This window comes from Loxodonta africana, unplaced genomic scaffold, assembly GCF_030014295.1.
Source record: "Loxodonta africana isolate mLoxAfr1 unplaced genomic scaffold, mLoxAfr1.hap2 scaffold_32, whole genome shotgun sequence".
In the NCBI taxonomy this organism is placed as follows: Eukaryota; Metazoa; Chordata; class Mammalia; order Proboscidea; family Elephantidae; genus Loxodonta; species Loxodonta africana.
In genome coordinates, this window is record NW_026975036.1 from 1,833,521 (window position 1) to 1,977,699 (window position 144,179).

The following is a 144,179-nucleotide window of genomic DNA, read 5'->3' on the forward strand; positions in this document are numbered from 1 at the left end:
CTAGGTTTACAGACTGGCAAAACATGTGTATTCTTACACAGGGTTGTATAGAAAGTGTGTCAATTCACCAAGCGTTCATCACTTGATAAGTGCCAGACACTGCAGACATTCTTTGACACTTTAGTAGGCACAGCAAGGAAACAGACATGAACAGCATATGTTTTGTGGTGGGTGTTTCCAACTGGTTACAAAATTCCCTAATCTGTCGCCTTATGATAGATATTTCTTGACCAGGAGACAATAATGTCTTTCATTCTGCAGTTAGAACTGGGGGCTCGAATGCAAATTCTCCTGGAAGAAGGAATAACTCTTACCTGTGTGCAGTACTTAGAAGCTCCCAGGATACATTTCACAGTTACGATTACTAAGCTCCCAGGTGCAGAGGAGGGCTCAGAAGCGTAGGGAAAGGACTTAGCAAAGTCACACGGAGGCAGAAGCAGGATGAGAATCCAGTTCCCCTCATGTATATTGCCAAGTATTTTCTCAGTAAATTACACATCAGTTGTTGCCCTATAGAAGATGCTTTATAGTTGATTAGGTGTCTCTGAAAATAAGGAGAAAGCACATGGAGGAAGCAGGAAAGAATAATTGAACCAGTTACCATGGTGAAGGGTGCTAAGGACAAGCTGCATAATTATGGCAACTACCCTATTTGTATATTGTGAAATTCAAACTATAACCCTTTCACCATTAATTAGGTATCTTTCTTTATCTTTTTGCAGGTAATTCAGGTCTCAGAAAGACATCATTCCCTTAATGGATCGCCTCATGCCTCCCAACAATGTGACTGAATTTATTCTCCTGGGACACACACAGAATCCACACTTGCAGAAAATACTTTTCATTGTCTTTTTGTACATTTTCCTATTTACTGTGCTGACCAATCTGCTTATTGTCATCACCATCTCCTTCAGCCCCACACTTTTGGCTCCCATGTACTTCTTTCTCACCTACTTGTCCTTTATAGATGCCTCTTACACCTCCGTCACCACCCCCAAAATGATCATTGACCTGCTCTACCAGAAGAGAACCATCTCATTGGGCAGCTGCCTGGCTCAGCTCTTTGTGGAACACTTCCTGGGAGGGTCAGAGATCATCCTCCTCATTGTCATGGCCTATGACCACTATGTTGCCATCTGCAAGCCCCTATACTACACTACCATCATGCGACAGGGACTCTGCCACCTCCTGGTGGTTGCGGCCTGGATTGGTGGGATCCTTCATGCCACAGTGCAGATTCTCTTCGTGATCAACTTGCCCTTCTGCGGCCCCAATACCATTGACCATTTCATGTGTGACCTCTTCCCACTGCTGATGCTTGCCTGCAGAGACAGCTATATACTTGGAATGGTGGTGGCTGCCAACAGTGGGGCCATGTGCTTGCTCATTTTTTCCATGCTACTCATCTCCTACATAGTCATCCTGTGCTCCCTGAAATCCCATGGCTCTGAAGGGCAGCACAAAGCCCTCTCCACCTGTGGCTCCCATTTTACTGTAGTTGTACTTTTCTTTGTGCCCTGTATATTCACTTACATGCGTCCCGTGACCACCTATCCAGTGGACAAGTTGGTAACTGTCTTTTTTGCAGTCCTCACCCCCATGTTAAACCCTATCATTTATACAGTGAGAAACACAGAGGTAAAAAATGCCATGAGAAGTTTTTTGAAGACAAGGGTAGCTTAGGCTGTTCATTATGCCAGAAAGTGATGATGTAAATAGATAGGAAGGATCATATCTGTGGTAAACTGTGAAAGAGGATTTTCAAGTTTTGCAGATCACTGATCAAAACAAGGCCCAGAAACTAACATTTATTGAGCATTTGATGGTGGTTAGGCCCTTTGATAGGTGCTTTTGATAGTTTTTCATGTACTTTATTCCAATGCTCATTGTGCATACATTCAGGATATACATCAGAGAAAGGACTGCAAGTCCCTTGTTTGGTGATTCTAGAGTACACTTTGCTCCAGTCTCACTACTATTTTATGAAATTCTTCAATCGTATGTTACTTGGGTGAAATTGGCTTTTCCACAGCACCTTGGTCTCAGGACTTCTTTTTGTGTGTGTGTGTGTGTGTATTTGGTTTTGCCTGCAGTAAGCAAAAAAGAGAAAAGAAGTTCTTGGATATATGGGAGCGGGGGGGGGAGGATAGACAGCTGGGAATGAAAGAACCACTGCCGATTTGTTGTTGTTGTTCACCACTAATCTACCAAGAAAAACAAGAGGCGCTAATAGAAGAAACAATTTGTATCATGCTTCTAAATTTTTTTCAGCACAAAATATAAGCCAGACATTTTGAATTTACCTTTAATTTGATCTTATTTTCTCAAATGTGATGTAGCATGCAGTTTTTCATGACTGTAAAGGACTTTTTTTTCTTACCAAGACTTGAGGAGCCATTTGAAACAATGAAGGTAAACATTTTTTTTTTTTAATTTAATCTCAACACAAAGATTTACAGTAAGGTTCCAAAGCTATTGCTCTGTAAATGTATTTACATTAAATGAATGTTAGGTCATTTCATCTATGTACTCAATTGGTAGCTTCAGTATGTGCCCATCTTACAGAGAAGCAAATTGAAGCTAAAAGAAGTTTAGTTAATTTAGTTGCCTCAGGTCAGACATCTAAGATCTCAGGTACAGAATTTAAATCCAGAACTTCTATATCTCAGTCATATTCTCTTTGCAAATAAAATATACTTTCTGTGGTATGCTTATGTCTGTGTATAAGGAATTTACTTTCAGTCCTAATGATTCAATTTGTCCTCCAGGAAAAATTACGTCAAATTTGTTGCAGATATTTTTCTCATGTAGCAATATTTTCCAGCAATAGTGCTTTTTTATGCAGGTCGTTCTATGTTACTATGTTGTTGTTAGGTGCTGTCAAGTCAGCTCTGACTCGTAGCTACCCTAAGTACCACAGAACGAATCACCACCCGGTCCTGCGCCATCCTTACAACTGTTGTTATGCTTGAGCCCACTGTTGCAGCCACTGTATCAATGCATATTGTTGAGGGTCTTTCTCTTTTCTGCTGACCCTCTACTTTACCAAGCATGATATGCTTCTCCAGAGACTGATCCCTCCTGACAACATGTCCAAAGTATGTAAAATGCAGTCTTGCCATCCTGTCTTCTAAGGAGCATTCTAGCTGTACTTCTTCCAAGACAGATTTGCTCATTCTTTTGACAGTCCATGGTATATTTAACATTCTTTGCCAACACCACAATTCAAAGGCGTCAGTTTTTCTTCGGTCTTCCTTATTCTCTGTCCAGTTTTCACATGCATATGATGTGATTGAAAATACCATGGCTTGGATCAGGAGCCCTTTAGTCTTCAAGGTGACACCTTTGCTTTTCAACACTTTAAAGAGTTTATTGGCAGCAAATTTACCCAATGCAATGCGTCTTTTGATTTCCTGACCGCTGCTTCCATGGGTGTTGATTGTGAATCCAAGTAAAATGAAATCTTTGACAACTTCAATCTTTTCTCTATTTACTTAAAGGAAGTGTGCAAAGTTTATCCTAAAATGAATAAGATAAATCATATTTGGATCTTCTGTGTGAGGATACTTTGGTTTAATCAGTGAGAATATTAGTCATTATCTAAGTAAGGGTAGTGAGCTAACCATTGTGGAAGGCCAATTTTGAGGCGTATACTTTGTTAGGTTCTTTATATACTAAAACTCTCTTAATTCTAGTCGCAAGTATTGTTAGAATGATTGTGAGGATGGCACAGGGTGAGGCAGTGTTTCGTTCTGCTGTACATGGGGTTGCTATAAGTCAGAACCAACTTGACAGCACCTAGCAATAACAATATTGTTAGTAGGCCTTTGCCCCATTTTCTACAAGAAGAAAACAAATCTCAACGAGGTTAAGCAACACTGTCAAATTTTTAGACTATGTCTCCTTTATTCTTTTCACTTCACACAATGCTTCCTGGCATGATGCAAAAATATCAAAACACAGGCCTGTTCCTTATAAAGATTGTCCTTGAGGCTTTCGTCCATTGTTTTTGAGAGAGCCTCTAACTTCCCTTCATCTCTTTCTTGACTTCAGCTTCCCAGGTTACTCACACTCTCTTGATTCCTGTGTCAGAGAAAATGATCTCGTTCCCATAAATGTATTACCCTTCAAGAGAATATGTGTACTTAAAAAGAGGGATTCGATGGACTCAAGGAATGAATAAATAATTGTTGAATTTAAAAGAAAGTGACCCATAAGTAAGAGAGAAGTTTGGAGGAAAAATAAGCAACTCAACCATGCAGGTGAATTGATACTCTGCTTGGGCATGAAGGCAGAATCTTGAAAAGGTAAATATTGTTTCTTAAGGGTTTTTCCCAGTGTTATTGCATACTGTGTTATATGCAATATATTACTTGAAAAATGGCTGTATGGCCAATTAAGTTTAGGAAATTTTGCCCAATTTTTTTATCCAAGAAATATTGTTCAGTGCTTACAGTGTGCCAGACAGTTCCAAAGACTGGGCATATAGTGTAGAACACTATAGACAAGAGTCGTGTTTGTGTGGAACTTAAATTCCAGTAAGGATTAGATGAGTAATAAAGAAGTAAACAAATAAATGAATAATGTAAGTTTGTTAGAAATAAGTATAATGAAGAAAATAGTTTTATTAAGGAGTGATGCAAAAGACAATAACTGGATGTAGATTTGTGTAGTTGTTTGAAGTGTGTGTGTACATATATAGCACAGAGATACGTGAAATACATAAATAGGTAGATAATATACCTGTCTGTGATAAGGAAAAGCATGTCTCTTTGTTGTTTGTTGCCATTGAGTTGATTCTGACTCATGATGACCCATGTGTATAAGAGTAGAACTGCCTCATAGGGCTTTCAAGGTTGTGACCTTTCAAAAGCAGAGCACCAGGCCTGTTTTCTAAGGAACCTTTGGGTGGGATCAAATGGCCAACTTTCCTGCTCATAGTTGAATGCTTAACCATCTGCACCACTCAGGGACCTTGGAAGGCACCATGTATAAATCGTTAGATGAGAAGGTAGAGTAATTGTAGTAGATTAGCAAAGACGATCCAAATGCAGAGGTTATCCATCATCTGGGAGGATAATACTTTGTAAAATTTCCTCTCAGGAGACTTGCAAAGTGTAAGGTCAAATATGTCAATGAACCAGTTGCAAATTCCCAAGTGCAAGATCAAATATATGAATTACCCAGTTGTAAACTCCAATGAACAAGTTGCAAAAGTAGGATATTAGTATCTTTTTTATTAATGAAGGTAGAAAAGAATAAAAGCTGTAACCTCAAATATATCTAAATTGGAAACAAGTTATTTGAGAATACAATTTCTTATGAAGTAAGAGAGAGTTAACCCTTATTTTTCCTGGCTGAGATACTTTTTTCAATCCTGAATAGTAGAAACTATTTTTTTGTCTTTAACCAACTTTTTGTTGTCGTTGTTTGCTGTGGAGCTAGTTCCTATGCATGGCAACCTTACGCATAGCAGAATGAAACACCCAGTCTTGCACCATGTTTTTTATTTGCCCTTAAAATAATTGTTCATATTGTTTCTAGAGTAGGGGATGAAAATATGGCTCAATGAGTCTTACAATAAACATTCAAATATAAAATGAATAATCCAAGAACATCTTTCTTCATTCCAGCAGTGTGCTGCCATTGAAGATTAGAAAGTTGTTGTATGAGATAATTATATATTCTGCCATAATCTTATAAGCAACTGAGGCATTATGTTAAAAATATCAAGGAAAAATTCTATCAAATGCTAAGTAATTATAGAAATGTGCCAGTAACCCAAGGCACAGAGGGTCTTTCTTGACTTTGGAATTCACAAAGTCAGATGTGATATAATTTTAATGATAGTGTTACAAGATGAAAAGATCATCAGGCTAGGTCATAGAAAAATTCAGTCCTGGTCCCTGCTAGATGGCCAAGAATAAGTTGTATTCTTTTTTATTATTTTTTTTGGATCTGTATTATTAAGCAGAAAGATGGTTGTGGTCATTCTGTTATTTAAGGACAGAGCTTAGTCCTGGAGTAAATAATCGAATGGTTAATACTAGGATCTGTATTTGTGCTTGTGAATCATCAACTTGGTCTCGTTCCAGTGATGATCAACCCCTGAGAGCTAAATGGGAATTCACTGCACGGTGATTAGCTCCTTAGTCAGTAGAGACTCAGCCTCAAAGGGATGCAATTCCAATGATGCAAGTTGGTGCATTTCCAGTTTTTGAAAATAGCACTCTGTCCTCTTTTAGTACAGGCCCATTACCCAAAGGAAGGTATCTTATTAATGATGCTTCTTCTAAGATGTGGATTGGAAACTCCTTTCAAATTAAGCTCAAAGTACAGCCAGATGGCAGGCACAGTCCCTTGAATGATTTTGTAAATAGCTTTCCTGGCTGTCTTTTGGCAATCTTTCCTATTTAGAGAAAATTTAAATTACTCTGCCAACCACAAAGGTTGTTCCCTATATAAGTCCTTGTCACTTAGAGCACCTGTTTGAAATTTCTTTTGAAAATCATTAGACACTCTACCTGTTGCCATTGAGTTCTATCAAAATAATTCCCCATTAAGTAATAGGACTATTTATTGGCTTGTACAGGTCCTGATTTACTTGCCTCTACATTTGGAACAACCAAGCTGAAACTCTCACATGTCTTAATTTCTTGCTGTTCTATAAAAGAAGCTTCATGTGAGTAAATCCTGGCCAGAGTCAGACCTTTGGTTACTCTGACGTGATCCTAGAATATTTATCTCAACGGCCTTCTACCCTCTACCTGCCGAGATCATTGGGTAACTAGCTGGGTTCTCAGAAGCCAGAGATGACACCAGACTGAGCTTTGGAGATGGCCCTAAAAGCTTAAGTATTAAACATGTTCCTGTTAATTTAAGTTGCTATTTTGAAATTGTTGAAATAATTGAATCATCTAAACACACGCACAATTATACCTAAAATGTGTTAATAATTCACCTGTTTGATCTGTTTACACAAATTGTGATCTCAGGGTAAGAGCCTTGAGCTATCAACAATTTTTAGCTTCATTTACCTTAATACTTTTGGCACGTTATCAAAACAGAAATGTCATAATTTAATATTTGGGCCTTTATCCAGATATGGATATTAGCAAATAAAAGAGTGTGTATACATGATTCAAAGATGTGCTTGTAGAAAGGAATGGGAACACTTGGTGTGATGAGGCTAGTTTAAAATTTTTTTTTTCTGTTTTCCTTCTATTCTTTCTCATATGTTTAGATATACTTAATACATTAAAATACATATATATATATATATAGCCCTGGTGGTGCATTCGTTAAGCTTTTGGCTGCTAACCAAAATGTTGGCAGTTTAACTCCATCAGCCATTCCTTGGAAACCCTGTGGGGCAGTTCTACTCTGTCTTATAGGGTCATTATGTGTCAGAATCAACTCAACAGCAACGGTATATATATGTACATATTGATTGCTGTTGAGTCAATTTTGACTCATAGCAACCCTATAGGACAGAGTAGAACTGCCCTATGGGGTTTTCAAGGCTGCGATCTTTACAGAAGCAGACTGCAACATCTTTTGCTCACAGAGTGGTTGGTGGGTTTGAACTCCTGATCTTTTGGTTAGCACTTGAGTGCTTTAACCACTACACCACCAGGGTGCTCTCTCTCTCTCTCTATATATATATCTATATATCTTGTTTTCTTTTGTACCAATTTCTTTAACCTTAATTTTTCTAGTAATAGCCTCTGAGAAAAAACTTACATGGTGTTTTTATTTTTTTCTCTTTTACTTAGTAAAAGATACTTCAGATTTCTGGTTTTCATTATCAATGTCATGGTGAGTTGAAATCTTTAAAATGTATCTCTCAATCAATATAAAAACTTACACACCTATTTGTGAGCATCCCTGCTGAAGGGGTGGTGGTAGTGTTGTGTTGGGGGTGATGCTGGTGATTTGCTTAGGAAGAGGGTGGAGAAGTTAAGAAAGAATAACCCTCCCTTTCTGCAGAAGAATTCCAAGTAAATATTAATTTTTGTATGTACAATCATATAGTAACTTCCATCCTACACAAAAGCACAACTGGAGATTATTCTGTCTTCACTAACAAGTCTTCGACTCTCAAGAAAAGCAAGGTGTATTCGGAAGACTTACGGATGGAAATAGTCCTTTTAAAGTCCTTATTGATGATGTATATGCTTGGGGCACATACCTTCCCAAGAAAGCAGGGCTGCTGATTGCTCATTAAAAATGACGACCCAGAGGCACTCACCGAACACATTGCTAACCTCTTGTTGTTATCCAGGACTTCATGGGAGAAATTATCTCTGTGAGAAATTCAGGCAGAGGAAACATACATCGCCTATAAAGTTCATACAGTGCAGCAATGAACATCACTTTACAAATGTCTTTGTTTACTAGTTTGAATATTTTCATTGGAGAAATCCTAGAAACATCATCACCGAGACCAGAGGTGTATCTACAGAAAATAGTGCCTAAGGCAATTAGTTTTAAGTTGCTGAATGATGTTTCACAACTAGAGATGTAAAGTGCAATGGTGAATAGATTCAAATCCAGACTTTGTCAATTAATAACTGTATAACCTTGAGCAGTTTGTTTGTTTTGCTCTTCCTCAGTCATAAACTGTGCCTTGTTATTGCCAGATGTGAGAATTAAATAAGATAGTTATATCAAAAACTAACCAAGTACAAAAATGCAGGTGCTTAACAATTTATTATTATTATTAGTTTGATATGGATAGTTGTATATAGACAGTATATCTCTACACAGAGGTTACATTGTATTTCACCCAGCTTTTTCTGGGTACCAGTTTGTAACCTATGTCATCAATGAAATTCTTTGAATGAATGATTGAATGAATGCGAATTAAATGAGATATTATTTTTCACCCTATAATTGGTTGAATATAACCAAGATTGAGAATATCTAATGTGAGTAAGAATACAGGGAAATGACTCTTTAATACACTACTGATGGGAATAAAACAGAACTTTGAGAGAGTAATGCTATAGAAAGGAACCCTTGTGGTGCAGTGGTTAAGTGCTCAGCTGCTAACCGAAAGGCTCGTGGCTCGAACCCACCAGCTGCTCTGAAGGAGGAAGATGTAACAGTCTGTTTCTGTAATGATTACAGCCTTGAAAACCCTATGGGGCAGTTCTACTCTGCCCTGCAGGGTCACTATGAGTCCAAATCAACTCCAAGGCAAAGGGTTTTAATGGTACAGAATCCATCAGAGTTAAAAATGTGCATATTTTTAGAAGCACATCTAGGGTAGAAGCATAACTAGGGTATGGCAAGTATGAGACAGGCCCTGGACACCACTTGAGGGGAGGAAGGGAAGGGCAGTTTACATCTCTAGTTGTGAGACATCATTCAGCAACTTAAAACTAATCTCCTTAGGCGCTACTTTCTGTAGATATGCCTCTGGTCTCGGTGATGATGTTTCTAGGAATTTCTCCAATAAAAATATTCAAACTAGTAAACAAAGACATTTGTAAAGTGATGTTCATTGCTGCGTTGTATGAAAGGCAGACTATTAGAAACACCATAAATGTCAAGCAAAATATTCATGAAGACTGTGGTGAACGGGGTATTAGGAGTGAGGCATGAAGGAGGGATGATGATGGATGGGGTGACAGCCGAGGGCATGGGCAGAGGAAGCAGTAACTTAAATGAATGGAAAATAATCATGAATATTTGAACAGTGCACTCCAAAGAATCTCATGCTTTTTACTTCCTTTGACCTTCACTACAGCATTGTGAGGCAAAATATAAAATTCTTGGAAGGGTTGTAGGGCATAGTGGCTGGTAGCCTGTGCTGTGAACTCAATCAAGTACCTGACAAAAGGCTTTAAGCAAGTTTCACAAGTTCCTAAGCCTCATTCACTGCAACAGAAATTCAGGTTGGAATTTCAAAAAATGATAAAAAATAGTTCATATATCATACAGTTTTTGTGGAAATTAAAAGAGAAAATCATGTACCCTCAAGTGGTAAGTACGACACATGTTGACTTTACTTACTGTTGCATTCTTTTATTTTTTGCAGGATTTGAAGGTTAGGAAAGTTGATACTAAGAAGTGAGTAAGCAGCCTGATGGAGTCCCTGGGTGGTGTAAACAGTTAACACTCTTAGTTGCTACCTGAAAAACTGGAGGTTCAAGTCCACCCAGAAGTGCCTTGGAAGAAAGGCCTGGTGATCTACTTCCAAAACACTAGCCACCAAAAACCCTATGGAGCACGGTTCTACTCTGACACACATGGGGTCCCTGTGAGTTGGAATTGACTCGAGGGCAGCTGCTTTTTCCAGTGCCTGATTGGAATGGAAAACTAAGTCTGCTCACTGTGAATCCATGGCCTTTCCCAGGGTACAAAATAATTGGCTGAGGTGTGTGTTCTTGTAGCAGGAGATGGGTCTGACTGCAGTGGGAGGGAGAACAACAAAAATAGCAGGTTGACTAGTTGTAGGGGAGAGTGATAAATGTCAGGCTCTGTTTAGATGTGCACTAGTAGTCAAAGTCGAATAGTGATAAATTAATAGATTTCAACAGAGGAGCATTTTAATCTATTCCAGTGTGTGTTGTTTTAAAACATTTCAAGTGCTAAATTGGCTCAAAGGAAATTTTACTTGGAAGAGTAAACATTTAGTGAAGAGCTGAGCTGCTCTGTTTGAAAGGGATAGAGTCCTGAGATGTATCCCTCGAACTCCTAGGATTCCACCATCTGCCAAAATCAAGTCACACTCCAGAGGAGGAAACTGAGGCCCAATGTGGTAAGCACCCTAACAAGGTATCCTAAGGCAGTAGAGAGACAGTGTGGAATAAAACTCAGCTATCCTGATTTCCAAGAATGTGTTCTTCCTATTTGATTAGAGCTATTCAAGAACTTTTCAATTATTTGAGCTCAAGGTGAAAGAAATCCGGGTTGGTCCATATACTGTAGATTTGAAAAGAGTCTTCTGGAAGTTGCTTACTTTGTTAAGTAAGGGGTAAGGGTGATGCTAAGAATGGGACTCTTAGTATTTAGAGGACATGTAGTTTATATCACCATTTAAAGAAAAGCCCTTTGTACATTCCTGGCAAGGAAAAGACAGCCTATTCTCAAGTATCCTTAGTAAAGGGGAGTTTGCTGCCTACTGAAACAGTGCTTTTACCATATCATTTGTTCTTTGCTACAGAAACAATTGCATCTTGCTAATAGAGGCTGCTGATCACTTCTTCAATGGTAGAGTCTAGCGGTGAAGCACTTGTGCTTCGAAATAAGATACTTGGATCCATAACCCACACTCATCATAGATGAGATAATAATTTTAAGCTTCAGTTTCCTTATCCACAAGATGGGATTCATGATAGCACCCATTTCGTGTGATATGAAAAAAAAAAAGATGAGATAATGCATAAAGCAGACCAAGCACATTGCTAGCATGTAATAAATTAAAAAAAAAATACATGGGTTGATTTATTGATACTTTGGCTCATCTTTAGAACCCTTTGTTCTATCTGAGAGTCCCCCTTCCCAAGGAAGAATGGAAGGAATGATATACACTATGCTTATGTGCAGAGATGGTGTCTATCACGTTGTGAACCTGGGTCTTCCTGGAACAGAGAAAGAGAATTAAGTTTTAGTTTCTGTAAGCAGCACATCTGGGAAATTACTAGAAACAATTGGGCAGTCAGTCAGTCATTGTAATTTATAGGTTCAGGACTAGATACTTAACGTATATAAGCAGAACATGTTCTTTACTGTAGACTTGTTGAATGTTCTGGTGAGTACAGGAAGAATATATCTATTTCATTGGATTATTAGAAAAGTGAAATTATATCATGAAACAGTGGTTCACATGTATTGTGCACTTGATACTAGAGTAAGAAATACAATATAATTTGTTAATGGAAACGATTTTAGAACCAGAAAAATCTGGCTTCTGTGTTTACTAGTTGTATGATGACCTTGATGTCATTTTTTTCACCCCAAGAGCTATAGATGCTAACCAAAAGTTCAGCAGTTCAAATCCACCAGGCTCCTTGGAAACCCTATGGGGCAGTTCTACTGTGTCCTACAGAGTTGTTATGAGTTGGAATCAACTTGATAGCAATGTTTTTGTTTTTTTTTTTTTTAACTTCAGTAGCTTAACTCTAAAATGACAAAAATATCTCATAGGATGTTCTACTGCCTGAGACATAGTAAAGACTCATTGACTATTATAAATACATAATGATATTAATAATAACAATGACAACACTAAGCCAATTTGAAAAGAAAGAAATGTGGATGGGAGGAGCAGAGGATAGGCCTTAATAAGTAGAGATTCCTTGGGATATAGCCTCTCTGTCTTGTAGGCTTTCCAAATAGCACATTTTAGGGGCTCAATAAATATGTGAAATAAATGAATGAAAATTCACATGAAAATTCCCAAGTTCTTGGATGTCAAGTGATTAAAGGTCAGCGTCCTAGCTTGGGCCCAAAGAAGAGGCTGAGAGAAGAGCTTGTATGTAGGTGATTTATTCTGGGAAACAGGATAGAGGAACTGGGAAGAGTGAAAGAGGGAAGGAAAGCGAGTTAACCCAAGGTTGAGTTGAGCTGGTTACCATTTATCTTCTGGCTCCTATATCCAAATGATCAAGAGTTTCCCTCTGGAATGTGAAATCTCTCATATTTCTAAGTGTGTGTTTGTGTGAGAATGATGTATCAGGGTCTCCAAAATATCTCAAGTAGCAAGTGCATGGACAGAAAGCAACAGATGTGACTGTGAGAGGAGGTAGTGTTGGATCAATTTGTAGAATCAAGCTACTGTCAGGCTATAATTGTGAACAGCTGGCTGCGAGGGCAATGGTTGGAAAGATAGGTCAAGAGGGTGTGAGATGGGGCACAAAAAATGCCTAACACCTGGTGATCATCAATTAAAAATAATATTGCTGTCACATTGTGAGGTTTGCAAATGTGTGTAAATTTTTGAATGAGAAATTGACTTGAGCTGTAAACTTTCACCTAAAGCAAAGTAAAAAGAAGTAATAATATTGCTTTTACAAAGGACAAATGTTATACATCCTTTGACTAATATGAAACACCCAGAATAGGCAAATGCATAGAGATCAGAGTTTAACAGTAGCTACCAGGGACAGGAGAGAGGATGAAAGGGAGAATCATTACTTAGGAAGCACTGAGTTTCTGTTAATGGAATGGAAAATTTGGCAACGAATACTGGTAACGGTTGCACAACACAATTGATGTAATTGCTATCGGTGAATTGTACATGTGAAAAATATTGAATTGACAATGTTGCATTTGTATTATAACATTTTTACAATAATTAAAAAAAAATTGCTCTTGCAGATTTTCCAGCTCGTAGTTGTGTGATTACATCAGCCTACAGTAAATGGAAAATCAAGACAATGTGACTGAATTCATTCTTTTGGGTCTTACAAAGAACCCAGAGCTACGGAAAATGTTCTCTGCTGTGTTTCTAATCATGTATGTGGCCACTGTACTGGGAAACTTACTCATTGTCGTAACTATGACTGCAAGTCAGAGTCTGAGGTCACCTATGTATTTTTTCCTTACTTCTTTTTCACTCATGGATGCCACCTATTCTTCTGTCATAACCCCCAAGATGATTGTGGATTCCTTCTCTGACAGTACTACCATCTCCCTAGAAGGCTGCATGATCCAGCTCTTTGCAGAACATTTCTTTGGTGGGGTGTCAATCATCCTTCTCATCGTGATGGCCTATGATCGCTACGTGGCCATCTGTAAGCCCCTGCACTACATGACTATCATGAATTCTCAGGTGTGCTGCCTGCTGCTGGAGGGGGCTGGGTAGGCGGGTCCATGCATGCAACAGTACAGCTTCTCTTCATGCACCAAATACCCTTCTGTGGTCCCAATGTCATTGATCACTTTATGTGTGATTTATTTCCATTGCTGACACTGGCCTGCATGGATACCTGTATGCTGGGCCTCTTGGTCATCCTCAACAGTGGGGTGATGTGTGTGGCCATCTTCCTTATCCTCGTTGCCTCCTACGTGGTCATTGTCTGCTCCCTAAAATCTTGCAACTCTGAAGGGCGGCACAAAGCCCTCTCCCCCTGTGGCTCCCACCTCACAGTGATTGTCTTGTTCTTTGTGCCATGCATTTCCTTGTATGTGAGACCTGTGGCCACTTATCCCATAGACAAAGCAATGGCTCTGTCTTTTACCATTGTTGCACCCATGTTAAATCCCTTGATGTACACCCTGAGGAATGCAGAGGTGAAAAATGCTATGAAGAAACTCTGGAAGAGGCAACAAATCCTGGATTGTCACTAGCTTCCATGCCAAGAACAAATTTCTCCTATAGGTACCGTGAGGTCTCATCCTCCCCATTCAATCAAATCTCTTGCATGTACAATACTAAGTGGCATCTTTTAAGCATACAAATCTGCTCAAGACACTGCAGTACTCTGCCTAACCACATTGCTGCCTACCTCTCTGGTACATTTTGTACTTCATCATTTTCACAAGGCTCTAGCCCCCTTTGTCTTTTCTTCTTTTTTTTAACTGATTTTTGGAGAATTCGACCTTTTCCCAGTTCATGGCTTTTGTTCTCACACTTCTGTCTGATGGCATCTCCTTCTCCAGATGCTTCATCTGCCTCAATCCTATATATATATATATATATATATATATATATATATATATATATATATATAATTTCATTTTCAGACGACCACCCACCTCCTCAAGAAGTCTTGTCTCTAGTAATTTCAGTTATTCTCTAGCTTTCCATCCCATTTATATCCTTAACAATAAATAAGCAGAAACTGTACTTACTTTATAAGTAAGTGTGTTTTTATTTTCTCTGTTTTCTCCACAAAATTGTAATTGTTAGGATAGGGGTGGTGTTTATTCATTCACGTTGTAAACCTAGTGGTGCATACACTTCCAGTTAGCTAACTAGTTGCCATGGAGTTGATTCTGACTCATGACAGCCCTATGTGTGTCGGAGTAGAACTGAGATCTGTAGGGTTTTCAACGGCTGATTTTTTTCAGAAGTTGATTGCCAGGCCTTTTTTTTCTGAGGCATCTCTGGGTGGACTTAAAACGTCAAACTTTTGGTTAATAGCAGAGAGCATTAACCGTTTGTACCACTAAGGGACTCCTCTAGTCAACTAGCAGATGTGTAATAAATATTATTCAATAAATGTCAGTCTAAAAGAGACTTAGTTGTTGATTTTTAATCTTTTTAAATTCAATGGTTGGGAAAAATTGGGAAAGATAAATACATATAAAAAGCTAAGGAGTTAGAATTCAGAATTCTCCTGGTTTTTGTGCTACAAAGTGTCCTTTTTGAAGGCAAGCATAATCTCAGTTTTTAGTGGTGTGCTATTTAATATGGAAGCCTCTCTAAAAAAAAAAAAAAAAAAAACTGATTGTTGTCAAGTTTATTCCAACTCATAGCAACCCGACAGGAGAGAGTAGAGCTGCCCCATATGGTTAATTCTCCACTGCCTTTTGTTATCATTTACGGAAACAGACTAAGAGTCACCCATGCAGGAGTCAAGAGATTTTAGAATCTAGTGTCTTTGTCCACTGCTATTCATAAGGTTTTCACCAGCTAATTCTTTTCAGAAGTAGACTGCCAGTCCTTCTTCCTAGTCTGTCTTAGTTTGGAAGCTCAACTGAAACCTGTCCTCCATGGGTGATCCTGCTGGAATCTGAATACTGGTGGCATAGCTTCCAGCATCACAGCAACACGCAAGCGCCCACAGTATGACAAACTGACAGACACGTGGTAACTCTGCTGCAAAGGACCTCTTTAAAGTGTTGAAGAGCAAAGATGTCACCTTGAAGACTAAGCTGCACCTGACCGAAGCCATGGTATTTTCAATAGCATCATATGCATGTGAAAGCTGGACAATGAATAAGGAAGACCGAAGAAGAATTGACGCCTTTGAAATGTGGTGTTGGCAAAGAATATTGACTATATCATGGACTGCCAAAAGAACGAACAAATCTGTCTTAGAAGAAGTACAGCCAGAATGCTCCTTAGAAGCAAGGATGGTGAGACTGCGTCTTACATACTTTGGACATGTTGTCAGGAAGGATCAGTCCCTGGAGAAGGACATCATGCTTGGCAGAGTACAGGGTCAGTGGAAAAGAGGATGACCTTCAATGAAGTGGATTGACACAGCGGCTGCAACAATGAGCTCAGGCATAACAGCGATTGTGAGGATGGCTCAGGACTGGGTGGTGTTTCGTTCTGTTGTGCATACGGTCGCTATGAGCCAGAACTGATTTGACGGCACCTAACAACAACAAACAACAACGACAGTGCCTGTGTCAAGAAGTTATACATTCTTTATTGGACAAGAAAGAAGTCCTGGTGGCACACTGCTTAAGTACTCACCTGCTAACTGAAGGGTTGATGTTTCAAATCCACCAGCTCCTCTGGGGAAGAAAGATGTGCAATCTGCTTCTATAAAGATTACAGCCTAGCAAATCTTATGGGACAATTCTACTTTGTCCTCTAAGGTTGCTGTCAGTCAGAATCAACTTGACGGCAACAGATATAGGACAAGAGAAATGATATTGTCCTATTTTATTTTTAACTGTGGGAGAATGATTCCTGCTGTTACCTTCTAGATGTGGGTTTCTAAATACAAAGGGTGTTTGTTTATTTTCTCCCTGATCCTGTTGTGGAAAAGCTGTCACCAGAGAGACACTGTTTCTTTTCTAAAGGTCTCCCCTGACTAGGTCTATGGGAAGTCAAAGGTCATAGCATGATTTTACATTGTTATCATTTTCTTATTAAGACAAATATATGTGATATATATGATGACAATAATTGTAATGATCAGTTATAGTATTTGAAACAAAGTACAGCATTTAAATCAACATTTTTATTTTTAAGTACAAAATTGATATGTACAGTAGTTATCTAGCTATAACATCCACCAACAATTTTTCTTAACCACCAGGTTTATTCATTACTGAGGTATAATTGCTGAGTTTGTGCTGGGTATACAGTGGTCTATATGACAATCAGCTTTGCCTTCTTCTTGGAACTTACATTCCAATAGAGGAGACAAAAATATATGTAAGATGATAATAAAGTCCTATATTGATAACAGACTCTTAGTAAATTATAATAGAGTGGTATACGTGTGACTGGAAGGGCATTCTATTTAGGTGGACACGGGTCTTTTTTGAGAGGTGGCTTCTAAATTAGGGTCTGAATGATGAGATAGAAGGAGTATGAAACAAATCAATGGGTAAAGAATCCCAGGCCAAAAAAAAAAAAAAAAAAGCTTATGCAGAAATCCTAAGGCAGCAACTAGCCTGAAGTTAAGAAGATCTGGGTTATTGGTACACAGAGGGTAAGGCGGAATCTGGTACAGGATGAGATATGGAAACCAGGCAGGGTCTTGTTAAGCGGGGTCCTATTATTTTTTAACCGTTAAGTCCAAAAAGAACACAGACATCAGCATGACTCTATTGGAATAACAACTAAAAAGAAATCTTTCGTGGGTTTATTGGTGACTCTAGAAACTTAGTACCGAGACCTTTGCACATAGCTTCCATTTAACTTTTGTTATACCTATAAAAAAAAATAGTAGAATATAATGTTTGCTGTCTGCTTACAATATTTTAGAATTAAATACCTGGATTCGTTTTATACTTATTCACCTTGCTCCATGTCGAAGAAGAAGAAAAAGTATGTGACAGCATGATATGTCTGCCTGTGTAAGAACCTTATGATGATCATTTTCTTATTTCATTTATAGAATTTAATAACTGGAGGGACCAAAATGAGATTCCTCACCTTAAATATTTTTGATCTGTTGGATAATTTTCCTAGTGTTAAAAGCAGGCTCAGATAGATAAACTAAATGTGTTGCATACATAAGGAAGAGTATTACTCACCATAAAAAGAAGTAAAGTCCTGATACATGGATGAAGCTGGAAAACATTATGCTGATTGCAATAAGTGAGTTACAAAAGGAACAAATATTATGTGATCCCACTTATATGAAATATTTACAAAATAGGCAAGTGTATAAAGTTTATTAGTGTTGTCAGGGGCAGAAAGGAGGGGAAAATGAGAAGTCATTGCTTAGGGGGCACAGAGTTTCTGTTAAGGATGAAGAAAATATTTAGAAATGGATAATAGTGATTGTTGCACAACACAAATATCACTGAACTGTACGTGTAAAAATTGTTGACATGGCAAATGTTTTGTTATAAATATACTTGTCACAATTAAAAAAAAAGGAAGAAAGAAAAAATAACTAAAGTAGGTGGAAAGCCAAATTTGGCCTTTAGTGTATAGTTTGCCAATCTCTGGTCTGAGGCAATCATGGTGAGGCAGAGGTCTTAATGACTTAATTATCTGGTGCAGCTATAACAGAAATACCACAAGTGGACAGCTTTGACAAAGAGAAATTTATTTTGTCACAATTTAGGATGATAGAACTCTGAATTCAAGGTGCTGGCTATGGGGGAAGGCTTTCTCTTCTGGCTCTAGAGGGAGGTCATTTTGTCTTTCAGCTTCTATTCCTTGGACATCTCATGTGGCATGGCTTTTATCTTCCCCCAACTATTTGCTTTGTTGCTTGCTCAATGTGTTCTTTTATATCTCAAAAGAAATTGATTTAAGACATACCCTGCGTTAATGCAAACTCTGATGGCTTAGTGGTTCAGAGCTACAACTGCTGACCAAAAGGTTGACAGTTTGAATCCACTGAGCACTCCTTGAAAACTCTATGGAGCAGTTCTACTCTGTCCTGTAGGGTCGCTACGAGTCAGAATCCTCTCGAGGGCAACAGATTAATCCGGGTCAGCAAACGCTAATACAGCCTCGGTAACACAACGAAGAAAACACATTCCCAAATTGGATTATGATCACAGGTATTGGGGTTAGGATTTATAACACTTATTTCTGAGGACACAATTCAGTCCATAACACCTGTTCTTCTCTTCCTTTTTAGTAATAGAACTCCCTTTTATAGTACTAGCTAGACACATAACTAAGGAAACCTGGTGGCACCACGGTTAAATGCTTGGCTATGAAGCAAAGCTGCTCCACAGCAGAGAAATATGGCATTTGGCTTCCATAAAGACCACAACCCTGGAAACCGAAGGGGGAGTTCTACCCTGTCCTATAGGGTTGATATGTGTCAGAATCGACTGGATGGCAACAGATTTTGTTTTGTTTTCTCCTTTTTTTTTTTTTAAACATATTACTGCCTAGTTAAAAGACTACAATTCCCAACATCTCATGTATCTAGGTGTGGCCACATGACTAAGTTCTGGCCAATGAAATGTAAATGGAAGTCATAGTATAAACGGTAATTCTGTGACTGTGGAATTTTGGTGGAATTTCAAGCAATGATGGTGGACCATAAGGATGTGTGTTAAGGTTAGCAGAAAAGCAAAACAGAAGGAGCCTGTAATCCTGATGTTGTGGAGCTGCCATACCAGCCCCATACAACTTCCCCCAGGCTTCCTTTATGTAAGAGGAAAATACATTTCTGTCTCGTTTAAGTCACTGTTAAAAAAAAAAAAAAATAAGTGGGCTCAGAATCTACATCTTCTATTACATGAGTTGTTCTGACCATTCATGTAATATTACCTATCGTTTAGATCTCACACATTTTTATCTGTTCTATGCATCCTCCAAGTTGTTGTTGTTGTTGTTAGGTGCCCTCGAGTCAGTTCCAACTCATAGCAACCCTATGCACAACAGAACGAAACACTGCCCAATCCTGCGCCATCCTCAAAATCCTTATGTTTGAGTCCATTGTTGCAGCCACGGTGTCAGTCCATCTGGTTGAGGGTCTTCTCTTTTTCACTGATCCTCTACTTTACTAAGCCTGGTGTCCTTCTCCAGAGACTGCTCCCTCCTAATAATATGTCCAAAGTATGTGAGACATAGTCTTGCCATCCTTGCTTCTAAGACTGCTACTTCCACAGGTGTTGATTGTGGATCCGAGTAAAACGAAATCCTTGACTTCAATCTTTTCTCCATTTATCATGGTGCTGCTTATTGGTTCAGTTGTAAGGATTTTTGTTTTCTTTATGGTGAGGCACAATTCATACTGAAGGTTGTGGTCTCTGATATTCATCAGTAAGTGCTTCAAGATTCCTTCATGCTAGCAAGCAAAGTTGTGTCATCTGCAAATTGTGGGTTGTTAATGAGTCTTCATCAATCCTGATGCCCCTTTCTTCTTCATATAGTCCAGCTTCTTGTTTCATTTGCTCAGCATACAGATTGAATAAGAATGGTTAAAAGATACAAAACTGAGGCACACCTTTCCTGACTTTAAAACAAGCAATATCCCCTTGTTCTATTCAAAGGACTGACTCTTGATCTATGTACAGGTTCCTCATCAGCACAATTAAGTGTTCTGGAATTTTCATTCCTCAAAATGTTATCCATAATTTGGTATGATCCACACGGTCAAATTCCTTTGCATAGTCAATAAAACCCAGGTAAATATCTTTCTGATATTCTCTGCTTTCAGCCAAGACCCATCTGACATCAGCAATAATGTGCCTGGTTCCATGTTCTCTTCTGAATCCTGCTTGAATTTCTGGCCGTTCTATGTCAATGTACTGCTGAAGCCACTTTTGAATGCTCTCCAGCAAAATTTTACTTGCGTGTGATGTTAATGATATTGTTCAATAAGTTCCGCATTCAGTTGTATCAGCTTTCTTTGGAATAGGCATAAATGTGGATCTGTTCTAGTCACTTGGCCAGGTAACTGTCTTCCAGATTTCTTGGCATAGATGAATGAGCACTTCCAGCACTGCATCCATTTGTTGAAACATCTCAATTGGTATTCCCTCAATTCCTGGACCTTTGATTTTACCAAAGCCTTCAGTGCAGCTTGTACCTCTTCCTCCAGTACTACCTATTCCTGATCATATGCTACCTCCTGAAACAGTTGAACATAGACCAGTTCTTTTTGGTAGAGTGACTGTGCATTCTATCCATCTTCATTTGATGCTTCCTGCATTGCTTACAATTTTCCCTGTAGAATCCTTCAATATTGCAACTCAAGGCTTGAAGTTTTTCTTCAGTCCTTTCAGCTTGAGAAATGCTGAGCATATTCTTCATTTTTGGCTTTCTATGTCCAGATCTTTGCACATGTCCTTATAATTTTTTACTTTGTCTTCTATAATCAACCTTTGAAGTCCTCTGTTCAGCTCTTTTACTTCATCATTTCTTCCTTTCTCTTTAGCTACTCAACATTCAAGAGCAACTTTCAGACTCCCTTCTGACATCCATTTTGGTCTTTTATTTCTTTTCTGTCTTTTTAATGACTTTTTGCTTTGTTTAGGTATGATGTCCTTGATGTCATTCCACAGCTGGTCTGATATTCGTTCATTAGTGTTCAGTGAGTCAAATCTGTTCTTGAGATGGTCCCTAAATTCAGGTGGAATATACTCAAGGTCATGCTTTGGCTCCCGTGGACTTGTTCTAATTTTCTTCAGCTTCAACTTGAACTTGAAATTGCATATCAGCAATTGATTGTCTGTTCCACAGTTGGCTCCTGGCCTTGTTCTGACTGATGATATTGAGCTCTTCCATTATCTCTTTCCACATATGTAGTCAATTTGATTCCTATGTATTTCACTGGTGAGATCCACGTGTATAGTTACTGTTTATGTTGTTGAAAAAAAGGTATTTACAATGAATAAGTCATTTGTCTTGAAAATTCTATCACACTATCCCTGACACCATTTTTATCACCAAGGCCATATTTTCCAGCTACCGATCCTTCTTCTTTGTTCCCAGCTTTCACATTCCAATCATCAGTATTTATCTATGCATGTTTGATCAGTTTCAGCCTGCAGAAGATGGTAAAAATCTTTAACTTCTTCATCTTTGACCTTAGTGGTTTGTGGGTAAATTTGAAGAACAGTCATATTAACTGGTCTGGTAGGTGTATGGATATTATCCTATCACCGAGAGCGTTATAGTTCAGGATAGATCTTGAAATGTTCTTTTTGACAATAAATGCAACACCATTCTTCTTCCAGTTGTCATTCCCAGCATAGTAGACCATATGATTGTCCAATTCAAAATATAGCCAATACTAGTCCATTTCAGCTCACTAGTGCCTAGGATATCAATGTTTTTGTGTTCCATTTAATTTTTGACAAATTTCTAATTTTCCTAGATCCATGCTGTGCATATTCCATGTTTGGATTATTAATGGATGTTTGCAGCTGTTTCTTCCCATTCTGAGTCATGCCACATCATCAAATGAAGGTCTAGAAGCCTTGACTCCATCTTTGTCATTAAGGTTGACTCTGCTTTGAGGAGGTAGCTCTTTCCTAGTTGTATTTTGAGTGATTTCCAACCTGAGGGACTCATCTTCTGGTACTATATTAGACAATGTTCTGCTGTTATTCATAAGGTTTTCACTGGCTAATTCTTTTTGGAAGTAGACCACCAAGTTCTTCTTCCTAGTTTGTCTTAGCCTGGAAGCTCAGCTGGAACCTGTTCCCCATGCGTGACCCTGCTGGTATTTGAATACTGGCGGCATAACCTCCAGCATCACAGCAACATGGAGGCCCCCACAATACTACAGACTGACAGGTGCACGGGGCGGGGAGGCGGGATTAGGGGCAGTTATGTTAGTAAGATAGGACTCAATCCACAAGTTTAGACTGTATCTTGATTCAATCTCTTTTGAGATATAAGAGAGGGAATAGAGCAGAGAGGAAGAGGACCTCACACCACCAAGAATGAAGAATGAGGATTGGAGCACGTCCTTTGGACCTGGGGTTCCTGTGCTAAGAAGCTGTTAGACCAGGAGGAGATTGATGCCAAGGGTCTTCCCCCAGAACAGGCAGAGAGAGAAAGCCTTACCCTGGAGCTGGTGCCCTGATTTCAGATTTCTTGTCTCCTAGACTGTGAGTTAAAGAATTTCTGTTTACTAAAACCATCAACTTGTGGTATTTCTGTAATAACAGCACTAGATAACTAAGACAGCATCTAAATGCTTAACTACTGTGCCACCAGGATTCCTATAGGGATTTGGGTTTCCTAACCTTAGCTTGTAAAATACATGATTATCTCTATATTAAAATTTGAAAAATTCACCACTACCTGTGATAAAAATGTTTAATAAAGTGGAAACAGATAGTTTAATTTGAAAAAAGATATCCACCTAAAAAACTACCAGAAAAATCAAACTTAATTGGAAACACTAGATGAACATTCTATTTCACTGAGATAATTTAAGTCATCAAAAGAAAGCTTCTGAGACTCACACAACTGTATCTATCAGTCTATGAGCATCCATTCACTTATATGCTGCCTTTTAACTGCTACTGTAAATGAAGTATCTGTGACCCTTGCCAAAGACAACCAGTCTTTCTATACTTCTACATGTGACTTCATCTCCTCACCACTTACACAGGACTTTTGTCCGAGAATCTCCTTTGTCTATTATTTCATCCATATTTCCCTCTCTACTGAATCAGTTACATCATCAAAGAAGCAATCTGTTACTGCTCTCATTGTTAAAAATATTTTTTTGACTCCTCATGGATAGATGTTGTGCCTTATTCCAGAACTCAGCTCTTGCATTTTGTAAGAACATAGGGGTTTCCATTCCAGCATACACATTGCTATATTCCTGAACAGAAAGGGAAGTGAAAACATCTTCACATAGAATCTCAGGGGTAGTTATAAAAGAAGGAGATTAAAAAAAAAATTCCCAATTGATTTGGGACGTCGCAATTCTGCCAATGCTTAAGTACTTCAAACCATGTAAAAGTATCTCGGATAATCATGCTGACTGAAACTTTTCAAACCCCCGAGAGGCAACTGAGAGGCAGTTCTACAGGTTCATGTCCTCTCAGGGAAACCTCTTTAAATTCTAGTTGGAAATAAAGGAGGAAACCTTTGCTTCTCTGTGTTTTGTTCCATGACACCAAATTGGAAACAGCACTTGAGAAGCAGTGGTGAACATTCTCTGCCTAGTGTGCCTGTAAGACTTTCTCTCTCTCTTAGATGTAGAAATAAGACTTGGAAGTGGCATTCACATTTTATCCAGCCACTGAATGGACTTTTCTCCACAAAGAATAGGAGATTGGCAACATCAGAATTTTCAAAAAAACATGATATATGGTGAGATTTATAGTTCACTTTTTTGCATTTTCAGAAATTATTTAATCATTAATATAAATTGGCATCAATTAATTTACAGACGACTTGATTTTCTTTGTATAAAGAAGCTGCCTGAAGTAGACGTAGACTCACGTGGGTTAGAGAGCTACTAAAGGATTACAAAGGTCATTCAAAAGTTCTATGCATTAAAAAAATTGGCATACCTACATTGTGACCAAGTAAAATGATTTCCATTTTTAAATTAATAAAAGAAGAAGGGAAAGAGTTTATCAGTAAAAGCACTTGTCAGCCCTCTTCATGATTATGGGAGAATTAAGTGTAAGTAAAAATGTTGACAATTCTTCTCCGTGTCAGTGCTCTGGGGTCTTGATCTCCTGTTGAATGTATTTATGTGTATTGTGTTATCTGATTCTATCAATAGGCATTCTTATTAGCTCACTTTTCAGAAGTGGAAACCAAGGATTTGAAGTAACTTGTTTCATTAGGCATAACTTAATAGAAGAGCCTGGATATGAACCCAAGCCTGTATGACTCTGGAGTTGATGTTCTTACTTATTTCACTTCATTGTCTCCCTTACTTTTGTCCTATGCTAAACTGACCACTGTTGTATCCTATATCTGTTGTAGAGTGATAACTTTCACTAATGCCTTCTGCAACAGAGTTTTTTATTGTGACATATCAGAAAACAAAAAAGGGAAAATGACTGTAAGCACTCAGGCTACAAACAAACCAAAATCCAAAGAAGGATAATCAATAAGTGCTTTTTATACAATTTTGACAGGTGAAGATTCATTAAGAGTCAGGGAGATTCAACTGGCTCTTTACAATCCTTGGAATAATTACCTATAAGTGACTTACAGACTATCGTTGGTTAAGGGAAAGACAAAGAACTAAGTTCATGATTGGAAGGCATTTTCTTGTTTCTCTTTTCTAACAATTTGGTCTGTTGGCTCAGGGGTCCTGGCTCTATCATATAATAATTGCTTTCTGTGGTGGGGGCTACCTGTGATATAGGGTAGATCTCCAACTCGCTTCCTGGGGTAAATTGTTACTTACTTTTGATAAGCACTTCCTCAGTCCATTGAACAAGTTAGAGCACTCAGTCTTACCCCATTGATACAATTTCTTAGTGTTTGAAGCCTTATGGATCCTGAGAAACAAATTGGCCTGTTGTGGCTATGGCCTTCTGTGGTTAGGTTAACCCTTTATTCTACTGATAATCTTTATATTTTAATATATGTTTGTTGACAGACCCAATGACCCTTTTGGGTTTGTTTTATGCTTTGTTTTCTGGGTAACCACTTGCAGCTAGATATGGAGCTATCTGTGCGGGCACAATTTAGGATTGCCTAGGTCCCTGGGAACATAAGGAAAATGGCTGTTTAAAAGCAAACAGATGACATTAATTTTATTTGTCAATTCTAAGTGGCATTCAACAAAATCAATTTACTGATATAAGCCCCGCAAGTATTTTATTCATCTCTTTAGCAAACATGTAATTACTTAAATGATTTAAGTGATAAATTTCTGTTATAGGTATAAAGGAGGACACACTCATCCTTCAAAGCTGTGTCTACCTATGGAAAATAAAGTCAGAAGTTGAAGTAATTATGTGGTTGAGTCATGGAAATGCTTTCTATGGGGAAAGCAGCTGGTTTACTGAGTGAGATAATAATAACCACAATCTGCAACACTTCTTTACCATAAGCAACACCTTCACATTTTCAGAATTAGCCCTCATCGTAGTCTTAGGAGATGCTTAGGTAAGCAATGCATGAACTATTTTACAATAATGTTATATAATTGTGAAACAAATAAACCGTGAGGACTTGCACTTGATCGTATTGAGCCACATTTTTTAAGTAATTGGTTAAGAATTAATACAGTCTTAATTAATTAAAGAATTAATAAAGACTGGCTTATGTTGAACATGTTTCTATTCTTTACTTCTATGGTTGTTGCCCTTTGTATACGTATTTCATGTGTATGTGTGTATATATAGTCGGGCCAATACCTTCTGGTTATAAATCATGTGGAGTTTCTCAGAAGGTTTTAACATTGAGAGGTGTGTGGTGAGCATAGAAAAGCCATCCTTACTCTGAAGTTCTCCCAGAAATGAAACATTCTCACTGCTTTCTTTATGGATCCAGTGGAATGGACTTTGGCTGTGGTACCAGAAAATCCCAGATCTACCTTTTGTTAATTTCTTAAACTCTCAAACCATAACTTAGCTAATATAAAATAGGGATAATAAGACCTCACATTGACAGTATCCTAGACACTAGGCACTGAGCAATTGCTTTTTTCCTTGCATTATTTCACTCAGTCATCAACAGAACACTTTGAAGTGAGTTTTGTTATTTTTGTCGGCTTCTGTTTATATTTTAAAATGATGACTAAAACAAAAACAAAGACAACCCAAAACTGAATGCATCCTTATTTTTGTTAAACATACAGTTAGGGAATTTTCTGTTGGTCTTTATTTTTTATAAGAAATGAATTAATTCATCTTAAAGGCCCAGTTCAGATCAGATTTTTAAAGAAATATTTGGGGGAGTAGGCATGATTTCCAATTGCCTGTTAAAATGCATGTTAGCTGTTCTTTTATTTGTAGGTAAGGCAGTCTCCTGGAGAGAGATGCATTTCCCATGCAAGTCATCCTGGTTCCCATGCCATGTCAATGGGAGGCATAACTAATACATTACAGTCCTCCTTTCCTCAGAGCTTGGATGTGCTTCAGAATCCTCCTCAACATTTCACTCTAGGTAGCCACACCTAACAAGTCAAAGCTGGCACCCACTTTAAAAACTATTTGTCATCCCTACACATGTGAATGACTCCCTTCCCCTATATTGAAACTCTGACTGTTTTAAAGAGTTTAACCCCAGTTCTGACTGATGCCTCAAGAAATTTCTAATTTTATATCCTTAACAACAACAGAAACACTTAAAATAATTTTGATTATGAATGCACCAATACTTTGATGACTCTACTAATATCATAAACTGGTTTGAGACAAATATCTTTCTCATAATTTCAGATTTTACATGATCTCTGAGTTAACTTCCACCTTTTCCTCTGAAATATGCAAAACCAAAGCGTTGTAACTGAGTTCGTTCTCTTGGGTCTTTCATGGAACCCAAGTGTTCAAAAAATAGAATTTGTTGTACTTTTGTTCTGCTACATTGCAACTGTTGGGGCCAATTTGCTAGTTGTGGTGACCATTGTCAGCAGCCCGAAACTCCTGGGATCCCCAATGTACTTCTTTCTGGCCTTCCTGTCCTTCCTGGATGCCTGCTATTCCTCTGCATTTGCACCAAAGATGATTGTGGACTCCCTTTATGTGAAGAAAACCATCTCCTTCAAGGGCTGTATGACCCAGCTCTTTGCTGAACACTTCTTTGCTGGAGTGGAGGTGATTATCCTCACCGCCATGGCCTATGACCGCTATGTGGCCATTTGCAAGCCATCGCACTACCCCTCTATCATGAACTGGAGGCTCTGTGGTATCCTGATGGGGGTAGCCTGGACAGGGGGCTTTCCGCATTCTGTGATACAAATTCTCTTTACTTTCCAGCTGCCCTTCTGTGGCCCCAATGTTATCGATCACTTCCTATGTGATTTGTACCCATTATTGAAGCTTGCCTGCACTGACACTCACATCTTTGGCCTTTCTGTGGTTGCCAATGGTGGGTTTATCTGCACCATAATCTTCTCATTGTTGCTCATCTCCTATGGTGTCATCTTGCTCTCTCTAAGAACTCATAGCTCTGAAGGACGGCTGAAAGCTCTCTCCACCTGTGGAACTCACTTTGCTGTGGTGGTTTTGTTTTTTGTTCCCTGCATAATTTTGTATGCCCGACCTCCATCTGCTTTCTCCTTCGACAAGATGGTGGCCATAGTTTGCACACATTCGTAACTCCCTTGCTCAATCCTTTGATTTATACTTTCAAGAATAAGGAAGTGAAAAATGCGATGAGGAAATTATGGACCAGATTGCTGGGTTTCTGGTGAAAAATAAAACTTAAAAATTTAAATTTGAAGAGGAAAGAAATAAAATGCACTTAACCACATACTTTATAGAGGCTGGAACTTGTAAGGCAGAACGTAATGTACTGCCACAGAATAATACTAACGAGTAGATCAGGAAATGTTATTACCACCCTCAGATCACTCATATCTTGGAGTTGGCAGCTCAGTATCCTTATAGGTATTCTAAGGAGAATTGAATTTTATGTTTGTCTAGAATACAGTAATGAAAAGAAATCACTACAAAAGAGGATTCAGATTTTCTATTAAACTTTTTGCCACTGACACCATACTTTGAAAAACCTTTATGTAAAGAAGAAAAAAAAACTTAAATATAATTAATAGGAACTTCCTGAAACTATTTTAACTAAAAAAAAAAGTTTACTTTTAAGGTCCTGATCCCAGTCAAGCAGCCCTGGTGGCATAGCAGGTAAGCCCTCAGCTGCTGACATAAAGTGTGGTGGTTTGAAACCACCACCTGCTCTACAGCAGAAAGATGTGGCAGTCTCCTTTCCTTATAAAGATCAAAAATCTGGAAGCCTTTCGAGTGCAATTTCAGGAGATGGCAATTGTTTTTTTGTTTGTTTGTTTTTTGTTGTTGCTGTTGTTTTTTAAGAAACATTGCTTCCTAGCTAAAAGACATTTCCCAGCATCCAATGTAGTTAGGTGTGACCATGAGAACAAATTATGGCCAAAAAAATGTAAATGAAAGTGGTATATTAAATGGTAATTCTGTGAATGTGGAATTGTGGTGGGAATTCAGACAGCCGTCTTGGACATTAAGGATGTGTGTTAAGGTTAGTAGAAAAGCAGGACTGAGGATCCTAAAACCCTAATGTTGTACAGTTGAAATAGCAGCCCCATAATACCTGGCTCAGACTTCCTATATGTAAGAGGTAAATAAATTTTCAACTTGTTTAAGTCACTGCTAAAAAAATAAAGTAATATCAGAATCTACATCATCTATTACATTTATGAGCTGTTCTGTTCATTAATGCTATAATATTCCCTGTTAATTTGTTCTCACAAATTTCTTACAGTTCTATAAAAATAGGATCCCCAAAGTAGTTCACATTAAATAGCCTTTACCCATTAAACATGTTTTTTAACAGCTCAATGTCTGACTTTTTTTTTTTGAACACCTTGGCATCTGAAACAAATTTTGTTCATACTGTTCTGTTATGGAGACTTGTTGTTACTAATACTAACTGGTAAATTATATGATTACCTCTGTATTAGAATTTGAAAAATTCTCACCTGTTCATGATTCTGAGGTTTAGCAAAGTAGGAATCGAAGGATACTTCAATTTGAAGAAAGGTATCTGCGTAAAAAATTACCACAAGCTTCAACCTTAATGGGAAGCATTGATGTACTTTCTCCTTATTTCAGTGAAATAATTTAAACCATCAAAAGAGAATTTCCAGACTCCCACAACTATATCTATCAATCTGCCAGCATCCATTCAGTTATATTCTGTCTTCTAACTGCTACTGTAAATGAAGCGTCTGTGACCCTTATCAAAGACATCCAGTCTCTCTTTACTTTTACATGGTACCTCATCTCCACCCTGCTTACACAAGGACGCTTGTCTAAGAATCTCTTCGGACTCTTATTTCATCCATGTTTCCCTCTCTACTGAATGAGTTACATCGTCAAAGAAGCAATCTGTTACCTCTCTCATCGTTAAAAATATTTTTTGACTCTACTTCCTTTTTATCTAATACCCCATTTCATTCTCCCTCCTTTGCAGCAAAACTAAGAGATCTCTATAATGCCCATCTCCCACCTCTCTTTAAAATCCTTTCAGTCACATGTCAATAATTAAAATTATTTGAAAATCCTCTCTTCAAAGTCGCCACAGACCTCTGCATTGGTAAATTTAGCAGCAGTTGTTCATTTCTCATCTTATTAAATCCATTAACATCATTTAAGCCAGTTGATCTGTTCCCTCTTTCTTTCCATAATCTCTTTACATGACCAAGGTTCCCAAATTAATATTGCCAGCCCAGACCTCTTCCTTGAGGTTGAGATCTATAGGTCCAACTACTTCCATGGTATTTCCATCTAAATGACAAGTTGGTTTCTTAAACTGAATAAATCCAAAGCTGTGTTTCTGGTTGTTCTGACCCAATCCCCAAGCAGTCTCCACTCACGTCATCCTCCATCTCTACCAATGGCTCATTTGGTTCATTTGTTTTTCTCCTTGCCCACATCCACTCTATCAGGAAATCCTCTCAGCTTTAACCTATGTCTGAAATTCAAGAACTTCTTTTCATTTTGAGAGCTGTCACTTAATTCCAAGCCACCATCCTCTTTCACCTCGATTATTCCAAATCCCTCTTACTTAGTCTCCCTGCTTTAACTTGTACACGATACTCCAATTCTATCCTTAGCAAGAAAGTTAGAGTTATTCTTTAAACACATAAGTCAGATCATATTATGACTCTACTCAACTGCACTGGTGCTCAGGATAAAAGCTAAAACCTTACAATTGCTAAAGATCAGGCAGCAGTCATCTTGCTACCCTCCCACCTCTCTGAACTCCTCTCTCATGGCTGACCCCTCACTGATTCTTCAGTCCACGTGACCCTTTTCTGTTCTGCTTGCTGGCCAGGTATACTCTTGTCATAGGGCCTTCACATCCATAGGCTATTCCTTCTGTCTGGAATACTTTTCCTTCCCCTGAACTTTCTAAATGACTTACAATCTCATTTTGTATTCACAAATTTGAAGAAGTGATATTTTACATAAAACTACCCTTGGACCTGGACAAGCAGAACCGTGCCCCTGCTTGCATGCTTTGAAGTGCCTGCTGCAAAATGTCCACCATTCTCCAGTGCCTGTGACTGGGAAGTCTGTAGTGCCTTCTGGGTAGAGCATCCCAACTTGGACATGACTCTATGGACCCCTGACTATTTCTACTTTTCATCTTGCTCTTCCATACTCTATCCCATCCTGGAGTCAACCAGAATCCTCCAGGAGCTCTTATTCAGCCCCTATCAAGTTATGGCTGGTCCTGTGGCTGGGACCCCAGTTCAAGATACATGGTCTGGCATCCAAATGGCTTCAGCAGGCTGGATCTTTATTTACTTATTTCTACAGGATTGCACTACTTTGGGTTACCAGAGTGGTGCTGACAATGCTCAGTTCGAGACACAAGTTCAGTGCTCTGGGATAAAAATACTCCCCTGCTGATCCTTGGCCTTGGGCCCTTTGTGGGGGCCTTATCAAGCTCTCATCTGTCTATGCTCTGACTGAGGGTGTTGAGAGTGAAGGAAGACATCCTTTACCCTGAGTGTCCATCTTGACAGTACCCAACAAGATCATCCAGTCTTTCCACAGGTTCCAGGCCCTATATCAGGCAGCTGCCTGTGGCTTTCTGTCCTTGAATCACAAGGAATGTGGTCCATGTCAGCCAGTTCTTCTGGCCAGAGTAAACCTCCAAAATTTTAATAAAAAGAAAGCAACCCTTGTTCTTTGTTCCCATAGGTGCTTGATGTGAAGGTGCCTCTGGGCCTTAACTTTTCTGATGAATCACTTCAATTTTATATCTTTGTGACGTATGAATTGCCATAGAAGTAGGTAAAGTAAAATGTTTAAATAGTGAATGGAGTAACAAAGTGTTTGGTTTAGCCCCTTTCTGAAGCGGCCTGATGGGGCATCTCCAGGTTTTCCTTCAAACTTCAATCACAATACTACATTTCATCAGAGCAAACTGATCTGTCACTCATTCTTTTCATATAACATGGGAAGAGAAGAAAATATTAAACAAACAAACAAACAAAACCCATTACTGTCGAGTTGATTCTGACTCATGAGGACCCCATGTGTGTCAGAGTAGAACTATGCCTCATAGGGCTTTCAAGTACTAATATTTTGGAAGCAGATGGCCAGGACCTTGTTCTGAGGTACCTCGAGGTAGACTTTTACATCCATCTTTTCGGTTAACAGGTGTGTGCATTAACGATTTATACCACCCAGGGACGGATATCAGGCTTATAGTTTTAAAGTCATGGAATATCAAGATCAGGTATGTAGAGAAAAAAATAACATTTGGATTAATCTATATAGTTTTGCATATTTGTATATGAAATATGTTATTTCTTAAGAAGCACTCATTGCTACCCCAGCCAAGAACAGCACATGTTGTCCTCATGTATAGATGCTGTGCCTTATTCCAGAACTGAGGTCTTGAATTTAGTAAGAACATAGGCGTTTCTATTCCAGCATACACATTGTTATGTTCCTCAACATAAAGGGAAGTGAAAACATCTTCACATAGAATCTCAGGAGTAGGTATGAAAGAAGGAGATTAAAAAAAAAAATTTCCAATTGATTTGGGACCTCGGGATGTTGCCAATGCTTAAATACTTCAAACCACGTAAAAGTGCCTGGGATAATCATGCTGACTGAAATTTTTCAAATCCCCAGGGGCAACTGAGAGGCAGTTCTACAGGTTCATGTTGTCTCAGGGAAATCTTTTTAAATTCCAGTTGGAAATAAAGGAGGAGCCCTTTGCTTCTCTGTGTTTTGTTCCATGACAGCAAATTAGAAACAGCAGTTGAGAAGCAATGGGGAACATTCTCTGCCTTGTGTGCCTGTGAGACTTTCTCTCTCTCTTAGATGTAGAAATAAGACTTGGAAATGACATTCACATTTTATCCAGCCACTGAATGGACTTTTCTCCATAAAGAATAGGAGATTGGCAACACTAGAATTTTCAAAAAAAAAAACATGATACATGGTGAGATTTATAATTCACATTTTTGCATTTTCAGAATTATTTAATCGTTAATATAAATTAGCATCAGTTAATTTACAGACAACTTGATTTTCTTTGTATAAAGAAGCTGCCTGAAGTAGCAGTGGACTCATGTGGGTTTCACAGGTACTAAGGGATTACAAAGGTTATTTAAAAGTGCTATGTATTAAAAAAAAAATTGGCATATCTACACTGTGACCAAATAAAATAATTTCCATTTTTAAAGTAATAAAAGAAAGAGTCAAAGAGTTTATCAGTAAAAGCACTTGTCAGCCCTGTTCATGGTAAAAGGGGAATTAAGTGTAAGTAAAAATGTTGACAATTTTCTGTGTCAGTGGTCTGGGGGCTGGATCTCCTGTTGAATGTATTTATGTGTATTGTGTTATCTGATTCTATCAACAGGCATTCTTATTAGCTCACTTTTCAGACGTGGAAACAAGGATTTGAAGTAACTTGTTCCATGAGGCATAACTAAATAGAAGAGCTTGGATACGAACCCAAGCCTGTATGAGTCTGGAGTTGATGTTCTTACTTATTTCACTTCATTGTCTCCTTTACTTTTGTCCTAGGCTAGACTGACCACTGTTGAATCCTATGTCTGTTGTAGAGTGATAAGTTTCACTAAAGCCTCCTGCAACAGAGTTCTTTATTGTGACATATCAGAAAACAAAAAAGGATATTGTCTGCAAGCACTCGGGCTACAAACAAACCAAAATCCAAAGAAGGATAATCAATAAGTGCTTTTTATACAATTTTGACAGGTGCGGATTCATCATGAGTAATAGTGATTCTAGGGGTTCTTCACAGCCATTGGTATAATTGCCTACAAGAAAATTACTTAGAGACTATCTTTGGTTTAAGGAAATACAAAGAACTAAGATCGTGATTGGGTGACCTTTTCTTGTTCATCTTTTCTAACAGTTTGGTCTATTGGCTCAGGGGCCCAGGGTCTGTCATATGATAACTGTTTCAGTGATGTGGGCTATGTGTGATATAGGATAGATCTCTAACTTGCTTCCTGGGGTAAATCGTCACTTAGTTTTGGTAGGCACTTCCACAGTCCATTGAACAAGTTAGAGCACTCAGTCCTCCCCCCTTGATACAGTTTCTTAGTGTCTGAAGCCATGTGAATCCTGATAAACAAATTGGCCTGTTGTGGTTATGGCCTTCTGTGGTTAGGTTAATCCTTTATTCTACTGATAATCTTTATATTTTAATATATGTTTGTTGACAGACCCAATGACCCGTTTGGGTTTGTTTTATGTTTTTTTGTTTGTTTCTGGGTAACAGCTTGCAGCTGGATACGGAGTTAACAGTGCTGGCACAATTTAGGATTGCCTAGGTCCCCGGGAACATAAGGAAAATGGTTGTTTAAAAGCAAACAAACAGATTGCATTAAACTGTAAAATTGTATATTCATTAGTTTTATTTGTCAATTCTAAGTGGCATTCAACAAAACCAGTTTACTGATATAAGCCCCACAAGTATTTTATTCATCTCTTTTGCAAACATATAATTATGTAAATGATTTGAGTGATAAATTTCTATTATAGGTACAAACAAGGACATGCTCATTCTTCAATGCTGTGTCTACCCATGGAAAATGAAGTAAGAAGTTGAAATAATTATCTGGTTGAATCGTGGAAATGCTTTCTATGGGGAAAGCAGCTGGTTTATTGAGTGAGATAATAATAATCACTGTTTGCAACAGTTCTTTGGGATAACCAACGCTTTCACATTTTCAAAATTGGCCCTCATCATAGTCTTGTCAGATGCTTTGGTAAGCAATGTATTTACTGTTTTACAATGACATTATATAATTTTGAAATGAATATGCCTTGAGGAGTTACACTTGATCATGTTAGGTCACATTGTTTAAACAATTGGTTAAGAATTAATAAAGTCTTAAGACTGGCTTATGTTGAATATGTTGTTTCTGTTCTTCACTTCCATGGTTGTTGCCCTTTGTATATGTATTTGATATTTATTTATATGGTAGGGCCATTACCTTCTGATTATAAATCATGTGGAGTTTCTTTTCCCTGAGGTGTCTAATTTAAACATGAATAAATGAATCAGAAGGTTTTAACCTTGAGAGCTGTGCGGAGACTGTACAAAGGCCATCCTTGCTCTGAAGTTCTCCCAGAAAAGAAATGTTCTCACTGCTCGTTATTGATCCAGTGGAATGGACTTTGTCTTTGGAGCCAGAAAATCCCAGATATACCTTTTGTTATTTTTTTAACTTAACCTCCCAAATTAGGGTTATTAGGGGTAATAAAATCTAATATGGACTGTATCCTAGAAACTAGGCACTGAGCAATTGCTTTCCTTGAGTTATTTCACTTAGTCAACAACACAACATTTTAAAGTAGGTATTATTATTTTAGTCAGTTTCAGTTTTCATTTTAAAATGAATTTAAAAAAACGACACTTAATATATACTCACTTTCTTTAAGCTTACAGTTAGGCACTTTTTCCCTTGGTCTTTATTTTTTATACAGAATGAAGTACTCCATCTTAAAGGCTCAGTTCAGCTCAAACTTTTAAAGAAACATTTGGGAGAGTGGGCATGGCTTCCAAATGTCTCTTAAAATACATGTTATCTGTTCTTTTATTTGTAGATAAGGCTTTTTTTTTTTTTTTAAGGCAGTCTCCTGGGGAAGGATGCATTTCCCATGCAAGTCATCATGGTTCCCATGCCATGTCAATGGAAGGCATAACTAATACATTATAGTCCTCCTTTCCTCAGATCTTGGATGTGCTTCAGAATCCTCCTCAACATTTCCCTCTAGGTAGCCACTCCTAACAAGTCAAAGCTGGCACCCACTTTAAAAACTATTTGTCATCCCTACCACATATGAATGTTTCCATTCCCACATATTGAAACTCTGACTGTTTTAGAGGGTTTAACCTCAGCTCTGGCTCATAGCTCAAGAAATTTCTTTTTTTGTATTTTTAACAAGAACAAAGGACTTAAAATAATTTTGCTTATGGATTCATCGATACTTTGATGACTATGCCAATATCATAAACTCGTTTGAGACAAACATCTTTCTCATAATTTCAGATTCTACATGGTCACTGTGGTAGCTTCCACCTTTTCCTCCAAAATATGCAAAACGAAAGCTTTGAAACTGAATTCGTCCTCTTGGGTCTTTCATGGAACCCAAGTGTTCAAAAAATAGAATTTGTTGTGTTTTTGTTTTGCTGCATGGCAACTGTTGGGGGCAATTTGCTAGTTGTGGTGACCATTGTCAGCAGCCCGAAACTCCTGGGATCCCCCATGTACTTCTTTCTGGCCTTCCTGTCCTTCCTGGATGCCTGCTATTCCTCTGCATTTGCACCAAAGATGATTGTGGACTCCCTCTATGAGAAGAAAACCATCTCCTTCAAGGGCTGTATGACCCAGCTCTTTGCTGAGCACTTCTTTGCTGGAGTGGAGGTGATTATCCTCACCGCCATGGCCCATGACCGCTATGTGGCCATTTGCAAGCCATCGCACTACCCCTCTATCATGAACTGGAGGCTCTGTGGTATCCTGATGGGGGTAGCCTGGACAGGGGGCTTTCTGCATTCTGTGATACAAATTCTCTTTACTTTCCAGCTGCCCTTCTGTGGCCCCAATGTTATCGATCACTTCCTATGTGATTTGTACCCATTATTGAAGCTTGCCTGCACTGACACTCACATCTTCGGCCTTTCTGTGGTTGCCAATGGTGGGTTTATCTGCACCATAATCTTCTCATTGTTGCTCATCTCCTATGGTGTCATCTTGCTCTCTCTAAGAACTCATAGCTCTGAAGGACGGCTGAAAGCTCTCTCCACCTGTGGATCTCACATTGCTGTCGTGGTTTTATTCTTTGTCCCATGCATAATTGTATATGCCCGACCTCCATCTGCTTTCTCCTTCGACAAGATGGTGGCCATAGTTTGCACACATTCATAACTCCCTTGCTCAATCCTTTGATTTATACTTTCAGGAATAAAAAAAAAAAAAAAAAAAAAACTTTTTCAAGAATAAGGAAGTTAAAAATGCCATGAGGAAATTGTGGACCAGACTGGTGGTGGTTTCTGATGAAAAATAAAACATTAAGCTTAAAAAAATTAAATTCAAGAGGAAGGAAATCAAAATGGGCTTGACCAAATACTTTATAGGGGCTGGAACCTGTATTGCTGAATGTAATGTAATGCAACAGAAAAATACTAATGGGTAGGTCAGGAAATGCTATTTCCACCCTCGGGTCACTCATATCTTGGAGTTGGCAGCTCAGTATCGTCTTAGGGAATCTGAGGAGAGTTGAATTTTATGTTTGTTTAGAATAAAATAATGAAAAGAATTCACTAAAAGACAGGAATCAGATTATTAAGCTTCTTGCCATTCAAACCATACTTTGAAAAACCTTCATGGAAAGAAGAAAAAAAATATCTTAGATATCAGGAATAGGAACTTCCTGAAGCTATTTTAACTGAAAAAAAAAATTACTTTTAGAGTACTGATCCTAGTTGAGCAGCCCTGGTGGCACTGTAAGTAAGCCCTCGGCTGCTGATGTAAGGAGTATTTGTTCGAAAGCATCTCCTGCTCTGCAGCAGAAAGATGTGGCAGTCTGCTTTCCTTATAAAGATCACAAATCTGGAAACTTTCCCAGTCAGAATTCAAGGGATGGCAATGTTTGTATGTTTGTTTTTTTAAGGCATATTTCTTCCTAGCTAAAAGACATTTGCCAGCATCCAATGTAGTTAGGTGTGGCCACGTGACGAATTATGGCCAATAAAATATAAATGAAGGTGGTGTATTAAATGATAATTCTGTGATTGTGGAATCGTTGTGGGAATTCAGGCAGCACTTTTGAACCGCGAGGATGTGTATTAAGATTAGTGGAAAAGCAAGACTGAAGGATTCCATATCCCTATCATAGAGTTGTAATACCAGCCCCATACTACTTGGCTCAAATTTCATTTATGTAAGAGAGAACTAAATTTCCAACTTGTTTAAGTCACTGCTAAAAAATAAAGTAATATCAGAATCTATATCATCTATTACATTTATGAACTGTTCTGTTCATTAATGCTGATATTCCTTGTTAATTAGTTCTCACAAATTTCGTATCATTTTGTGGGATCCCTAAATTAGTTCACGTTAAATAGACTTTACTCATTAAGCATGTTATTTAACAGCTCAGTGTCTGACTTTTTTTTTTTTTTTTTTTGGCATCCTGACATCTGAAACAAATCTTGGTCTTACTCTTTTGTTATCAGGGGACTTCTTGTTACTAATACCAGCTGATAAATTATATGATCACCTCTGTATTAGAATTGCAAAAATTCACAACTCTTCATGATACTAAGATTTAGCAAAAAAAAGAATAGAAGGATACTTTAATTTGAGGAAAGGTATCTGCCCAAAAAACTACCACAAGTGTCAAACTTAATGGGAAACATTGATGTACTTCCTTCGTATTTAATTAAGATAATTTAAACCATCAAAAGAGAACTTCCAGACTCCTACAACTATATCTATCATTCTACCAGCCTCCATTCACTTATATGCTGCCTTCTTAACTGCTATTTTAAACAAAGTGTCTGTGACCCTTACCAAAGGCAACCATTCTCTTTATTTTTGCATGGGATGTCATCTTCTCACTGTTTACACAAGGACACTTACTTGTCTAAGAATCTCTTATGTCTTTTATTTCATCTATGTTTCACTCTCTCTTGGAATAGTTACATTAGCAAAGAAGCAATTCATTACCTCTCTCATCCTTAAAGAAACCTTTTTTTTTTACTCCACTTCCTTTTTATGTAATACTTCATTTCATTCTCCCTCTTTTGCAGCAGAACTCAAGGGATCACGATGATGCCTGTCTCCCATTTCTCTTCTTCCATTCTCTTTAAACTCCTGTCAGTCACACTTTAATACCTAATACTATCTGCAAATCCTATTCTCAAGGACAACTCAGATCTCTGTAACATAAAATTTAACAGCAATTGCCAGTTTCTCATCTTATTAAATCTATTAGCACCATTTAACCCAGTTGATATAGTCCTCTGCCTTCACATACTGTTTACATGACCAAGGTTCCCAAATTAATATCTAAGTCCCAGAATCTTCCTTGAGCTTGAAATCTAGACATCCACCTGCTTTCATGGTATCTCCAACTAAATGACAAATAGATATCTCAAACTGAACAAACCCAAAGCTGTATTCCTGGTTCTGCTCCCATCCCCAGATTGATTCCACCTATGTCATCCTTCATCTTGACTGTTGGCACATTTGATCTATTTGTATTTTCTCATTCCCCACATCCACTCTATCCAGAAATCCTGTTGGCTTTAACTTTAACATGTATCCCAAATTCAAGAGCTTCTCATCATTTTGGGAGCTGTCACCTAATTCCAAGCCATCAGTGTAATCACCTGGATTATTGCAATTACCTCCTACATAGTCTCCCTGCTTTTATCTTTGAACCCTCTGCCCCAATACTCTACCCTCAGCACAGAGAAATGATTTAAAACCATAAATAAGATCATATCATGACTGCAATTGCACTCCATGTCATTCAGTGTAAGTTAAAACATTACGGTTGCTGAAGATCAGGCTGCAGTAATCTTGCTGCTCTCGTACCTCTCTGAACTCCTCTCTCATAGACAACCCCTGACTGATCTTCCAGTCCATGTGGCCCCTTTCTGTTCCTCTTAGTGACGAGTCATGTTCTTTCCATAGGGACTGTGCATTCATAAGCTATTCCCTCTGTCTGGAACAATTATCTTTCCCCTGACTCTATAAATTGCATCAATTGTCACTTTATGTTCATAGATTTAGAGAACTGGTATTTTAGAGAGCAGTATGGTATCAAAATTACAGCAATGTGTTACCCTTAGACCTGGGCCAGCAGAACACTATCCTTGCTTCCACACTTTGGAGTGTCTTCTGAAAATTTTCTAAGCTCTCCAATGCCCAGTATTGGGAAGCTGGAGGTGCTTTCCAGACGAGGCTCCACAACCCGGACTTGACTGCATGGACCCCTTCCTATTTCTCCTTTTCAAGTTGCTCTTCCATACTCTAGCCCATCCATGGGGTCAACCAGCAGCCTCCATAAGCTCTTATTCAGCCCCAACGATGTTATGCCAAGTCCTGTGGCTGGGACCCCAGCTCCAATTGGGTCATCTGGCAAGCAAATGATTATTGCAGGTTGGACATTTATTTTTTTTTACAGGATTGCACCACACTGAGTTACCAGAGTGGTGCTGACATGCTAAGTTTGGGCGACATAGCACATGTTCAGGGCTCTGGGATAAAAATGGTCCCCTGCTACTCCTTGGCCTTGTGCTGTGTGTGTGGGCCTTTATCAGCTCTCATCTGTCCATGCTCTGACTGAGGGTGTTGAGAGTGGGGAAGACATTCTTTACCTTGAGTGCCCCTCTTGCTGCTGCCTAGCCAGATCACCCAGACCTTCCATAGGCTCCATGCCGTGACTCAGGCAGTTCCCTGGGGATTTCTGTCTGTATCACTGCATGTGTGGTCCATATTGGCCAGTTCTTCTGGTTGAGGCAGACATCTAAAATTTTAATAAAAAGAAAACAACACACATTCTTTAATCCCATAGGCAACTGATGTGAAGGTGCTTCTAGGCCTTGACTTTTCTGATGAATCACTTCAATTTTGCATCTTTTGTGGGGTACTAATAGCCATATAAATAGGTAAAGTAAAATGTTTAAAGATTACATGGAGCAACAAACTGTTTTGACCCCTTTCTGAAGTGGCCTTATGGGTCAAAACCAGGCTTCCCCTCAAACTTCTATGGATCTGTCATTCATTCTTTTCCAATTAAAGGAAAAGAGAAAAAATTCTTAGAAAACAAAAACAAAAACTGTTGCTATCAAGTCTAATCTGCCTCACGGGGAACCCGTATGTGTCAGAGAAGAACTGTACATCATAGGGTTTTCAAGAACTGATTTTGTGGAAGTAGATGGCCAGACCTTTCTTCTGAGGTGCCTAGATGTGGATTGAACTTCAAAGTTTTGGGTTAGTAGCTAAGTGTGTTAACCATTTGTTCCACTCAGAGTCAGAAACCAGGCTCTTGGTTTCAAAGTCATGGAAAATAGGGATCAGTTATTGAGAAAACAGATAATATTTGTATTAATCTATAACCCTGGTAGCAAGGTGGTTAAGTGCTATGGCTGCTAACCAAAGAGTTGGCAGTTCGAATCTGCCAGGTGCTTGTTGGAAACTCTATGGGGCAGTTCTACCCTGTCCTCTAGGGTCGCTATGAGTTAGAATCAACTCGATGGCACTGGGTTTGGTTTAGTTGGTTTTTATACATTTTTGCATATTTATACACAAAATGTATTATTCTTTAATAAGCATTCATTGGTCCCCAAACCTGAGAACTAGATATGCTATCCTCATGGATTGATGCTGTGCCTTATCCCAGAACTCAGTTCTTGCTTTTAATAAGAACATAGGCATTTCCATCCCAGCATACACAGTGTTCTCTTCCTGAACATAAAGGGAAATGTAAGCACCTTCAAATAGAAACTCAAGAACAGCTAAAAAAAAAAAAAGCAGGAGGAAAAAAAAAAAAACCCTGATTACTCAGGGACATAAAAGTTTTGCAAACTCTTAAGCAAGTCAGACCACATAAAACCATGTCTTGCAGACTCATACTGTCGGGAAATTTTCAAACCCCAGGGGGCAACTGAGAGACAGTACTATAGGTTCATGTCCTCTCTGGGAAACTTCTTTAAATTCTAGCTGGAACTAAAGTAGAAAACTTTTGAATCTTTATTTTTTGTTCCCTGAGACCACGTTGAAGGCAGCACTTGAGAAGCTGTGGGGAATATTCTCCACCTTGTGTGCCTGTGAAGCTCTTTCTCTCTCTTTCAGGTGTAGAAAAAAGGCTTGGGAACAACCTGCACCTTTTATCCAGCCACTGAATGGACTTTTCTCGATGAGGAATATGAGATTGCCATCACCAGAGTTTTCAAGGAACTGATACATGGTGAGATTTATAATTCACAATTTTGCATTTTCTGAGGGAGTTTCAAAGTGTAATGTAACACTTAAAGTATGAGTGTAGCATTCAGGCTACCAAGTATAATAAAAAAAAAATACATGGGTTTATCAATGATGTGCACACTTGGGCTAGTTACATCATCTCTCTGGTTCTCAGGCACCTCATTTATAAAGGGGATAATGGTATTAGCAAAGTTTGTGGAAACATAAGAAGTAATGCACAACTAATGCTGCACAAATAACAGCTAAAGTAATAGAAACCTTTTTCTGGGTTGACAGTACCAATTACTTAAAACCTAATGAAACTAGATCTGTCTTCAGCTTGTCATCTTCAAGTTAAATCCAAATAACTTAAAAGTGCAAGAAGTTCATATTTTTTCCTAGCTCTCGATATGGCATTTTATTTATGCTTTCTGAATATATTCTCATTTATCATTTCTCCCCTAATACTCTTCCCATCCTGGAGTTTTAGGCTGAAAAGTGGGATTTGTCTGAGATTTTAAAGCATACTGTTATAGGATCCTGGTATCTTGAGTGCTGCTTTTTCATTTACGCAGCTTTAATGTTTCCAGAAATATTTCGGGGCAGGGCATTGACAGTAAGGAAATATGATTTATTCAAATCACAGAGCAGAGCCTTGACTTTGAAATTTTTCCTAAGTGTGTTTGATGTCATAGGTAGCACTAGGTTTCTGTCTCAGAATTGTTCAAAAATGTCTAAATGACTGAAGCTCTGAACTGCTGTGGTGATAGTTGGGGCACCTTGCGTCTCTCTCCTAAAATAAACTAAACTACTAAGAGAGAACAAATAAGGCTCAGGCATCCATCAGGAAGTATACAAGTGGAGAGAGGGGTTAGTATTTTTTTTTAAGTCCAGGAATAGAGTATAAGATGAGATGTTTAGAGAAACCAGTGGAGCAACACTGAAAGAGAGAAAAGCGTCTGCAAAGTGAAGAGATTTCCCAGGTTATTAGGGAAGGGAATATGCTTAGGTAGACAGACAAAGTATAATTATTGCTGAAATAAGTGATAATAATAATCTGGATCAAAAACACAGTGGACTAAGAAACAACAGGGAGGATGATTAAGAATGGAATTTAAATCTATTCTTTTAATTTATAGTAACCATGTTTATTTACCTATGCATATACATATGCAGGTATGACTTATATACACATATATGTACATTTAAAGGATTCTAAAATATACGTTTATATCTCTATTGCATGAAAGACAATAACAAAAACACTGCTTATACTGACAACCTTAGTACTAAATCTGCACATAGTTTTGAATGTTATATACACTTCAACGTTGAAACAGAAGTTTCTATTGTTTTTCAATGATTAGTATTAGAATTAATTTTGCTGTTTCATATTCAAACTAATAGGATAGAAATAGTGGTCATGGGGGCAATTTGGGGCTGCGAGGAAAACGTCCAATATCACAGTCCCAAGAGATGCCCCAGAGCACACAGTTCACAGCTGGCCTTGGGGGGCCCTAAGCAATCTCTCATGCTGTGTATGGCTATCAAGAAAGAAGAGACCATGGAATCCTCTCAGAGAAGTGTGGACAGAATAAACTGCTTCCTTAGAAGGAGACATGAATTTAAAATTGATATCAGAGTGAGTGTAGGAGCTGGGTAAGGCTTACCTCATGGTATGGCTATTTATGGAAAATTTACAACAATCGTAACATTTTAACATAATAGTCTAACCTCTATTGTGTTAGCATGATAATTCTACTTACACAAACAAATTATATTAGATTATGAAGTAATCCCCAGATCCCACCTCCTTTTTATGAACTGTTTAGTTGATGGAAAATATGGTGTTGTGGGTTTAACCTTGATTATAACTATTTGAAATATCCTTATAAGTATATAAACCTACATAATGAAAAGGAAAAAATCTCTACCATTTTCATGTGTTCCCGTCTAGATTTTAAAATGATATTAATATGTCTATACAAATAGGGGTGAATGTTAAAATTTTCTTCTGCTTTTCTCATTTAACATACTGTAAAAATACTTCACCTTCCATGTCTGTCTATTACTCATTAGCATTTTATTCACAGTGTCATGCCTTATTAATTTGAAGTAGTCTGATTTACATAAACATCTTACTGTTATTGAACATTTTGGGCATTTCTTTAAAATTTTATTTTTATAAGTGACACTGCATCACCTTTTGTTATAAAACTTCCTCCACCTCATCTCACTTTTAGAATAATTGTTTAGAGTTCGGATAACTAGTATACATGATAACACAAAGGTGTTTATAAGTCAGAAATATTTACTAAATTGTTTTCCAAAAGGATTACACGAATGGAAACAGTTTCATTGCAATTTAGCAAGGAGTATAATTTTTTAAAAAAAGTGATTTTAACAATGCATAATTTATTCTTGAGGCAGAGTCAATTTTCTAGCTCACTCTGTGTGTGTAGTCACTGCTTGAAAATAATTCCGACATCACTCTTTCACGTGTTTAAAGCTTCATACTTTGCCAGTCACTGTCCTATTAACCTTCTTATTGGACTCTCTTAAGTGAGGCAGCTTGAACAAGAGTTACTCTCCCTACTTTATAGGTGAGAACACTGAGGCTGAGTGTTTCGTTCAAGGGCGCATGGCTATTCCATGATGAAGCTGGGATGGCTACGTTTTTGACAGCAGAAACAAAGTCATTACCTTTTTCTTTTTTAAAAAAGGTTTTAATCCTGAGTAATTTTAAATTTAGAGAGAAGTTGCTCAGATTCTGTAGGGAGTTATTGTGTACTCCTCACCTAGCTCCACCTAATGTTAACATCTCATGTAACCCTGAGTTCATTTGGAAAATCTATGAAACAGACATTGGGATATTACTGTTAATTTAATTGCAGACTTTATTCATAATTCACTACTTCTTTCACTACTGTCCTTTTTTCCTGTTCTAGGACCCAATACAGGACAATTAACTTTTAAATGACTTAAAATCATGGACTTTGTGATCATAAGCCATGAGGACATTGTATTCTCCATTATAAACATTTTAATACTAATTTTGGAAATTCTTTTGATCTAAAAGCAGAGGGGGCTGATTTGTTTATATCTAAAGCGCTTTTTAGTTCTAAAACTGCATTACTCTTAGAACTCCCCATATAGGGGAAATGAAAAGATTAAGATTTATTTAATTATTAATATAGATTCAATTTAAAGTTCTTTGTCTAAAGAAACTACCTGAATAGAAGTGGATTCATGTGAGTTTGAGAGATACTAAAGGACTACAAAGTTTATTTAAAAATTCTATGCATTAAAAATTAGCATATCTACACTGTGACCAAATGAAATCATTTACATTGTTAAATAAAAGGTTGAGTCAAAGAGCTTATCATTAAAAGCACTTACTAGCCCTGTTCATGATAATGTGGGAATTATAAATAAAAATCTTGGTAATTCTTCTCTGTGTCAGTGGTCTGGGGGCTTGATCTCCTATTGATCATTTTTATGTGTATTCTGTTATCTGATTCTATCAATAGACATTCTTATAATCACCAGAAGCGTGTAAACCAAGGGTTTTAAGTAATTTGTTCCATGAGACATAACTGAATAGAAGAGCTTGGATTTGAACCCAAGCCTGTATGAGTCTAGAGTTGACGTTCTTACTTGTATCACTTCATTGCCTCTCTTGCTTTGGTCCTTGGCTAAACTGACCACTGTTGGCTCATATATTGATATTTTTTCATTTTTAATAAATGGTTGTTGACAGATCTAAGGACCTTTTTGGGTTTGTTTAATATTCTTGTTTTCTGGGTGACAGCTTGTAGCTGCATATGGAGTTAATAGTGCTGCCACAATTTTGAGTTGCCTAGGCTACCGGGAACATAAGGAAATGGCTGTTTTAAAGCAAGAGAACAGAAGACATTAACCTATACTATTGAATATTTGTTAATTTTATTCTTTAATCTAAGTGACATTCATCAAAATCAGTTCATTGATTATTCTCACTATTCTTTTATTCATCTTTGTTGTTGTTAGGTGTCACCAAGTCAGTTCCTACTCATAGTGAACATTTTGGACACTTCTAAAATTTTATTTTTAGAAATGTCACTGCATCACTTTTTGTTGTAAAACTTCCCCCACCTGATTTCACTTTTAGAATAAAAGTGTACATTCATCTATGTGCACCAAACATAATTATGTAAACTGTTTGACTGATAAACTTCTACTCTGTGTACAGGTGAGGAGGACACAGTCATCCTTCAAAGCTGTGTCTACCTATGGAAAATGAAGTCAGGAGTTGATGTAATTGTCTGGTTGACTCATAGTTGCTGTCAATTTATATATGTATATTATGTGTATGGTTAAGAGCTCAGTTGATAACCCAAAGGTCAGCATTTTGAATTCACCAGCCACTCTTTGGAAATCCAATGGGGGCAGCTCTACTCTGTCCTAGAGTGTTGCTTTAAGTCAGAATTGATTCCTCAGCAGCTTTTTTTTTTTGGTTTTATGATGAGTATGTTTTTTTTTTTTTTATGTATAGATCTCCAGCTCTTTGCACATGTCATTATAATACTTTATTTTGTCTTCTCGAGAGGCCCTTTGAAATTTTCTGTTCAGTTCTCTTACTTCATCAATTCTTCCTTTTGCTTTAGCTGCTTGACGCTCAAGAGCAAGTTTCAGATTCTCCTCTGACATCCGCCTTGGTGTTTTCTTTCTTTCCTGTCTTTTCAGTAACCTCTTGCTTTCTTCATGGATGATGTCCTTGATGTCATTCCACAACTCGTCTGGTCTTCGGTCACTAGTGTTCAATGCATCAAATCTATTCTTCAGATGGTCTCTATATTCAGGTGGGATATACTCAAGGTCATATTTTGGCTCTCGTGGACTTGTTCTGATTTTCTGCGGTTTCAGCTTGAACTTGCATATGAGCAGTTGAGGTTCTTTCCACAGTTGGCCCCTGGCCTTGTTCTGACTGATGATATTGAGCTTTTCCATCGTCTCTTTCCACAGATGTAGTCAATTTGATTTCTGGGTGTTCCATCTGGTGAGGTGCATGTGTATAGTCCCTGTTTATGTTGGTGAAAGAAGGCAATTGCAATGAAGAAGTCGTAGGTCTTGCAAAATTCTATCATTGGATCTCTGGCATTGTTTCTATCCCCAAGGCCATATTTTCCAACTACTGATCCTTCTTCTTTGTTTCCAACTTTTGCATTCCAATCACCAGCAATTATCATGTGCAATTTATATGTGCAAAGAGCTGGAGATGGAAAACCAAAAGGGAAGAACATGCTCAGCGTTTCTCAAGCTGAAAGAACTGAAGAAAATATTCAAGCCTCGAGTTGCAATAGTGAAGGATTCCATGGGGAAAATATTAAATGATGCAGGAAGCATCAAAAGAAGATGGGAGGAATACCCAGAGTCATTATACCAAAAAGAATTAGTCGATACTCAACCATTTCAAGAGGTGTCGTATGATCAAGAACTGATGGTACTGAAGGAAGAAGTCCAAGCTGCTCTGAAGGCATTGGCAAAAAACGAGCCTCTAGGAATTGATGGAATATCAACTGAGAGGTTTCAACAAAGAGATGCAACACTGGAGGTGCTCAGTCATCTATGCCAAGAAATATGGAAGACAGCTTCCTGGCCAACTGATTGGAAGAGATCCATATTTATGCCTATTCCCAAGAAAGGTGATCCAACCAAATGTGGAAATTACAGAACAATATCGTTAATATCACATGCAAGCAAAATTCTGCTGAAGATCACTCAAAAACGGCTGCAGCAGTATATCAACAGGGAACTGCCAGAAATTCAGGCCAGTTTCAGAAGAGGACGTGGAACCTGGGGTATCATTGCTGATGTCAGGTGGATCCTGGCTGAAAGCAGAGAATACCAGAAGGATGTTTACCTGTGTTTTATTGACTATGCAAAGACATTCCACTGTGTGGATCTTAACAAACTATGGATAACACTGAGAAGAATGGGAGTTCCAGAACACTTAATTGTGCTTATGAGGAACCTTTACAAGGATCAAGAGGCAGTTGTTCAGACAGAACAAGGGGATAGTGATTGGTTTAAAGTCAGGAAAGGTGTGTGTCAGGATTGTATTCTTTCACCATACCTATTTAATCTGTATGCTGAACAAATAGTGCAAGAAGCTGGACTATATGAAGAAGAACAGGGCATCAGGATTAGAGGAAGACTCATTAACAACCTGCGTTAGGCAGATGACACAACCTTGCTTGCTGGAAGTGAAGAGGACTTGAAGAACTTACTAATGAAGATCAAAGACCACAGACTTCAGTATGGATTACACCTCAACATAAAGAAAACAAAAATCATCACAACTGGACCAATGAGCAACATCATGATAAACAGAGAAAAGAATGAAGTTGTCAAGGATTTCATTTTACTTGGATCCACAATCAACAGCCATGGAAGGAGCAGTCAAGAAATCAAAAGACGCATTGCATTGAGCAAATCTGCTGCAAAAGACCTCTTCAAAGTGTTGAAGAGCAAGGATGTCACCCTGAAGACTAAGGTGCATCTGACCCAAGCCATGGTATTTTCGATTGCATCATATGCACATGAAAGTTGGACAATGAATAAGGAAGACTGAAGAAGAGTTGACGCCTTTGAATTGTAGTGTTGGCTAAGAATATTGAATATACTATGGACTGCCAAAAAAACAAACAAATCTGTCTTGGAAGATATACAACCAGAATACTCCTCAGAAGCAAGGATGGTGAGGCTGCGTTTTACCTACTTTGGACATGTTGTCAGGACGGATGAGTCCCTGGAGAAGGACATCATGCTTGGCAGAGTACAGGGTCAGCAGAAAAGAGGAAGATCCTCAACAAGTTGGATTGACACAGTGGCTGCAACAATGAGCTCAAGCATAACAACGATTGTAAGAATGGCACAGAACCGGGCAGTGTTTTGTTCTGTTGTGCATAGGGTTGCTATGAGTCCGAACCACTCGCCGGCACCTAACAACAACAACAACAATGTATATGATAAGGCCATTACCCTCTGATTATAAATCATTTGCAGTTTCTTTGCCTTTAGGTGACTCATTTATGCATGAACAAAGGAATCAGAAGATTTTAACCTTCAGAGGTGAATGGAGACTGTAAAAAGGCCATTCTTGCTCTGAAGTTCTCCCTAAAAATTCTCATCCCTCTCCATATTAAGGAAACCATGGTGGCGTAGTGGTTAAGTGCTACGGCTCCTAACGAAAGGGTCGGCAGTTCGAATCCACCAGGCGCTCCTTGGAAACTCTATGGGGCAGTTCTACTCTGTCCTATAGAGTCGCTGTGAGTCGGAATTGACTCGAAGGCACTGGGTTTGGTTTTGGGTTTTTGGTTTTCCATATTAATTCAGTGGAACCAACTTGGGCTTTGGAGCCAGAAAATCCAAATCCACCTCTGTTATTCTTTTGAATATAACCTCTCAAACGATGAGTTTGTTACCAGTAACACATAGATAATAAGACTTAACATGGACTGTATCCTAGACACTAAAAAAAAAACTAGGCACTCAGAAATTGCTTTCCTTCCGTTGCCTTACTTAGTCATCAGCACAACATTTTGAAGTAGGTATTATTTTTTTTTATCAGTTTCTGTTTTCATTTTAAAATGATGAATTAAAAGATCAACCCAGCACTTAACTTATTACTTGCTAAGCATACAGCTAGGCACTTTTCCACAGGCCTTTATTTTTTATAAGGAATTAATTAATTCATCATAAATGTCCAGTTCAGCTCAGACTTATAAAGAAATATTTGAGAGAATAGGTATGATTTCCAAGTGCCTCTTAAACTGCAAGTTATCTCTTCTTCTATTTGTAGGTAAGGCAATCTTCAGGTGAGAGATGCATTTCCCTTGCAAGTCATGCTTGTTGCCTTGCCATGCCAATAACAGGGAAGAGTAAGACATTACTGTCCTCCTTTCTTCAGAGCTTCGATGTGTTTCAGACTCCTTCTCAACAAGTCACTTTTGGTAGCCAATATGGACTAATCAGAGTCAGCACCTAGATTAAAAAAAAATTTTTTTTCATCCCTACCACATATGAGTGTTTCCCTTCCCTCATACTGAAGCTCTATTTTAAAGTATTTAAGCTCAATCCTGCCTGATGTCTCACTACCACCTTCAAGAAATTTCTAATTTCATATTCTCAACAAAAATAGAAGCACTTAAAATAACTTTGCTTATGGATGCACCAACCTGTTGATGACTAGTTAATACCATATACTATTCTGAGACAAATATCTCTTTCTCATAATTTCAGATTCTTCAAGGTCACTGTGGTAGCTTCCGCCTTTTCCTCTGACATCATGCAAAATCAAAGCTTTGTAACTGAGTTTTTCCTCTTGGAGCTTTCACAGAATCCAAATGTTCAAAAAATAGGATTTGTTATATTTTTGTTCTCCTACTTTGCAACTGTTGGGGGCAATTTGCTGATTGTGGTGACCATTATCAGCAGCCCAGCACTCCTGGGCTCCCCCATGTACGTCTTTCTGGCCTTCCTGGATGTGTGCTATTCCTCTGCATTAGCCCCAAAGATGATTGTAGACTCACTCCACGGGAGGAAAACCACCTCCTTCGAGGGCTGCATGACCCAGCTCTTTGCTGAATATTTATTTGCTGGTGCTGAAATAATTATTCTCTCTGCCATGGCCTATGACCGCTATGTTACCATTTGCAAGCCATTGCGCTACCTCTCTCTCATGAACGGGAGGCTCTGTGGTATCCTGATGGGGGTAGCCTGGACAGGAGGCTTCTTGCATTCTGTGATACAAATTCTCTTTACTTTCCAGCTGCCCTTCTGTGGCCCCAATGTCATCAATCACTTCCTACGTGATTTGTACCCATTACTGGAGCTTGCCTGCACTGATACTCACATACTTGGCCTTTTGGTGGTTGCCAGTAGTGGGTTTATTTGCATCATAAATTTCTCATTGTTGCTTATCTCTTATTGTGTCATCTTGTTCTCGCGAAGAACACATAGCTCTGAAGGCCGGAGGAAAGCTCTTGCCACCTATGGATCTCACATTTCTGTTGTGGTTTTATTCTTTGTCCCATGCATATCTCTATATGCCCGACCTCCATCTGCTTTTTCCTTCGATAAGATGGTGGCCATATTTTACACCATTGTAACTCCCCTGCTCAATCCTGTGATTTACACTTTCAGGAATAAGGAAGTGAAAAACGCCATAAGGAAGTTGTGGACCAAATTGCTGGTGGTTTTTAATTAAAAATAAAACACTAAACATAACAAATTAAACCTTCCAGAAGAAAGAAATCAAAATGGGCTCAGACAAGAACTTTGTAGGGAATGGACCTCGTAAGACAGAAGGAAATGTAATACAACACAAAAACACTGACGTGGAGGTCTGGAAATGCTCTTTGCATCCTCAGATTACTCATCATCTCAGAGTTGGCAGCTCAGTATCCTTTTATGTAAACTAAGGAGAGTTGAATTTTTTTTTGCAGTTTTTTTTAAATAATTTTTATTGTACTTTAAGTGAAAGTTTAAAAATCAAGTCAGTCTCTCATACAAAAACCCATATACACCTTGCTACACACTCCCAATTACTCTCCCTCTAGTGAGACAGCCCATGCTCTCCCTCCACTCTCTCTTTTCGTGTCCATTTCCCCAGCTTCTAATCCCCTCCACCCTCTCATCTCCCCTCCATGCAGGAGATGCCAACATAATCTCAAGGGTCCACCTGATCCAAGAAGCTCACTCCTCATCAGCATCCCTCTCCAACCCGTTGTCCAGTCCAATCCATGTCTGAAGAGTTGGCTTCAGGAATGGTTCCTGTTCTGGGCCAACAGGTCTGGGGGCCATGACCACCAGGGTCCTTCTAGTCTCAGTCAGACCATTAAGTCTGGTCTTATGAGAGTTTGAGGTCTGCATCCCACTGCTCTCCTGCTCTCTCAGAGTTTTTCTGTTGTGTTCCCTGTCAGGGCAGTCATCAGTTGTAGCTGGGCACCATCTAGTTCTTCTGGTCTCAGGATGATGTATTCACCGGTTCACGTGGCCTTTTCTGTCTCTTGGGCTCGTAATCACCTTGTGTCCTTGGTGTTCTTCATTCTCCTTTGATCCAGGTGGGTTGAGATCAACTGATGCATCTTAGATGGCTGCTTGCTAACGTTTAAGACCCCAGACGCCACTCTTCAAAATGGGATGAAGAATGTTTTCTTAATAGATTTTATTATGCCAATTGACTTAGATGTTCCCTGAAACCATGGTCCCCAGAACCCTGCCCCTGTTACGCTGGCCTTCGAAGCATTCAGTTTATTCAGGAAACTTCTTTGCTTTTGGTTTAATTCAATTGTACTGACCTCCCCTGTATTGAGTGCTGTCATTCCCTTCACCTAAAGTAGTTCTTATCTACTATCTAATTAGTGAATACCCGTCTCCCACCCTCCCTCCCTCCCCCCTCTGGTAACCACAAAAGAATGTGTTCTCAGTTTCAACTATTTGACACGTTCTTATAATAGTGGTCTTATACAATATTTGTCCTTTTGCAACTGACTCATTTCACTCAGCATAATGCCTTCCAGGTCCCTGCATGTTGTGAAATGTTTCACAGATTCCTCACTGTTCTTTATCGATGTGTAGTATTCCACTGTGTGAATATACCATAATTTATTTATCCATTCATCTGTTGATGGGCACCTTGGTTGCTTCCATCTTTTTGCTATTGTAAACAGTGCTGCAATAAACATGAATGTGCATATATCTGTTCGTGTAAAGGCTCTTATTTCTCTAGGATATATTCCAAGGAGTGGGATTGCTGGATCGTATGGTAGTTCTATTAATAGCTTTTTAAGGAAGTGTCAAATCAATTTCCAAAGTGGTTGTACCATTTTACATTCCCACCAGCAGTATAGAAGTGTTCCAATCTTTCCACAGCCTCTCCAACATTTATTATTTTGTGTTTTTTGGATTAATGCCAGCCTTGTTGGAGTGAGATGAAATCTCATTTTAGTTTTGATCTGCATTTCTCTAATGGCTAATGATCGCGAATATTTCCTCATATATTTTTTAGCTACCTGAATGTCTTCTTTAGTGAAGTGTCTATTCATATCTTTTATCCATTTTGTAATTGGGTTACTTGTCTTTTTGTAGCTGAGTTTTCCAGTATCATGTAGATTTTAGAGATCAGATGCTGATCAGGAATGTCATAGCTAAAAACTTTTTTGCAGTCTGTACATAGTCTTTTTACTCTTTTGGCGAAGTCTTTGGATGAGCATAAGTGTTTGATTTTTAGGAGCTCCCAGTTATCTAGTTTTTCTTCTACTTTCTTTATAATGTTTTGTATACTGTTTATGCCTTAGTGGTTGGTGCATAAATTTGAATAATAGTTGTATAAACTGGTCTTCCTTGTAGGTTTATAGGTATTATCCTATCACTGACAACATTGTACTTCAGGATAGATCTTGAAATGTTCTTTTTGGTGATGAATGCAAAGCCATTCCTCTTCAAGGTGTCCTTCCCGGCATAGCAGACCATACGATTGTTTGCTTCAAAATGTCCAATACCTGTCCATTTCAACTCACTCATGTTGACGTTTATGTTTTTCGTTTCATTTTTGACAATTCCCAGCTTTTGTAGATTCATACTTCATACATTCCACACTCCAATTATTAATGGATATTTGCAGCTGTTTTTTTCTCATTTTAAGTCAGGCCGCATCAGCAAATGAAGGTCCTAAAGGCTTGACTCCATCCACATCATTATGGTCGACTCTACTTTGAGGGAGCAGTTGTTCCCCAGTCGTATTTTGAGTGCCTTCCAACCTGGGGGGCTCATCTACAGGCACTATATCAGAAAATGTTTCACTGCTATTCATAAGGTTTTCACTGGCTAAATCTTTTCAGAAGTAGACTGCTTTGTCCTTGTTCCTAGTCTGTGTTAGTCTGGAAGCTCAGCTGAAACCTGTCAGCCATGAGTGACCCTGCTGGTATTCGAATACTGATGGAATAGCTTCCAGCAACAGAGCAACAGGCAAGCCCCCACAGTATGACAAATGACAGACACATGGAGTACATGCATATGAATAGATTGAAAATAGAATGGCTTGATTCAAATGCACCTTAGTCATCAAAGTGACGTTTCGCTTTTTAAACTTTAAAAGGGTATTTTGCCACAGATTTTTCCAGTGTAATACATCATTTCATTTCTTGAGTGCGGCTTCCATGGGTGTTGATTGTTGGTGTGTTAGTATTACTAAACTCCAGACTGTGTTTAAATCTCACAAGTTTTCCTATCAATGTCCTCTCTCTGTTTCATGATCTAATTCAGTGTATCACATGGCATTTAGCTATAGTCTCTCCAGTGTCATCTGGTCTGTGACAGTTTCTAACTTTTTTCTCATTTCTCTTGACTTTGAAAATCTTAAAGAGCACTGGCTAGATATCTTATAGAATGTCCCCAAATCTAAGTTTGCCTGATGGCTTTCTGTGATTAAGTTGGGATTTTGAGTTTTGAGGAAGACTTTCACACAGGAGAAGTGCCTTTATCATCACATCATATCAGGGAGTGCATGATATGCCCATGGCATCACTCATAATGGTAACCTTCATCATTTGGTTAAGGTAGTCTTGCACATTTCTCCACTATAAACTTAAATGTAGAATTTCAAATGCAATACAGTTAATAGCAGCTATTTATTTTTTATATGTTCTTTTTTCAAACTCTGTAGTTTATGTTTTCTTCAAGAAATATGAATTCTTTTAATAATTTAATTTCTAAAAGAAGACTAATGGAATAGATTCAGTAATTATCCTTAATGATTTTAAAGAAAATACATCCACCGCAATGACACAAGAGAGAATTTCAACTAATTGCTTGGTTCGTGGCTCACTGAGTAATGTTCTAGTTATGATTCTCTGGGGTCTATATCTCCATGGTCATGGCAACCCAAACCCTCCGTGCCATCGAGTCGATTCCGACTCATAGCGACTCACGGTCATGGCAGCGGATATAAATCCCAGAGACTGGGAAGTTTTGGACTGTGGATTTAGGTTCAGTTTTTTTTTTTTTTTTCTTTTTAATCTCTGATATTTCTTATATCTGGGAAATAAAATGCCATTTTCCTGGCACACTCATTTAAATGTACTGTCACTTGTATTACAAACCTCAGGTCTGTTAGTTTTTTAAAGAATGTTTAATTACTGAGAAGAAAAATGCCTGGAATTCATTAATCTTAAAAGGAAATCCTCATTAAATTAATTAATCAAAAGCTCCTGGTTTCAGGTCAGTTCAGTTCTCTTCTGGTATTTTTCTGTTAAGGTAGAAAACATGGAACACCAGCTCATACGGATTAAAAAATGTAATAGATCCCTTTTTATGGTTGGACCTGTTTGAATTTTCACTAACAGGGCATGAAATGATCCTGAGAATTATACTGTGTGTTGCAAAAACTGGCAGTGGTGACACTACTGAGAATTAATAGAGAAAAGTGGCAGAAGACTTTGGAGATGTTTGCTGATTTTGAACTCCCCTCGTCCTAGCTTCCATTTGAATAAAATCCTAATTCTAATCCATAGGTTTTCAACACATTTATTTGAAATTGCTAGGGCACAATGTCAAAGTTTTCTCTGTGTATCTTTTTGTTATGGACCTAATAAGTGTCTTAAGTAGTAGCAGAGATAGTAGCCATCTCCCTAACTTGCCAGGGTTTTGCCTAGTTAAAATAGGGTATATGTTCAAATGTTGAGGGAGAGCTTAATTATTAAAATAGCGTGAACAATAATGGATGTTTAAAATGTATCTACCCAGTCCCTTTTGTTATTGGGAAGAATATTCTCACGACAAATACTCTGTGTCGGGGCTACTTGTAGTACATGTAAAGTAGGCACTCCTGGGGCTGAGTCCAGGCAAAGCTATAAAGTTGAGACAGATCACTGATGTGTTTTAGCTCCAGCCTCATGTCTATATCCTGGGGACAGTCATTTTGTGTGTTACTATTCTCATTGCCAAGTTTATCTCATCATAAAAGAGGGCTTGCTTCGTATTGGCTAAGAAAATATATAATTTGCAGTGTAGATTTTTTTTTAATGGAATTATTGTTGGTGAATATAAGATAGATATGCTTTCTTGAAACTATATATGTATATATGTGTGTGTATACACACATATGCATATGCATAAGAAAGAAATTAATTTTTACTACTTATAAAATTTTAATTAATTAAATTTAATTAATAATAAAAGTTAAGCACAACAATCAATAGAAACCCCATAAAATATTCAGGAGTCAGTGTACCACTGATGGAGGTTTTGATGACAGAGACTACACGAGCATCTCAGGGATGAGGTTATGTGTAGAAATCTGAACTATTAAGTGAAAAGTTGGGCTAGATACATTTTAAGGTATATTTCAACTCAAAAATTCTGTAAGTATTTAATTCCATGCTATGCCTAGACAAGGTGGAAAATTTAAAAGTAAATAATTCTAAAATTTTTAAAGTTTTTTTGTGCTTTTATTGTACCACCCTGGATTCTGGTCTCTTTAATTTCTTTTATGCCCTATATGTATATGTTAGTTTCATATTAATAATACTAACAAAGACTAGCATTTAAATAGTTATATGTATATGTAATATATATAAAAAAACATATAATAAAGAGTAATATATTAAAGACCCACTGCCGTCGAGTCAATTCCAACTCATAGTGACCCTATAGGACAGAGTAGAACTGCCCCATAGAGCTTCCAAGGAGCACATGGTGGATTCGAACTGCCTACCTCTTGGTTAGCAGCTGTAGCACTTAACCACTACACCACCAGTACTTCCAAAGTTTTATATATAGAGAGAGAGAGAGAGCCCTGTCGTTGTAGTGGAAACTTTGGGGGTCTAATGGTTGACCTTAGAAACTCTCCTTGGAAACTCTATGGGCAGTTCTACTCTGTCCTATAGGTTCAGTATGAGCTGGACTCTATTTGATGGCAAAGGGTTTGGTTTTGGATTTCGTTGGTGTAGTGGTTGAGAGATCGGCTGCAAAACCCTAAGGGGCAGTTCTACTCTGTCCTATATTGTTTCTATGAATCTGAATCAACTTAATGGCAACAGGTTTTCTTCATTTATATATTTTTCACACCAGTGTTTTTCACACTTTAGCATGCAACAAAATCACCTGGAGGCCTGATTTCACCCCAAATTATGAGCCTCATCTCAGAGTTTTTATTTAGGAGGTTGGCAGTAGGGCTGAAGAATTTGCACTCCTAATAAGTTCCCAAATGATTCTGATGTTGCTGATTTGGGGGCCATACTTTAAGACTCACTGTTTCGTATCACTCCCCACAGAACCACATGAAACCTCTTTCCTCTCTCTGCTTCTTCCTAGTCAAATTGTGTTTTTTCTCCAACAGAAATCATGTTATCCAAAGGAAATCAAAGTATCATACCCACTTTTATAATGTTGGGTTTTTCAGAATACCCAGGACTCCAGGTTCCACTCTTCCTGACTTTCTTGTCCACCTACACAGTCACCGCGGTGGGGAATCTAGACATGATAATAATTATCAGGATCAATCCAAAACTCCACACGATTATGTACTTTTTCCTCAGTCACTTACTTGTCTTTTGTGGATTTCTGTTATTCCACTGTAGTTACACCCAAACTGCTGGAGAACTTGATTGTGGAAGGCAGAACTATCTCTTTCTCTGGTTGCATCATGCAGTTTTGTCTTGCTTGCATGTTCGGAGTGGCAGAAACATTCATGTTAACGGCGATGGCTTATGACCGTTTTGTGGGAGTTTGTAACCCCTTGCTGTATACCACTACTATGTCGTAGAAGCTTTGTGTTCTGCTGGTGGCTGGGTCCTACACATGGGGTGTAGTGTGCTCTCTGACACTCACATACTTTCTTCTCACAATAACTTATCGTGAGTCTAGCATTATAAATAATTTTGTCTGTGACCACTCTGTAATTGTTTCCGTCTCCTGCTTGGACTCCTACATCAGTGAGATGCTGTGTTTTATTGTCACCATAATCAATGAGGTGAGCAACCTGATGATCATCTTTACTTCCTATGTATTCGTTTTTATCACTGTCATGAAGATGCCTTCTACAAGTGGACGCCATAAAACCTTCTCTACCTGTGCCTCCCACCTGACCGCCATCACCATCTTCCACGGGACCATCCTTTTCCTCTACTGTATCCCTAACCCCTAAACTTCCTGGCTCATAATTAAAGTGGATTCTGTGTTTTATACTGTAGTGATTCCCACATTGAATCCGTTAATCTACAGCCTTAGGAACAAGGATGTGATGGACACATTCAGAAAATTAGTTAAAACAAAACTCCTTTTTCAATCACCATGATATTGTTAGGTTCAGTATTTTATATTCCAAAAATAATTTGATTCATTGTGTTAAAGATTGTTCAACTCGCATAGTATAATTTATTATTCAGATTATTTTACCCAGTAGCCTGTGAGTTAATACATCTACAGTAGTAGCATATGTATGATTTTATGATGACTGATGTTTTCATACATCAATGTTTAATGAAATAGCTCTAAAGCACATGTAAACCAAAAATTAAAAAAATAAAATAAAATTCTCGACTTGTTGCAATATATGTGAATTATTTTAAAATACTTTACCATATATGGTGTAATTTTTTATGTGTTCCCAAAGTAAATCAAATTCCTAGTTTATCAAATATGCACAAATCCAGCATATTCCCCTAGAATTCTAAACAGAAATTCTGTCCTCTAGAGGTGGCTTTAACAAGTGCTTCAGTTTATGGTGTCTTGTACACAAGGCAACCTTATGATAGTTATTACACTGAATAGCAGAATTCATCTTTATTAAATAAAAAATATGGCCTGCTCACTAGGAAACCCAATTTAATTAAAGTATTGTTTTACCAGCCTAATATTCATTTTATCATTTTTTTCTAAACAAAGTATTTGAATAATTAAAATAATAGGCTAATAGAGTAAGGAGATACCTATAGATCAATGGAATAGAATAGTGTCCAAATACACTCATACATTTTTTCTCATTTAAATTTCAACGGAGAAAGGATACTTTTTCAACAAAATAATTTGGGAACAATGAGATACTCCTATTGAAAAAATAACCTTAGGTCTTACCTCACACCATACACAAATATTAATTTGAACTGAAAGTTAAAACTTAACAGAAATTAAAAAATGGCAGAAACATAGGAAAATTTTTGAACACTTGGCGTAAGGACTTTTTTTACATAGAACAAAAAGAATGAATTAAAAATTGATAAAATGAATTTTATCAACATGAAAAATGACTGCTCTTCAAAGACACCATTAAGAAAAAGGAAAGGTCAGCCACAAACTGTGAGAAAATACTTGCAATATATACGCCTGACAATTGATGTATATGTAGAACATATACAGAAGTTATCCAACCAGCCGATGAGCACTTGAAAAGATACTCGGCATCATTAGTCATCAGTGCAACGTGTATTAAATATAAAATGAGACACCACTACTTACCCAATGGAATGGCTAAAGTTAAAAAGATAGAAATGTCAAATATTCCTGTGAACACGGATGAGGTGGAATATTCATGTACTTCAAATGGAAAAGTAGCAGGTAAAATGTACTTGAAAAACAGTTTAGTGGTATCTTATGAACTTACACAGGAACTTTATATAAAATTGAGCAGTTTCTTCCTTAAGTGCTTATTTACCCAAGAGAAATGAAATCAAATATTTTAACTTAGGAGAAAATGGTTCTTGTTAATGTATGCAACTATATATATATATATAAAAAAAATTATATAGTGGAGGAAAAAAATACAGTGGTGTGTGTTTGTGGGTGTGTGTGTGTGTGTGTTCCTTTTATGAATACTTTTTGCTCTTTTCTTAAGTGATATTTCAACAAGAGGTACATTTTCTTTCATGATGAGTTATCAAGCATAAACAGGAGAAGGCAGGAAGGATAGAACAACCTGTCGTCATTTTAATCCAGGGAAAATGAAATATAGTGACCGGACGGCACACAACAACAATGCCTCCAAAACCAAAAAAACAAACCCCGCTGCCCTAGAGTCAATTCCAACTCATAGCGACACTGCAGGACAGAGTAGAACTGCCCCGTAGCGTTTCCAAGGAGCACCTGGTGGATTCAAACTGCTGACCTCTTGGTTAGCAGCCGTAGTACTTAACCACTATTGCACCAGGGTTTCCACACACATAAATAAAATATATGTCTATAATAGGTAAATCTGCACCTGAGTTGTGCCTTTGCTGACCTTGATCTTCTCATAATTCAAATTCATCTAAGTTAAGAAGTTTTGGGAACTGGACTGATGAGGTATAATTCCCCTCTGATATAAGTGTCTTGTTGAGATCAAAGGTGGAGTTGTGGTATGTCTAAAAAGGGATGGCTTTTCAACTGCAATTACTTCTGATATAGGACAGAACACCTATATAACTCAATGTTTGGATCAGGACAAGAAAAACAATTCTTGCTTTTAAACAGGCAGAATTTAGAACAGCAATTGCTCTTAAAAGTATTACAAGGTCCACTGGAGTAAAAAAGATGCCTGAAAAGAAGAGAAAAAAAAATCAGATAGTTCATTTTTGTGGTGATACCAGTTTCTTATGACCCACTTTTTCTTCTGACCCTAACCACTCAGAGTTAGGTCAGATCTCAAAGATAAAGAGCACAATCCTCCAGAGTCCATGTCTCCTCAAGACCTCAGATATCAGCTGCAAGCTAGGGGGTCTGCAGCCCCCTCATATCTGACCTGTTAACTCCCACAGCTCCCTGAGGTTTGAGAATTTGCTAAAATGACACACAGGAATCAATTCCAATTTCATTACGGCAAAAAAGGATCAAAATGAAGAGACATATAAGGAAAGATCTGGACATGTCATTGACTGCTAACCTAAGGGACGGCAGTTTAAACCCACCTAGCAGCTCCTGGAAGAAAGGCCTGGCAAACTGCTTCCATAAACATCACAGTCAACAAAACCATGTGGAGTAGTTTTACTCTGTAAGACATGGAGTTGCCATGAGTTAGAGTCAAATGGACGGTTTTTTGAGGGGAGGTTCAAAACTCAGTTTGTCTACATGGTCACTGTGGTGGGGAACCTGGGCATGATTGTGATCATCAGGATCAACCCCAAACGCCACACCCCCATGTTCTTTTTCCTCAGTCACTTGTCTTTTGTTGATTTCTGCTACTCCACTATAGTTACACCCAAACTATTAGAAAACTTGGTTGTGGGAGACAGAACCATCTCCTTCACAGAGTGCATCATGCAGTTCTTCTTGGCTTGTATATTTGCAGTTGCAGAAACATTCATGTTGGCAGTGATGGCCTATGACTGTTTTGTGGCAGTTTGTAACCCCCTGCTTTACACCGTCATCATGTCCCAAAAGCTCTGGGCATCATTAGTCGGTGGGCCCTATGCATGGGGTATAGTTGCTTCCCTGACACTCACTTATTTTCTCCTGACATTATCCTTTTGTGGCTCTACCATCATAAATAACTTTGTCTGTGAGCACTCGGTTATTGTTTCTGTCTCCTGCTCTGATCCCTGTATCATCCAGGTGCTTTGTTTTCTCTTTGCCATATTCAATGAGGTCAGCAACCTGGTGATTATCTTCGCTACACTTTTCATTTCTGTAACTGTCATAAAAATGCCTTCCAATGGGGGGCGCCAAAAAATCTTCTCCACCTATGCCTCCCACTTGACCGCCATCGCCATTTTCCATGAGACTGTCCTGTTCCTCTATTGTGTACCCCACTCCAAAATCTCATGGCTCATAGTCAAAGTAGAATCTGTGTTTTATACAGTGGTCATCCCCATGCCGAACCCCCTGATCTACAAACAAAGATGTGAAGGAGACTGTCAGAAAGTTCATGAACCACCTAACACAATCTTGAAGATTTATGTATTTTTCTGGAAAGAGTTTGCTTTATGATGTTAAAAATCATTCAATGTTTCTAGAAGAGATGGTAATTCAAATTATTTAGTCAATTTACCCATCTGATTTTTTAAATCTATTGCAGCATACCAGTTATCTAATAATTTGATTTTTAGTCATTTCAATCTTTACTAAAATAGGTTTGAATCATACGTGAAGTGAATCAAGCATAGTGGATTGAATAGCATCTCCCCCCAAAATACTCATACCCACCTAGAACTTCAGAACATAACCTTTTTGGAGACAGATTCTTTGCAGATGTAGTTAAGGATTAACATAAATTCATATTTTCTTAACACTAAAACCCATTGCCTCAGAATTAATTTCCACTCAAAGAGACCTTATAGGACAGAGTAGAGCTACCCCATAGGAATTCCAAGGCTGTAATCTTTATGGAAGCTGACTGCCACATCTTTTTCCTGTGGAGCAGCTGGTGGGTTTGAACAGCCACCTTTAGGTTAGCAGCCAAATTCTTAACCACTGTGCCACCAGGACTCCTACATGCTCTCTTAGGGCAGGCTATGAATCCAGTAAGTCTCATTATGAGAACCAGACAAGGACACAGAGTCACACAGAGAAGAAAGCCATGTAGAGATGAAGGCAGGACTTGGAGTTACGCTACTACAAGCCCAGGAATACAAGGACCGATGGGAAGCTGGAAGAGTCAAGGAAGGATTTCCTTCTAGGGTCTTTAGAGGGACCATGTCCCTGCCATTACCTTCATTTCAAACATTTGGCCTCCAGAACTGTAAGCAAATAAATTTCTGTTCTTTTAAGCCACCAAGTTTGTGGTAATTTCTTGTGGTAGCCCTAAGAATCTAATATTTAACAAGTAAACATTGAATCATAAAACTCAAATTGTTTGACACACATATTAGCATGGTACATGATTAAAAAACAAACAGCAACAACAACAGCAGCAAAATTCTTCAATCCTCTTTAAACAATGTGCATGTCAAAGTTACAGAAAATTCTGAAAAATTATAGCTGACTAGGATTTTGGAGTGCACAGTGGTTAAGAGCTACAGCTGGTAACCTAAAGGTCAACAGTTTGGATCCACCAACCGCTCCTTGGAGACCCTACGGGGCAGTTTTACTCTGTCCTATGGGGCTGCTGAGTCAGAATCAACTTGACACCAAGGGTTTGGTTTGGTTTATGGAGGAGTATGCATGTAGGAGAATTACCACTAAGAGCCTGGAGGCACTATCTCTAAACTCCAACCAAGTTCTTTATTTCTTTCTTCCTAAGGCCTCATATATGTTTGTTATTGTACAGGAAGTGATGGTAAACATGATACCACCAAGTGTGAAGAAAAAATGTTGATTTCTATGTGAAGGTCCTAATGGGTAACCAAGGTAACAAAAGTGAAAAAAAAGTCATAGTTAAGAATCTCACAAATCTCAGCCTGTTACGTCAAACACTCTCCTTCCTCATGCCAATAGCCTCTTAGTAACAACATTTTAGAGAAAATAATCTGCGGCTAAACAACAAGGGATCTTACGTTGATATCAATCTTCCGTGTATCATACCAAGGAGCACATAGAAAGAGACAGAAGAGCAGAAAACGGACAGGTAGAAGCAAACATAAAATGATCAGCATGATAGACGCTAAAAAATGTGTTGAATTAATGGATGAATGAGTTCAATCTACTATTCTATTCTCATTTCTAGCATCCTGTTAAGTATACAGAAGACAGGGGAAAAAAAAATACTGGATCTTACCATCTTACCAACATGATTTTAGCACTTAGCAGTGGTTTTTACACTTTAAAGTTCCTATGTGTCACCCAAGTTCCTTCTTAAATGTGAATACTGTTGAGTCCCATTCCTAGGAATTCTGATCTCAGAAGTTTTGGGGGCCTAGAAGACTAGAATCCTAGGCAATTTTATTACAGATGTGGTAAGAACCTTTGATGTGAGAAATCCTGCTTTTGCTTAAAAAACAACCAAAACCCAGGGCCGTCGAGTCTTAATTCCATAGGACATTTAGTAATGTGCAAATAAAGGCTGGTAGTCAACTTCGTGCTACAACTTTTCTATGTGATTACAAGGAAATTCCAGTCTTTGACGATGGTACAAAGAACCTGGCTCTTGTCTTAGTTAATTGGCTTGAGGCATAGTTGCTAGTGATTCCCCAGAGTTGGAGTCCCAAGGGCTGTAGAGGTAGATGTAATCGCTGCGGTGCTCCCGAAATACTCAGCTTACAGTGGTGGCCTGTTTCTCTGCAGCAGGTGAGTTGCCTCAGGTTTTTTTTTTTTTTTTTTTTTTAATGAAATGGTGAAAATATTATTTCCCTGGTATGATAATAGAACGTCCTTTGATTTTTTTTCCAACGTTAAGTCACTAAAACTGTTAAGTCTATGCCCAATCATATTAAGGAAAGAACTTAATAATCATGGACATATTTGGCTTTATTATCCATTGACAGGCATTTCACAAAGAATAGAATAAATTTTTTACTTGAAAATGGATATTTTCCCATATCCTCTTTATATGCACCTTAAATTGGTATATAAACTTTTTATAAGAAAGAATTGACTAAGCAAGCTGCAATTCATATGCAAACATAACTTTCTGGTTAGTCCTGTTGTAACTCTAATTTGATAAATCTCGGAACCTCTAAAATATATACATATACACATGTACACATGTGTGCATATGTGCATGTATGCGTGTGTGTATTATGAATGCATATGCATACTTACACATCTATGTGTCTGTTGTCATCAAGTCGATTGCAACTCTTAGCGACCATATGGTAGAGAGCAGAACTCCCCATATGGTTTCCAAGGTTGTAAATCCTTATGGAAGCTGACTACAACACCTTTCTCCCTCCAGAAGCTTGGGGTTTGAACTGCCAGCCTTTCAGCTTTAACCACTACTCCACCCAAACCAAAACCAAACCCGTTCGCATCAAGTTGGTTTGGACTAATATTGACCCAATAGGACAGAGTAGAACTGTCCCATAGGTTTCTAAGGAGTAGCTACTGGGTTTGTACTGCTGATCTTTTTGGTTAGCAGCCAAACTCCTAACCACTACTCCACCAAGGCTCCTCATGTATGTATAATGCCTGGGCTATGATAGAAGCTAAGCTTTAACTGATAAATTAAGCCATAAACCCTAATAGAGTGGGTATACCTCTCAGGTCAAAAGGAAGTCATTGCCCTCTTTAGCGTCAACCACTGGGCAACTAAGCAATTCAACAGAAGTAGTAGCCCTCACGGATTAAAAAGTGCTAATGAGATCTCGACGGCAGTGGGTTTTGGTTTAGGAATGAGATCACTCTGCTTTCTTCTTAGGTTGTCTGGTATCTTATTTTAAACTTAGAAGTATATTCCTTTAAATATTTTATTTAATTTGAGTATATAGGCAAAAAAAACGCAGCAGCATATTTTGTTTCTCGAGGCAAAAATTTTACATTTTTTTCACAGAATCTCACTAGCTTATGTGCTGTAGGTATGTGAAAAAGTTTGCTCAGTACCAGTTATGTGTGTTTGATGCTACTATCTAATGTGCGCATCCAAGGATAAAGTTAACTCGTGTGTCAGTATAACTCCTATATACTCAATATCATAAGTACTTATAGGAAACCCATATTCCAATATACCAAAAGACAATGGAAATGCTTTGACATTTTAGACATCAGCTTGGTTTGGTATACACATTGCAGTTATTTGGGTGAGGCATTTTCTACATGGAGAGAACTAGTTCCAATAACTGTTTCTTCATGTTATCTTTTCTCTACCAGAACAAATCATAACACATTTGTCATTCACTCCCCACATCTTCTCTTTTGGCAGGAACAACTCTCTCTTCTCATCTCTTTCCATTGAAAGGAAGTGTGACAATGGCTGAAAGAAACCTGAGTGTGGAGACAACCTTTGCCCTCTTGGGATTCACAGATTACCCAGAGCTTCAGATCCCTCTCTTCCTTGTGTTTCTGATCACATACATTGTCACCGTGGTAGGGAATCTTGGGATGATAGTGATCATCAAGATTAACCCCAAATCTCACACCCCCATGTACTTTTTCCTTAGTCACCTTTCTTTTGTTGATTTTTGTTACTCCTCTATCGTTACTCCAAAGCTACTTGAAAACTTGGTCATGGCAGACAAAAGCATCTTCTACTTTAGCTGCATGCTCCAGTTCTTCTTGTCCTGTACTGCAGTGGTGACTGAGTCCTTCCTGCTGGCAGTGATGGCCTATGACCACTTAGTGGCCATCTGCAATCCTCTGCTCTATACAGTGGCCATGTCACAAAGACTCTGTGCCCTGCTGGTAGCTGGCTCATATCTGTGGGGGATGTTTGGCCCGTTGGTACTCCTTTGCTATGCTCTCCTTCTAGACTTTTCTGGTCACAATGTAATCAACCACTTTTTCTGTGAGTATACTGCTCTCATAGCTGTCTCTAGTTCTGATATACACATTCCCCAAAGTCTGCTTTTTGGGTTTGCCACCTTCAATGAGGTGAGTACACTACTAATCATTCTTACTTCGTATGTTTTTATTTTTGTGACTGTACTAAAAATCCAATCTGCCAGTGGACGTCGCAAAGCCTTCTTTCTCCACCTGTGCCTCCCACCTGACTGCCATCACCATCTTCCACGGGACCATCCTTTCCCTCTACTGTGTGCCTAACTCCAAAAACTCTCAGCAGACAAAGTGGCCTCTGTATTCTACACAGTGGTTAACCCCATGCTGAACCCGCTCATCTATAGCCTGAGGAACAAAGATGTGAAGGTTGCCTTCTGGAAATTAATGGACACAAAAGTCCTCTTTCGCTGACCCAATCACAAAACATGAACTTTGGTATGATACAGCAAGTGGGTATGACTAGTTCCAATCTCTGAACAAAGTGTTTCAAGAAGTAGCCTACTCGGTGAGCTACTTTTTATAAAATTAACAATTTTACTGCATGTTTTAACACACCCATGAGTTTCTGTAGAATTTCTCTAGATCCCAAAGCTCCTTCATGCTTAGAACAATGATTCCACATAGCATCATTATTAGTAGATTGTAACAGTTATTTAATGACTGTGCTATGTTTTCCAATTCCGTATGCTCTTCCTTCACTTGTGATTCCTTTGCAGGTTTTCCAGATAAATTTATATTGACCAACAACGCAGGTTTCTAATTCCGTAAAAATATCTAAGCAACTTGAGTGCGAAGTTAAATTTAAACAACACAAAAAGTCGTCCATCAAATCATCTTGCCATGCATGTCTGACATAAATTAAAAGTGTTCTGCTGCTTTCAATATCAGTGTTTCTTACATTGAATTCTCAAGATGTGCCCAATGTCCATGGCTGTCAATATTGAGTCTGATTTTCAAAATCCATAGGTGGCTTAAGATGTTGTTGTTGTTAGGTGCCGTCGAGTGGGTTGAACTCATAGCAAAGCTGTGCACAACAGAACAAAGCACTGCCCAGTCCTGCACCACCCTTACAGTCTTTGTTATGCTTGAGCCCACTGTTGCACCCACTGTGTCAATCCACCTCATTGACGGTGTTCCTCTTTTCCACTGACCCTGTACTTTACCAAGCATGATGTCCTTCTCCAGAGATTGATCCCTCCTGGCAACATGTTCAAAGTGTGTAAGACCCAGTCTCTCCATCCTTGCTTCTAAGGAGCATTCTGGTTTTACTACTTCCAAGATAGATTTGTTCATTCTTTTGGCAGTCCGTGGTATATTCAATATTCTTCCCCAACAACACAATTCCAAGGCTTTAATTTTTCTCCCATCTTCCTTATTCATTATCCAGCTTTCACATGCATGTGATGAAAATACCATGGCTTGGGTCAGACACACCTTAATCTTTGAGGGGAGGTCTTTGCTTTTCAACATTTTTAAGAAGTCCTTTGCAGCAGATTTGCCCAGTGCAATATAACTTTTGATTTCTTGACTGCTGCTTCCATAGGTGTTGATTGTGGATCCAAGTAAAATGAAATCCTTGACAACTTCAATATTTTCTCTATCATGATGTTGTTTTTTGGTTTAGTTGTGAGGATTTTGGTTTTCTTTATGTTGAGGTGCAATCCATACTGAAGGCTGTGGTCTTTGATCTTCCTCAGTAAGTGCTTCCAGTCCTGTTCACTTTCAGCAAACAAGGTTGTGTCATTTGCGTAAGGCAGGTTGTTAATGAGTCTTCCTGCAATCCTGATGCCTTGTTCTTCTTCCTATAGTCCAATTTTTCAGATTATTTGCTCAGCATACAGATTAAGTAGGTATGGTGATAGGATACAACCCTGACACACACCTTTTCTGACTTTAAACCACACAGTATCCCCTTGTTCTTTCGGAACAACTGCCTCTTGATCTATGTTCAGGTTCCTCATGGACCCAATTAAGTGTTCTGGAATTCCCATGGTTTGCAATGTTGTCCATAATTTGTTATGATCCACACAGTCGAATGCCTTTGCATAATCAATAAAACACAGGTAAACATCCTTCTGGTATTCTCTGCTTTCAGCCAGAATTCTTCTGACATCAGCAATGATATCCCCCGTTCCATGTCCTCTTCTGAATCCGGTCTGAATTTCTGGAGGTTCCCTGTCAATATACTGCTGCAGCCAGTTTTGAATGATTGTCAGGAAAATTTTGCTTGCATGTGATATTCATGGTATTGTTCTATAATTTCTGCATTCAGTTGGGTCACCTTTCTTGGGAATAGGCATAAATATGGATCTCCTCCAGTCAGTTGGCCAGGAAATTGTCTTCCATATTTCTTGGCATAGACGAGTGAGCACTTCCAGTGCTGCATCTGTTTGTTGAAGCATCTCAATTGATATTCCATCAATTTTTGGAGCCTTGTTTGTCACCAATGCCTTCAGAGCAGCTTGGACTTCTTCCTTCAGCACCATCAGTTCCTGATTTTATGCTACCTCTTGTAATGGTTGAACATCATTGACTAATTCTCTTTGTTATAGTGACTCTATATTCCTTCCATCTTCTTTTGATGCTTCCTGTGTTGTCTAATATTCTCCCCATAGAATCCTTCACTATTGCAACTCCAGGCTTCAATTTTTTCTTCAGTTCTTTCAGCTTGAGAAATGCCAAGCATGTTCTCTCATTTTGGTTTTCTATCTCCAGTTCTTTTCACGTGTTTTTATAATACTTTGTCTTCTTGAGCCTTCCTTTGAAATCTTCCATGCGATTCTTTTAATTCATCGTTTTCCTTTTGCTTTAGCTGCTTGACATTCGAGAGCAAGTTTCAGAGTCTCCTCTGACATCCATCTTGGTCTTTTCTTTCTTTTGTGTCTTTTCAATGACCTCTTGCTTCTTTCATGTATGATGTCCTTCCACAACTCGTCTGATTTTTGGTCATTAGTGTTCAACACGTCTACTCTATTTTTTAGATGGTCTCTGAACTCAGGTGGAATATACTCAAGGTCATATTTTGGCTCTTGTGGACTTGCTCTGATTCTCTACTATTTCAGCTTGAACTTGCACATAAGTTATTGACGTTCTGTTCCATGGTCGGCCCCTGGCCTTGTTCTGACTGATGATATTGAGCCCTTTCCATAGTCTCTTTCCACAGATATAGTCGATTTGATTCCTGTGTGTTCCATCTTGAGAGGTCCGCGTGTATAGTCACTGTTTATGTTGGTGATAAAAGGTATTTGCAATGAAGAAGTCGTTGGTGTTGCAAAATTCTATCATTTGACCTCCGGCATTGTTTCTATCACCAAGGCCATTTTCCCAACTACCGATCCTTCATCTTTGTTTCATATTCCAATCACCAGTAAATATCAATGCATCCTGATTGCACGTTCAATTTCAGACTGCAGAAACTGATAAAAACCTTCAGTTTCTTCATCTTTGGCCTTAGTGGTTGGTGTGTAAAATTTGAATAATAATCATATTAACTGGTTTTCCTTGTAGGCATATGGATATTTTCCTATCACTGACAGCGTTATACTTCAAGATAGATCTTGAAAATTTCTTTTTGACAATGAATGCAACACCATTCTTCATGTTGTCATTCCTGGCATAGTAGCCTATATGATTGTCCAATTCAAAATGGCCAATACCTGTCCATTTTAGCTCATTAATGCCTAGGATATTGATGTTTATGCATTCCTTTTCTTTTTTGACCATTTCCAATTTTCCTAGATTCATACTTCCTACATTTCAGGTTCTGATTATTAATGGATGTTTGCAGCTGTTTCTTCTCATTTGGAGTCATGTCACTTCAGAAAATGAAGGTCCTGAAAGCTTTATTCCATCCATGTCATTAAGGTCAATTCTACTTTGAGGAGGTAGCTCTTCTCCAGTCACCTTTCCAGTGACTTGCAAACCTGGAGGGCTCATCTTCCAGCACTATATCAGACAATGTTCCACTGCTATTCATAAGGCTTTCACTGGCTAATTCTTTTCAGAAGTAGACTGCCAGTTCCTTTTTCCTAGTCTGTCTTAGTCCGGAAGCTCAGCTGAAACCTGTCTGTCATGGGTAACCCTGCTGGTATCTGAATACTGGTAGCACAGCTTCCAGCATCACAGCAATGCACAAGCCCCCACAGTATGACAAACTGACATGTGTGTGGGAGTGGTTTAGGATATTACATACTTAACACATGTTTTTTTTATAATGAGTGTAAAAGCTATAGGACACAGTCTGATATATAATAGATATTCATCTTCATGATTTTTTAGAATTATGGTTTAGGATATCACATACTTTGCCCATAATTCTAAAATATCATGAAGATGAATATCTATTATATGTCAGACTGTGTCCTATATTTTTTGCACTCACTATAAAAAAAAATTACTTCCATTCTACTAATTGAAATTTTATATTATTAACCATCTCATTTTACTGATGAGGAAGTCAAGGCTCAGAAATATTTAAAGTTTTCCAAGATTATCTGGGTTAATAAATAACAACAAAACCCAAAACCTCTTACTTTCCAGTCATTTCAGGCTCATGGGAAAGCTGTGTTACAGAGTAGAACATCTCCAGAGGGATTTATTGGCTGTAATCTTTATAGAAGCAGACCGCTAAACTTTTCTTCATCAGCCCCTCCGTGTGGGTTCGAACCACCAACCTTATGTTTAGTGGTCGAGTGCAAACTGCTTGTGCCACCCAGAGACCTAATAAATAACAATGACGTGACTTTTTAAAAATAATTGTACCACCAGTATTCTATCCTGCCATGCTTGCTTCTTTAGGTTATTGGCTATACTCTTTCTCAAAAACAGTAAATATGATTTTTTAAAAATAATTCTTTCTCTAAATTATAGATTTTTAAGACAGTTATTTCCTGTTTTGTCGGAGTAATTTAGAAGCTAGTGATTAAGTGAAACAATTGAATCACCAGTAAATTTCCCATGTCTAATTCACTACTTTCAATGTCATTACAAAAATTATTATGATAAGCAACAAAATAACTATCATTATCAACATTGTCGTGGGTTGAGTTTTGTCCCCCAAAATATGTGTCAACTTAGTTAGGCCATGATTCGCAGTATTGTGTGGTTGTCCTCCATTTTGTGTTAGTAATTTTCCTGTGTGTTGTAAATCCTAATCTCTGCCTGTGGTTAATGAGGCAAGATTAGATTATGTTGAAGAGGATAAGGGTAGGATTGTAACACCATTACTAAAATCACCTTCCTGATCCAAGGTCAAAGGAGTTTCCCTGGGGCATGGCCTGCACCACCTTTTGTTTTACATAAGATAAAAGGAAAGGGAAGAAGCAGGGAGTGGGATTTTATACCACCAAGAAAGCAGAGTCCAGATTGAAGCTCCTAACGCAGGGAAAGATTGCGGACCAGGGCCTCCTTCCAGAGCCAACAGAGAGAGAAAGCCTTCCCCTGGAGCTGATGTCCTGAATTTGGACTTGCAGCCTACTACACTGTGAGAGAATAAATTTTTGTGTTAAAGCCATCCACTTGTGGTATTTCTGTTATAAGCAGCACTAGATAACAAAGACAGACATCATGTGTTTGTTTGTTTGTTTTCCAATTATTTTCTATATACATTATGTAGGTGATAAATTTTTTATATACCCATTTTTTAAACTATTAAACATATAAATAGGAAAGGAAAGCATTTATATTACAGTAAAATGGTCCTCACTCAGTAACTGATATTTTGAATCCCAGAGATCATGGTGGAATGATATAAGTGGTTGGAAAGAAGTAGGAGATGTGTCAGAAACCATATGGGGATTGGCAAATGGGTGATGAGGGAGGTCTCAAGCATTTCTGGGCTTCAGTGAACAACTAACTTCATAGATATAAAGGGTATAATGAGATTAATCTTTATGAGCCTAACATTATTGAGAAGAGTCTGTGAATATTGACAGGAAGATGGGTTTGAGGGTTGTTATTAGATTCGGAAATATTCTGGAGACCCCTTGTCTCTTCCTATCCTGGGCTTTAGGAGTAGAAGCCTCCTCTGAGTAGTCAGGCACTCACTTGAATTCTGTTCTATTGCAACCTGCAGGAGTTTCTCATACTCCACGTCTATTTAGGTATGGCCCAACTTTATATGAGTAGACATTTGAACCTCACTTAAAGAGAAAAGTATTGAATAAACACTGTGAAAAACAGGGACTACCTGAAATTGCCCTGGATATGAAAATCAATTTCTCATGCCTGTTGTGTTGGCATCAAGGAATGTTATGGTGTCCTGTTTGAGATGTATCTTAAACATCTGTTCTCAGAAAAGCTGGAAATTTGATTCAGGAGGGCAAATTCTATTTATCAAAATGGCTTACTTATTAAAACTGTCTTTTTTTGCTACTTGTATGAAGACATATGAGTGATTTTTGTATATTTATGTATCAAGTAATTTTGCAAAACTATCAATTTTTTTATCAATTTAGTATACATATTCTTTTGTAATATATATATTTTTTCTTTTCAAGGCATATAGTATTAAACATGGCACATTTCTGTTTCTATTTACTATAATTATTTGCTTGTTTATTTATATATTTGTTCATGTTGCATAGTTACTTGCTACTCCACTATGCTAGGTAAAAGTTACAGTTCAGTGACTGACAAAAATAAGGACTGCCTGCAATACTATGTTTTTTGTGATTTCTAAGATATATATTTGTCTATATCTACATGATTTTTTTGATATTAAAATCACATATCTTTGCCAAATGCCTCTTTAATTCTATCAATTACGTTCACTGGGTTGACTTTTTTTTAAAGATTTAATTGTGTTTTAGGTGAAAGTTTTTAGGGCAAATTAGTTTTTCATTCAAAAATTTATACACAATTTGTTTTGTGACATTGGTTGCAATTGCTCAATGTGTCAGCACTCTCCCCCTTTCCCTGTCCACCTTAGGCTCTTGGTGTCCATTCGTCCAGTTTTCATGCCCATCCTGCCTTCCCATCTTTGCTTTGGGCAGGTGTTGCCCATTTTATCTTGTATACTTGATTGAACTAAGAAGCACATTCCTCACAAGAGATATTGTGTATGCAGAGGTTAAGAGCCTGGCTGCTAAAAGATTGGTAGTTCTAATCCACCAGCCTCTCCTCAGAAACCCTATGGGGGCAGCTCTACTCTGTCCTATAGGGCCACTATGAGTCAGAATCAAACTGATGGCAGTGGTTTTAATCTTTGGCTGCAACGATGGGCTCAAGCATAACAACGATTGTGAGGATGGCACAGGACTCTGCAATGTCTTGTTCTGTCGTATACAGAGTCGCTATGAGTTGGAACTAACTTAACAGCAGCTATCAACAACAACGATAATCTTTGGCTGAAGGGTAGACTTCGGGAGTGGCTTCAGTTCTGAGTTAGCAGGGTGTCTGTGGGCCACAGTCTCAGGGGTTCTTCCACTCTCTGTCAGGCCAGTAAGTATGGTCTTTTTTTGTGAATTTGAATTGTGTTCTACTTTTTTTTCCTGCTGTAAGGGACCCTGTGTTGTGATTCCTGTCAGAGCAGTTAATGTTGGTAATAGGGTACCATCTAGTTCTTCAAGGCTCATGCTGATGAAGGCTGTGGTTCATGTGGTCCATTAGTCCTTTGGACTAATATTTTATTTGTGTTTTTGGTTTTCCTCCTTCTTTTTTGCTCCAAAAGTGATGAGACTAATGGACGTACCTTAGATGGCTACTTGCAAGCTTTTAAGATCCCAGATGCTACTCACCAAAGTAGGATGTAGAACATTTTATTCATGAACTATGTTATGTCAGTTGACTTAGATGTCCCATGAGACCATGGTCTTCAGTCTCCAGCCCAAGTAACTTGGTCCCTCCAGGTGTTTGGATGTGTCAAGGAAACTTCTATGACTTTGCCTTGGTCAAGTTGTGTTGAATTTCCGTATATTGCATATTCTCTTTCCCTTCACCAAAATTACCTTGTCTATTTAGTTAGTGATTTACCCTCCCCACTCCAACCCTCCCTAGTAACCATCAAAGGCAGTTTTTTTTTTCTGTGTGTAAACCTTTTTTTGGGTTTGAGAATGTAGTCTCATACGATATTTTTCCTTTTGCTGAGCATCAGAATATTTAAGAACTCTCCACTATGTAATAATGTAAAGAATCTTGTATTCAAATGGAAATACACTGTATCACAAAATAATCACAAGGCTGATATTTATGAAAATAGCAGCGAATATGGATTACCATTAAACATAGAAGTGTTACCACTTAAACCCTTAAAACCATGACTGTGACTCAGACCTTGAATAAAAACTGATAAACTGCATTTTAACAAGTTTCTGTCACCTAATCTTCCAAATTATGATCATGCTACATATTTCTGTTTATTTAATTTACTTTAATTTTTGTAGTAAAAGTTTTATATATATATATATTTTCTGCACAAGTCTCGGACATCTTGCACATCCTTCGATACTCGATATTTTTGGGGTTATATTTTTTCATGTCATTTGCAAAATGTGTGTTGCTTTTAGACTAGAATACAATTTAATTTTACATTAATTTTCCTTCTTGTCACTCTAAGATTTCCTTAAAGCTTTACACTTTACTTGTAGATTATTTTAGATTTTCCACATGCATATAATTAAATATTTTGGGTTAAATATATTGTGATTTTCTTGTTTCCAATCTTATCTTTTAATTGTTTTTTCTTGCATTATTTGACGTCGGTATAATTCAGCAACATCACGGATAATGAAGAAAAGACTGAAATTGTCAAGGATTTCATTTTACTTGGATCTTGAATCAATGCCTATGGGAGCAGCACTCAAGAAATCAATGCATTACATTAGGCAAATCAGCTGCAAAAGGCCTCTTTAAAGTGTTAAAAAAGAAAGATGTCATTTTGAGGACGAAGGTGTGCCTGAACCAAGCCATAGTGTTTTCAATTGCCTAATATGCATATGAAGGCTGGATAATGAATAAAGAAGAAGTGATGCTGTCGGTGCTGGCAAAGAATATTCTTCTGGACTGGCAAAAGAATGAGCAGACCTGTCTTGGAAGAAGTACAACCAGAATGCTCTTTAGAAGTGAGAAAGGCAAGTCTCGTTATCAGGAGGAACCAATCCCTGGAGAAGGACCTCATACTCAGTAAAGTGGAAGGTCAGAGAAAAAGGAAGCACCTAAGAAATGGATTGACACAGTGGCTGCAGCAATGAGTTCAAGCATAACAACAATTGTGACAGTGGTGCAGGACTAGGCAGTGTTTCATTCTGTTGTACATAGGGTTGCTATGAGTCAGAGGTGACTCAATGGTACCTAACAACAACAAAAACAATGTTGAATAAAAATGATAAAAGTGTGCTTCCCTGACTTCCTGATCTCACAGGGAAATTATTTAATATTTCCTATTTAAGAATGTGTTTTGGTGTAGGTTATTTGAGATTCTTTTCCAGATTATTAAGCCCTGTGCTGTTGTATGTGTATGTGTTTTTTGCTTTTTTTTTTTGTTTGTGAGTAGATTATTTAATTTTGTCAACTACTTTTCTTCATAAGACAACTTATGCAATTTAGCTCTTTTAATATTTTAAAAAGGCAACTTAAATTCCTTGATTTTTTAATATTGAACCAAATTTTCCTTCTTGCTGTTGTTATTGTTAAGTGCCATCCATTGGTTCCAACTCATAGTGACCCTATGTACAACAAAAGGAAACACTGCCCAATCCTGACCCATTCTCACAATTGTTGTTATGCTTAAGGCCATTGTTGCAGCCACTGTGTCTATCCATCTCCTTGAGGGTCTTCTTCTTTTTCACTGCCTGTTTAATTTACCAAGCATGATGTCCTTCTCCAGGGACTAATGCCTCCTAACAACCTCCCCAAGGTATATGAGATGTAGTTTCGCCATCCTTGCTTCTAAGGAGCGTTCTGGTTGTACTTCTTCCAAGACAGATTTGTTTGTTCTTTTGGCAGTCTGTGGTATACTAAGTATTCTTCTCCAACACCACAATTCAAAGGCATCAGTTCTTTTGTTTTCCTTATTCATTCTCCAGCTTTCACATGCATATGAGGTAATTGAAAACACCATGGCTTGGGTCAAGCCCACCTTAATCTCCGAAGTGATATCTTTACTTTTAATACTTTAAGACGATCTTTTGCAGTAGATTTGCCCAATGCAATGCATCTTTTGATTTCTTGACTGCTGCTCTCAGGGATGTTGATTGTGGATCCAAGTAAAATGAAATCCTTGACAACTTCAACTTTTTCTCCATCTATCATGATATTGCTTATTGGCCCATTTGTTAGGATTTTTGTTTTCTTTATGTTGAGGTGTAATCCATACTTCAGGCTGTGGTCTTTGATCTTCATCAGTAAGTGCTTCAAGTCCACTTCACTTTCAGTAAGCAAGGTTGTGTCATCTGTGTAATACAGGTTATTAGTGAGTGTCCTCCAATCCTGATTCCCATTCATCTTCACATAGTCCAGCTTCTTGGATTATTTGCTCAACACACAGACTGAATCTATATGTTGAAAGGATGTAACCTTAAGGCACGCCTTTCCTGACTTTAAACCACACAGGATCCCCTTGTTCTGTCGGAACAACTGCCTCTTGATCTATGTACAGGTCCTTCACAAGTACCATTAAGAGTTTTGGCATTTCCATTCTTCAGTTTTATCCATAATTTGTTATGATCTACACAGTTGAATGCTTTTGCATAGTCAATAAAACACAGGTAAACATCTTTCTGGTATTCTCTGCTTTCAGCCAGGGTCCATCTGACATCAGAAATGATATCCCTTGTTCCATGGCTTCTTCTGAATCTGGCTTGAATTCTGGTAACGCGCTATGGATATACTGCTGTAGCTACTTTTGAATGATCTTCAGCAAAATTTTACTTGCATGTGACTAATGATATTTTTTCAATAATTTCCCCATTCAACTGGATCACCTTTCTCGAGAATGGGCATAAATATGGATCTCTTCCAGTTGGTTGACCAGGTAATTACCTTCCAAATTTCTTGGCATAGACGAGTGAGCACTTCCAGTGCTGCATCCTTTGTCGAAACATCTCATTTGGTATTCAGTCAATTCCTGGGGTCCTGCTTTTTGCTAATACCTTTAGTTCAGCTTGAACTTCTTCTTTCAGTACTATTGTATCCTGCTCATATGCTATCTCCAGAAATGGTTGAATGTTAACCCATTATTTTTGGCATAGTGACTCTGAGTATTCCTTCTATCTTCTTATAACATTCCTGAAATTTTTAATATTTTTCCCCATAGAATACTTCAATAGTGCAACTCAAGACTTGACTTTTTAATTCAGTTCTTTCAGCTGGAAAAATGCCGATTGTCTTCTTCCCTTCTGGGTTTCCATCTCCAGGTTGTTGCACAAGTCATTATAATATTTTACTTTGTCTTCTTGAGCCACCCTTTGAATCCTTCTGTCCAGCTCTTTTAATTAATCACTGTTCCTTTCACTTTAGCTACTCTATGGTCAAGAGCAAGTTTCAGGGTCTCTTCTGACACCTGTTTTTGTCTTTCCTTTCCTTCTTGTCTTTCTAATGACCTTTTGCTTTCTTCATGTATGATGTCCTTGATGTCATTCCACAACTCATCTGATTTTTGGTCATTAGTGTTCAACACATCAAATCTATTCTAAATTCAGATGGGATATACTCAAGAAAGTGCTTTGGCACTTGTAACTTGTTCCGATTTTCTTCAGTTTCAACTTAAATTTGCATAGGAGCAATTGATGGTCTGTTCTGCAGTCAGCCCATGGCCTTGTTCAGAATGATGATATTGAAAAGCTGCCTCCTCGAAGTGGAGTTGACCTTATTGATGTGGATGGAGTCAAGCTTTCAAGAGCTTCATTTGCTGATGTGGCACGAACCACAATGAGAAGAAACAGTTGCAAACATCCATTAAAAATTGGAATGTGGAATGTATGAAGTATGAATCTAGGAAAGTTGGACTTAACCATACCAAACCCATTGCCACGGAGTCAATTCCAACTCATAGCGACCCTATAGGACAGAGTAGACTGCCCCATAGAGTCTCCAAGAAGCACCTTGTGGTTTCAAACTGGAAAACTGAAAGTCATTAAAAATGAAATGAAATACATAAACATCAATATCCTAGGCATTAGTGAGCTTCAGTGGACTGGTATTGGCCATTTGGAATCAGACAATCATAAGGTCTACTATGCCCAGAATGATAGCTTGAAGAGGAATGGTATTGCATTCACCATCAAAAAGAACATTTCAAGATCTATCCTGAAGTGCAATGCTGTCAGTGATAGGGTAATATCCATATACCTACTAGGAAGATCAGTTAATATGACTAATATTCACATTTATGCAGCAACCACTAAGGCCAAAGGTGAAGAAATTGAAGATTTTTACCAACTTTTGCAGTCTGAAATTGATCGAATATGCAGTTATGATATATTGATAATTACTGGTGATTGGAAGGGAAAAGTTGGAAACAAAGACGGGTCAGTAGTTGGAAAATATGACTTTGGTGATAGAAACAATGCCAGAGATCACATGAGAGAATTTGGCAAGAACAATGACTTCTTCATAGCAAATACCTTTTTTCACCAACGTGAATGGAGCTATACACTTGGACCTCACCAGATGGAAAACAGAGGAATCAAATCAACTACATCTGTAGAAAGAGATGACGAAAAGCTCAGCTTTGCTTCTAAGGTGATTTATATGTGACATATTACCCTTTTTATTTATTGATTATTTTAATGCATCAATATTTTGTTTAGAATTTTAAAATCAATGTTTATGAGTGAAATTGTTCTGTAATTTATTATATTGTAGTGTCATTGTTAGTTTGGGGCATCGAAATTATATTAGCTTCTCAAAACAAATTGCAAATTCTATCTTCAGTGGAAAAAAAAAACTTAAAGATTAGAATTCACTGGGGAATAGGAAAGTATTCAATTGCATACTTTTTTTTTTAATTATGGATTTGCTTTCTTTGATAATGGTCAGAATATTATTAACTCAATTTCTTCTTCATTTTTATTAAATTTTGTCTTTCCTGTAATTCATCCATGATAACTAAGTTTTCAAATTTAATGGTACAAGTTTTTTTTTTTTTTTAAATAAAAATCTCTTTGTAAATGTGGCAGAATCCACAGGGATGATCATTTCCCATGGGTGGTATTAGTGAGTTTTGACTTCTTTTTTTTTTTTCCTCCTGATTAGTCTTTTGAGTGCCTAATACATTTTATTAGTTTTCTCAAAGAAACAATTTTTTTATTTGTTGAATCAGCCTAATTTATGTTTGCTATCTGCTAATTTCTTTTCTTCTTTTAATTTTCCCTTTGTGTAGTTTTTTTTTTTTTTTTAATTATAAATACCCATGAATCTCTGCTTGAAGGCTTTTATTGTTCCTTTTTTTTTTTTTTCCTGAGTGAAGGAGTGTCATCTGTTCATGCACAGGAGCTTGAAAGTGCCAGAGTGTGAATACCTCCAGGAATGTCTCTCAAACAACAGGAGATGGTAGTTGGTGGATGAAAACACCAGCTTTCTCACGCCTTGTGTGGGATGATTCTAAAACTGGTCCTATAGAGTCTTCCAGAGATCCCTAGTGGAACTGAGCACCAATTTTTCACAAAAAATAATCTGTTCATTACTGCATTTTCTATTGTCTGTCTTTCCTTCCCTGTCTCATTATAAAACTTTCCTACAGGTACTTGGTACCATTGTCATATATATATATGACAAATATATATATATATATATTTGTTGTTGTTGTTTTTAGGTGATGTTAAGTTGGCTCTGACTCATAGGGAGCCTGTGGATAACATCGTGAAGAATGGGAATTCCAGGACACTTAATTGTGCTCACGGGGAACCTTTTTGTAGATCAAGAGGCAGTTATTTGGAGAGAACAAGGGAATACTGATTGGCTTAAAGTCAGGAAAGGTGTGCGTCAGGGTTGTATTCTTTCACCATACCTCTTCACTCCGTATGCTGAGAAAATAATCTGAGAAGCTGGACCATATGAAGAAGAACGGGACATCAGGATTGGAGGAAGACTCATTAACAACCTGCATTACGCAGATGACACAACCTTGCTTGCTGAAAGTGAAAAGGACTTAAAGCACTTACTTATGAAGATAAAGGACCACAGCCTTCTGTATGGATTGCACCTCAACATAAAGAAAACAAAAATTCTCACAACTGGACCAATGAGCTACATCATGATAGATGGAGAAAAGAATGCAGTTGTCAAGGATTTCATTTTACTTGGATCCACAATCAACGGACATGGAAGCAGCAGTCAAGAAATCTAAAGACTCATTGAGTTGGGTAAATCTGCTGCAATGGACCTCTTTAAAGTGTTGAAAAGCAAAAATGTCACCTTGAAGACTAAGATGCGCCTGACCCAAGCCATGGTATTTTCCTATGGATGTGAAAGCTGGACAGTGAATAAGGAAGACCAAAGAAGACTTGATGCCTTTGAATATTGGTGTTGGAGAAGAATATTGAATATACCATGGACTGCCAAGAGAATGAACAAATCTGTCTTAGAAGAAGTACAACCACAAAGCTCCTTAAAAGCAAGGGTGGTGAGGCTGTGTTTTATATACTTTGGACGTGTTGTCAGGAGGGATTAGTCCCTGGAGAAGGACATCATGCTTGACAAAGTACAGGGCAAGAGGAAAAATGGAAGACTCTCAACCAGGTGGATTGACACAGTGGCTGCAACAATGAGCTCAAGCATTACAATGATTGTAAGGATGGCACAGGGCCAGACAGTATTTCGTTCTGCTTTGCATAGGGTCACTATGAGTTGGAACTGACTCGTCAGCACCTAACAGCAACAACAGCATGTACAGCAGTACAAAATATTGCCCCATACTGCCCATTCCTCACAATTCTTGTTATGTTTGAGTCATTGGTACACGCACTGTGTCAGTCCATCTCATGAAGCAGCTAGTTCTTCTTCAATCACCCTCTACTTTACCAAGCAAGATGTCCTTCTCCAGCCATCAGTCCTTCCTGATGATGTGTCCAAAGTAAGTAACACAAAGTCTAACCATCCTCACTTCTAAGGAACTTTCTGGCTGTACTGCCTCCAAGACTGATTTGTCCTTTCTTCTGCCAGTCCGTGGTGTATTCAATATTCTTCACCAACATCACAATTCAAATGCATCAATTCTTCTTTGGTATTCGTTTTTCATTGTCCAACTTTCACATGTGTATGAGGCCATTGAGAATACAACACCTTGCTTGGGTCAAGTGGACCTTAGTAATCAAAGTGAAATATTTGCTTTTTAAATTTTAAATAGATCTTTTGTCACAGATTTTCCCAATGCAATACATTATTTCATTTCTTGAGTGCTGCTTCCATGGGTATTGATTGTTGGTACGTTAGTATTCCTAAACTCCAGACCGTGTTTGAATCTTGCAAGTTTTTCTAGAAATGTCTTCTGTTTCAGGATCCAATCCAGGGTATCATATTGCATTTAGTGATAGAGTTTCTCTAGTGCCATTTGCTCTGTGACAGTTTCTAACTTTTTTCTTGTTTTTCATGACTTTGACAATCTTAAAGAGCACTGGCTAGGTACCCTATAGAATGTCCCCCAAATCTAGGTATGTCTGATGATTTTCTGCAATTAAACTGGGATTATGAGTTTTGGAGAGGTCTATCGCAGAAGTGAGGTGCCTTTATCATCGCATCATATCAGGGAGTGCATGATATTCACATGGTATCACTAATGATGGTAACCTTCATCTTTTGGTTAAGGTAGCCTTTGCCAAATTTCTCCACTATAAACATGAATGTGGAATTTGTAATGCAATTGAGTTAATAGTACCTATTTCTTTTCTATTTTTATATGTTCTTTTTCCAAAAAAATCTGTAGTTCATGCTTTCTTCCATAAGTGTGAATTTTTTTTTTAATAATTCAATTTCTAAAAGAAGGCTGATGGAATACACCTAGTAATTATCCCTAACAATTTTAAAGAAAATACATCCATACCATGACACAAGAAACAGTGTTTCAACTAATTTCTTGGTTTGTGGATCACTGAGCAGTATTTTAGCTATGATCCTCTAGGGTCTATATCTCCACGATCATTGTAGCAGATATAAACTCCAGAGATTGGGAGGATATGGACTGTGGGTTTGGGTTCAGTTTTTTTTTTTTTTTAATCTCTGATATTTCTTATATCTAGGAAATAAAATGCCATTTTCCTGGCACACTCGGTTAAATGCACTGTTACTTGTGCTAGAAACCTCAGGTCTGTTAGTTTTTTAAAGGACGTTCAATTTCTGAGAAGAAAAGCTCTGAAGTTCATTAATAATAAAAGAAAATCCTCATTTAATTAATTAATCTAAAGCTCTTGGTTTCAGGTCAGTTCAGTTCTTTTCTGGTATTTTTCAATTAAGGTGGAAAACATGGAGCTCCAGCTCATACGGATTAGTTAAAGAATCTAACAGAGCCCTTTTTATGATTGGACATGTTTGAATTTTCCCTAATAGGCATGAAATGTTCCTGAGAATTAAATTGTATGTTGCAGGAACTGGCAGTGGTGATACTACTGAGGACGGATAGAGAAAATGGCAGAAGACTTTGCAGATGTTTGTTGATTTTGAACTCCCCTTGTCCTAGTTTCAATTTGAATAAAACCCTACTTCTAACCCATGGATTTTCAACACATTTATTTGAAATTGCTAGGGGGCAATATCAAAGCTTTCTCTGTGTATTGTTTTGTTGTTGACATAATAAGTGTTTTAATTAATGACAGCAATAGTAGCAATTTCTCTTACCTGCCAAGGTTTTGCCTAGTTAAGATAAGGTATGTATTCAAATATTGAAGGAGAATTTAATTATAAAAATAGCATGAACAATAATGGATGTTCAAAATGGATCCTTCCAGTCCCATTTGTTATTGGGAAGGATATGCTCAGGACAAAGGCTTTATGTTGGGGCTACCTGTAGTACATGAGAAGTAGGCACTCCTGGGGCTGAGTCTAGGACCTTGCACTCATGCCAGGTAAAGAAAGCTATAAAGATGGAACAGATCATGGATGCATTTCTACTACAGCCTCATGTCTGTGTCTTGGGAACAGTCATTTTGTGATGTTACTGTTCTCATTTTCAAGTTTGCCTCATCATAAAAGAGAGCTTACTTCTTTTGGTTAAGAAAATACATAATTTGCAGTGTAGAGTATTTTTTAAGGAATTATTGTTGGTCAACATAAAATATATATGCTTTCTTGAAACTATATATGTATATATACACATATGTGTATATACACATATGACTTCAATTAATTTTTACCACTCATCAAGGTTTAATTAATTGAGTTTAAATAATAATAAAAGTTAAGCACAACAATCAATAGAAACCCCATAAAATATTCCAGGAGACAGTGTACCAATGTCGGACATTTTGGTGATGGAAGCTACATGACCATCTCATGGATAAGATTAAGATTAAGTGTAGAAGTCTCAAATATTAAGTAGAAATTTTGGCTAGATTTTAAGGTATATTTCAACTCAAGAATTCTGGAAGTATTTAATTGCATACTATGCCTAGAAAAGGTGAAAAATTTAAAAACAAGTAATTGTAAAATTTAGAAAGGTTCTTTGTGCTTTTGATATGCCGTGTTTGATTCCGGTTTCTGTAATTTTCTTTCATGCCCTATATGTATGCTTTAGTTTTATATGAATAATATTAACAAGTACAGCCATTTAAATAGTAAAATATCTATACCTATATAGATTTTTCTTTTTTTTTTTTTTTGAGCCCTGGTGGTGTAATGGTTAAGAGATTGGCTGCTAACCAGAAGGTCGGTAGTTTGAATCCACCAGCCAGTCCTTGGAAACCCTAAGGGGCAGTTCTTGTTGTTGTTGTTAGGTGCCGTTGAGTCAGTTCCGACTCATAGCGAGCCCATGCACAACTGAATGAAACACTGCCCGGTCCTGCGCCATCCTTACAATCGTTGTTATGCTTGAGCTCATTGTTGCAGCCACTGTGTCAATCCACCCCTTTGAGGGTCTTCCTCTTTTCTGCTGACCCTGTACTCTGCCAACCATATTGTCCTTCTCCAGGGACTGACCCCTCTTGACAACATGTCCAAAGTATGTAAGACGCAGTCTTGCCACCCTTGCTTCTAAGGAGCATTCTGGTTATGCTTCTTCTAAGACAGATTTGTTCGTTCTTTTGACAGTCCATGGCATATTCAATATTCTTCAACAAAACCACAATTCAAAGGCGTCAACTCTCCTTCGGTATTCCTTATTCATTGTCCAGCTTGCACATCCATATGATGCAATTGAAAATACCATGGCTTGGGTCAGGCGCACCTTAGTCTGCAGGGTGACATCTTTGCCTTTCAACACTTAGAAGAGGTCCTTTGCAGCAGATTTGCCCAATGCAATACGTCTTTTGATTTCTTGGCTGCTGCTTCCATGAGTGTTGATTGTGGAACCAAGTAAAATGAAATCCTTGACACCTTCAATCTTTTCTCCGTTTATCATGATGTTGTTCAGTGGTCCAGTTGTGAGGATTTTTGTTTTCTTTATGCTGAGGTGTAATCCATGCTGAAGGCTGTGGTCTTTGATCTTCATGAGTAAGTGCTTCAAGTTCTCTTCACTTTCAGCAGGCAAGGTTGTGTCATCTGCATAATAGAGGTTGTTAACGAGTCTTTCTCCAATCTTGATGTCCCATTCTTCTTCATATAGCCCACCTTCTTGGATTATTTGTTCAGTATACAGATTAAATAGGTATGGTGAAAGAATACGACCCTGATGCACACCTTTCCTGACTTTAAAACAATTGGTATCCCCTTGTTCTGTCCGAACAACTTCCTCTTGATCTATGTGAAGATTCCTCATGACCACAATTAAGTGTTCTGGAATTCCCATTCTTCTCAGTGTTATCCATAGTTTGTTATGATCCACACAGTCAAACACCTTTGCATAATCAATAAAACACAGGTAAACATCCCCCTGGTATTCTCTGCTTTCAGCCAGGATCCATCTGACATCAGAATAATATCCCTGCTTCCACGTCCTCTTCTGAAACCAGCCTGAATTTCTGGCAGTTCCCTGTCGACGTACTGCTGCAGCCATTTTTTAATGATCTTCAGCAGAATTTTGCTTGCATGTGATATTAATGATTTTGTTCTATAATTTCCACATTTGGTTGGATCACCTTTCTTGGTAATAGGCATAAATATGGATCTCTTCCAATCAGTTGGCCAGGAAGCTGTCTTCCATATTTCTTGGCATAGATGACTGAGCACCTCCAGCAATTCATCTGTTTGTTGAAACATCTCAATTGATATTCCATCAATTCCTGGGGCCTTGTTTTTTGCCAATGCCTTCAGAGCAGCTTGGACTTCTTCCTTCAGTACCATCAATTCCTGATCATATGCCACCTCTTGAAGTGGTTGAATATCGACTAATTCTTTTTGGTATAATGACTCTGTGTATTCCTTCCATCTTCTTTTCATGTTTCCTGCATCATTTAATATTTTCCCCATGGAATCCTTCACTATTACAACTTGAGACTTGAACTTTTTCTTCAGTTCTTTCAGCTTGAGAAATGCCGAGTGTGTTCTTCCCTTTTGGTTTTCCATCTCCAGCTCTTTGCACGTGTCATTATAATACTTTATTTTGTCTTCTCAAGAGGCCCTTTGAAATCTTCTGTTCAGTTCTTTTACTCCATGAATTCTTCCTTTTGCTTTAGCTGCTCGACGCTCAAGAGCAAGTTTCAGGTTCTCCTCTGACATCCACTTTGGTCTTTTCTTTCTTTCCTGTCTTTTCTGTGACCACTTGCTTTCTTCATGGATGATGTCCTTGATATCATTCCACAACTCCTCTGGTCTTTGGTCACTAGTGTTCAATGTGTCAAATCTATTCTTCAGATGGTCTCTAAATTCAGGTGGGATATACTCAAGGTCATATTTTGGCTCTCGTGGACTTGCTCTGATTTTCTTCAGTTTCAGCTTGAACTTGCATATGAGCAATTGATGGTCTGTTCCACCATTGGCCCCTGGCCTTGTTCTGACTGATGATATAGAGCTTTTCCATCGTCTCTTTCCACAAAAGTAGTCAATTTGATTTCTGTGTGTTCCATCAGGTGAGGTCCATGTGTATAGTCGCCATTTATGTTGGTGAAAGAAGGTATTTGCAATGAAGAAGTCGTTGGTCTTGCAAAATTCTATCATTCGATCTCTGGCATTGTTTCTATCACCAAGGCCATATTTTCCAATGAGTGATCCTTCTTCTTTGTTTCCAGCTTTCTGATTCCAATCGCCAGTAATTATCAATGCATCTTGATTGCATGTTCGATCAATTTCAGACTGCAGCAGCTGATAAAAATCTTCTATTTCTTCAACTTTGGCCATAGTGGTTGGTGTGTAAATTTGAATAATAGTCACATTAACTGGTCTTCCTTGTAGGCGTATGGATATTATCCTATCACTTACAGCATTGTACTTCAGGATAGATCTTGAAACGTTCTTTTTGACGATGAATGAAACACCATTCCTCTTCAAGTTGTCATTCCCAGCATAGTAGACTATATGATTGTCTAATTCAAAATGGACAATACCAGTCCATTTCAGCTCACTAATATTTTTTTTAATGCCTAGGATATCGATGTTTATGCGTTCCATTTCATTTTTGATGATTTCCAATTTTCCTAGATTCACACTTTGTACATTCCAGGTTCTGATTATTAATGGATGTTTGCAGCTGTTTCTTCTCATTTTGAGTCGTGCCATATGAGCAAATGAAGGTCTTGAAAGCTTTACTCCATGCATGTCATTAAGGTTGACTCTACTTTGAGGAGGCAGCTCTTCCCTAGTCATCTTTTGAATGCCTTCCAACCTGGGGGGCTCATCTTCCAGCAGTATATCAGACAATGTTCCATTGCTATTCATAACATTTTCACTGGCTAATGCTTTTCAGAAGTAGACTGCCGGGTCCTTCTTGCTAGTCTGTCTTAGTCTGGAAGCTCAGTTGAAACCTGGTGGTTTCAAACTGCTGACCTCTTGGTTAGCAGCCGTAGTACTTAACCATTATCCCATCAGGGTTTCCACACACATATATAAAATATATGTCTATAATAGGTAAATCTGCACCTCTGTCGTGCCTTTGCTGACCTTGATCTTCTCATAATTCAAATTCATCTAAGTTAAGAAGTTTTGGGAACTGGACTGATGAGGTATAATTCCCCTCTGATATAAGTGTCTTGTCGAGATCAAAGGTGGAGCTGTTGTTTGTCTAAAAAGGGATGGCTTTTCAACTGCAATTACTTCTGATATAGGACAGAACACCTCTATAACTCAATGTTTGGATCAGGACAAGAAAAACAATTCTTGCTTTTAAACAGAAAGAATTTAGAACAGCAATTGCTTTTCATAAAAGTATTACAAGGTCCACTGGAGTAAAAAAAAATGCCTGAAAAGAAAAGTGAAAAAAAATCATACCAGTTCATTTTTGTTGTGATACCAGTTTCTTGTGACCCACTTTTTCTTCTGACCCTAACCACTCAGAGTTAGGTCAGGTCTCAAAAATAAAGAGCACAGTCCTCCAGACTCCATGTCTCCTCAAGACCTCAGATATCAGCTGCAAGTTAGGGGGTCTGCAGGCCCCTCACATCTAACATGTTAACTCCCACCACTCCCTGAGGTTTGAGAATTTGCTAAAATGACACACAGGACGCAATTGCAGTTTCATTACAGCGAAAAGAATCAAAATGAAGATGCATATAAGGAAATGTCTGGATTTGCCATTGACTGCTAAACTAAGGGATGGCACTTTAAACCTACGTAGCAGCTCATGGAAGAAAGACCAGGCAAACTGCTTCCGTAAACATCACAGTCAACAAAACCCTATAGAGTAGTTTTACTTTGTAAGACATGGAGTTGCCATGAGTTAAAGTCAAATGGACAGTTTTTTGAGGGGAGGAGAGTTCTTAACACCTGCATTGTAGGTTCTTAAGGAAGAAAACCCAGCTAAGTTGTGCACGAACATCTGCCCTACAGAAACTATACAGTCATAAATATGTGTTGATTGACACAATTAAGTTTGTGTAAATTTGTTATGCAGCATAGAAAACTAATACATCCATTGACACAGAAGGCTGCCATCTTTGAGTGGGACCCAGTATAGGAAAGTGCTCCATGGCTGGTCTAGGTTGTAGGAGTGTCAGTGGTGAGATGAGTCACCGTGTGGAGCTGATGTTAATCCTAGTGGGAGAATAACAGTGCAGGTTCCTAGGATTCTGGAGCAAGCCCATGCTATCTACAATAAAGAATTTCATGCCCTTTGAAAAATAATTCCTGTCATCTTAATGGGTTGTGGTAGAGACTCTGGCAAGTGTTAGTTTGAGTGTCAGGAGCCCACAGAAAGCATAATTTGTTCTAACTGGGGTGACATTTGGGAGCAGTGGAACTAAGTACAGACAGAATGCTCCTTAAGATTGAGGATGGTGAGACTTTGTCTCACTTACAAGAGGGACAGATCCCCGGAGAATGACATCATGCTTGGTAAAATAGAGGGTCAGCAAAAAAGAGAGAGACCCTCAGTGAGATGGATTGACACAGTGTCTGCAACAATGGGCTCAAACATACCTATTATTGTGAGCACGGCAGAGGACAAAGCAACATTTTTTTCTGTTCACTATGAGCCAGAACCAAATTGAGGGCAACTAACAACAACAGAATTAATTAAGCTACGTTTTTTTTTTTGGAAATGTAAGAAGGTATGGACATCAAGAGATTTTATGATTCCATTATACCACTATAATCTTGGAAAATGTAAGCCCGTGTTTTGAAGAGACACAAATTAATTTCAATTGAGTGGATCAAGGGTTTACAAGGATAATGATGATTATTTGATGTTAAATTGAAAAGCTAGAATGTAGTTTGCTTTGTCTATACATCCCCACATACATACAAACACACACACACACACACACACACAGAAAAGTCACTCAACAAACATCAACAGCAGTTATCTGAATTGTTGCATTTCAGCTGATTTTTATTTTCTTTTGTGTTTTACTGTAGTTACCATGTATTCTAAGTCAACTGGCATATTTTATTTAATTGATTTTTTTAAAGAAATTCATGAAGCACTTTTGATGCGGCATTGTTTCCAGTGATTTGGAGGAAATTATATTCTTCCAGAATGGCTCATGGGAGAGTATTTCAACTAATTGATGGGTTTATGTTCTGAGAATAAACATTTCAGTAAATATTCTCTAGTGTCTAAATTCCCAAGGCTCTGGAAGCATACTTAAGCCTTACATTTTGTTAATAGAGGTTAAATTCTAATCCTCTCTGTCTCTCTCTTTTTCTGTGCTCTCTTGAGTTTTTCTGGGTATTAAGAAAGGAAAATCATATTCCTGGAAAATTCATTGAAATCTATTGTGGACTCCTGCTGTATTTACCTACTTAATATTTTTAAGAATGCTTGAATTCTGAGTGGGAGCTGTCCTGCAGAGTATTAGTAATAGGACCTGGATCTTCAGATGAGCTGTCTTCAGGTTGGGTGATGTATCCTGTGTTATCTTTCAGAAGTGCATGGGGGGCTTTGAGGTTCTGCAACCTTTGAAACAAGGAACTCTCTGTGTTATTCTAAATGCCATATTATCTACCAGGTCCATGTACCTGCAGGTTCAGGTTGCTAAGCTCTACTTCCTTCCTCTTTCCCTGGGGTGTCATTCTGAATTCTGCTTTGAAACTATCCACCATATGCCTGACATAATACAAGCACACTGAAAATATAGTTAAAACCAAAAAAATCAAAATGTGGATATGTTCTCAAAACCTCACTATATTGTAAAGAAAAGAATACTGTGCATAAAAGAATCATGAACATAATATATCATAAAATTTTGTATTCCTAAAGGTAATGTCTGGAGGTATGTAGAGAACGTGGAAAATATTTCTGGGTTAAAGAGAGAACGTTTCCTTGTGCTATTCATTTTGATATAATGTTTTATCTGTTACAAATGCTGCAGTAGTAGACCAGAAAAGAGACTATTCAAAGTAAAAAGAATAATAAAATAAGCAAATGAATGAATGAGTATGTGTTGTTGATGAGGGCCTGAGACTATCGGCATGACTGCAGATGGACGAATAGAGGGGAATAGCTAGAGTAAGGCTTTAGGTAAATAGAGCAGAGAAAGTCAGATTGTTGTGATAGGTAATAAGTAACAAGTGAGGTCTTCCGAACCATAGACTGTCATAATAACCACAGTAATCCAGGGCCAGAGAAACTGATGATTTCACATTGTTGGGTAAGATCACTACAGAGAGTTGGACTGTGCATCAGCTACCACAATGCATCAGATGGGTGGTTGGCGTTTGATATCCCTGCTGTAGGAACCAACCTGAGATGAGAAAAGGAGGACCAGAGAGAGCCAGATAGTGATATGACATGAAAGGGGAGAGTAGGAAAAATGTATTGAAGGGTAGGAATTGGTGACTTAAGACTAAAGAGGCCAAAAGTCCACATTGTACCCTCATGTCTATTGCTAGAAACTTTGGCCTTTCCTCTATTTCTAATCAGTTTTATAATAATACAAAAGTTTAAAAGTCATATCAATTCATAACAACACTAAAAATTAAAAAATGAGAAAGTGGGGAGCCTAGATTTATTGAATTCCACAACTATTACACTGAGTTAAGTATTTACCACCATTTTCCGATTTAATCCTCTCACTCTTATGAGCTATGGATTATTTTATCTTTTTTTTTTTTTTTAATATTACTGGTAAAGAAACCGAGGCTCAGAAAATGTGAGTAATTCATAAAAGATCACATAGCTGATGGCAATTCTGAACCTGAAATTAAATTTTTTCCAAAGCCCATCCTTTTTTCATTATGCTGACTCAGGGGCTCTTTGTCAATCTCCAGCCTATTCCTCTTCCTCATATAGGAATACATTTTTTTTTCTTTTTTGAGTCAGAAATAATCTTTTAACTCTAAAGGATATAATAATCCCTTTCAACCTTGAGCAATGCAAAAACGCTGTCATGCTGTCTTCATTTATGGAATTCACATTAAGAATCTTTTATTAATCTGGAAATTTCAGAGGTGTGTTTCTTCTTGGTTAGTTTTTTTTTTTTTTTTTTTTTGGCCTATTCTATATTTTGATTATAAACTGTGGTTACAAGATACTTCATTTTCTTTCAAAATAACACATACAAAGATTGCCTAAAAAAAGATTATCACAAATATACCTTTAGTCAAAACCCCTGAAAAATAACTAAAAAAGTAGTATTCCTGTGAGTCGGAATGGACTGGTTGGCAATGAGCATATAACTATTGGTAAACGTGCTCTGGAAAATATGGGGAAATACATTGTAACTTCCCCTCCGATTCAGGGAATCTATAAGCGTTGAGGTAAACCTGGTGGCGTAGTGGTTAAGTGCTATGGCTGCTAACCAAAGGGTAGGCAGTTGGAATCCAACAGGCACTCCTTGGAAATTCTATGTGGCAGTTCTACTTTGTCCTATAGGTCTCTATGAGTCAGAATCGACTCAACAGCACTGGGTTTGGTTTGGGTTTGGGTATGAGCATTGAATGAGATCATATTCCCGGTATTGTTGTCAGTTAAAAATAAAAAAAATAATAATAATGGAGAGTTAAAAATAATGATGAAGTGGACTACATGAGTATTTGAAGGGCATCAGATGACTAAATAAGAAAGGACTAAAATGAGAATGAAAACACAGGACTAAAAGAGCAATATGTCAAAAAAAAATGTAAGCTCATTGTTTTTACCAGGGTGTTACATTAATTTTAGAACCCTAAAGTAATTGTACATTCAGGAAAGAATCAAAGAATAACTTGTAGATATACAAGGTTATGTCTCCTTTAAGAAGCTCTGGTGAAAAGCAGTGGCTAAATGCTTGGGTGCTAACTGAGAAGTGAGTGTTTCGAACTCACAATCCTAACAGCAGGAAGAGATAGGACAGTTTGTTTCCTTAAAGATTACAGCCTTGGAAAACCTGTGCCAGCCATTCTACTATGTCCTTTAGGGTCACTATGAATAGGACTCGGCAGCAATATGCAATCTGCATATCCCCTTAAACATCCACGTATTTTTTGCAAAATTCAAACAATATTGTGGGCATTTACAAATGCCGTTTTCCTGAGCCAGGCTATCTCTTATGATTCTCAGTCTCAGTATTCTAATGATGGTGGTCTTATGTCTCCTACTTCTCCTGATCTTACCTTTATAATTTTTCCTTTAGCACTAAATTTACATTCTTTGTTTTCTTAGTGCTATTAATAAACATGAACTTTTAGAATGACAGAATGGTGAAATGCACATGTTTTCTGAAACTGCTATCCTGAAGAAAACTACTGAAGTTCTGTCACTCAAGAACAATTTCCTGGGTTCAAAATCCAGCTCATCACTGACTATACTGTGTAATCTCAAACAAGGTCCTTCAGTTACATATACATCAGTTTTCTTAAGGAAATTATGGGGCTACCTGTTTTATAGTTTATAGTGTTACTTGGAGATGTAAATTAATTAATACATTTTAATGTTTTAGCTCAATATTTGAAATGGTAAATGTTATATAAGTATGTTATTATCATTAATATTGTTACTAATTTCTATTATCTTTACTTCAGAATTTCTCTAGCAATAATCATGGCGTTAACTGTAGGAAATCAGAGTACTGGAGCCACATTCACCCTCTTGGGCTTCTCAGAATACCCAGACCTCCAGGTGCCCCTCTTCACGATGTTCCTGGCCATCTACATGGTCACTGTGGTGGGGAACCTGGGCATGATTGTGATCATCAGGATCAACCCCAAACTCCACACCCCCATGTACTTTTTCCTCAGTCACTTGTCTTTTGTTGATTTCTGCTACTCCACTATAGTTACACCCAAACTATTAGAAAACTTGGTTGTGGGAGACAGAACCATCTCCTTCACAGGGTGCATCATGCAGTTCTTCTTGGCTTCTATATTTGCAACTGCAGAAACATTCATATTGGCAGTGATGGCCTATGACCGTTTTGTGGCAGTTTGTAACCCCCTGCTTTACACCGTTGTCATGTCCTCAAAGACCTGTGCATCGTTAGTGGCCGGGCCCTGTGCATGGGGTATAGTTACTTCCCTGACACTTACTTATTTTCTTCTGGCATTATCCTTCTGTGGTTCTACTATCATAAATAACTTTGTCTGTGAGCACTCTGTCATTGTTTCTGTCTCGTGCTCTGATCCCTATATCAGCCAGGTGCTTTGTTTTGTCATTGCCATGTTCAATGAGGTGAGCAGCCTGGTGATCATCCTCACTACTTATATTTTCATTTTCATTACTGTCATAAAAATGCCTTCTGACGGGGGGTGCCAAAAAGCCTTCTCCACCTGTGCCTCCCACTTGACCACCATCACCATTTTCCATGGGACTGTCCTGTTCCTCTATTGTGTACCCCATTCCAAAACCTCCTGGCTCATCGTCAAAGTAGGATCTGTGCTTTACATAGTGGTCATCCCCATGCTGAACCTCCTGATCTACAATCTCAGGAACAAAGATGTGAAGAAGACTGCCAGAAAGTTAACGAGGCACACAATACAATCTTGAAGATTGATTTATTTCTGGAAAGAATTTGCTTTATGATGTTGAATATTGTTCAGTGTCTCTAGAAGAAATGCTAATTCAAATTATCTAGTCAATATACCCATCTGAATTTTACATCTATTACAATACACCAGTTATCTGATAATTTGATCTCCAGTTACTTGAATCTTTAGCAAAACAGTTTTGAATCGTATGTGAAGTAAATCAAGTGTAGTGGATTGAATAGTGTCTCCCCCCAAAATACTCATACCCACTTAGAACTTCAGAATATGACCTTTTTGGAAATAGGGTCTTTGAAGACATAGTTAAGCTAAAGATTAAAAATACAATCATACCTCCTTAAAATGAAAACTGATTGCCATGGAATCAATTCCCATTCCTACCAACACTATAGGACAGAGTAGAACTGCACCATAGGAATTCCAAGGCTGCAATCCTTATGGAAGCAGACTGCTACATCTTTGTCCTGTAGAGCAGCTGGTGCATTCAAACTGCCAAACTTTGGGCCGTGTTCTTAACTGCAGCGCCACCAGGAATCCTTCATACTCTCTTAGGCTGGGTCATAAATCCAGTGAGAATCTCATTATGAGAAGTAGCCAAGGACACAGAGTCACATACGGAAGAAGGCCATGTGGAGATGGGGGCAGAACTTGGAGTTATGCTGCTACAAGCCTTGGAACACAAGGAACCATCGGAAGCTGGAAGAGTCAAGGAAGAATTTTCTCCTGATGCCTTCAAAGAGAACATGTCCCTGCCAGTACCATGAATTCAAACATTTGGCTTCCAGAACTGCAAACAAATAAATTTCTGTTGTTTTAAGCTACGAAGCTTGTGGTGATTTCTTTTGGCAGTCCTAAGAAACTAATACAATAAGTAAACATCAAACTGTAAAACTCAAATTCCTTGATTCACATATTGACATTGTGAATGATTAAAACACAAACAAACAAAAAAACATTCTTCAATCCGACTTAAGCAATATGGGTGTCATAGTTACAGAGAAATTCTGAAAAATTATAACTGACTAGGGTTATGCATATAGGAGAATTAGCAATAAGAGCCTGGAGGCACTATCCCTAAACTTCAACCAAGTTCTTTATTCCTTTTTCCCCAAGGCCGTATATATATGTTTGTTATTGTACAGGAAGTGATGGTAAATATGATATCACTGAGTGTGAAGAAAAAATGTTGATTTTTATGTGACGGTCCTGATGGGTAACCAAGGGAACAAAAATTAAAAATCATAATTATGAACCTCACAGTCTAATGTGTCAAACTCTCTCCTTCCTAACACCAATAGCTTCTTAGTAACATCATTTTAGAAAGAATACCGGCTGCTAAAGACATAGAACCTTAAACGTTGATATCAACCTTCTGATATCATACATATCAGAGCAAAGGAACACACTGAAAGAGACAGAAAAGCAGAAAATGGACATGTAGAGGCAAATGTAAAATAATCAGCATGATAAGATATTAAAACATATGTTGACTTAATGGATGAATGAGTTAAACCTATTAAATATACCAAAAAAGACCCCATTGCCAGTCAAGTCAATTCCGACTCATAGCGACCCTATAGGACAGGGTATAACTGCTCCATAGGGTTTCCAAGGAGCACCTGGTGGAATCGAACTGCTGACCTTTTGGTTAGCAGCCAAACTATTAACCATTATGCCACCAAGATTGTTACAAAAAAAGAAAAGCACCAGATCTTACCATCTTACAAATGTGATTTTAGCACTTAGCAGTGGCTTTTACGCCTCAATGTTTATACGTGTCACCCAAGCTCCTTCTTAAATGTGGATATGATTGTGTCCCATTCCTAGGAATTCTGATTTGGGCCTAGGAAAGTTCATAACCTAGAATTCTAGGCAGTTGTATTATAGATGTGGCAAGGATCTCTGATGTGAGAAATCCTGCCTTAAAAAAATTAGCTTAGTTTTGTTAATTCCATAGGACATTTAGTAATGTGCAAATAAAGCCTGGTAGGCAACTTCATGCTGCAAATTTTTGATGTGATTACAAGGAAATTTCAGTCATTAACAATGGTACAAAGAACCTGGCACTTGCCTTAATTAATTGGCTTGAGACACAGATGCTAGTGATTCCCCAGAGTTGGAGTCCCAAGGGCTGTAGAGGTAGACGTAATAGCTGCAGTGCTCCCGAAACACTCGGGTTACAGAGAAACAGGACAGTGGTGGCCTGTTTCTCTGCAGCAGGTGAGTTGCCTCAGGGTTTTTAATGAACCGGTGAAAATATTATTTTCCTGATGTGTTAACTGTGGTCTTCTCTGATTTTTCTTTCAATATTAAGTCACTGTAACTGCTAAGTCTGAGCCCCATCATATTAAAGAGAGAAGTTAATATGGAAATATTTATCTTTATTATCCATTGACAGCAATTTCACAAGGAATAGAATAAACTTTCTGCTTAAAAATGGATATTTATCCTTATCCTCTTTACATGCACCTTAAATTGGTATATAAACTTTTCTAAGAATTGAGTCAACAAGTTATAATTTATATGCAAACATAACTTTCTACTTAGTCCTGTTATAACTCTAATTTGATAAATCTTGGAACCGCTAAAATATATACATACATGCATGTATACATGATACATGTGTGCATGTGTGCATGTACGCATGTATGTGTGCATATACATATACATACACATATACATATATATTTATCAGCTGCTGTTGAGTCAATTACAACTCATAGCAACCCTATAGGACAGAGTAGAACTGCCCTATATGATTTCTGAGGCTGTAAATCTTTATGGAAGCTGACAAGTATATCTTCATCCCATGGAGAAGCTGGAGTTTTGAATCGCTGACCATTAAGTTAGCAACCGAGCACTTTAACCACGACTCTACTCAAACCAAAACTGAACCCATTCCCATCCAGTTGATTTGGACTCATAGCGACCCTATAGGACAAAGTAGAACTGTCCCATAGAATTTCCAAGAAGCAACTGGTGGATTCAAACAGCCCATCTTTTTGGTTAGCAGCCAAACTCTAAACCACCGTGCCACCTCTACTCTACCAGGGCTCCTCATATATCTGTGTGTGTGTGTGTGTGTGTGTGTGTGTGTGTGTGTATATATATATATATAATGCCTAGGTTGTAACAGAAGATAAGCCTTACATCAACCTAAGCCATAAACCCTAATAAAGTGGGCCCTCATGTCAAAAGGAAGTCATTATCCCCCTTAGCCTCAATCACTGGGCAATCAAGATATTCAAAAGGAGTAGTAGCCTTCATGGAATAAAAAGTGCTAATGAAATTGCACTGTTTTTTTCCTAGGTTCTTTAGTATTTCATTTTCTCCTTAAAATACAAGCATATTCCTTTAAATATTTTAATTGATTTGAGAATACAGGCAAAATATAGCAGCAGTATATTTTATTCTTTGAGACAAACATTTTACATTTTTTTCACAGAATCTCACTAGCTTATGTACTGTATGTATGTCCTATATGTATGTATGTATTTGCTTAGTGTCAGTTATGTGCCTTTGATGGTACTTGTGCATGCAAGGAAAAAGCTAATGTACATGTGAATATAACTCCTACACACTCAGTATCACAAGTGTTTCTATGGAAACCCGTATTCTAATATTTCAAAGGGCAATGGAAATTCATAAATGTTTTAGACATCAGCTTGGTTTGGCATACACATAGCAGCTATTTGCATAAGGTATGTTCCTTATGGAGAGAACTAGTTCCAATAACTCTTTATTCTCACTTTCTTTTCTCTACCATAACAAAACATATTTGTCATTCACCCCCATAAACCTTCCCCTTTGACAGGAACAACACTCTCCTCCCACCCCTTTCTCTTCAAAGGAAGAACAGTGATGGCTGAAAGAAAACTGAGTGTGGAGACAACCTTTGCCCTCTTGGGATTCACAGATTACCCAGAGCTTCAGATCCCTCTCTTCCTTGTGTTTCTGATCACATACATTGTCACCGTGGTAGGGAATCTTGGGATGATAGTGATCATCAAGATTAACCCCAAATCTCACACCCCCATGTACTTTTTCCTTAGTCACCTTTCTTTTGTTGATTTTTGTTACTCCTCTATCGTTACTCCAAAGCTACTTGAAAACTTGGTCATGGCAGACAAAAGCATCTTCTACTTTAGCTGCATGCTCCAGTTCTTCTTGTCCTGTACTGCAGTGGTGACTGAGTCCTTCCTGCTGGCAGTGATGGCCTATGACCACTTAGTGGCCATCTGCAATCCTCTGCTCTATACAGTGGCCATGTCACAAAGACTCTGTGCCCTGCTGGTAGCTGGCTCATATCTGTGGGGGATGTTTGGCCCGTTGGTACTCCTTTGCTATGCTCTCCTTCTAGACTTTTCTGGTCACAATGTAATCAACCACTTTTTCTGTGAGTATACTGCTCTCATAGCTGTCTCTAGTTCTGATATACACATTCCCCAAAGTCTGCTTTTTGGGTTTGCCACCTTCAATGAGGTGAGTACACTACTAATCATTCTTACTTCGTATGTTTTTATTTTTGTGACTGTACTAAAAATCCAATCTGCCAGTGGACGTCGCAAAGCCTTCTTTCTCCACCTGTGCCTCCCACCTGACTGCCATCACCATCTTCCACGGGACCATCCTTTCCCTCTACTGTGTGCCTAACTCCAAAAGCTCCTGGCAGACAGTCAAAGTGGCCTCTGTATTCTACACAGTGGTTAACCCCATGCTGAACCCCCTCATCTATAGCCTGAGGAACAAAGATGTGAAAGATGCCTTCTGGAAGTTAATAGGTGCAAAAGTCCTAGTTCACTGACCCAAACTCAAAACACGGTTGGAGTCCCAATGAGCAACTGGACCAGACCCTACAATGCTTCTAAAATCTGTAGGATGTATTTGTACAAGATGTTTATGAATGTTTATCATGTTAATATATTGTGAATTGAGAAGTTCAAATCCCTTGAATATGCCAAAGAAGTTTAATTCTGGAGTGAATTCCACAGGATTTTGATCCATGGAGTATCTATCTGCTTCTTCAAATTTTCTGAAAACTAACCAAATACTACAAATCACAATAAAGACAAATAACTATAATAATAATATGATACTATTACTAATAATAACATATTTCTTTGATGCTTTTTATGTGACAGACACTGAGTTAAGTTTTGACAAACTTTATCACATTTAAGACCCAAATAATTACATAACATAGCATACTATCAATATCCTGTTTCATATATGAGGAAACAAAAACTCTCAGAGGTTAAATTGCTCGATACTATATACCCCAACGGTTAAGCACTCAGCCCTAACCCAAAGGTCAGTGGTTCAAACCCACCAGTGGCTCTGTGGGAGAAGAGATATGGTAATCTACTCCTGTGAAGATTAGAGCCTAGTGTTTCAGGAAAAGACAACTTTCAGGGCAGTCAGTGAGACAGAGGCATAATATGCTGGCTATGCTATCTAGTTTTAATCTGGATTTCTAGACTAACAGCTGTGTTTTTGAGGAAAAACATGTTTTTCCTTGATGGTCAAAACAAGGATGTAAAACCATATGCCCCGAGGGGTTTTAACCAAGTGACTCTCTGCATCCCTCAGAACATATGTATTCAGGAAGAGTGCTGTCTGGGTGCTGTTACCAAGATACTTCTGCAAGACAGACAAAGAAAATACATGTAAGCATCCTGTGACCATGATCTAAGCATCCTGTGAAACCATTTGTAGTCACTAACTATATTATTAATAATCAATAACCAACCAGAGTGTGGTTATTACAATATTTATTGACTTTCCTGTAATTGCCCTCCCTATGGTTTGATGGCACTAGTTTAGTTTTTTTTTTTTATGGTTTAGTTCCTCTTTTACCCCGTAAGAATACATGTATAAAGAACCTGCTCCAGGACTACCTGGTTCCATTTTCAATAAGCTATGGAATCCCCTAACTGCAATTGTTTTAAACCCTTAAACCTCTCTGTTTTAACTTGAAGCAGCATTCAAGTTCTTTTCTACAATGCTAAGAAGACTTATGGAGCAGTTATAATCTATCCTATAGGGTCCCTCATAATCAAAATTGACTTGACACAACAACATCAACAGTAAGAGACAGTGAAATCTCAAAGAAGAATTTATTCTGAAAGACCATTTACTTAATGCAACATAACCTAAAGATGTTCTGGAGAGTACATACAAACATTTTTACTTCTATGTGTTGTATTTTATGATTTCATAAATCCCTTTCATGATCTGTGGAATACATGGTTGAGCACCTACTTTTTAAGCCTATGGAGTTCTTTGGTAAAGTGGTCTACCAGCTTTAGTGCATTTAGCCTCAAGATGAGTGCCTTTTGAAATATGTGAAACTCAGGAAACCAGAGTTAGAGCCTCATTACTATGTAGACTGAGCATTGTATTAGGTGATGCATCCTGAATGTATGAATTTTCTAAACTTGTTACCATCTTTCCTTTATTTCTGTGAAATAAGCCTCCTTACTATATTTCCTGGTTACTGTGTTCTCGTGAGAATGTACTTATTCCAATAATAAGCTATTCTTAGTTTTCATTAATGACAGAAGACCAGACAAGTTGTGGACTGATGTCAAAAACATTATATAGGAAGAAAACAAAAGGTCATTAAAAAGACAGGAAAGAAAGAAAAGACCAAAATGGATGTTGAAAGAGACTCTGAAACTTACTCTTGAACATCAAGTAGTTAAGTAAGCTGAGGAAGTGATGAAATAAAAGGGCTAAACAGAAGATTTCAAAGGATGGTTCAAGAAGGCAAATTAAAGTAGTACAATAAAACGTGCAAATACCTAGAGACGGAAAACCAAAAGGGAAGAACAAGCTCAGCATTTCTCGAGCTGAAAGAATTGAGGAAAAAATTCAAGCCTCGTGTTGTAATATTGAAGGATTCTGCAGGGAAAATATTAAATGACATAGGAAGCATCAAAAGAGATGGAAGGAATATACACAGTCACTGTACCAAAAAGAATTGGTCAACATTCAACTACTTCAGGAGACAGAATATGATGAAGAATTCAACGTACTAAAGGAAGAGGTTCAAGCTGCAGTGAAGGCATTGGTGAACAACAAGGCTCCAGGAAATTGACAAAATACCCATTGAAATATTTCAACAAACAGATACAGTACCAGAAGGACTCACTCGTCTAAGTCAAGAAATTTGGGAGACACTTACCTGACCAACCAACTGGGAAAGATTCATATTTATGCCTATTCCAAAAAAAGGGGATCCAAGTGAATGCAGAAATTATGGAACAATATCATTAATATCACATACAAGTAAAATTTTGCTGATGATCATTCAAAAGTGGTTGTAGCAGTGCATCGACAGGGAACTGCCGGAAATCAAGCCACATTCAGAAGAGTATACAGAATGAATTACATCATTGCTGATGTCAGAAGGGTCCTGATTGAAAGCAGAGAATGCTAGAAAGATGTTTTCTTATGTTTTATTGACTATGCAAAGGCATGCAACTGTGTAGATCATAACGAATTATGGATAAAACTGTGAAGAATGGGAATTCCAGAACACTTAATTATGCTCATGAGTAACCTGTGCATAGATCAAGAGGTAGTCATTCAAACAGAACAAGGGAATACCTCATGGTTTAAAGTCAAGAAAGGTGCATGTCAGCGTTGTATCCTTTCACCTGCAACTGGTCAAGTGAATGTAACTGGTATTTAGAACTACCTTCTTCCACTCCACTTTCAATATTCCCTTTACCTTCAGCAAGCACCTCAGCTGGTAGTGGTTCTTTGCCTAGTGGGGTGATACAAATCTTCATTCCAAAAGGGTCTGGACCATTCATAGTCATGTCAGAATTGGGTTGCCATAGTTTTCCATTGGCTTTAATCACGGGGCATGGTAGTACTAAGAGATGCCCTTACAGATCTGCGTTCTAGACATACTCTTCTTTACCTCCTTTATGTAATAACAATGCGATTTCCTCTCCTTAGTCAGGATCAGTCACACCAGACAATACAGTGGCTCCCTTTTTTGCCTATTGATCCACAGGCATAAGGATAACTAATATGGCCAGCTGGCATTCTTAACTTCCAGTTCAATGGGATCAGTGATGTGTCTTCAGGTGGGAGCATTCCTGTCCTGGGGACAGGAAGCAAAAATTTTGTGAGTGGGTCACTAGAGGTAATAGTGAGTGGTGCCACTCCTACTTCCACCCCTGATTCCTGGAACCATGAATCCTGACTACAGAAGAAACAACACCACGTATTGGATGCTGGTTAGAGCGTATACAACCTCCTGGGGAATATGGCCTCAACCCTGCAAGGTATTGCCACCTAGCTGGTGTCATAATTGTGTCTTTAGAAGGTCATTCCATTATTCTATCAAGCCAGTTGCCTCAGTTTGATGGGGAACATGGTAAGACCAGTGAATTCCATGAGAACAGGCCCATTGTTGCACTTCATGTGCTGTGGAATGAGTCCCTTGATCTGAGGTGATACCATGTGAAATACCAAGACAGTAGATAAGATATTCTGTAAGTCCATGGGTGGTATTTTTGGCAGAAACACTGCATGCAGGGAAAGAAATCCATATCCAGAGCGTCTATTCCAGTAAGAACAAAACACTGCCTTTGCCATGATGGAAGTGGTCCAAAGTAACCAACAACCTACCACCACGTGGCTGGCTTATCACCTCGAGGGATGATGCCATATCAGGGACTCAGTGTTGTTTTGTCCTGCTGGCAGATTGGGCACTCAGCAGTGGCTGTAGCCAAGTCAGACTTGGTGAGTAGAATTCTATGTTGCTGAGTCCATATATAACTTCCATCCCTGCCATCAAGGCCACTTTTGTCTTGAACCCATTGGGCAATGATGGGAGTGGCTGGGGAAAAATGATGACTGTTTTTCACAGAACATGTCATCCTATCCACTTCACATTAAAATCCTTCTCTGCTGAGGTCACCCTTTGATGAACCTTCACATGAGACACAAATATCTTCACTACTTTGGCCCATTCAGATAGGCCTATCTGCATGTCTCTTCCCCATAACTCCTTGTCTCCAATTTTCCAATCATGTTCCTTCCAATTCCCTGACCATCCAGGCAAACCGGTGGCCTCAGCCCATGAATCAGAACACAGTCAAATGCCTGACCATTTCTCTTTCCAAAATGCAATGGTGGAACAGGAACATGGTAGACATTTCCGTTTCAAATTGGAGGGAAAAAAGGGTAACAGGCACCAAGCAAGCCAGCAGAATACTTTACATTAGTTCTCAAGGCTTAAAAATAATCCTCTGTTCTCTGAGCCCATTTAGACACTTGTTCTGCACCCCAGACTCTGGGTGTTAGCAACACTCTCTGGATTCTGGGAGGAGGTTCCTTGGCCTTGGGCTTCAGCTCCGCTTTTCAGGCCCATTGGAACTCTGCTTCCTCGACTTTGGGTGGCCTCATTTGTCTAGTCCTTCTGAATTGTGACACTACCCCCTCAGCCCTGGCTGTGCTCATTCTTCTGCCCCTTGGGCATGGCATCCCTGCCCCCTCAGATTTGGGCAGCACACCCACCTCCATCCTGCTGGGACAAGTGAACAGTGGCCCCACACTCTGGAACCAAGTTGGTGAAGATCTTACCCTTTAAAACCTAAGAGACTGTAACTTCACCCTTTTAGATGCCAGAGGCTAAGGCAATATTCTCCAGGAGGCTGTATATGCTCTAAGCCAGTGTTCAATATATGATGGTGTTTCTCCCATAGCCAGGATTCTTGGGAATCAAGGGGTGCATATGAGAATGGCACCACTCACTATTATACCTCAAGCTTTTAAAAGCCCAGACACTACTCATTTTACTAGAATTCAGATCACTATTTTCGTGAACTGTTAATGCCAGTACATTGAGTTGTCCCAGGAAACTATAGTCTTAAGCCTGAAAACCCAGCAAATCAACGTTGAAAGGTGTTTGGTTATGTGTGTGGAGTATTCATATTTTTGTCTTCAATGAATATATGTGCCTGTACCCACATTTTTGTATTTACACATACCGATAGATACCTCTCAACTCAACAGCAGTGGGTTATAGATACTTCTATCTGTTTTCATGTATATACACACATATACCTACTCATACATCAATTTTCCTATATCTAGCATATGTGCTCAAACATTCTTTTTTACTTTGGTTGTAATGTGCTGACTATATTCACATTCAAGGCCACTTTTCTCATCACTGAAAATAACTAGTCTCTGCTACATAAACCTTATTTTCCCTAACCCCTTCCCTGGTAACCATCAATGAATATTGGTCTCACTATATCTGTGCTTGTCATCTTATAAAGGAAGGACCATACAATATTTGTCCTTGTATGCTTGATTTATTTCGCTTAGCATTATAACTTCCTGATCCATCCATGCTATAATACGATTCATGGACGCATTTTTTTTTTATGGTTGCCCAGTATTCCATTGTATGTATGTGCCACAATTTGTTTGTCAATGGATCCTTTGTTGGGCAATTCAGTTGTTTCCATTTATTTGCTATTTTGAATAAAGCAGCAATGAACGGAGCTGGGCATATATCCACTTGTGCCATTATTTTTAAGGTTTTATGGTACACACCCCCTACATGTCTGTCAGTTTGTTGGACTGTCAGAGCTTGCATATTGCTGTGATGCTGGAAGCTATGCCACCAGTATTCAGATACCAGCAGGGTCATCCATGTCAGACGGGTTTCAGCAGAGCTTCCAGATTAAGACAAACTAGGAAGCAGGACCCGGCAGTCTACTTCAGAACAGAATTAACCAGTAAAAACCTTATGCATCCCAGCAAAACACATCTGGTATAGTGCCGGAAGATGAGACCGCAAGGTTGAAAGACACTCAAAAGACAACTGGAGAAGAGCTGCCTCCTCAAAGTAGAGTCGACCTTAATGCCCTGGAGTCAAGCTTTTGGGACCTTCATTTACTGATGTGGCATGACTCAAAATGAGAGGAAACAACTGCAAACAGCCATTACTGTCTGGAATATGGAGTAAGTGAAGTGTGAATCTAGGAAAATTGGAAATTGTCAAAAATGAAATGGGATGCATAAACAGCAATATCCTAGGCATCAGTAACTGAAATGGATTGGTATTGGCCATGTCGAATCAGACAATCATATGGTCTACTATGCTGGGAATGACAACTTGAAGAGGAATGACATTGCATTCATGGTCAAAAAGAACATTTCCTGATCTATCCTGAAGTACAGTGCTGTCAGTGATAGGATCATATCCATACATCTACAAGGAAGACCAGTTAATATTACTATTATTCAAATTTATGCAAGAACCAGAGGCCAAAGATGAAGAAATTGAGGATTTTTACCAGCTTCTACAGTCTGAAATTGATTGAATATTCAATCAGGATGCACTGATAATTACTGGTGATTGGATTGCAAAAGTTGGAAAAAAAAAGGACAAATAGTTGGAAAATATGGCCTTGGTGATAGAAATTATGATGGAGACCCTGGGATAGAATTTTGGAAGATCAACGACCTTTCCATTGTAAATGCCCTTTTTCACCAACATAAATGGCTACTATACATGTGAACCTCACAGATGGAATACACCAGAATCAAATTGACTACATCTGTGGAAAGAGATGATGGAAAAGCTCAATATCATCAGTCAAAACAAGGCCAGAGGTCAGCTATGGAACAGACCATCAACTGCTCACTTGCAAGTCCTAGTTGAAACTGAAGAAAATTAGAGCAAATCCATGAGAGCCAAAGTACAACCTTGGGTATATCCCACCTGAATTTACAGACTATCTCATGAATAGATGTGACACGTTGAATACTAACGAACGAATGCCAGACCAGTTGTGGAATGACACCAAGGATACGTACCTGAAGAAAGCAAGAGGTCATTAAGAAGACAGGTAAGAAAGAAAAGACCAAAATGGATATCAGAAGAGACTCTGAAACTTGCTCTTGAATGTCTAGCAGCTAAAGCAAAAGGAAGAAATGATGAAGTAAAAGAACTGAACAGAATATTTCAAAGGGCAACTCAAGAATAAAAAGTATTATACTGATATGTGCAAAGAGCTGGAGATAGAAAACCAAAAGGGAAGAAATTGTTTGGCATTTCTCAAGCTGAAAGAACTGATGAAAAAATTCATGCGTCAAGTTGCAATACTGAAGGATTCTATGGGGAAAATGTAAAACGATGCAGAAAGACTCCAAAGAAGATCGAAGGGATACACGAAGCCATTATACCAAAAAGAATTGGTTGATGTTCAACTGATTCAAGAGGTAGCATATGATCAGGAATGGATGATACTGAAGGAAGAAGTCCAAGTTGCACTGAAGGCTTTGGCGAAAAACAAGGATCCAATGACTGAGGGAATATCAATTGGGATGTTTGAACAAACGGATGCAGCACTGGAAGCACTCACTCCTCTAACTTCCAAGAAATTTGGAAGACAGCTACCTGACCAACTGACTGGAAGAGATAAATATTTATGCCTATTCCCAAGAAAGGTGATCCAACAGAATGTGGAAATTATCAAACAATATCATTAATATCACACAAAAGCAAAATTTTGCTGAAGATTATTCAAAACCAGTATATCGACAGGGAAATGCTAGAAATTCTGGCTGGATTCAGTAGAGCACATGGAACCAGGGATATCATTGCTGATGTCAGATGGATCCTGGCTGAAAGCAGAGAATACCAGAAGGATGTTTACCTGTGTTTTCTTGACTCTGCAAAGGCATTGGACTGTGTAGATCATAGCAAATTATGGATAACATTGTGAAGAATGGGAATTCCAGAACACTTAATTGTGCTCATGAGGAACCTGTACATAGATCGAGAGGCAGTTGTTTGGACATAACAAGGGGATACTGAGTGGTTTAAAGTCAGGAAAGATGTGCATCAGGGTTGCATCCTTTCACCATACCTATATAATCTGTGCGCTTAGCAAATATTCTGAGAAGCTGGACTATATGAAGAAGAACGGGGCATCAGGATTGGAGGAAGACTCATTAACAACCTACGTTATGCAGATGACACAACCTGTCTTACTGAAAGCGAAGAGGACTTGAAGCACTTAGGGATCAAAGACCACAGCCTTCAGTATGGATTACACCTCAACATAAAGAAAACAAAAATCCTCACAACTGGACCAATAAGCAACATCGTGATAAACTGAGAAAAGACTGAAGTTGTAAAGAATTTTATTTTACTTGGATCCATAATCAATATCCATAGAAACAGCAGTTAAGAAATCAAAAGACACATTGTTTTGGGTAAATCTGCTGCAAAGGACCTCTTTAAAGTGTTGAAAAGCAAAGACGTCACCTTAAAGACCAAGGTGCACCTGACCCAAGCCATGGTATTTTCAATCGCATCATATGCATGTGAAAGCCGAACAATGAATTAGGAAGACCAAAGAAGAATTGATGCTTTTGAATTGTGGCATTGGCGAAGAATATTGAATATACCGTGAAGTCGCAAAAGAATGAACAAATCTGCCTTGGAAGTGGTAGAACCAGAATGCTCCTTAGAAGCAAGGATGGTGAGACTGCAACTTACATGCTTTGGACATGTTGTCAGGAGGGATCAGTCCCTGGAGAAGGACATCATGCTTGGTAAATTAGACAGTCAGTGGGAAAGAGGAAGACCCTCAAGGAGATGAATTGACATGGTGGCTGCAATAATGGGCTAAAGCATAACAATGATTGTGAGCATGGCACAGGCACAGGCAGTATTTCATTCTGTGGTATATAGAGTGGCTATGAGTTGGAATCGACTCGACTGCACCTAACAACAACAGGATACATACGGTGGTTAAGAGCTTGGCTGCTAATCAAAAGGTCAGCAGTTCAAATCTTGTTTTATTGCACTGGCTAGGACTTCCAGTAGAATGTTGAATGAGAGTGATGATAATGGGCATCGTTGTCTCATTCTCTTTCTGAACGGGAAGACTCAGCCTTTTTCCTTTCAGTATAATGTTGGCTGTTGTTGCTGCATATATGCCCTTAATTATGCTGAGAAATTTCTCTTTTCCTATTTTTCTGAAGCTTTTTTTAATCAGAAAAAGGATGCTGAATTTTATCAAATGCCTTTTTCCATAAATTGATATGATCATGTATTTATTTTCCTTTTTTTTTTTCTGTTGTGGGTTAAACTGATTTTCTAATGGTGAACCACCCTTGTAATACTAGTACAAATCTCAATTTATCATGGTCTCTGATTTTTTTTTATATGTTGCTTAAGTTTGCTGACTAGAATTTTGTTGAAAAGTTTTGTATCTATTTTCATAAGGATATTCATCCGTAATTTTCAATTTTCATGATTTCTTTACGTAGTTTGTGTATCGGGTAATGCTGGCTTCATAGAGTTTGGTAGTTTGGTAGTGTTCCTCTTTATTTTTAAAAAATAATTTTTATTGTGCTTTAAGTGAAAGTTTACAAATCAAGTCAGTCTCTCACATATAAACTTACATACACCTTACTACGTACTCCCACTTACTCTCCCCCTAATGAGTCAGCCCGCTCCCTCCTTCCAGTCCCTCCTTTTGTGACCGTTTTAACAGTTTCTAACCCCCTCTACCCTCCCATCTCCGCTCTGGACAGAAGATGCCAACGGAGTCTCAAGTGTCCACCTGATGCAAGTAGCTTACTCCTGATCAGCATCTCTCTCCAACCCACTATCCAGTCCAATCCATGTCTGATTAGTTGGCTTAGGGAATGGTTCCTGTCCTGGGCCAACAGAAGGTTTGGGGACCATGACTGCAGGGATTCTTCTAGTCTTACCCACCCAGCCCAGTTCTAGTCTTAGTCAGACCATTAAGTCTGGTCTTTTTATGAGAATTTGGGGTCTGCATCCCACTGTTCTCCTGCTCCCTCAGGGGTTCTCTGTTGTGCTCCCTGTCAGGGCAGTCATCAGTTGTGGCCAGGCACCATCTAGCTCCTCTGGTCTCAGGATGATGTAATCTCTAGTTCATGTACCCCTTTCTGTCTCTTGGGCTCTTAATTACCTTGTGACATTCTCCTTTGATCCTGGTGAGCTGAGACTCATCGGTGTATCTTAGATGGCTGCTTGCAACTGTTTAAGACCTGAGACGTCACACTTCAAAGTGGGATGCAGAATGTTTTCTTAATAGAATTTATTTTGCTAATTGACTTAGATGTCCCCTGAAGCCATAGTCCCCAAACACCTGCCCTTGCTCCACAAACCTTTGAAGCATTCAGTTTATTCAGGAAACTGCTTTTGGTCCAGTCCAGTTGTGCTGACCTCCCCTGTATTGAGTGTTGTCCTTCCCTTCACCTAAAGTAGTTATCTACTATCTAAGTAGTAAATAACCCTCTCCCACACTCCCTTCCTCAGCCCTCTCATAGCCACAAAAAAATGTGTTCTGAGTTTAAACTATTTCTCAAAATCTTATAATATTGGTCTTATACGATATTTGTCCATTTGCATTGGACTAATTTCACTTAGAATAATGCCTTCCAGGTTCCTCCATGTTATGAAGTGTTTCATAGATTCATCACTGTTCTTTATCGATGCATACTATTCCATTGTGTGAATATACCATAATTTATTTATCCATTCATCCATTGATGGACACCTTGGTTGCTTCCAGCTTTTTGCTATTGTAAACAGTGCTGCAATAAACATGGGTGTGCATATACCTGTTCGTGTAAAGGCTCTTATTTCTCTACAATATATTCTGAGGAGTGGGATTGCTGGGTCATATGGTAGTTCTATTTCTAGCTTTTTAAGGAAATACCAGATCCATTTCCAAAGTGGTTGTACCATTTGACATTCCCACCAGCAGTGTATAAGTGTTCCAATCTCGCTGCAGCCTCTCCAACATTTATTAGTTTGTGTTTTTTGGATTAATGACAGCCTTGTTGGAGTGAGATGGAATCTCATCGTAGTTTTAATTTCCATTTCTCTAATGGCTAATGATTGAGAGCATTTCCTAATGTATCTGTTAGCAGCCTGAATACCTTCTTTAGTGAAGTGCCTATTCATATCCTTTCCCCAATTTTTAATTGGGTTGTTTGTCTTTTTGTGGTTGAGTTTTAGCAGAATCATGTAGATTTTAGAGATCAGGTGCTGGTCGGAGATGTCATAGCTGAAATTTTTTTCCCAGTCTGTAGGTGGTCTTTTTACTCTTTTGGTGAAGTCTTTAGATGAGCCTAGGTGTTTGATTTTCAGGAGCTCCCAGTTACCTGGTTTCTCTTCGTCATTTTTAGTAATGTTTTGTATTCTGTTTATGCCTTGTGTTAGGGATCCTAACATTGTCCCTATTTTTTCTTCCATGATCTTTATCGTTTTAGACTTTATGTCTAGGTCTTTGGTCCATTTGGAGTTAGTTTTTTTTTTTTTAATTAACTTTTATTGAGCTTCAAGTGAACATTTACAAATCAAGTCAGACTGTCACATATAAGTTTATATACACCTTACTCCGTACTCCCACTTGCTCTCCCCCAATGAGTCAGCCCTTCCAGTCTCTCCTTTCGTGACAATTTTGCCAGCTTCCAACTCTCTCCATCCTCCCATCCCCCCTCCAGAGAGGAGATGTCAACACAGTCTCAAATGTCCACCTGATATAATTAGCTCACTCTTCATCAGCATCTCTCTCCTACCCACTGTCCAGTTCCTTTCATGTCTGATGAGTTGTCTTCAGGAATGGTTCCTGTCCTGGGCCAACAGAAGGTTTGGGGACCATGACCGCTGGGATTCCTCTAGTCTCAGTCAGACCATTAAGTATGGTCTCCTTGTGAGAATTTGGGGTCTGCATCCCACTGTTCTCCTGCTCCCTCAGGGGTTCTCTGTTGTGCTCCCTGTCAGGGCAGTCATCGGTTGTGGCCGGGCACCAACTAGTTCTTCTGGTATCAGGATGACGTAGGTCCCTGGTTCATGTGGCCCTTTCTGTCTCTTGGGCTCTTAGTTATCGTGTGACCTTGGTGTTCTTCACCCTCCTTTGAAACAGGTGGGTTGAGACCAATTGATGCATCTTAGATGGCCGCTTGTTAACATTTAAGACCCCAGATGCCACATTTCAAAGTGGGATGCAGAATGTTTTCATAACAGAATTATTTTGCCAATTGACTCAGAAGTCCCCTTAAGCCATAGTCCCCAAACCCTCGCCCTTGCTCCCCTGACCTTTGAAGCATTCAGTTCATCCCGGAAACTTCTTTGCTTTTGGTCCAGTCTAGTTGAGCTGACCTTCCATGTATTGAGTATTGTCCTTCCCTTCACCTAAAGCAGTTCTTATCTACTAATTAATCAGTAAAAAACCCTCTCCCAACCTCCCCCCCCTCGTAACCACAAAAGTATGTGTTCTTCTCAGTTTATATTATTTCTCAAGATCCTATAATAGTGGTCTTATACAATATTTGTCCTTTTGCCTCTGACTAATTTCGCTCAGCATAATGCCTTCCAGGTTCCTCCATATTATGAAATGTTTCACAGATTCGTCACTGTTCTTTATCGATGCGTAGTATTCCATTGTGTGAATATACCACAATTTATTTACCCATTCATCCGTTGATGGACACCTTGGTTGCTTCCAGCTTTTTGCTATTGTAAACAGTGCTGCAATAAACATGGGTGTGCATATATCTGTTTGTGTGAAGGCTCTTATTTCTCTAGGGTATGTTCCGAGGAGTGGGATTTCTGGGTTGTATGGTACTTCTATTTCTAACTGTTGAAGATAACGCCAGATAGATTTCCAAAGTGGTTGTACCATTTTACATTCCCACCAGCAGTGTAAAAGGGTTCCAATCTCTCCACAGCCTCTCCAACATTTATTATTTTGTGTTTTTTGGATTAATGCCAGCCTTGTTGGAGTGAGATGGAATCTCATCGTAGTTTTAATTTGCATTTCTCTAATGGTTAATGATCGAGAGCATTTTCTTATGTATCTGTTAGCTGCCTGAATATCCTCTTTAGTGAAGTACGTGTTCATATCCTTTGCACCACTTCTTGATTGGGTTGTTTGTCTTTTTGTGGTTGAGTTTTGACAGAATCATATAGATTTTAGAGATCAGGCGCTGGTCGGAGATGTCATAGATGAAAATTCTTTCCCAGTCTGTAGGTGGTCTTTTTACTCTTTTGGTGAAGTCTTCAGATGAGCATAGGTGTTTGATTTTTAGGAGCTCCCAGTTATCTGGTTTCTCTTCATCATTTTTGATAATGTTCTGTATTCTGTTTATGCCTTGTATTAGCGCTCCTAACGTTCTCCCTATTTTTTCTTCCATGATCTTTATCGTTTTAGTCTTTATGTTTAGGTCTCTTATCCACATGGAGTTAGTTTTTGTGCATGGTGTGAGGTATGGATCCTGTTTCATTTTTTTGCAAATGGATATCCAGTTATGCCAGCACCATTTGTTAAAAAGACTATCTTTTCCCCAATTAACTGACACTGGGCCTTTGTCAAATATCAGCTGCTCATATGTGGATGGATTTGTATCTGGGTTCTCAATTCTGTTCCACTGGTCTGTGTGTCTGTTGTTTTACCAGTACCAGGCTGTTTTGACTAATGTAGCTGTATAATAGGTTCTGAAATCAGGTAGAGTGAGGCCTCCCACTTTCTTCTTCTTTTTCAGTAATGCTTTGCTTATCCGACGCTTCTTTCCCTTCCATATGAAGTTGGTGATTTGTTTCTCTATTACGTTAAAAAATGACATTGGAATTTGGATCGGAAGGGCATTGTATGTATAGATGGCTTTTGGTAGAACAGACATTTTTACTATGTTAAGTCTTCCTATCCATGAGCAAGGTATGTTTTTCCACTTAAGTATGTCCTTTTGAATTTCTTGTAGTAGAGCTTTGTAGTTTTCTTTGTATAGGTCTTTTACATCCTTGGTAAGATTTATTCCTAAGTGTTTTTGTCTTCTTGGGGGCTACCGTGAATGGTATTGATTTGGTGATTTCCTCTTCGATGTTCCTTTTGTTGATGTAGAGGAATCCAAGTGATTTTTGTATGTTTATCTTATAACCTGAGACTCTGCCAAACTCTTCTATTAGTTTCAGTAGTTTTCTGGAGGATTCCTTAGGGTTTTCTGTGTATAAGATCCTGTCATCTGCAAATAGAGATAATTTTACTTCCTCCTTGCCAATCCGGATGCCCCTTATTTCTTTGTCTAGCCTAATTACCCTGGCTAGGACCTCTAGCACAATGTTGAATAAGAGTGGTGATAAAGGGCATCCTTGTCTGGTTCCCATTCTCCAGGGAAATGCTTTCAGGCTATCTCCATTTAGGGTGATGTTGGCTGTTGGCTTTGTATAGATGGCCTTTATTATGTTGAGGAATTTTCCTTCAATTCCTATTTTGGTGAGAGTTTTTATCATAAATGGGTGTTGGACTTTGTCAGATGCCTTTTCTGCATCAATTGATAAGATCATGTGGTTTTTGTCTTTTGTTTTATTTATGTGGTGGATTACATTAATGGTTTTTCTAATATTAAACCAGACTTGCATAAAAAAAAAAAGACTTGCATACCTGGGATAAATCCCACTTGGTCGTGGTGAATTATTTTTTTGATATCTTGTTGAATTCTACTGGCTAGAATTTTGTTGAGAATCTTTGCATCTATGTTCATGAGGGATATAGATCTGTAATTTTCTTTTTTTGTGATGTCTTTACCTGGTTTTGGTATCAGGGAGATGGTGGCTTCACAGAATGAGTTAGGTAGTATTCCGTCATTTTTATGCTTTGAAATACCTTTAATAGTAGCGGTGTTAACTCTTCTCTGAAAGATTGGTAGAACTCTGCAGTATAGCCATCCGGGCCAGGGCTTTTTTTTGTTGGGAGTTTTTTCATTACCGTTTCAATCTCTTTTTTTTGTTATGGGTCTATTTAGTTGTTCTACTTCTGATTGTGATAGTTTACGTAAGTAGTGTTTTTCCAGGAATTCACCCATTTCTTCTAGGTTTGCAAATTTGTTAGAGTACAATTTTTTGTAATAATCTGATATGATTCTTTTAATTTCAGTTGGATCTGTTGTGATGTGGCCCTTCTTGTTTCTTATTCTGGTTATTTGTTTCCTTTCCTGTATTTCTTTAGTCAGTGTGGCCAATGGTTTATCAATTTTGTTAATTTTTTCGAAGAACCAGCTTTTGGCGTTGTTAATTCTTTCAATTGTGTTTCTTTTCTCTAATTCATTTAGTTCAGCTCTAATTTTTATTATTTGTTTTCTTCTGGTGCCTGATGGATTCTTTTGTTGCTCACTTTCTATTTGTTCAAGTTGTAGGAACAGTTCTCTGATTTTGGCTCTTCTTCTTTTTGTATGTGTGCATTTATCGATATAAATTGGCCTCTGAGCACTGCTTTTGCTGTATCCCAGAGGTTTTGATAGGAAGTATTTTCATTCTCGTTGCATTCTATGAATTTCCCTATTCCCTCCTTAATGTCTTCTATGACCCAGTCTTTTTTCAGGAGGGTATTGTTCAGTTTCCAATTATTTGATTTCTTTTCCCTAATTCTTCTGTTATTGATTTCCTCTTTTATGGCCTTGTGGTCTGAGAAGATGCTTTGTAATATTTCGATGTTTTGGATTCTGCAAAGGTTTGTTTTATGACCTAATATGTGGTCTATTCTAGAGAATGTTCCATGTGTGGTAGGAAAAAAAGTATACTTTGCAGCAGTTGGGTGGAGAGATCTGTATAAGTCAATGAGGTCAATTTGGTTGATTGTTGTAATTAGGTCTTCCGTGTCTCTATTGAGCTTCTTACTGGATGTCCTATCCTTCTCCGAAAGTGGTGTGTTGAAGTCTCCTACTATAATTGTGGAGGTGTCTATCTCACTTTTCAGTTCTGTTAAAATTTGATTTATGTATCTTGCAGCCCTGTCATTGGGTGCATAAATATTTAATACGGTTATATCTTCCTGGTCAATTGTCCATTTTATCATTATGTAGTGTCCTTCTTTATCCTTTGTGGTGGATTTAAGTTTAAAGTCTGTTTTTTCAGAAATTAATACTGTTACTCCTTTTTTGCTTATTGTTTGCTTGATATATTTTTTTCCATCCTTTGAGTTTTAGTTTGTTTGTGTCTTTAAGTCTAAGGTGTGTCTCTTGTAGGCAGCATATAGACGGATCCTGTTTCTTTATCCAGTCTGAGACTCTCTGTCTCTTTATTGGTGCATTTAGTCCATTTACATTCAGCGTACTTATAGATAAGTAAGTGTTTAGTGTTGACGTTTTGATGCCTTTTTATGTGTGTTGTTGACAATTTCATTTTTCCACTTATTTTTTTGTGCTGAGACGTTTTGGTTTGTAAATTGTGTGTTTCTCATTTTCATAGTAGTTGAATTTATGTTTGCTGAGTCGTTACGTTTTTCTTGGTTTTTATTTTGAGTTATGGAGTTGTTATACCTCTTTGTGTTTACCTTAATATTTACCCCTATTTTTCTAAGTAAAAACCTAACTTGTATTGTCCTCTATCGCCTTGTATCCCTCTCCATATGGCGGTTCTATGCCACCTGTATTTAGTCCCTCTTTTTGATTATTGTGATCTTTTACATATTGACTTCAATGATTCCGTGTTTTGAGCATTTTTTTTTATTTAATCTTAATTTGTTTTTGTGATTTCCCTATTTGAGTTGATATCAGGATGTTCTCTTCTGTGACCTTGTGTTGTGCTGGTATCTGATATTATTGGTTTTTTGACCAATTTCCTTTAGTATTTCTTGTAGCTTTGGTTTGGTTTTTGCAAATTCTCTAAGCTTCTGTTTATCTGTAAATATATTAATTTCGCCTTCATATTTGAGAGAGAGTTTTGTTGGATATGTGATCCTTGGCTGGCAGTTTTTCTCCTTCAGTGCTCTGTATATGTCATCCCATTGCCTTCTTGCCTGCATGGTTTTTGCTGAGTAGTCTGAACTTATTGATTCTCCCTTGTAGGAGACCTTTCTTTTATCCCTGACTGCTTTTAAAATTTTCTCTTTATCTTTGGTTTTGGCAAGTTTGATGATAGTAAGTCTTTGTGTTTTTCTTTTTGGATCAATCTTAAATGGGGTTCAATGAGCATCTTGGATAGTTATCCTTTCGTCTTTCATGATGTCAAGGAAGTTTTCTGTCAGCAGATCTTCAACTTTTCTCTCTGTGTTTTCTGTCCTCCCTCCCTGTTCTGGGACTCCAATCACATGCAAGTTATCCTTCTTGATAGAGTCCCACATGATTCTTAGGGTTTCTTCATTTTTTTTTAATTCTTTTATCTGATTTTTTTTCAGCTATGTTGGTGTTAATTCCCTGGTCCTCCAGATTTCCCACTCTGCATTCTAATTGCCCGAGTCTGCTCCTCTGACTTCCTTTTGTGTTGTCTAATTCTGTAATTTTATTGTTAATCTTTTGGGTTTCTGCATGCTGTCTCTCTATGGATTCTTGCAACTTATTAATTTTTCTACTACGTTCTTGAATAATCTTTTTGAGTTCTTCAACTGTTTTATCAGTGTGTTCCTTGGCTTTTTCTTCAGTTTGTCTTATTTCATTTCTGAGGTCCTCCCTGATGTCTTGAAGCATTCTGTAAATTAGTTTTTTATATTCTATATCTGATAATTCCAGGATTGTATCTTCATTTGGGAAAGATTTTGATTCTTTTGTTTGGGGGGTTGTAGAAGCAGTCATGGTCTGCTTCTTTATGTGGTTTGATATCAACTGCTGTCTCCGTGCCATCACTAAGATATTGTAGTGATTTATTCTATATTTGCTCACTGAGTCTTATCTTGTTTTGTATTCTTTCAGTATACTTGGATGGGCTACTAGATTGCGCTGTCTTGATTGTTGCAGCCCTTGACTTACTTATGACCTATTACCAGCTAGTTTGGGCTGTTGCCAGATATATATGCCTGAGTCTATTCACTATTCTTGAGTAGAATCTGATTTTGGGTCATCAAGTGTGTGCTGCACCCTAACACCTATCCACCTTGAGAAGTAGTGGTGATAATTGTGTGCACCAGATTCTATTAGCAGCTGGGGTTCACACTGCAGGGGGGCAGGATGCTGACAGGCTTCCCCCAAGTGTCAGTGTGGTAGGTGTGTCTCTATTCCTAAAGCACCTTGGTTGGAGGGCTCTGCAGCTTTACCTTAGGCCCCCAATGCAAGTACCTCTACAGATTGGTAGGTGTCACCCTCCTTAGACCCCTAAGGCAGGAGGCTAGGTGGTCAGGTGGGAGCTTCAGCCCTCAGTTCCCTGTTTTGGGTCAGTGAGGGCTCTGTTGAATATGCAGAGATATCAGGCCTGGGAAACTTGTTTTTCCAGTAAATCCGCTAAAAAAAAATGCAGTCAGATCCCCATCAGAAATGCCTTTGCATTGTAATAGCCACTTTGTTCCCTGTAGGATGAAAGCCGGAGATATGGATCACATGTGCTTGGCTGGAGCTGGTTCTGTGTTTTTAGTCCAATTAGGGAAGGATTTTTGGTCCCTGGGTTTTTTGTGGTTGCTTCTCTCAGGCCGGAAGAATGGGTTAGGAAAAGACCAAAAAAAAAAAAAAAAAGGGAAAAGAAAAGCCGTGGAGCAGTTCTCCCTCTGGCTCAGGAAATTCCAATGTTAATGAAGCCTCCTGGGAAGGGGAAGGGAGGTTTCAGAAAAACAGGAGAGGGTATCACCCCGGAATATAGACAAAGTTGCTTATCTTGCTTGGGATGACTATTTTATCTGTGATTCCTGAGGGGTGTGTCACCTATGTATGCTGGCTGGGTAGAGATTGCCCCTGAGGGTCTGGCCCACAGAAGCCGTGGTCAGTTCCTCCACTGCCAATCCAAAGCCCAGTGTCAAGGTTCCCCAGCTGGGATGCTGCACTCCCGGCTTCAAAACCAGTCGCTGCCTCCCGGGAACTTCTCCTCCCACCAGCCGCGTTGCAGCGCCACCTGCGTGGACTGGCTGGGCCCCCTCCCGGTGTCAGGTCAGGGGTGTAGGGCTGCGCCCAATGTTTGCACCTTCACAGGATATCCTGGTCAGCTCCCCTGCACCCAGTCCACAGCCCAGTGTCAAAGTTCCCCAGCTGGGACTCCGCACTCCCAGCTCCAATACCAGCTGCTGCCTCCCGGCGACTTCTCCTTCTGCCAGCCGCGTCGCCGTGCCACACACGTTGACCGGCTGGGCCCCCTCCCGAGGTCAGTTCCAGGGGGTAGTGCTCTGGCCCGTGTTTGCACCATCACAGGATGTTGTGTTCAGCTCTCCTGTGCCCAATCCTAAGCCCGGCGCCAAGGTTACCTGACTGGGACGCTGGCTCCAGGCTCAGAAAACAGTCGCTGCTTCCCTGTAGTTGTTCGTTCTCGGTTTCTGTCACTCAGGTCAACTCTTTAAATCTGTGTTTGTTGTTCAGGTTTGTAGATTGTCATGTATGTGATCGATTCACTTGTTTTTCTGAGTCTTTGTTGCAAGAGGGATCTGATGTAGCGTCTACCTAGTCAGCCATCTTGGCCCCCTTCCTGGAGTTAGTTTTTGAGCATGGTGTGAGGTATGGGTCCTGTTTCAATTTTTTTGCAGATGGATATCCAGTTATGCCAGCACCATTTATTACAAAGACTATCTTTTCCCCAGTTAACTGACACTGGGCCTTTGTCAGATATCAGCTGCTCATATGTGGACGGATTTATATTTGGGTTCTCAATTCTGTTCCATTGGTCTATGTGTCTGTTGTTGTACCAGTACCAGGCTGTTTTAACTACTGTGGCTGTATAATATGTTCTCAAATTAGGTAGAATGAGGCCTCCCGCTTCATTCTTTTTCATCAATGCTTTTCTTATCTGGGGCTTCTTTCCCTTCCATATGAAGTTGGTGATTTGTTTCTCCATCATATTAAAAAAAGTGTCGTTGGAATTTGGAACAGAAGTGCATTGTATATATAGATAGCTTTTAGTAGAATAGACATTTTTACTGTTAATCTTCCTATCCCTGAGCAAGGTATGTTTTCCCACTTATGCATGTCATTTTTAGTTTCTTGAAGTAGTACCTTGTAGTTTTCTTTGTGTAGGTCTTTCACGTCTTTGGTAAGCTTTATTCCTAAGTATTTTATTTTCTTGTGGGCTACTGTGAATGGTATTGATTTGGTGATTTCCTCTTCGATGTTCTTTTTGTTGGTGTAGAGGAATCCAGCTGAATTTTGTATGTTTATCTTGTAACCTGAAACTCTGCTAAACTCTTCTCTTAGCTTCAGTATTTTTCTTGAGGATTCCTTAGGGTTTTCTGTGTATAAAATCACGTCATCTTCTAATAGAGATAATTTTACTTCTTCCTTGCCAGTCTGGATGCCCTTTATTTCTATGTCTAGCCTAATTTCTCTCGCTAGGACCTCCAACACAATGTTGAATAAGAGTGGTGATAAAGGACATCCTTGTCTGGTTCCCATTCTCAGGGGAAATGCTTTCAGGCTCTGTCCATTTAGGGTGATGTTGGCTGTTGGTTTTGTGTAAATGCCCTTTATTATGTTGAGGAATTTTCCTTCAATTCCTATTTTGCTGAGAGTTTTTCTCATGAATGGGTGTTGGACTTTGTCAAATGCCTTTTTTCATGTATTGATAAGATCATGTGATTTTTGTCTTTTGTTTTATTTATATGGTGGATTACATTAATTATTTTTCTAATGTTGAACCAATCTTCAATACTTGGTATAAATCCCACTTGGTCACAACGGGTTATTTTTGTGATATGTTGTTGAATTCTATTGGCTAGAATTTTGTTGAGAATTTTTGCATCTATGGTCATAAGGGATATAGGTCTGTAATTTTCTTTTTTTGTGTGTGGTGTCTTTACCTGGTTTTGGTATCAGGGATATGCTGGCTTCATAGAATAAGTTAGGGAGTATTCCATCCTTTCCTATGCTTTGAAATACCTTTAGTAGTAGTGGTGTTAACTCTTCTCTGAAAGTTTGGTAGAACTCTGCAGCGAAGCCATCCGGGCCAGGGTTTTTTTTTTGTTGTTGTTGGGTGTTCTTTTGCTTACCTTTTCCATCTCTTTTTTTTTGTTTGTTATGGGTCTACTTAATTGTTCTACTTCTGATCGTGTTAGTTTAGGTAGGTGGTGTGTTTCTAGGAATTCACCCATTTCTTCTAGGTTCTCAAATTTGTTAGAGTACAATTTTTCATAGTAATCTGATATGATTGTTTTAATTTCATTGGGGTCTGTTGTCATATGGCCCACCTCATTTCTTATTCGGGTTATTGGTTTCCTTTCCTGTATTTCTTTTGTCGGTCTGGCCAATAGTTTATCAATTTTTTAAAATTTTTTCAAAGAACCAGCTTTTGGCTTTGTTAATTCTTTCAATTGTTTTTCTGTTCTTTATTTCATTTAATTCTGCTCTAGTTTTTATTATTTTTTTTTTTTCTGGTGCCTGATGGATTCTTTTGTTGCTCCCTTTCTATTTGTTCCAGTTATAGGGACAGTTCTCTCATTCTAGCTCTTTCTTCTTTACATATGTGTGCATTTATTGATATAAATTGACCTCTGATCTCTCCTTTCACTGTGTCCCAGAGGTTTTGATAGGAAGTGTTTTCATTCTCGTTGCATTCTATGAATTTCTTTATTCCCTCCTTAATGTCTTCTATAACCCAGTCTTTTTTGAGCAGAGTATTGTTTTTATTGTTCAGTTTCCAAGTGTTTGATTTCTTTTCCCTGATTTTTCTGTGATTGATTTCTACTTTTATGGCCTTATGGCTTGAGAAGATGCTTTGTAATATTTTGATGTTATGGATTCTGCAAAGTTTTGTTTTATGAGCTAATATGTGATCTATTCTACAGAATGTTCCATGTGCACTAGAAAAAAAGTATACTCTGCAGCTGTTGGGTGGAGTGTTCTGTATAAGTCTATGAGGTCAGGTTGGTTGATTGTAGCAATTAGATCTTCTGTGTCTCTATTGAGCTTCTTACTGGAAGTCCTATCCTTCTCCGAAAGTGGTGTGTTGAATTCTCCTACTATAATTGTGGAGGTGTCTATCTCACTTTTCAATTCTGTTAAAGTTTGTATTATGTATCTTGTGGCCCTGTCATTGGGTGCATAAATATTTAATAAGGTTCTATCTTCCTGGTCAATTGTCCTTTTAATCATTATGTAGCGTCCTTCTTTATCCTTTGTGGTGGATTTAACTTTAAAGTCTATTTCGTCTGAAATTAGTACTGCCACTCCTATTTTTTTTTGATTGTTGTTTGCTCGATATATTTTTTTCCATTCTTTGAGTTTTAGTTTGTGTCTCTAAGTCTAAGGTGTATCTCTTTTAGGCAGCATATAGACGGATCGTGTTTTTTTTTTATCCAGTCTGCAACTCTCTGTCTCTTTATTGGTGCATTTAGTCCATTTATATTCACTAGGTGGTTTGGGTGGAGCTTCAGCCCTCAGTTCCCTGCTGTGGATCAGTGAGGGCTCTGTTTAATAGGTAGGGAGGTATCAGACCTCCAGAACTTGTCTTTCCACTGCTCAGCTAAAACAATTACAGTCAGATCTCTATCAGAATTGCCTTTGCAGTATAATAGCCACCTTGTTCTCTGTAGGGATGAAAGCCAAAGACTGTGGATCTTTTATGCTTGGCTGGATCTCATTCTGTATTTTTATTCCAGTTTAGGGAAGTCGGGGAAGGATTTTTCCCTCTGGGTTGTTAATTGCTTCTTCTCTCAGGCCAGGAGAATGGGTTGGGAAAAAAAAAAAAAAAAACCTGCAGAGCACTTCACTTGCTGGCCCAGGAAATTCCAATTTTAATGAAGCCACCTGGGGCAGAGAGGGGAGGGATCAGATAGATAGGAGAGAGTAGCACAATATAGACAAAGTTACTTGTCTTGCTTGGCAATGACTGTTTTATCTGAGATTTCAGAGGGGCATGTAGCCTGTGTGCGTTGGCTGGGTCGAGATTGCCCCTGAGGGTCAAGCCTGCATCCTGTGCTTCCGCCTTCTCAGGAAGCCATGATCAGCTCCTCTGCTCCTAGTCCAAAGCCCAGCACCAAGGTTTTCTGGCTGGGACGCTGCACTCCAGGCTCCAAAACCAGTTGCTGTTTCCCCATGATTTCTCCTTCCCCTGTCAGCTGCGTCTTTGTGCAGCCTGCATGCACTGGCTGGGTTTCCGCCGAGGTTACTTCATGGGGCTAAGGCTGCGTCCCAAGCTTGCACCATCTCAGGAAGCCATGATCAGCTCCTCTGTGTTTAGTCCAAAGCCTGGTGCCAAGGTTTTCTGACTGGGATGCTGGCTACAGGCTCCAAAAACAGTCACTGCTTCCCCGTGGTTGCTCATTCTCTTGTCAGCCACATCAGCATGCAGTCTGCTTGCTCTGGCTGAGTCTCTACCGAGGTTACTCCAGGGGGTTAGGGGTTAGGGCTGTGTCCCATGCTTGGCCCGTCTCAGGAAGCCGCAATCAGCCCCACACTCTGGCACAAGGGAGCTGCGAGGGCTCAAGGCTGTGGCGCGAGATGCCGGTTCCAGAAGCGGTGGCTTCTTCAAGGTGCGGCTTTTTGCTCCCCTGTCACACAGGTCAGCTCCTTAGTTCTGTGTTTGATGGTCAGGGTTCATAGATTGTCATGTATGTGCTGGATTCGCTTGTTTTTCCAAGTCTTTGTTGCAAGAGGGATATGAGGTAGTTCTACCTACTCAGCCATCTTGGCCCCGCCCCTCTTTATGTTTTTAATGAGATTAAGTAGGATTGGTGTCAACTCTTACCTGAATTTCTGGTAGAATTCTCCAGTGTAGCCATCTAGTCATGGGCCTTTTTCTGTTGGCAGATTTTTGATGATATCGTCTGTCTCTTTTTTTGTCATGAGTGTGTTTAAATTTTCTACCTCTCTTTTCGTTAGTTTGGGTAGGTAGCATTTTCATAGGAATTTGTCCATTTCATCTATGTTTTCAAATTTGTTGTGGTAAAGTTTTTCACAGTAATCACCTTCATAGTAATGACCTTCTTTATATCTGTTGGATCTGTTATAATGTCACTAATTTCATTTCTTCATTAGGTTATTTGCCTCTTCTGTTTTTTTTTTTTTTTTTGGTCAATCTAGCCAGTGGTTTGTCTATTTTACTGTGATGAGACTTTTTGTTTTCTTCCTTATTTATTCTCAATGTTTCCTTTTGGTTGCCACACGTATTACATTCTACAACTTACAATTACAATAATATTTAACATATGAATAACATTTAAAATATAACCTTAAACTAGTAAATCTATTCCTGGTATGCACTTCCCTCCCGCATTTACGTTGGTGTGTCTCCATTAACATCAATATACAATTTTTTTTTATTAGTTTACTTTGTACTTACTTCTTACAAACTTGATGTGCTGTTTGAAGGATTTAATCATTGAATTTATTTCCTAAAAATATCATATACTTGGTCCTAATGATTGCATTTTTTGTTGCATTTTTTTGGAGAACTCTCTTATTTTTTTAATTTTCCCCCTAGATATAGAAACAAGTATTTATTTAATGCTCTTGACTTTCTATTTGGAGTATTCTCTTGAATAATACATACAGAGCTGCTCTTGTTGTTTTTGTTAGGTGCTGTCCAGTTGGTTTTGACTCATAGCAACTCCATGTATAACAGAATGAAATACTGCTCAGCCCTGAACCATTCTTACCCTTGTTGCTATGTTTGACCTCATTATTGAAGCCACTGTGTCAATACATCTTGTCGAGGATCTTCCTCTTTTTACTCACCCTCTGCTTTATCAAGCATGATGTTCTTCTCCAGGGACTGGTCCTTCCTGACAACATGTCCAAAGTAAATGGGATGAAGCCTCCCCATCTTTGCTTCTAATGAGCATCCTGGCTGTAGGTTTTCCAAGACAGATTTGTTCATTCTTTTGTCAGTCCATGGTATATTCAATATCCTTCACCAACACCACAATTCAAATGCATCAACTCTTCTTCAGTCTTCTCTGTTCATTGTGCAGAATTTGCATACCTATGAGGCAATTGAAAATACCATGCTTGAGTAGGGCACTCCTTAGTCTTCCAAGTGACGTGTTTGCTTTTTAACAGTTTAAGTAGGTCTTTTGCAGCAGATTTACCCAAAGCAATGTGTCTTTTGATTTCTTGATTGATGCTTCCATGGATATTGATTGTGGAATTGAAAAATGAAACTGAAATTGAAATGAAATTCTTGACGATTTCAATCTTTTCTTCGTTTATCATGATATTGCTTATTGGTCCAGTTGTGAGGATCTTTTTATTATTATTATTGTGTTTTAGATGATTTACAGAGCAGTTTCTCATTAAACAATTAATACACATATTGTTTTGCAACACTGGTCGCTGACAACATGTCAACACTCTCCGCTTCCTGAACACAGGTTCCCCACTGCCAGCTATCCTGTCTCCTATGTTCTTGTTCTTCTCCCTGGGCTGGTGTGTCCGTTTAGTCTCATTTTGTTTTATGGGCCTGTCTAATCTTTGGCTGAAGGCTGAACCTCAGGAGTGTCTTCAGTACTGAGTTAAAAGGCTGTCTGGGGGCCATATTCTTGGGGTTTTTCCAGTCTCTTTCACGCCAATAAGTCTGGTCTTTTTTTGTGAGTTAGAATTTTGTTCTACGTTTTTCTCCAGCTCTATTTAGGACCTTCTTTTTTTTTTTATTGTGATCCCTGTCAGAGCAGTCAGTGGTGGTAGCCAGACATCATCTAGTTGTGCTGCACTCAGTCTGGTGAAGGATCTGGTAATTGTGGTCCATTAGTCCTTTGGAGTAATCTTTCCCCTGTGTCTTTGGTTTTCTTCATTCTCCCTTGCTCCAGACAGAGTGGGACCAGTGGAGTATCTTAGATGGCCCCTCACAAGCTTTTAGGGCTTCAGATGTTACTTAGCAAAGTAGGATGTAGAATATTTTCTTTATAAACTGTCTTATGCCATGTGAGTTAGATGTCCCCCAAGACTGTGGTTCCCAGCCCTCAGCCCAGTAATTCAGTCCCTCAGGGAGTTCAGATGTGTCTGTGAAACTTCTGTGACCTTGCCTTAGTCAAGTGGTGCTGACTTCCCCAATATTGTGTACAGTCTTACCCTTTACCAAGGTTATCACTTATCTATTGTCTATTTAGTATTTTTCCCTCCCCACCCAGCCCTCCTTTGTAACCATCAAAGTTTGTTTCTTTCTATGTGCGAACTTTTCTTGGTTTTTTACAACAGTGGTCTCATACAGTATTTTTCCTTTTGTGTTGACTTATTTCTCTCAGCATAATGCCTTCTAGACTTATCCCTGTTGAAAGATGTATCATGAATCTTTTTCTTTATGTTATGGTATAATCCATATTGAAGGCTGTAGTCTTTGATCTCAGTCACTGAGTGTTTCAGGCTCTCTTCACTTTTAGCAAGCAAGGTTGTGTCATCAGCATATCATGAGCTTCCTCCAATCAGATGCTCTGTTCTTCTACATATAGCCCAGTTTCTCAGATGATTTCCTTGCCACACAGATTGAGTAAATATGGTGGAAGAATACAACCCTGACATCTTCCTTTCCTGATTTTAAACCTCCAAGTATCATTTTGTCCTGTTCAAATAATTGCCTCTTGGTCTATGTACAGGTTCTCCATGAGTACAAAGTGTTCTGGAATTCCCATTCTCCTCAATTTTACCCATAATTTGTTATTATCCACACAATAAAATGCCTTTGCATAGTCAGTAAAACAAAGGTAAATATCTTTCTGGTATTCTGCTTTCAGTCAAACTCTATCTGACAATAGCAGTGATACCCTTTGTTCCAAGTCCTCATCCAAATCCGGCTCAATTTCTGGCAGTTCCCTGTCCACGAACCCATGCAACTATTTTTGAATTATGTTCAGCAAAACTTTACTTACGTGTGATATTAATGATATTGTTCTATAATTTCCACATTTAATTGGGTCACCTTTCTTTGGAATGTGTGCAAATATGAATATCTTCCACTTGGTTGACCAATTATCTATCTTCCAAATTTCTTGGCACAGATGAATTAGTGCTTCTATAGTTGCAACTTTTTGTTGAAACCTCTAAATTGGTATCCTGTCAATTCCTTGAGCTTTGTTTTTTGCCAATGTATTTAGTGTAGCTTGGACATCTTCCTTCATTGGTTCTTGAGCGTATGCTACCTCCCGAAATGGTTGAAAGTTGGCCAATTATTTTGGTACGGTGATTCTGTGTATTTCTTCAGTTTTCTTTTGATGCTTCTTGTGTAGTTCAGTATTTTGCCCACAGACTTTTTCGTTATTGCAACTAGAGCCTTTATTTTTTTCTTCAGTTCCTTCATCTTGAGAAATGTCAAGCATGTTGTTCCCTTTTGTTTCTCCTTCATACATCTGTCAATTTGTCCTACTGCATTAGCTTGTATGTTGCTGTGATGCTGCTAAATATGTCATCAGTATTTCAAATACCAGCAGGATTACCCATGGTTGACAGGTTTCAGTGGAGTATTCTAGAGTTTGAGGGGGCATGTAGGTCAATTGGCATAACAAAGTTTATTAAGAAAATGTTCTACATCCCACTTTGGGAGTGGCATCTGGGGTCTTAAAAGCTAGCAAGTGGCCATCTAAGATGCATTAATTAGTCCCAACCCACCTGGAACAAAGAAGAATGAAGAACACTAAAGTCACAAGGAAAATATGAGTCCAAGAGACAGAAAGGGCCACATAAACCAGAGACTCCATCAGCCTGAGACTGGAAGAACAAGATGGTGCCTGGCTACCACCAATTACCTCCCTGACAGGGAACGTATCAGAGAGTCCCTGATGGAGCAGGAGAAATTGAAGTGCAGAACTCAAATTCAGATTCTAGTAAAAAGACCAGACTTAATGGTCTGACTGAGCCTGGAGGGATCCCAGAGGACTTGGCTCCTGTACTCTCTGTTAGCCTAAAACTAAAACCATTCCTGAAGTCAACTCTTCACGCATAGATTAGATTGGACTATAAGACGTAAAATGCTACTGGTGAAGAGAGTACTTCTTAGCTCAGGTAGATACATGAGGCTAAGTGGGCAGCTCCTGTCACAAGGCAAGATGAGGAGACAGAGGGATAAGAGAGCTGGTTGAATGGACACAGGAAATACAGGGTGAAGAGGAGGAACGTGCACTCACATTACAGGGAGAGCAACTAGGGTCACATAACTATGTGCTTATAAGTTTTGGTATGAGAAACTGATGTGATCTGTAAACTTTCTTTAAAACACAATTAAAAAAAAAAAAAGAATTCCTGGTTGGCAATTGTTTCCTTTCAGTATTTTCTGTATGTCTGTCTCTCCATTGTCTTCAGGCTTCTAGAGTTGCTGGGGAGAAATCTGCAATAATTGTCATGAAAGCACCTTGGTATGTTATTTTATGCTTTTCTCTTTCTGCTTTCAGAATTATCTCCTTGTACTTGGTTTTCAAGAATTTTATTAAGATATGGTGTGGAGTTGCTCTTTTTTTTGTCTCATTTAGTTGGGGTTTGTGTAGCTTTCTGTATGTAGAGGCTTGGTTCTCTCTTCAGATCTGGAAAATTCTCTCAAATTATATCTCAGAAAATCATTTCCATGTATTGTTGTCATGGTGCTCTGGGATTCGAATAATTCTAATTTTAGGTTTCTTAACTGAATCTCATATTTCCTTTAGTGTTTGTTCACTTTTCTTTGCTCTTTTCTCTTGAGACTTGATAAGTTCAGTTAATTTGTCTTCTAATTCATTTATTCTGTCTTCCATATGTTCAACTCTATTGTTGAGTGTTTCTCTTGCTTTTCGTGATTCATTTGTTTTATTCTTCAGTTCCAGTAGTTTTCTTTTTTGATGTTTTTGGTTTCCACATTAAGTCTTTCACTCTGTTGTTCCATTTGTTTCCCTGTCTCTGCTAATTTGTTTTTTTGTGTGCTTTTTGCTTTCTTTAAACATATTTTTCACCATAGTCTGATAATTATTAATTCTTTGTGTTAGTCTGGCCTCCACAGTAGAATTTCCCTTTTCTTCTTGTTTTGCTTTTGACTGGTCTTTCTTCTTTTATGATTTTGTATGTTTTACTATTTTTTTGTTGAACTTGCACCATTTGGTTATCTTTGTTATTTTATGTTAAATCTTTTATTTTTGTTTCATGGGAAAACTTTTTGGTTGTACTCGCTGGTGTCCCAGGGCCAAGTGCACGTCTCCCAAACAGAAGACCAGGACCCTCACCACCAGCTGTTCCTTGGGACAAAGGTGTAGTAGCCTGCCTCTACAAAGACTTACAGCACTGGAAACGACATAGTGGAGCTCCACTCAACCTCACAATATTGCTATGAGTCAGAAGTGAGCTTGGTATTGTCTTCTGAAATCTGCTAGACAGCACTCTTATCCTTAGGCTTTTTTTCATTGCTGACCCAGTAATTCTGAATGCTTGAACTCTGGAATTCAATAATCATGTGTGGGAGGGAGGGAGTTGTTTAGCTGCCCTCAGATGCTGATGTAAGTGGTGGAGTTTGAGTTTCTTTGGCAAAGATGGGCTCTCTGTATATTTCCCCCATGGGTGCACCTGCCCACAGTGGAACAATTTTCTTTCTGTTTTGCCCTGTCAGTCTGAAGAATTCCTCTAGCCCTACTGCCCTTGCTGTTCCTCTGGTCATAGGTAGTTCCTGCCCATGTTGGGGCTCATTGAGATTCAACAGCATTTTCTCACTTCACCATGGTCTCCCTTTGCCTCTTTCCAATTGCTTCTCCTGAGAACTCCCAAAGGCATTTTATGCACCTTTTAAAAAATTAGGCTATTGCTTCCTCATATGAGTCCCTTTTCTGTGATTCCTGTTAGGGCTGTTTCCCAGCTCTATCCCAAAGTGACTCCAAAGAGTGAGCATTTCAGATGTTAGCGTGTAGCTTCTCCCAGCTTCTGTGCTCTCCCTGCACCTCCTCTTCCCCATGTCTAGACTTATCCCAAATCTTCTATACCTCAGATGCTGTCTGGAGTTCTTGATCCAGCTCCAGAAACATTGCTTTGGCTTGGAATAATTATATCGTTAGATTGTAGTTTTGTTTGCTTATGACTGTGGGTGTGTTTAATTAATGAATTTATTTTTATTGTGTCTGGATAGTATACTTGACAAAGCAATAAGTTGGCAGCACTTTGTTGCTAGTCAAAGTTATTTTGAAATTATTTGGAAAATAATTGTTTTGGAATGAATTAAATCCCAAAACGTTGGTATTGGGCTTGTAATAAACCTGTATCATGAAGGCTAGTTTATTTTATGAGACACAATGCCTTGTCTCTTTTTTTTTTTTTCTGCCTTAAGAAAACCACTTAATTCTGTTTCATCTGAGGATACTTGTAATGAATCTGTTTAAACTGTCACTATCAGAATCAATAAATTTTATGACGGTGTGTTTTTTTCTCTCTCAGTTCAATGTGAGCAATGCTGTCAACTCATCTTAGAAAAGGTCTTTCTGATTTGTTAACTTGACTTTAAAGTTATTCTGTTGTATGTCACTAGTGATTTCCAAACATGTGGAGGAAGCATTCAGTCTCTGTTGGGAGACACAGGTGGATGTGTTGTGTGATAAAGGGAAATAATTCTTATCTGAAGGTTTTGTCATGGATTCTGCAGATCTTATGATTGAGCACCTTTGCACTTGAAACAAATGAAAATGTTGAGAAAGAGTGAGGAAAAGGATCATTATACCACTGTATAAACAAGAAGCAACATCATGATAAATGGAGAAAAGATTGAAGTTGTCAAGGATTTCATTTTACTTGAATCAACAATAAACACCCATGGAAACAGCAGTCAAGAAATCAAATGACAAATTGCATTGGACGATCTTCTGCAAAAACATCTTATAAACCAAATCAAAAACCCAAATCTATTGCTGTCGAGTCAATTCTGACTCATCGCGACCCGGCAGGACAGAGTAGAACTGGCCCATAGAGTTTCCAAGTAGCACCTGGTGGATTTGAACTGCTGACCCTTTGGTTAGCAGCCATAGCACTTAACCACTCCACCACCAGGATTTCAGACATCTTATAAAGTGTCTATTATTAAAATAGTGTTGGCTTTTGACAAAGAGATGTTCAAGAGCCATATGGCGATCTTTCCTTAGCCATATGATGAAAAGATGAATTGGATCACTTTCTTACTCCACACATCAAAACAGGTTACGAAAATAAGGTTTAAAATTTAGATTACGTGAATATACAGAAACTTCATAACAAAAACAAGAGAGAATAAATTAAAATTAAAAAAAATGAGAAATCACCAACTCTATCACAGAGTTGAATAGAAAATGAAAATTAGTCCTATAGAAAAATGGACATAAGATATGATTGAAGAGTCCACATTAAAGAAAAACAAATAGTTCTAAAAGGTATCAAGAGTTGTTCAACTGGACTCATAATAATAGAAGCACAAATGAAAACTACACTTAGACATCATTTCTCACCTACTAGAATAGCACATAGCATTCAGTCAATTTATATTTAATAATTATGTCTCCTATTGATACACATATCTTGATTGTCGAGCAGCTAAAGCAAAAGGAAGAATTGATGAAGTAAATGAACTGAACAGTAGATTTCAAAGGGCCTCTTGAGACGACAAAATAAAGTATTATAATAACATGTGCAAAGAGCTGGAGATGGAAAACCAAAAGGGAAGAACATGATCAGCATTTCCCAAGCTGAAAGAACTGAAGAAAAAATTTAATCCTCGAGTTGCAATAGTGAATATTTTCCATGGGGAAAATATTAAATGATGCAGGAAGTATCAAAAGAAGATGGAAGGAATACACAGAGTCATTATACCAAAAAGAATTAGTCAATATTCAACCATTTCAAGAGGTGGCATATGATCGAACAGGAACTGATGCTACTGAAGGAAGAAGTCCAAGCTGCTCTGATGGCACTGGCAAAAAACGAGGCTCCAGGAATTGACGGAATATCAATTGAGATGTTTCAACAAAGAGATGCAGCACTAGAGGTGCTCACTTGTCCATGCCAAGAAATATGGAAGACAGCTTCCTGGCCAACTGATTGGAAGAGATCCATATTTATGACTATTCCCAAGAAAGGTGATCCAACTGAAGGTGGAAATTATAGAACAATATCATTAATATCACATGCAAGCAAAATTCTGCTGAAGATCATTCCAAAATGGCCGCAGCAGTACATCAACAGGGAACTGCCAGAAATTCAGGCCAGTTTTAGAAGAGGACATGGAACCAGGGATATCATTGCTGATGTCAGATGGATCCTGGCTGAAAGCAGAGAATACCAGAAGAATGTTTACCTGTGTTTTATTGATTATGCAAAGGCATTTGACTGTGTCGATCGTAACAAACTATGGATAACACTGGGAAGAATTGGAATTCCAGAACACTTAATTGTGCTCATGAGGAACCTTTACATAGTTCAAGAGGCAGTTGTCTGAATAGAACAAGGGGATATTGATTGGTTTAAAGTCAGGAAAGGTGTGCATCAGGGTTGTATTCTTTCACCATACCTATTTAATCTGTATGCTGAACAAATAATATGAGAAGCTGGACAATATGAAGATGAACGGGGCATCAGGATTGGAGGAAGACTCATTAACAACCTGCGTTATGCAGATGACACAAACTTGTTTGCTGAAAGTGAAGAGGACTTGAAGCACTTACTCATGAAGATCAAAGACCACAGACTTCAGTATGGATTACACCTCAACCTAAAGAAAACAAAAATCCTCACAAGTGGACCAATGAGCAACATCAGGATAAATGGAGAAAAGAAGGAAGTTGTCAAGGATTTCATTTTACTTGGATCCACAATCAACAACCATGGAAGCAGCAGTTAGAAATCAAAAGACGCATTGCATTGGGTAAATCTGCTGCAAAGGACCTCTTTGAAATATTGAAGAGCGAAGATGTCACCCTGAAAACTAAGGTGTGTCTTCCCAAGCCATGGTATTTTCAATCACATCATATGCATGTGAAAGCTGGACAATGAATAAGGAAGACTGCAGAAAAGTTTACGCCTTTGAATTGTGGTGTTGACGAAGAATATTGAGTATACCATGGACTGCCAAAAGAATGAACAAATCTGTCTTAGAAGAAGTACAACCAGAATGCTCCTTAGAAGCAAGGATGGCGAGACTGTGTCTTACATACTTTGGACATTTTGTCAGGAGGAATCAGTCCCTGGAGAAGGACATCATGCTTGGCAGAGTACAGGGTCAGTGGAAAAGAGGAAGAGCCTCAACAAGGTGGATTGACACAGTGGCTGCAACAATGAGCTCAAGCATAACAACAATTGTAAGGATGGCACAGGACCAGGCAGTGTTTCGTTCTGCTGTGCATAGATTGGCTGAGTCAGAACTGACTCAACGGCACATAACAACAAAATAACAACATTGATACACATAACTGATAACTGTGGGAGAGTATGGGAATGTTCAGGAGACTGGGGAAGATGACTTTGAAATATATATTGTTGCTTATAAAATGTCCCTAATGATACTATAATATTCCTCCTGGTTTTCTAGTACAGCTGAGAAAGGCAGTTAATTTTAATTGTTTATTTTTTGTCCTCTAGAGAATGAGGCAAGAGATAGTCTCTAGGGTTCATGACTCAAGGTTGTGAGTACAGATGTAATACGGCATACACTTCACTCCCATCCAAGTTTCCCAGATGCAGGAGAAGCCTTCCCTTTGCCATTAGCAGGTTTGTTTTAAAATTCTAAAGTCATAGTGTTATTAACTTCAGTGTCGTGTATCCAGGAAACAACTAATGGGTAATATGTAACCTTTAGATGTAGAGAGTTCATAAGGAATATAGAGCCATAGCAAAAGGTGCATATCTGATCATACAAGGAACAGAATGTGCACCCTTTATGCACAGCTGTGCGTAGAGGACTTGACCCCTCAATAATAGTGCCCTGGATGACAGATACCTGAGGTGGGGGAATAGATGTGCCCTGACAGTTTTGGGAATGTGTGTTTTCTTACTTTTGTAAATTTTTGGAGCAGTCGTCAAGGTACAATAGACAGGCATTTAAGCAGAACGGAATAATCAGTGATTAGACAGAATCTTTCATAAAAAATGATATTTATCTAGCAATTTATCAATCAACTTATCTGTCATCTATCTATCTACCTATCAATCTATCTTTCAAGCTTCAATTAAGATTATAAAGCATGTCATGAAGAACAGGTGTCTACTGAGACCAAAAGAACAATGAAATGGGAGGAAATTATATGGAAGAAGATTTTAGCTCTCCTATCTTTATTTCCTGGACTAAATGAGAAGATATATTTATTATTAATTTAGCATCCATATTTAGGAGAAAAAAAGGGCAATGACGTTAAAGACATGAGTTTGATCAAAATTAAGGTTCAAATGTCTTAGATAAATAAAATATGGTGTTAAAAATGTTATGATTAAAATTACTGTATGTGTGATTCTTTGGCTTTTGAGCGCTCAGATTTATACAGGAACATGATAGGATCATTGAGGATCTCAGTCCAGCACAAAACCTGATACCTTTATTTCTTGGCCATTTGATAATGATTTGTTAGGTTTCAGAATAAGAGATAAACTTATAAGAAATCATAGACAGAAAAAATTTCCAAGTATGTTGGGATGTGAGAGGTGCTGGCTACCAATTCTAGAAATACAATGATTCCTTTACATCACTGTTTTTACATGAAATGACTTAAACATGCACTACTACTCCATGCTTTTATCTTCTACAGACATAATATAGGGACAGAATGAGTATTCTAGGTGTGTTGAAGGAAGAGAATTAAGCTGGAGATACTTTGGGAATGGGAATTTCTCAGTCACAGTGTCTTTATTCCTGGTGTATAAACATCTCTAAATCCCATTCTCCTGTGTATCATCTGGATGCTGCCCTCAAGTATATCGTTGTGGCACATAACAATGTCAGTGGAATACTTCCCATATTTAGAGTCCCTAGTTTGCTCACAAATTAAAGGGAGTGATCATTGATAAAGGAAATATATTAGTAGGTAGATCTCTAAAATGGGCCAGTGTTTGGGTGGGAAATGCATACATGGTTGGGGGTCATAGGCTGGTCTTTATCTGCAGGTCACTGGGAAAGTCAAAGCTTCTTCTGGTTTGTATTATGCCATCTCTAGAGTAAGGATGTGGACCAGAATATTTTTATTTTTTCATCTGTTCTAATTTCTTTCTATTCCTGAAGCAATGAGAAAGAATAGGAACTTAAAAAAAAAATACCCTATTGGACAGAATAGAAGTGCCCCTTTGGGTTTCCAAGGCTGTAAATCTTTCCAGAACAGAGTGCCACCGCTTTCTCCTGCAGAGCAGCTGGTTGGTTCAAACCCCTGAAACTTTGGATAGCAGTGGAGCACTTTTAATCACTGAGCTGCCCAGGGTCCTGACTGGAATTTAGGATTTCCTAATCGGAAAAAACATTAAAAAAAAAAAAAAAACAGCTTGGAATCATGATGGCCCCATATGTGTAAGAGTAGAACTATCCTCCAAAACGTTTTCAATGGCTGACTTTTCTGAAGTAGTTCACTAGCCCTTTATTCAAAGGCTCCACTGGGTGGACTGGAACCTCCAAACTTTTGGATAGGCAGCCAAGGGCATTAACCATTGGCACCACTTAGGCTGATGAAACAAATTAATTAAGATTTATTTTGGTATCAGGTTTACTGTGTCAGAAAGAAAAAACTAAGGCTAACATACTGTGCAGCATTAACAATAAAAACACAAATGGGAAGTGTTAAGGCTGTCCATTCTTTATGTCCATAGTGTGTACATGTACTGTGTTAGTTGATAAAATAATTTAGACAATTCTGATTTTTGTTATTGACTGTGGAGCGGACATAATTTGTCACTGCATCAGGTGGGGCTTGTCTTTTATGAGCTTATAATATTCAAGGAGAACTGAAAGTGTTAAGTGAGGATTTGATTTAAAATTACCATATAATCCCAGGAGGCTTGGTGGCATAGTGGTTAAGAGATTAACTGCTAACCATAAGGCTGGCAGTATGAATCCAGCCGCTCCTTGGAAACCCTATGGGGCAGTTCAATCTGTCCTATAGAGTCACTACATGTCAAAATTGTCTCGATGGCAATGAATTTTTATGCAATCCCTAAATCTCATCTTATATATTCATAAATACAAAAAACTAGACTCAAGACCTTAAATAAATAAAATTTGGTTCAATAGTTTTTCTTAAGAAAATTTAAAAAAATAACATGTTTTAAAATTTTGGTTTAGCATTTATTAGTTAATAAACACATAGATTCTGAAAGAGACATCTCTTCCAGTCTTAGCAAAGGATAGTTGACTAAGCTTCCTGTATCGTTCCTATGTTTATTTATTTATTTATTTATTTCCAGGACTGACTTTTAGATTTCAATGAACTGAAGCCATGTTAGTGCCAGAGAGAAATAGAAGCACAGCCACGTTCACCCTTTCGGGCTTCTCAGATTGCCCAGAACTGCAGGTTCCCCTTTTCCTGGTTTTTCTGGCCATCTACAGTGTCACTGTTGTAGGAAATCTTGGGATGATTGTAATCATCAAAATTAACCCCAAACTTCACATCCCCATGTACTTTTTCCTCAGCCACCTCTCATTTGTGGATTTCTGCTCTTCCTCGATCATTGCTCCCAAAATGCTGGGGAACCTAGTTGGCAGAAGACAGAAGCATTTCATTTTTAGGATGTGTAGTACAATTCTTTTTGTTTTGTACCTTTGTGGTGACTGAAATCTTTTTATTAGCTGTAATGGCCTATGACCGTTTTGTGGCCATTTGCAACTCTCTGCTGTACACAGTTGCCATGTCCCAGAGACTCTGTGTTATGCTGGTGGCAGGATCATATACTTGGGGAGTAGGGTGTTCCTTGATGCTCACATGCTCTGCTTTGAAATTATCTTTTCATGGTTCCAACACAATCAGTCACTTCTTCTGCGAGTTCTCCTCGCTTCTCTCCCTTTCCTGCTCTGATACTTCTCTCAGCCTGTTGTTGCTTTTCATCTTTGCTACTTTTAATATGGTGAGTACATTACTCATCATTCTCACTTCTTAGTGTTTATTGTTGTCACCATTTTGAAAATGAGTTCAGCCAGTGGGCGTTGTAAGACATTCTCTACCTGTGCCTCTGATCTGACTGCCATCACCATCTTCCATGGCACCATCCTCTCCCTCTACTGTGTGCCCAACTCCAAAAACTCCAGGCACACCATCAAAGTTGCCTCTGTGTTTTACACAGTGGTGATCCCCATGTTAAATCCCTTGATCTACAGTCTGAGGAATAAGGATGTCAAGAATACAGTCAGCAGGTTAATGGACACTAGAGTCTTTTCTCATTGAGCATATTATTTTAGTAGAATTTGTCCCTAACCTTTAAATAAAGTGTGTCCAAAAAGGCCATTTTAGAAGATACATTTAAGATTAATACTTAATTTTGCACAATGGCAAGTACGTGGATATTGTTTCAAGAAGACTAAATTTGGCTTTGTCTCTTCATTGCAGGAAAAGTTCAGCATCTCTCTCATCTTTAGTTTTAAACCTATGCAAATTGTGAGAACATTAACTGGTTCATAATCTGATAGTGAGGAACAAAAGATAATATAGATATGTGGGGCACCTTGCATAATCTGAATAAACATTAATTTCATCCCACTTTCTCATTAAGTACTTGAAATATAGTAGTTTCTCAGTAAACACACATTTTTTGATGACATATCTACAAATGGCAGTAAAGGTAAGACATAGGCTTTGTCCTCAAGGAATGCATAATTTGGTGGTAATGCTGGCGCAATAAAGAACGGGGCTGTTGTAAAAGGCAGGCTAGAAGAAATATCTTAAAAGTTTTGAGCAAGGAATAGTTCAAATCCACTTAGAGACATTAGAAATAATCTTCATAAAAGAGGTATTATTTGAAGTTGGCCTGGAGAATGGGCAGGATTTTAGGAGACACATTTCAGTGAAGAAGGCATCTTATTCAGGAGAGAATGGAATAAACAATCGCGAGGAAATAAGAATGTAACATTGAGTCAGTCAATTATTATCAAGTGAATACTGTGTAATGTATGTGTGTGCTTGCACCCGTGTGTTCGTGTGTAGTATGTTATATTCAGGTTATTTTGGCATGACTGCAAATTTGAATAAATATTGTCTATACCCTGACCGTGTTTTCAAAAGAGCTCCGGTGTGACAGAATGATAAGTTTGATAGGCTGCACCACAGGCTTAGAAATGGATCTCAGAAAACCATTATATGCAAAAAGTAGGGACATCAAGTGCCTGCCCTATTTGTTTGTCAGTTAGTTTGCCCACCCAGCCATTGCAAATGTTATGTATAATTTATTTATCTATTTTTTGAACATGGGCGTAATTACTGAATCCTGCTCAACAGAACTCTCAATTTGACCAATTTGCCAATGCAGCCTACGTTTGTGAATTATTTTGGCTAACAAAGGTGGCAAAAAAGACATTGAAGCAAATTCCAAACCTTTGAGAGATTTCAGGATTTTACACAGACTATTGAAAAAAAAAAAAAAAGAAACCTGGGAAGCTGCCACATGAACAAACACAGATTAGACTATTGAGTAAAGAGGGAAAAATAACCCAGTTGCCCACTCCTTCCATTATACTCTCTGACACTTAGCCCACCACCAGATTCAAGGGTGAGAAACTCTTATGTCAGCTGACCTGCCAGTTGATCTCATAGACCTAAGTAAGCTGAGCCCAGATCAGCCAAACACAGACCAGATCAGCAGAACTGCCCACCTGACCTGTATAATAGTGAGCAGTAATAATGATTGTTGTTTTAATAAATACATTTTTGCATGTTTTCTTTGTATAGTCAGTAGAGTCACTCACTTTCTCAGGTTCTGGCAATGTTACCAAAAACATATTCCCATGGTTTATCATATGACAATTTAGGGTATTGGTTATTCTTCCACTTAGAGACCCCTTGCTTAAGACAATGCAATTAAAACATTCAGAAAATATTAAAACAGTATAATGTCATTGACAATTGCTAATATAATATTTTATAAAATGGAATTATCCTGTATGCTTTAAATTCATTTACATCAACGGTTTGGAGATTCACATTGAGATTATTCAATTCATGGATTGTGATCATGACATGAATCTCATTCAATATTTTAAATTTAAATCAACCTTTAAGCACACGTCCCATCTCTTTAAGATAAATACATAAACAAGATAACTTTGTCATGTTTTGCCTACAAGATTTAAGGAATCACTGCCAGTTATGTTTTTTTTTTTCCCTCATTCTTTTAGAATTTTGCTATCATTAGACTCTCTTTCTCAGGAGACATGCATTCAGTAACAATAGTTTGTGGTTGAACTTTGAAAAAATAATCTAGTAAACAAATACTGTCATTTACTATATATCAGAATCCAACATATCATCATATGGGTTAAAACATGTGTCTAATAGCAATCATTTCCATGGAAAGAAATATGCATAAACAAAGACAAAGCCATTTTCTTCCTAGAATGCATTGTGCAGTTCTATTTGTTTTGTAATTATGCAAACACTGAGGTGATCCTGCTGGCCGAGATGGCCTACAACTGATTTGAGACCACCTGCAACATACTGCTGTACAAGGTCATCATGTCCCAGAAACTCTGTAAAGAGCTGTTGCCTGGCTGATATCTCTGAGGAGCCGTATGTTCTACTGATTTGCATGTGTTTAGCTCTTGAGATCCTGTCCTAGCTCTCAATCATGAGTAAACACTACTTCTGCAGTCAAACCCTTTCCTTATCACTTGCTTGATCTGCTGTCTCTATGAATGAAGTGCTGTTGGACATTTTCAATTCCGACTCATAGCCACCCTATAGGACAGAGTAGAACTGCCCCATAGAGTTTCCATGGAGGATCTGGTGGATTTGAACGGCCAACCATTCGGTTAGCAGCTGTAGCTCTTAACCACTATGCTACCAGGGTTTCCATTGTACATTGTGGCTGCTGTCAATGAGATCATCACTATCATTGCCATCCTTACCTCCTACTTGTTTATTCTCATCACCATCTCGAGGATGTGCTCTGCAAAGGAAAGACATAAAGCCTTTTCCACCTGTGCCCACCACCTCACAGCCATCGTTGTCTTCCATGGAACAATACTTTCCATTCATTTTAGGCCCACCCCTGGCAGCAGTCTGGACACTGACAAGAAGGCCACGGTGTACCATACTGCAGTGATAACCCCGTTGAACCCCCTGACTATAGCCTGAGAAACAAGTATGTGAAAAAAGCTGTCAAGAAAATGGTGGAATTCAACTTATTTTCGGAGGAAACATTTTCTTCACCGGACTTAGGGTTTCAAAAGGGACCTTTAAGGAGGGGTTTGAATTTGGAAGGAAATGGATGAAATGGACAAGGGAGGAGGATCCAAGGTACTATTCATACTTCTTTGTTTTCTACTGAGCTTTAAGGCTTATCATAAAATTTCCAGTATCATACAGAAAGTAATTCAAATGCATCTGCTGTTTCCCCCCATCTCTAAATGCTAAGTGTTTTGGTTGAGTCTGTGGGATTGTATTAGTCCTTACTTTTTTTTGTTCTGTTTTGTGATTTTCTAACAAAATGCTCATAAACACACTTAACTTTTCAACACCGTTAATACTTCTAATAATTTTTAATGAACTTATGTCTTTTTTCATCTAGGGAATGATATACGTTTGTCTGATACAATCATGCACTTTTTTTTTAATTTGGAGAACGTTCAAATGAATGAAAATATCTTTAACATTTCCCATAATGCACCATGGTAAAAAAAAAAAAGGGACCCCAAATTCCTTGCCTCAGTCATCCTGTAATCCAAGGGCTATGTGATTCACTGTGAGAGGCATATTTGTAGATTTGCCAGCCTATTCAAGGAAGGAGGAGCTATACATAGACATCTGGGCAATATTCCAGAATTGTATCTATTATTATTATTTTATTCATTTTTTTTGCTGAAAATTTGCACAGCAACTTAGGTTTCTGTTTTAAATTTTCTGACTGTTTTATCCTGGTCAGTAGAAAATTTATTCAGTGACATTAGGTACATTCATCACAATGTATTAACATTCTCCTTAATTGTGTTCTGATTGTTCCACTTCTAGTGCTCTAGTTTCCCTTCCCCCTTACCTTCTCATTTTTGCTTTTGAATAATTGTTGACCTTTTGGTCTCATACTGATGATTTTTTAGCAGATCACTGATCATACAGGTAATATCCTTTATTTTGTGTGACACTCTGTTATTTAGCTAAAAGTTGATCTCAGGGGATAGATTCAGTTCTAGGTTTAAAGAGTGTCTCAGGATGACAGTCTCAGAGAATCATTTGTTTTCTGTTGTTCCAGGTTGTCTGGTTTTGCAGTTTTGTTTGTGTGTGTGTGTCTTAGTAAAAATTTGAGTTTGGCTCCATGGTTTTCTCTCATCCTGTCTGTTACCATCTATTGTGACCTTATTCAGAATGGTCAATGGTGGTAGTCTGGCAGCATCTAGCTCTTCTGGTCTCAGGGTGGATGAAGTTGTAGTTCATGTAGGTTTGGTTCTTCTCTGCTCTTTTGGTTACTTTCTGACTATTTTGCTCCTAGTCAGTAGAGAGCTGTAGTTTGTGTCTTAGATGGCTAATCACAGGTTTTAAGACCACAGACATCTTCACTTCTCTAGGATTCAGATCATTATTGTGAACTATGTTGTGTCAATTGACTGAATTGTCCCATGAGATTATGGTCCTAAAACTTCAAATCCAGAACATCAATGTTGGCAGTTGTCTGGTAATATATGAGGAGTTCCCCTATTTGTGTCTTCAATGAATATATGTGCCTACACCCAAATATTTGTGTTTACACACACCTATAGATACTTCTATCTGTTCTCACCTACGTACAAACCTATGCTTACACATATAATGATTTGCATATTTCCATCCCTATGTGCTCAGTCTTTTTTGCTTTGGTTGTGCTGTGCTCACTACCTCCACATTCACTGCCATTTTTCTCTGTACCCAAAATACCTAGTCTCTATAAACTGTTAATTTTCCACCATTTTCCTCCTTGGAAACCAACACTGGACATTGGTCTCTTTATATTTATCTATTTTTGTCATCTTAAAAAAGAAGGATCAATCATGGGGAGCCCTCAGGCACCATTCCAGTTAGTGGTGGTGGTGGGCTGGTACTAGCATATGGCTGCAGTTTCCTCAGGAGAAGCAGCCAGCCACACAGCCTACTCACACCTCTGGAACAGAAACAGAACAGTGCTCTCAGCAAATCTAAGTACTTGAGTATATTTTACTGAGTTCCCCGCCCCCCGCCCCGTTCCCAAGACGGCTTCAGTGGCTGACTTCCCTGGGCCTGAGAAAGGCCTGGTTGAGTGCCTAGAGCCATCCTCCTGGCCTTGGAGAAGGAATAAATTTGCAACTGTGGGAAAAAATAAATTGCCAGATCCACTAATTGGGGGAGTTCAGGACAGAAACTGCTCCTGTCCAGGCATAAATGGTCCATGGACTTTGAGTACCTTTCCCCATGGACCTGTGTGGGCTTATTTGAGGAGACTAGACTCCAACCATTTCAGCTGTGTGGTGAAGCAGTGGGTGTTTCCTGTTTGACATTGCCTTGCCTATTAAACAGGGTCCTCACCTACCCACACCAAAGGCCTAAGGACTGATAGCTCCACTCAGGTCACACAGCCACCCACGACAGGTGTCCAAGGATAAATGATACCTCCCAGTCCTTATGACCAAAAACACTGGGTGCCCATGGTCCTTCTGTAGAACCCACCTACCTGTACACCCTAGAGAACAGGGACACACTTTCCTCAGAGACATAGAGGGGTTGATTCTCAGCCCCTGCCTTGTTCAGAGTGTGACTCCCTGTTGCAACCAGATACTGGTAACTACACCAACCACCCCTGCCCCTCTAAGACTGTAGGGCAGAGCCTGTAGCACACACTTCCCGATCAGATACCTGGACACTTGAGCTGAATTCATATAAGAAAAGTGAATGGACTCCTAGACTGATATACCTGATAACAGCTCTAACCATCTGGGGACAGGACATCAGAGCTCCAAAGGTGAAAATCACCAAGCTAGGTCACTCAAGCAAACTATTTGGGCATATCAAAACAAAGCAAAGCAAGAAGCTACAACATAGTAAGCAAACATAAAAAGAACTAGTACAATAACTTATAGATGACTTGGAGACAAATGTCAATATCAAGTCACGTAAAGAAACAAACCATGATTACCTCAACAAACTCTCAGAACAAAGAATCAAGGGATCTTCTAGATGAAAGTACTTTCCCGGAATTACCAGAGGCAGAACATAAAAGATTAATATACAGAACCCTTCAAGACATCAAGGAGGAAATAAGGCAATATGCAGAACAAGCCAAGGAACACACAGATAAAGCAACTGAAGAAATTAGAAAGATTATTCAGGAACATAATGAAAAATTTAATAAGCCGGAAAAATCCATAGAGAGACAGCAATCAGAAATTCAGAAGATTAACAATAAAATTCCAGAAGTAGAAAACTCAATAGAAAGTCAGAGAAGCAGATTTGAGCAAGTGGAAGGCAGAATTTCTGAGCTTGAAGATAAAGCACTTGGCACTAATATATTTGAAGAAAAATCAGATAAAAGAATTAAAAAAAAAATAAGAAACCTTAAGAATCATGTTGACCCTATCAAGAGAAATAACCTACAAGTGATTAGAGTACCAGAACTGGGAGTGATAACAGAAAACACAGAGAGAATTGTTGAAGATTTGTTGGCAGAGAAATTCCCTATTATCATGAAAGATGAGAAGATATCTATCCAAGATACTTATTGAACTCCACATAAGGTAGATTTTAAAAGAAAATCACCAAGACATATTATAATTACACTTGCCAAAACCAAAGATAAAGAGAGAATTTTAAGAGCAGCTAGGGATAAAAGAAAAGTCACCTACAAAGGAGAGTCAATAAGAATAAGCTCAGACTCCTCAGCAGAAACCACACAGGCAAGAAGTCAATGGGATAACTTACACAAAAATTGTAGGAAAAAAATTGCCAGCCAAGAGTCATATATACAGCAAAACTGTCTCTCAACTGCAAAGGTGAAATTAGGACATTTCCAGATAAACAGAATTTTAGGAAATTTGTAAAAATCAAACCAAAACTTTAAGAAATACTAAAAGGAGTTCTTTGGTTAGAAAATCATTAATATCAGGCATCAACCCAAGACTAGAATACTGGGCAGAAAAATTAGATGTCAACCCAGACAAGGAAATCAAAAAAGTAAATCAAGATAAAAAAAAATGCTCAAAAACAGGATAACAGTGATGTTATCATGTAAAAGAAGATGACATTAAAACAATAAAGAGAGACTAAGAAATGTAGTCATAGATCTTCCATATGGAGAGGAAGATAAGGCGATACAAAGAAATAAAAGAAAAGTTTAAATTTAGAAAAGTAGGGGTAAATAATAAGATAACCACAAAGGAGACAAACTATGCTACACACCAAATTAAAATACAAGAAAAAAATAGAGACTCAGTAGAAACAAAATAAAAAAATACTGATATAAGCAATGGACAATATGTAAAGATAACCTATTTAACAAATAAAATTCAGTGGGAAAAAGAAGCTGCCAACAACACACAAAAAAATGGCCTCAAAATGATAGCACTGAATTCATAAATATCCATAATTGCAATGAACGTGAATGGACTGAATGCACCAATAAAGAGACAGAGAGTGGCAGAATGGATTAAAAAACACAACCCATCTATATGCTGCCTACAAAGACACACCTTAGAAACAAACAAGCTAAAACTCAAAGGATGGAAAAAATATATCAAGCAAACAACAAAAAAAAAGAGCAGGAGTGGCAATAATAATTTCTGACAAAATAGACTTTAAAATTAAATCCACCACAAAAGATAAGGAAGAACGCTATATAATTATTAAAGGAACAATATACCAAGAAGATATAACTATATTAAATATTTATACACGAAGTAAGAGGGATGCAAGATAAATAAAACAAACTCTATCAGCATTGAAAAGTGAGAGAGACAGCTCCACAATAATAGTAGAAGGCTTCAACACACCACTTTTAGTGAAGGACAGGACATCCAGAAAGAAGCTCAATAAAGACACAGAAGATCTAAATGCCACAATCAACCAACTCGACATCATAGACATACAGAACACTCCACCCAATAGCAACAAAGTATACTTTCTTTTCCTGTGCCCATGGAACATTCTCTAGAATAGACCACACATTAGGTCATAAAGCAAGCCTTAGCAGAATGCAAAACATCGAAATATTACAAAGCATCTTCTCTGACCATAAGGCCAGAAAAGTGGAAATCAATAACAGAAAAAGCAGGGGAAAGAAATCAAACACTTGGAAACTGCTGAAAAAAGACTGGATTATAGAGGACACTGAGGATGAAATAAAGAAATTCATAGAATCCAAGGAGAATGAAAACACTTCCTATCAAAACCTTTGGGACACAGCAAAAGCAGTGCTCACAGGTCAATTTATAACAAAAAATACGCACAT

General features: G+C 38.4%; 4 protein-coding genes and 6 pseudogenes across 4 annotated transcripts; all 10 read left to right on the plus strand.

The window, feature by feature from the left end:
- Positions 1-165: 165 nt before the first annotated feature.
- LOC100668135 (olfactory receptor 4C3D-like) lies at positions 166-1,700 on the plus strand. Its single transcript, XM_003422712.3, has one exon. It carries the CDS (start codon positions 757-759, stop codon positions 1,681-1,683), a length of 927 nt encoding a protein of 308 aa, XP_003422760.3. The 5' UTR covers positions 166-756; the 3' UTR covers positions 1,684-1,700.
- An 11,672-nt stretch (positions 1,701-13,372) lies between these two features.
- On the plus strand, positions 13,373-14,383 carry LOC100668414 (olfactory receptor 4C6-like; annotated as a pseudogene).
- Positions 14,384-27,207: 12,824 nt separating this feature from the next.
- Positions 27,208-28,041, plus strand: LOC135229497 (olfactory receptor 4C15-like). Its single transcript, XM_064279033.1, has one exon. It carries the CDS (start codon positions 27,208-27,210, stop codon positions 28,039-28,041), a length of 834 nt encoding a protein of 277 aa, XP_064135103.1.
- Positions 28,042-36,026: 7,985 nt separating this feature from the next.
- On the plus strand, positions 36,027-45,828 carry LOC100671352 (olfactory receptor 4C15-like; annotated as a pseudogene).
- Positions 45,829-50,107: 4,279 nt separating this feature from the next.
- LOC100654480 (olfactory receptor 4C15-like) lies at positions 50,108-51,244 on the plus strand (annotated as a pseudogene).
- Positions 51,245-57,245: 6,001 nt separating this feature from the next.
- LOC135229492 (olfactory receptor 5D13-like) lies at positions 57,246-58,248 on the plus strand (annotated as a pseudogene).
- Positions 58,249-60,992: 2,744 nt separating this feature from the next.
- LOC135229493 (olfactory receptor 5D13-like) lies at positions 60,993-61,850 on the plus strand. Its single transcript, XM_064279030.1, has one exon. The coding sequence runs from the start codon at positions 60,993-60,995 to the stop codon at positions 61,848-61,850; it is 858 nt and encodes a 285-aa protein (XP_064135100.1).
- Positions 61,851-65,118: 3,268 nt separating this feature from the next.
- LOC135229503 (olfactory receptor 5D14-like) lies at positions 65,119-66,641 on the plus strand (annotated as a pseudogene).
- Positions 66,642-91,980: 25,339 nt separating this feature from the next.
- Positions 91,981-93,804, plus strand: LOC100677617 (olfactory receptor 5D13-like). The gene has a single exon (XM_064279031.1). The coding sequence runs from the start codon at positions 92,782-92,784 to the stop codon at positions 93,802-93,804; it is 1,023 nt and encodes a 340-aa protein (XP_064135101.1). The 5' UTR covers positions 91,981-92,781.
- A 3,810-nt stretch (positions 93,805-97,614) lies between these two features.
- Positions 97,615-98,699, plus strand: LOC100677335 (olfactory receptor 5D14-like; annotated as a pseudogene).
- The last annotated feature ends 45,480 nt before the right edge of the window (positions 98,700-144,179 follow it).

Excerpts from the sequence above, each read along its gene's own strand:
- LOC100677617 (XM_064279031.1), top strand. The coding sequence starts at position 92,782 with ATGTTATATAAGTATGTTATTATCATTAATATTGTTACTAATTTCTAT.
- LOC100668135 (XM_003422712.3), top strand. The coding sequence starts at position 757 with ATGGATCGCCTCATGCCTCCCAACAATGTGACTGAATTTATTCTCCTG.
- LOC135229493 (XM_064279030.1), top strand. The coding sequence starts at position 60,993 with ATGGTCACTGTGGTGGGGAACCTGGGCATGATTGTGATCATCAGGATC.
- LOC135229497 (XM_064279033.1), top strand. The coding sequence starts at position 27,208 with ATGCAAAACCAAAGCGTTGTAACTGAGTTCGTTCTCTTGGGTCTTTCA.